We start from the raw sequence: 122,356 nt of genomic DNA on the forward strand, positions 1-122,356 counted from the left end.
AGCTTAGTGCCTTTATTAATCTGGGGTTGCCACAGTGGAATGAACCGCCAATAATAATAATAATGATTATTATTATAATTATTATTATTATTCATTCATTTTGTTTTCAGGTTAGTCCCTTTATTATTATTCCGGGGTCGCCACAGCGAAATGCCCTTCCAACTGCAACCCATCTCTGGGAATATTATTATGATTATGGTTATTATTATCATTATTTTTATTATTAATTATTATTATTAGTAGTAGTAGTAGTATAATTATTATTATTATTAAACATATGTTAAATACAAGAAACAGCAAAAACAATAAGCAAGATCATCCTAATAAAACTTGAATACAATATTTTTACTCATTTTATTATAATTAGTTAGGGATTAATTAATTATATAATTAGGGAAATTCAAACAGGAATAAACACATTAAGAAGCAATATATATATTTTTTTTTTTCCACCCTTGCATAAACAATGTATGCAAATCTGAATAAATGATTAGGAAGCCAAGCAATCATACTACCATATTGAAAAAGAAAGCAAGGAAGAAAAGCAAGAAAAATACCACCATATATGGAAGAACGCCATTTTGGGCTCATTTTGAAGGGTTCATACACAATTGGTTTTATTCACAATTTCAATTTCACAGTCAAGCAGCTTTCCAAATGTGTTCCCGAAAAGAAAAGAAAAATAATTTGGAAAAAACTGAAAAAGTAAATGACAAAACATCGCTCCATAAAGAGTATGTTTTTTTTTTTTTTTTACTTTAAGGCAAAAAATATATTCACTTACAAATTCTGGATTAAAACAAAACAGAATAATTATATATTTTTGATAGTTTACAAACAAGTGTTTTATATTACATGTAAAAATGTAGATGTTTGATGTTTAGTTTTTGCTGTTTATCAAGTTGTTTGTGTTTTATCTATATCTAATCTACAGTACACTCTCAGAAGAAAATGGTACAATGTTGTAACAAAGAAGGTACGCACCCTTGTCATTGGGGCAGTACCTTTTTATGGAACAGAATTATACCTTAAGACAAAGAAACAAATTTGTACCATTGCAGTTTTTACCTTTAAGGACATGATTTGTACCAAGGGAAATCACAATGTACCTTTAGTTTTTAAAAACTGCATATACAATATTGTTCCTTGATCAAAGGTACAAATCTGATCCATAAAGGTACCACCACAGTGACAAGACACTTTGTACCTTAACAGTTTAAAAAAAGCTTATATATTTATTTAAAATGCCTTATATGTTTAGTTTAAAATGCCTATAGTTGTTTTTTATTTTTATTTTTTGTATTAATGTATTGTAGAACTTTATAATTAATATTTATAATTTTCTCTAAACATATACTTTCACAAGTTGATTCTTGTTTTAATATGGAAATTATTTATAAAATCACTTTGCCTTTCAAGTAATATTTATTTTCATAGATATTGTAATAAAAAAGAAGTTGTCCAACAATTTTGTACATTTATTTTTGTGAGAAAAATTGTGTACCTTCATTTCATTTTCCCGCAAAAGGTACAAAACATTATCATAAGAAGTCTTTTCTGTACCATATCAGGTACATTTTTACAAAGGTACAAAACTGTTCCTCAAGGAACATTATTTTTACCACTGTGTACCTTTTTTTCTGAGAGTGTATAAACATTTTGGGGTCCCCTGACATATTTTCTTTGTGGTCTGTGCCATTTACAGTGCATTTCTGTAAGTGCATATGTTGTGAGGATTTTCAAGAACGTGTTTAGATTTTAGATTTTCTCCATAAAATCTAATAAACATTCTGTAAGCTTTGTGATGTACCCAGACACATTTTTATTGTAGTCTGTGCTGTTTGCAGTGCATTTTTATACAATAGTTCTGTCTGGTTCTTAAATCTGATTGGCTGATAGCATTGCGATATTCTGCAAATAAATCGTCCAGCCTCTTCATACTTTACCCTTGTGTATTACTTCGCAGCTGTTGGATAACATAATGTACTTTTGATTTTTTTTAGTCGAGAATCCAGTTGTTTGAATTGGAACTATGCAGTTATTTATAAGGATTGTGCCTATTTTAAAATGTTTATAATTTCTAAGAAGGCCATCATTGAGTAGAATAAAGACTGTTGACGTTGTTCATCAACAAGATAGTGACAGAGACTGCATAGTAAGGCCTTAGAAAAAGAAAAACAGCGTAATTTCAAACTACAGCTAATCAAAACATTATTAAACAGGTAAGTGACATTCTAAGTCAATCTCTCTCTTTTAGATTTTGTAGTGCTGTATTTATACCATAGTGTATTGAGTGTGAGATGGGAATCGCATATCAGGAATGTTTGCATTTTGTGTTGGTCACTCTTTGTATAACCCTGAGTTATCTGTTTGTTTCTAATGCGTTTCCTGTTTTCGTTACTGCAGACTAGTTAAGTAAAAAGAAAGAAAGAAGAAATGCCCGCATGTGTTTAGCATTTTTCCTTATTGCAAATCGTAATCTGCTTTGGCTTTTTTGGGCTTAATTATTGTAATCTCCCGATTGCAACAGAGAAATAATCGAAAATCTCTGTAGACTGATGGCATTTCATGCTATTCAGCCTTATAATCTTAAAATGTCACCTTGTTGTCATTACTTTAGATGCTATAGAATCATTCAAACACTAGCTCTAAAGTGAAGTTAGTAAAGTAGCAACGGTTTCTGCTGTTCTGACATCAGCTGCAGATGTGAATGAATGATGGATGAAATAGATCCTCTTACAAAAGTGTTTTAGACTCTTGTGTTTGATATTCATATTCTTTATATGCACAATTATGCCACTGAACTGTTGTATAAACACAATATCACACTCCTACCCGAGCGATATGGCTGTATATTGTCACTGGTGGGACAATAAGGCATACATATATATGTATATACATATTTACTGATTAAATGGGCATATAATGTTGACCTTAAAATGCTTTAAAAAAAATAAAAGTGCGTTTTTTCTAGCTAAAATAAAACTAATCTCAGAAGAAAAAATATATAGGAAATATTGTGAAAAAGGTCTTGCACTTTTAAATATAATTTGGGAATTATTTGAAGAAAAAACAATAATAACAGGAGGGCTGATAATTACTAATCATGGTATCAGAAAACAAATTATATTTTTTCTAATGCCTTTAATGACATATAAATAAAACACACACACACACACACATATATACTTAATAAAATAATACGAATTATAACACAAATGTAAAACGCAGCAGGATTTCAACATTAAGTCCATTATTCTATAAATCTAAATGACTATGATTCTATGATTCTTAACTGCTGTCCAATCGTCCAGAAATGACTCTAGACCTAATGCACTTCATCTAACATAATAGTACATGACTACCCATGATTAACAGCACGTAATATCACTGTACGTAGCGGATCCTCCAACAAAAACACACGCGGCATAATGAGCGCCGGAGCCTGCATGACATTCAGACACAGCCCTTCACTTCTGCTGTCCTTTCAATGGCAAATCACTGGGGTCTAATTACCTGCAAATTAACTGCCATTTCACCATCTTGCATAAGATTATGTGGCACATGATGAAACGCCACTAGGGAGTCTAATCTGAAGAGATGAACCCATGCATGCAGAAAACGATGTGGGCGCCACTTTGTTAGTCTGATAGCAGGAAAATATGTGACGGCTGTCAGAAGCAGCGGCCGAATAATGTAACCCTCAAACACCGTAAGGACACCGCATTATTTACATGTCAGTTCGCTCTGTGTTTGTTAAGCTTTTTGCGCACGTCGTGTTTGTCGACTGTCTCTGCGTTTAGCACTGACTCGTCCCTCGAGTCTCTCTCTGCAGATCTGCCACAGGACGGAGCAAATTTCATCAGCGGCCCGGGTTTACTTGCTACCTTTATTTTGCCATTCTCTAGAGCTGAGGTTGCAACATGGCCACTGGAGTTCAATACTGATGGTGAAACCTCTGAATCACAATCTGCGACAAACAAGAAATGTGTCACTTTTGTTTTATGATGCAACTTTAACACACGGTCTAAATGAAAACAGAGCATTACTTGCCTGCTGTTTAAAGTCAGCGCAAAAACATGTGACTTGGTTTGGGTGCAACAAACCACCTGTAGTAACTTTCATGTCTCTATATGCACCAGACACTTTATCCACTTTACCCGATGCCCTGTCATCGTGGTCAACTCCTCTCTGCGTCTCAAGTCTGCCGACATACAAGGTAAGCTACTGAACAAACTGGTATGCTGTCCATGTGGAGGTAAACGGTCAGCTGGTAAGTGCGAAAAGGTTTAATATGGTATTTGCACAGCTAGTGTTTCTTCACATACTAATAAACTTCCGGTGAACGGTTGATGTGACTTTTCCAATTTATTGTTCATTTTCAGCATTGATGTTTTAATATAATCAGTTAAATAAACTTCAGTGTTCATTTAGTTGTTCAAGTGAAAAACGAGATGAAAAAACACGCCCCTCAGGAATTGCAGTTATTTTGGGATTTCCACCTGGATTTTGCCTACCCAAATTTAAAAGCTTTCAAAATCCACATGCAGAGGTGTAAATGCAAAAATTTGGTATCATTCATTCATTCATTTTCTTGTCGGCTTAGTCACTTTATTAATCCGGGGTCCCCACAGCGGAATGAACCGCCAACTTATCCAGCACGTTTTTACGCAGAGGATGCCCTTCCAGCTGCAACTCATCTCTGGGAAACATCCACACAAACAAACACATACACACTCATACATTACGGACAGTTTAGCCTACCCAATTCACCTGTACCGCATGTCTTTGGACTGTGGGGGAAACCGAAGAACCCAGAGGAAACCCACGTGAACGCAGGGAGAACATGCTCCACACAGAAACACCAAGTGAGGCGAGGTTCGAACCAGCGACCCAGCGACCTTCTTGCTGTGAGGCGACAGCACTACCTACTACTGCGCCACTACTTCGCCCAAATTTGGTATAATTTTAAAGAAAACCCTTTGAATTTTCATTAAAAAATGTGTATATATATATATATATATATATATATATATATATATATATATATATATATATATATTGAAAGTGTTTAAAATAACTGTATATGCTGTCTGTGTTATAATAAACACCTAAAAAAAGAGGCTTTTTTTTTTTTTTTCCTCAAATTTGAAAGTGTATCTTTTAGGTTCTGTGTGGTCTAGCGTGCTGTAATTAATTTTGGTGGTTCCTGCACATTTCTGTAATCATAGGAAAAAAAATGTCTCTACCATAATCAATGCAAAAGTTATTGTATTCCAACTGATGAGAGGTGCTGTACAAGCCACAGGGATCGATCATTGTTTTCATATTTCACTATTCTTTTGTTTAATCAAACATAATTCACTGTGTTTGGACCAAGTCAGACATATAAAAGGATTACTTATGCACATCACCTCAAAAACAGAGGAGAAATGGCCCTGAAGCACACAGCATAAGGTAAGAGAGATGACAGCATTCTGTGCTATCTGGGGCTGCTTATTGATCATAAATGCATTGTTTGCACTTCTGGTTCATGGAAACACTGCGATTCTTTCAGCAACTGTTTGATATGTGAATATAATACAGTAAAAAGAATGCTAGAACCGTATGAGCAACGGTAAGAGCTTTCATTTAGGCTATAACTTGTACAAGTGTCATATAAAAATTTGTAAATGAACCATTGAAAAATACCCAGCTCGGGTGTGCAAAATACTGTGCATTTAAGTGTAAAAAACTTTAATACTGTAGAATAATAAGCAATGTGATGCATATGTGCATAAAATATACATTCTACACTTTAAACTAAACCACTTAAGGGGGTTTGGTGCAATGCTAGCCCTTTAAATCTTAAAGCGAAAGTCAATGACGTCACGGTACCGGGTCCGCGGAGTGTAACTGGTTAAAGAAATAAAAAAAAAATTTTCAATGCGGAGCTTTTTGTAAATTCTGAGACCCACTTTATAACATATATCAATCAGGCAGGGAAGATTGTTGACTTTTAAAGAAAGCAGAAGTGCTTGAACCAGGTTACTGCAAAATTTAATGTCCTTCCGCATAGTTTTGCATATACACTATACTGTATGTACTTCTAGCTACATAATCCGCTATTTACAGAAATGTTTATGGGGGACATTTCAGAATGAACCTATGATGTATAGTTTGCATCTTTGCTCTAGTTCTAAATCTGCAAAGTTCTAAATTCTTGCGACAAAGAAGCTCAATATGTTTGTAAATATGCTTTAAAAAACTACTATTTAAAAAAGCTACTATTAGTGTTAAAATTGCTACAATTTTTCATACAACTTTACAACTGACACTGGATTAACAATTGCATCATCCACATAAGAACCACAGCTAAACTGCTGCACCACATCTTTAAATAACAGTTTAATAAACTGCAGATTTCTTCTTACACAACTGCTGACACTATAAATTCACATTAACTGAGTTCGCAGTCATAAACTGGCTCTTATAAAGGAGTCTTAAGCCTCGATCTTATAATCTCGCCAATTTCCTCAGTTAGTCCTTAATAATAACCGAGCGCTCACTCTTGAAAACTTGAGCCAGACTTGAAGGTGTTTTTCTAGACACCCGAGCAGAAACTTATGAGGTGTGTTCAAGTTTGTGACAGCAAATTAAACTCTGCCGACAAAAGCTGAAATCCGAGTCGCGTGCAAAGGAGATTGCGATTAGCTTCCAGTGACTTATGTGAATCATCACAGAAATTGGTACATGTGTAGCGTGAAATGCGGTGCACAATGGCCGCAGTGTTTTAGAGAGGTAACATGAACCTCCATCTTCTCCAAAGTGGCTCAAGTGCACATATTAAGGGCCCCTGCTTTCACACGATGGCCCCCTCTCCCAAAGAGCACTTCAAGAGCAGATTCTGTCTGACAGGACCAATGAGATACTTCACAGAGAACAAGGAAAAAAGATACTATTGAGAGGAAAACATAAGGCTGGAGGAGAAAATAAATCAATATCATACAATGTTCATTAGAGGAGTCTGTTGAGACTAGCTTCTCGTTAACTGAAGCTCATATTTGGGGTCAGAGAATAAACAGCACCCTGACCTTAAGCGTTAAACTTTGACATATGGGTCAGTGACGAACAGGAACATGTAAAATAAAGAGATTTAAGATATAGCAAATATATCTATATATATATATATATATGTTTTATATGTTTTAGGGTTTTTGGAGGAATATTACAATTTTGAGGTAAAGAAATCCAATTATCAAATCACAAAAAAAGTCCTCATTTGATAAACTAAGCTTAATTAATCGTAGCGAAAGCGGCAAACTTTATCATTTCTTGTTGCCAAATGGTCCAGATTTGCTTTAAATCTTACAGTCACACGCTTAAAAAACACATCTGTGTAAAATAAATAAATAAATTATTAAAAAAAAATTTAAATCAACAAATCATGTGTACTAAACTGTGTTCTTTAGTCAATTATAAGTAAAACTCAACATTGCACATCCTGCGATTTGACTATTGCGGATGTGCACATTATGGTACCAATGCTGAAACAATATATTGTGCAAATATATATATATATATATATATATATATATATATATATATATATATATATATATATATATATATATATATATATATGTGTGTGTGTGTGTGTGTGTGTGTATATATAATTATTTATTTATAATTTATTTATATATAATTATTTATTTATTTATTTATTTATTTGTTGTCTTATTATTTTGTGCACAGTAAAACAATTCCTCAAATGGTTTGAGTTACCTTAACTTTTTATGTTTTACAGTGTATAATCTATATATTATATCTATCTATCTATCTATCTATCTATCTATCTATCTATCTATCTATCTATCTATCTATCTATCTATCTATCTATCTATATATATATATATATATATATATATATATATATATATATATATATATATATATATATATATACAGTTAAAGTCAGAATTATTAGCCCCAACTCAAGTAGTTTGACCGTTATATGCTGTTTATTTTTCTAGTCATTTCTCCCATAGGCGACTAAATCGGAAGTTCTAAAATAATCGCGAAAACAGGCGCACTTCCGCATTTTAGAATAAGGTCAATTGATCTTCTCTTCGTTAAACAGAAATTGTGGGAAAAAAATAAACAGGGGGTTAAAAATTCAGGGGGGCTAATAATTCTGACTTCAACTGTATATCTTATAAATGAAATAAAAAGCCATTAAATCAAATTAAATTAAACTAAACAAGCTAGTGAAATTAAACTAAACAAGCTAGTGAAAAAAATAACAACAATAAAACACAAGCATCATACTAAAACCATACTGTTTGAAAAAACTACAATTTGCAGAGACATATGAAACTCAAGACAACATCAAGCACTGCTTCATCTACACATCTTTTCAAATCACCACACAGCACAAAAAGCACCCCTAAAATGTGATCTTTGTCTAGCATTATGCTAACAATGCCAGCTATCCTCTGCCAAACACTGGCAACACCGAAAGTTTTTTTTTTCCCCTAATAGATTATCAAAACTATCAAAACACTTTTACCATGCATCATCTAAACCTCAGCACAAGGGCGGGTGAATAAATGCAGAATCCATCCACCTCACATCACTGTGGGACGCAGATCATTTGGGTCAAAAAGCAGAGTGTTATCAAAACACAACATCGCAAAGAGCATTCATCACCTAACTATTCAACCAATTGGCCAACAAAGGAAAACAGTTGGTATGAAACACATCCATGCGAATCCTTTTCTTTCCTGAGATGAGTAATAAGGTCATTTACAGGCCAGGAGGTGCATTAGCATTGCTCCAACAACACAGACAATGCCATGGTATACAAGGATAAATGGAGAAAGCTAGAGTCTGACCTCGCTCTGGCACAGTACTGCTGGAATGGCAAATGGCCAGAAATTGATTAATTACCCAGCGTTCAAAGGCTGCATTGCGTTCGCATGTCAACCAAAGCAAACTCATCATTTGTTCTACTATTTCAATGTCTCAACTTCTATCTTTCTCTACAACTTCAGCTTTAAAGCTAAGATGGAGTGATTATCAGCACCCACCCCTCCCCCCCTTTTTTTTTTTTTTACAAATAATTTCCCAAAGGAAAAGTGTATTGCTCAGAGGTCGCTTATTTCAAACCTCATGAGACGACACGGGAATGGTTTATCTGTAGATTTTTTTATTACAATCAAATCCTTTTTAGCATTAAAAACTGCACTGGCTAATTCTATATTATTACCAATGACCATAATAAAAATCTGTATTAAACTTCTGTGCTATTTTATTCAAATAAATCAACAATCATACAATAAAATAAAATGTTTTAAATGCTGTCAAGTCAATTTAGGCAAAGAGAAAATTTTACAGAAATTCCACTGAACAAAAAAAGAGCAAAAGTTAATTAATTTAATTTCTTGTGTTTTACACACTGAATGGATTTACACTGTAAAATTCTGTAAATGTAACAATAGTATTGTACTAAAACATATTATAAATGTTTTTGTTTAGATTACTTTTACCCATGACTTAACACGAGGCCATATTTATTGCTCTTCTACAATCGTTTGCAAGTAAACCGCAGCCGTTACAATACAAATCTGCAAAATCAGTTACAAAGAGCAAAAAAAGGTTCCTCTGCTGATTCTGCTCCAGCCTGATCTCAAGACGAAACATATTTTATGTTTTGTCAGTTTGGTGGCGAATTTGTGAAAATTCAGTCGTATGAAAATGTACAATTTCAAAAAGGAGGCGCACCAACCCCGCCGCTAAACCCAACTGTCATTGGGGGGATGAGCAAATTGTACTAAATTGTATGAACGAGATCCTAGGGAGATACAAACAAATTAGTCACTAAATCAAAGAGTCACGTACTGCCATGAAATTTTGTTCTGCTCCTGTTCAAGTTTGTCACAACATTGCAGTGGAAAGTGTGTTTTGGGCTTTAAACATCTCTATGCCGAACCTTCTACACTACATGAGCAAACCAAATGCCTTTTGACTTTTTTGATTTCTGGAAGTGGTCAAACATAAACAGGTTTAAAAAAAGTTTCCACTGTAAGAAAAGTGCTGCTTTTTTAAAGAGTAAACGGTTTACTGTACTTCAAAGAACAATTTACTCACCATAACACTGAGTACGTTTACATGGACACCAATTATCTGATTTTAATACTATTAAAAAGACATTTTATTACCTTAATCCGACTAAAGTCATGGAACTAAACAGAAATCAAATTAAGACATGTGGACATGGAATTAGGCCATGCTTATTTTAGTCGCATTATTGAAGTGCAGTCCAGACATGTAAACACCTTAATCAAACTATTGTAGTCATGTAGGACTTTTTGCCACATTTTGCGACATTTTTTTTCACCATTCGGCATACTGTAAAACACTAGTTCTTGCTTCATACTTACATCCAATAACTCAGTTTGTCTCGGTTGCATGAATAAAACTGTCGAATTGATATAAACACCTTAATCATAAGTTCTATGAGTAGGCTCTTTTTGAAATTAGCGGTAAATTAGTTTCGGCAATTTTCCAGAAGGAGAAGTTGTAACATTACGGGTAATTTGCCAGAGTACTGCTCTGTGTGAACACAAAAGGAAAATTCCTTTCAAAATTCCGGAAAGAATCCATTCATAGAACCCGCTGACGTGAGAGGTCCACTCCAGCCAATCAGAACATTCAGAATCAATCACATCTACAATGTTTATAAAAATAAAAGCCTTTGAATATTTTCCCAGAGACATTTAGCTGCTAGATGTTAGTCAAATAATGTTTCTATGTTCCTTCTTAATGCCTACTGTGTAAAAAAATGATCGATGATGATAAAATGCTTATGATAAACTGATGTTTGTTTACCCTTAAGCTCTGCTTCAATTGTGTGACGCGTGTGCACGTGAAGTGAAGGAGTGCTCCAGTGAGCGCCAACACACACACATATTATGCATATCTTGACATGCAAAAGTGTTCCTTCATGTTTTCATCGAAGTTGTTTACAATACTTATCCATCCACAGAATTTGTAATGTGATTAAATTGTAAACATTTAGCTGTGGTTCAAGTTTCTATCTCTGGGACAAAGCAGGTGCTTGAATGCTAAGATTTTAATAAAAGTGAAACCATCAACAAAAGCCTGGCCCTTTCTATGTTTGCAAATACAAGTGCAGCCATTTAGAGTTCATTTCTGGTTAATGAGGTCAAAATTTACCGGTATTTTGGGATGGATGTGTGAACGTTCTTTTCCAGAAAAATTCCAGAACATCCTTGCCTGTGTGAACAGAGCTTTTTTTGAATTTACCAGTAAAATTGTACCAGTCATTTTCTGGAGATTTACCAGTATCATTGTGTGAAAGGGGCTAATTGTAGTATATGCTGTTGTTCTGTCCCAACATCGCGGAAATAGAATTTGTTTTTAAAATAGAAATTTCTCACACCGCTCACAAATGGTTGTGACAAAAGTAGTTTTAACATGGAAAAGACAAGTGTCAAAGACCCTTGAAAAGTAAAGAGCTTATAAACCTTCACTTGTTTCCTCTGGTAACATAAAGGTGATATTTTCAGACCATCTAGTGTTTCACGTTTTTTTTAATTTTTTTTGTGATATATAGTGATAAAATTACTGATTTTGTGGCGGTAATTGCCAGAAATTTTGCAATAAAAAACAAAATTATTATAATTACATATATATATATATATATATAATCATAAAAATAAAGCTTCTATATTTTGGTCTCCTGTCAAGACCAGATCTAAAAATCATATCTAAAACAGCAGGGATTAAGCCACTGGAAGGTTGTTTAACTATCTTACTTTCTCTCAGATTTAACTCTCTGGAGTACCTGACATAAGGTACATCACTCAGGACATGCTTTATTATAGCTTTTTCTACCGTATTACACCAAAAACACAGATTGCCATAAAACTAGTCAATAGCAGGGAACCGCTTTTTCTCGTTAACTGCAGGAAAAGAGTTAAATGTAAACATTTATCGATTTTACGCACGCCATAAAATCAGTCATACATGTAAAGCACAAATTATGTCCATCGATTTGGTCACATCCAGCAGCCTGAACCAAACTTCTTCAACCTCCTTTATTGTAAGCTGCTTGCTTTTCTGTCTGTTCCATGGCTCCATTTGTTAGATGTTTGCTCAAACTTTCTTTTGCAGTCTGAAGCACACCAAACACACAGAATGCCCAATTCGCGCCACAGGAAGTCTAATTGCATCTTTGCATTGATTTCACATGAAAATCACTCGTGCTTGATCCGCGTCTGCTTACAGCACAGGTTGCAAAACATTCCCCCCACTCTTTTGTAATGTTATGACTGTGAATGCAGCGATGAGACTTCATTTTTGAGGGACACTCAAATACATCACGTTTGCTGCATATACAATGTCTAGAAGTCATCTAAAACAATTAATTGCAAACTGAAATAGATATATATTTAGATTATATGGTTTGGAATTGGATTATTTACTTTTTCGTAATTATTTTAAGTTTAATTAAAAATTTTGCAGGATCTCATTTTTGAGTTGGGTTCAGCGATCGCGATCTATATTTTGAAGAAAGCTAAAACCTTTAACCACTGAAATGTATAGTAGAAAAAACAAATAGTATGGAAGTCAGTGGTTACAGGTTTCCAGCTTTCTTAATTTCTTTATTTAGAAAAAGTTTGAAACAACAATATCAAGAGGTTTAATTTTGGAGACAATTGTCTCTTTAAAGTACTTTTTTCCACTTTAATGTAAACAAAATGGAAATTCAATGTTCATGGATCAAACAGTTTCAAAGTTCATGGATCCAGAGATGCGAATATAAAATGTAAAATCATGATTCTTAAAAGTGCAAAATGTTTTACAAGAAACTCTTTCTCTCTTGTTTCTCTGAAAAAAAAAAGCTTTAAAAATGTAAATGGATGCTACGCAAAATATGGAATTGCAGTATAATATTTTTTTCCCTCCATTGTTGTTGCAAAATAGCTTGGCAGTCAGCATCCCAGATTGGAGGGAGTGTACCTGGAGAAATTGCATGGGAATAGGTGCCCAGACTACGAAGCAGGATCTCTTGAAAGTCATTTGAATGTAAATGTGGCAGCTGTTGTTCCTGATCCCACTTTTAGAATACACAATGTCCAAACCCACTGGAGTGAAGAAAAAGCTTTTCTTTTCCCCCAACTGCACAGAAAAAAAAGGAAAAAAAAACAGTTGTCTAGTGAAAAGCTAGAGTCACATTTCATAAAAACGCCCAGCTACACTTCACATTTAAAAAGTAATGCCGCAAAGCCCTGACAGCTGTGTAGCCATACCAAGAATGCATCTGCTTCAATGAGAATTTCCCTAAGATTAACCAAGTTTCGCCAAAGAAAGGGAGAGCCAGAAAATTCCCTCATTCAGCAACTCGCAGCTCTCATTCAGCAAATCTCCAGCGCTCAGTTGACCAGTCACCGTTCAGTGATTCTGGAAATGAAGAGCGCTATGGCATCTCCACCCCACCCTCGTCCAACTTTCAAGTCCAATAAAGCGTTGTTATCTCGACAGGCTGCCATTAGCCGAACGTGCGATAAATCACAGCATGACAGACTGCAGCTTCAACTAAACATAATGCTCCGGGCAAGCAAATACACCCTTCTGCACCCAATGCACTCATCATCGCCATTAATAGCGCTCATGTTGAGAAGGTGAACGGGAAGGCTGCGTTCGTAAAGCCCAGCTAATGCACCAACTGTACCGAGTGACAGTGATTTATACGCCGTCTGAAAGGGACAAAGCAGCGATCTGGTCATTTGAGCATGCCAGAATTAGCAGATTCCTCCCTAAACAAGTGACCGTGACAATGAGCTTCAGTTACAGTGAAGATCTCGTCTTCCTGTCAGAGCGACGCGCCGTTTAAACAAACAGAGGCAGAAACAATGATGTATTGTTTTGATTGAGGTAATGTGAAGTCGCGAGTAAGACCTTCTGCGAGTGATAATTACCGGATGTCACCAAAGCTGTCGGTTGGTTGTTTGTCTTTGCAGGGTTTCAGGAAAAAAAAAGTGTTGCATCAGGCAATTATCACAGTTTGAAGAAGTAAAAATAAAAATGCTTAGGACTTCTTGTTTTCAATTAAAGCCAGTTCTATTCATCTGCTTAAAGATAATCGAATATGGAAAGCAATGTAAAATCTAAAATGCTAAGGCAAACCAAAGCAATTCTGCTTAACAGAGATTTTTTTTTTGTCAAAAACATTTATGAAAATAAAATGTCACAAATTTCTAAAGACTAATTAATTTTATCTTTGCCATGATGACATTAAATACTACTTTAGTAGTAATTTTCAATGATACTATTCAGTTTAAAGTGCAGTTTAAAGTCTCCAAAAAATCAAAACTAACCAAAGGATTTTGTTAGCTCACATTGCTAGTTTTGAGGAGAACAATTCATCTGTGCATGTCATTAAAAAAAAAATAATAAAAGTTTGCCCTTCTTATCTTTAATTGAAATCTGAAAATGCACTGATGCATCTGAAAATGCATCTGAATTGAAAACAACAAACAGACATGGTGATAAGGAGGAGTCTATGATAACTCTCTCCAACCTGTTTCCCGATCTTTCTTATCTTTCATCCATTCGGCTCGCAGACAGTAGCCATGCCCACTGTTTTGTCATTTAATATTCTGTTTCTTTAGAAACTGCATCATGATCCAAAAAAAAAAAATTTAACGGTCACAGCTTGCACTTTATGGGGACTTTAAAGGCTTAACTAGGTTAATTAGTTTACCTCAGCAGGTTAGGTTAATTAGGCAGGTCATTAGACAACGGTGCTTTGTTCTATAGCCAATGGCCAATATTTATTAAGAGTGCTAATAACATTGATCTTTAAATTTTTTTTTTTCGTTTTTCATGTAAATTATTTTTAAAAATATAATAATAACTACATTAAATAAGACTTACTTCCGATGAAAAAAATAGGGAAAAAACCTTGGGATATAATTGATAAAAACAAAAATTCACAGGTATATACAGTATACAATTTATTTTAAGATAAAAATGCTTAGATTTTTGTGAATCCACAATACTTTTGTGTGTATTTCAACCAGGGATGTTCAAACTAGGGTCCGCGGACCAAAGTTGGCTTGTGGCAACCTTTGAACTGCCCTGCCATCCCATCTGAGAATATTGGGAATGGTTAAGAGGTTTTCAATTCGAATGTTAATGTAACCCACTGTTTGTTTTATTGTTAAAAGCTAACTTTAAAAACTTCAATTAATGGTGTAAAATTCATCAGATTTTGTTTAACTGTCACCCAACAATGCAAAGACTTTAGTGAGCAAATCAAGTCAAAGGCAGATTCTGCTTGACCTTTGTATTCAACTTCACTGTGTTATAAATGTGATTGTTTTTTTAGTTTTTTTATTGCTATAAGTTATTTTAAAAATCATACTGTATTAAATAAAACAATTTAAAGTAATATTTTCTATTTATTTAAAAATATTATGAAATAAATTAGGAAATCGCCCATGACAAATTTAATGTAAAATAGTTTGGTGTATTTGCCTTTGGCCCACAGCTTTTAGTGATATTCGTTTTTTGTACATACGAAAAAGTTTGGGCACCCCAGATTTAAACACTAAAATGTAGACTTTTGTCAAATGATGCATTCTAAATGTGAATCAACCAAACATGCACCATCAACCTTAGAATTTTAACATTTTTAAATATATAACAGCCAAAACTTGCATTACAGATGCAGACTATGACAATATTAAAAGCATATTTATGCAAATAATGTAAATCATTTTAGGAATCTATTTAATCATTTCACTTTTTCATTTTATGTCAAACCATAAATATGTATACTGAACTTATATTATAGACCATTTCAATGTGGTCATATCATTGGCCTATTAACATTTCCTGCTTGTTATCAAACTATTTCATAACTGGCACAAGAGGCAATTCAATTGAAATGTTAAAACCGTTATCACAACATTTTTTAACATTATGAGGCTCTTTTTGGATTCTCGGAAGCTATGGAAAATTAAAAATGTAAAACAGGAAATACATTGGGACCATTGTTTTTGTTTACATCCCTCAAAATGGTCTGTATCTGAACTGTTGTAAACAGGGAAAGATACCCAATTAAATGTAATGCATAAATATTTAAATTATTATATATAATTATATAATTATATATAATTATTTGCATTTCCATGGAGATTATCAATTTTTGAATCCTCATTTAAGTAGCATAAACAATTCCACACACACATACAAATGCTATACTGCTGACAAAAGCAAACAAACAAACAACTACTCCTGTAATAGAAAAAAATCAAACTTGCGTTTTTGTTTTGTTTTTTCAACAAACAGACAAGTGTCCATTAGAACAAATTGACATTTATGGTTTAGATATAGCTGTTGCTTTTAATCTTGGTGAATAACGGGGGTGGTGGTATTTACAGCACTATAAACTGACACACAATAAAAGCCTAATTGCATTAGCAGCCACTGAGGGTCACACAAATTTCACATTGATCTCAAATGGACTGAGCACACAGTGGGTCACAACAACTATAATGCAGTTCATTGATCCCATTTTGTGTATATTTGTTCTTATCCACCCCCATACCCAACATACACACACAAACACACATAGAGAAAAATAATAATAACTGAACAAAAAGAAAAACATTGCAATGTACTTGGCTCATAGATGATGGAAGCACTGCTAGGCTGTGTTGTGGTAAGGATTTGGCACAGATTGAAGAGTTCTGATTATGTTCTTCATAATCTGATGGGAGATTTCTGCTTTCTGTTTCTGAAAACTAATGCCATCATGTCAACAGCAAATCTAAGTTTATACTTCTTGGATTCTTGGAGAGGTTCTTCTTTAAAATTACCCTTTGAGCGTCTTCTTTGGAGTCCAAACAGCATGTGGAGTTTGCAAGTTCTCCATGCGTCTGCGTGGGTTTCCTGGTACAGGTGAATTGGGTAAGCTAAATTGTTTATAGTGTATGAGTGTGTATGGATGTTTCCCAGAGATGGGTTGCAGCTGGATGGCCATTTGCTGCGTAAAAACAAATGTATATAAAAATATTTATATTCATTCATCAATTCATTTTTTTTCGGCTTGGTCCCTTTATTAATCTGGGGTTGCCACAACAGAATGAACCACCAACTTATCCAGCATATGTTTTATGCAGCGGATGCCATTCCAGCTACAACCAACCACTGGGAAACATCCAAACACACTTATGCACACACACACATACACTACGTACAATTTAGCTTACCCAATTCACCTATACCACATGTTTTTTGGACTTGTAGGTGAAACCGGAGCAACCGAATGAAACCCATGTGAACACAGGCAGAACATGCAAACTCCACACAGAAATGCCAACTTTTTCAGCTGAGGCTCAAACCACCGACATTCTTGCTGTGAGGTGATTGTGCTACCCACAGCACCACCCTGCTGCCATATATCAACATTCCTGTGAGGAAAAAAAGTATTTTTATAAGTCTGTCACATGGATGAGTGGTTACGTCACAGAGCGCAGACCCAAGAGCTCCAGGTTCGGATCCCGTTTCAGCAAAGATTTTTTATTTAATTTTTTATTTGTTGTTGTTTTTTCCTTCGTTGTTTAAACAAATCAACTACTTATACTGAATTGTACTGCCACTGTTACATGTTGACCTATTAGGCTGTTTGCTCAAACATCATGACTCCTATTTCTACAAAAGATTTATTATTTACTGCACTAAATCCCACATAAAGCCGTGCTTTTGAAGAAGCAGAATTATGGATTTGCAGGAACCATCTCAAGCCCCAAACAGGCAAAAGGCCAAAAAGCAATTGCGACTTTCCTTCTCACTATGGGTGTATCAGATCATGTTTCTTTGAGCAGAGAAAAATGGCTCGCTGCACAAGAGTCTTGTGAAGACAGTGATCAGATGTTTGTTGCACTGCAGGGATAAAAAGACCTGGCAGGGGTGCAATTCTGGAGCTCCTTAATAAGAGGAAGGTGCAATGAGCAACACTTCACCCACTGCGTGTCCACCTTCCAATGAAGTCTACGCTCTTTCACAACAGCTCAGCTATGAACTCTTATTACACGAGAGACTCCGCATCACTACTGAAGAGTCACTGGGGAGATCAAGCAATTCATTGGCTTGCTTCCATCATTGTTTTTCGTCTCATTGCGGCTACTCAACTGGATTCAAGCAAGTCAGTATGAAACCAACCTTACTTGCTTCAGCTTAGTCCCTGATTTAGGGGTCACCACAGCAGAATGATCCACCAATTACTCTGGCATATGTTTCATGCGAAGATTGTCCATTCCAGCCACAACAGAGTACACTAACACATGCTGAGAACCATCCTTACATGCACTTAAATCCATACTAAACCCACAGAAAAGAACATGAGATCATTGGATAATAGGAGTGCTTATTATAGCTACATTTAAAATATGTCAAACAATCTTTCATGGCTGCAAAAACAAAAATCCATATAAATTACTCTTGAGAAGTAAAGGAAACTGTACAATGTTCAAAACTAAATGATTAGAACTGGATAAAAGGGAAAATAAATTAGCCTGATGTTTTTCTTCGTTCTCTTTGTAAGGGCGGACAAAGGAAAGCTTTATTTTCATGGAAATGGCCTGTGTGGTGACCATCTCAAGTCCTCATCGGCTTGGACCATGACAACCGGGAGAATACAAGGCCATCCTTGAAAGGTCAAACCCATGGGGACCCACCAACTTCAGACTCATTTAGTGCCGCTACACAACACTTCACCAACACACTGCAGAACTCGGGGTCTCTCCAATTTAAACCCATGAAGCTTGGTAAAATGTGATGCTAATTTACAAAAAGGTGTAGATTTATTCTACTTAAAGTCTATATAAAAATCAAAATGTACAATATTCATCTTGCTTGTGAACATTGCTATTCTTTAGCTAAACATTTAATCCATGCAAGTTAATCCACTGAACAAAAGTTTTTGTTTTGATCTTCATTTAAAGTTTGACCATTTGCTGCTTTCTTTGGAGTGGCTTCTCTGTTGGCGGCTTCAACCACAATATCTTATAATATCTGCACCTATCTTACTATTAATTTGCTACAAGGGAATGAGTTGCAAAACGAAAGCCCCGCCTCCTATTCAATATTCAGTTGGAAGAACATCAGCAAGCTGAAATAAAAGTCTCAGCAACTTCTAGTTCACGCAGACTTTAACAAAATATGCTAAAATTGTCCGTCATACTAACATAATGTACTTGTCAAAAATAATAGTGATATTTTTGTATGAATAATTACACACTTGTTCTTGCAAATCTGAGGAGAAAAAAAGTTCATAGTGTTTCAAAAATATTAGGTTTGTTAAACTTGCAATATATTTTTATTATTAACCCTTTGATGAACTACACACATCTAAAGTGACCCGTCTAAGCTTATTTTTTCTATATCTATTTAATAGATTGTGCATCAAAGGGTTAAACAAGTTTTGCATCATGACTCCCATTTATTTTTGTAATTAAATATGAAATCATACATTTAAAAAATGGGATTTTGGAATTTGGGAGAAAAAAATAATCAGAATTTAAGGCTGGGTTATCATAGTACGCCTTTATGTTTTAATAATATTAATAATAATATGATCCACACTGTACAACTTTACTCTGTACACAAAATTACCACCTTATATAATAGGGCTATCTCAAATTGTTTTTAATGGGAAATTTAACTAACAAAGACCAATTTTAAACGGCCTATAATTAATCTTCGTTAATGTAAAAGCTTAAGCATAGTATTATTAAATGCTATAACAGTATAATTTCCTGTTAACTAATATTACAAATCTAAACCTAGTATTTATGTTCCTTTGACGTTGTACAGCATGAATAATGCATTTATTGTCTTGGCATTTTGCCTCTGAAAACATGTAAGTGTACACTTAACCTAACTTGTAAAATCATGCAAAATATCCAACAAACAAAATTAATTAACTTGAATTTTTATAGCAATTCTGCAGTTTAACCAAACGACCATTTTAGTGGATGTATAAGTGAGGTTCACACAGGTGTTCTAGTAGAGTAGCCACAGATTTAGTTTATCAGTTTATGGACACGTTCCACTAACATTTCTTATGCGCAACACATCTGATTGCTTCAAAATATTATTACATTTTACAATTCAAACAAAACCAGTTTGTATTTATTAATTTGTGTTAAAAGTGGTCTTACAATGTGTTTCTTTAGAATAAATATCACTGACGTTTCATTCCATTACAATCCCGTTCTTTTTTTAAAAGATAGGCTACCGTGAATCTTTTATGTACACTGTGGAAGATGAAACATCTATCAATCTCCTATCAATTTTTCAACAGCCCTGCTGTTGTGTTGAAAATAGTAGACTGTGTGCATGCACATGTGTAAAACCAGATTCAAAGATCTACAAAATAAAAAATAAAGCATTTTGATCATGTCAATCTACATGATTGCTCAATCCTGAAACAGTATTAGTGTAAAAATAACAACTAATGAAAACATTATCTACCACTTTTAAAACACACCCTTGCTTCACACACATTCTACCAGCATTTGTCTTTTTTTTTTCTTCTTCTAAAATACATCAGAATTAGCCATAAATTCCCATCCCAGCTTTACAGCAAACCCTCAGAGCCCCAAATAAGAGGGTTTTAGAGAGAGTACGAGTAAAATAAGAGCTGTAAAAGCCCATTTGCTTCACAGGATCAATCTGGAAATGCAGTGTGCCACTGCCAGAAAAACACTCCAACCCCTAAAAAAATCCAAACAGTCTCTTCTCCACATCCTTAAACCACAGCCATCCATCCATATTCCACCCTAAAGTGAATGATCACAGGACTGAGACATGCAGCAGTAAGCAGGTACACCCTCGGCCCGTTAACAAGGGATAGATGTTGAACCAAATAAAAAACCCTGGAAAATGCCCCAAAATGTCACAATAACTTCTATTTAGAATGATCTCCGAAGGGCGCTGAGACATGAATCATTCAGCGTGCACCAATAATTCATGTATTACATGAAAACAGAGTGCAGCCAAGCCCTCTTTTACTTTACACTGTCCTTCCATGCTGCAAGTTTACAAGCTGCTCCATAATAAATAACAGAAGAGGCTGCGCGTAATACTATCACGCCAAACGCGCTCCAGCTGTTTGCGCAACAACAACGCACTTTTCTCTTGAACATGCATCTCTTACCATTGCTGAAGAAGCAGGAGAAGGCGTCTATCCAGCGTTTCTTTTTTTTCACTCTCCCCGCAAGGTGTTATGCTGTTAATATCGGTGTCTTATCACCATCATCATCATCATGATCTCCCGTTTGAAAAATGAAAAGGGTGTAAAATGTCCAGTGCTCCGCATAGAGAGAAAGAGAGAGCAGTGCGCATGAATAAGACGAGCCGTGTGTTTTTACTGCGCAGAGCTGGAGGGCGAATATCGTCCGTGTGCCGTGGAGCTGCTGAGTCCGTGAGCTCGCAGTGGAGAGCAGTGCAGAGGCTGGAGGGAAAGCCGAGGAATGTCAAGCGGCTTCCACCATCCACGGGCGGCTCGTACCATGTGAGCATATGGGAGGGGGGTGAGCCTTTTTTACGCAAGCTGGTTGTAGTAGCTGCGCTGGAAATAAAACGCGAAAAGTCGTATGATCAAATGAAAAGCTACTTTTTCCATACATTATAACATGTTTACTACTGCCTTTAATAGCTATTTGTGCTGTGAAAAATAATAAATATGATATAATAAAATATGTAAACATTACAAAAATGAGAATATAAGTAAGGTAATAGATAGGTTAGATTTGTAAATAGAATACATTTGTAAATAGAACAAATCATGTAGATAGAACTCATAGGTAATTCAATAAAAGAAAGCTATATTTTAAAAAATGAGCCCTTGTGCTGATAAACATGCAATTTGCACACGAGAAACGTAATTAATACGAGGAATATTAAAATTCTATGTAAATAAATCTCTAGGAAGAGTGGGGACAGTTGCATCCCTTTTTGCAGTTCCTTCAGCTTCTCAGACTTTTTTTTTTTTTTTGGTGAAAACCCAAAATTAATAAACCCATATTTATTGGACCCACATTGCTATAATATGTGTACAGTTGAAGTCAGAATTATTAGCCTCTCTTTGAATTGTTTTTCTTTTTTAAATATTTTCTAAATGATGTTTAACAGAGCAAAGAAATTTTCACAGTATGTCTGATAATATTTTTTCTTCTGGAGAAAGTCTTGCATGTTTTATTTCAGCTAGAATAAAAGCAGTTTCTATTTTTTTTAAAAACAATTTTAAGTTCAAAATTATTAGCCCCTTTAAGCTATATTTTTTTCAATAGTCTACAGCACAAACCATCATTATACAATAGCTTGCCTAATTACCCTAAACTGCCTAGTTAACCTAATTAACCCACTGAAGTCTTTAAATGTCACTTTAAGCTGTGTAGAAGTGTCTTGAAAAAATATCTTGTCAAATACCATTTACTGTTCTCATGGCAAAGATAAAATATATCAGTTATTAGAAATGAGTTAACTGTTATGTTTAGAAATGTGTTGAAAAAATAATCTCTCCGTTATTCTAAAATTGGGGAAAATAATAAACAGGGGGGCTAATTATTCAGGGGCCTAATAATTCAGACTTCAACTGTACAGACACAGTCAAACGTTGCAACTGAGCCCAAGAAGGGGAACAGTTACAACAACCCACAGGGACAGTTGCAACATTCATTAAAATGTAATAATAATAAAAAAAATAAATAAAATCTAAAACATCAGGTTGGATTTTATTTGTACTTTTATTTATTTATTTTTTTTATTTTATTGGTAAACAGACTAAATGTAAATGGGTTAAATTGGTCATATAAATGCAGACTATAAAAACATGTAACAACCAGTTATCAGGCCTGAAAAACACTGAACAATAAAATGTTTTTTTTTTTTCTGAAATTCTGGTATGAACTTTTACTAAACTAGTTTGTTGAACTTTGAAATTAATTAATGAATAAAAAAGTTATTATCATTATTACTATTATTATTTGTTTATTTTTATAATTTTTTTGTGAATTAAATTACATTGAAGGCGACGCAGTGGTGCAGTAGGTAGTGCTGTCATCTCACAGCAAGAAGGCCTAAGAGATTTTTGAACGTTACAAACATAAATTATAATTAGCAAGACAGCATATATATATATATATATATATATATATATATATATATATATATATATATATATATATATATATATATATATATATATATATATATAGTTAAATGACCAACAAGAGATTTAAAAATATAAGTAAATAAAACTCATAGAAATATTTTTAATTTTGCATTTTACTATGATTTATATTTACTGTTTGTGTTTGTAGTAGATTTATATTTTTTTCTAGTAATCTGTTTCAGCACAGATCTGCAAAAAAAAAAAAATAATAATAATAATAAATTAATTAACTAATTAAATTAAAAATGCTTTATTCTGCATGCCAGGCCAGTAGAGGGCAATATCACTTTGTAAATAATCTTTACTGCAAACTTGCACATTTGGTCCTGTGGTCCAACTGTATGCACTAAATTCCAGGGGTTTCATTACGATGACGTAAAATGGGCGTGGCTCAGTCGGTGTTTGAGAAACGCCCCCTTACAAAAACAACAATACTGAGAGGTCACCGATCATGCGCAGTACGGGTTCTTTTCTTTTCGGGTCATTTCAAACAGGATCATTATGGATAAGGAACCTACCGCGATGGATAACGAAGGAAAAAAACAATCATACAGATTATTTTTTGTTTTTATAATGTTATATTTGAAAGGCTTCATTAGCAAAAACAGCCGACCATGTTTTACTCCGTTTTCCTGTAAACAATAAAGTCTCTGGGATTTTGTACTTCCATGGTAAACCAAAAAATACTAATTATAATAGTTGTGGTACATTAGATTAACCGTGTTTTTGTAGTTTAAAATATGGTATTCAGTCATGTTTAAACAAATAAATACCACATTTTTCTGTAATAAACCGTGGTTATTTTTTCTTACTCGATCTTAGTTAATTAACATAACACATATTTATTTTCTATTTTTATATAAAGTCATCATACACAAAACCCCTGGCATCAGGACAGGTATGTTACTGTATATAAAAGTGATCATACATGAAACCCCTGGGATCAGGACAGGTATCTGATGTAAACTAATATAAAAGTGATCATACATGAAACACCTGGGATCAGGACAGTTATCTGATGTTACTGTATATAAAAGTGATCATACATGAAACCCCTGAGATCAGGACAGGTATCTGATGCTACTGTATATGATATATAAAGCATTTGACACAAAACCCCTGGGATCAGGATAGGTATCTTAAGTTATAACAGTATTAATGTAATCTGAGAGGAATATTAAGTTAATTTGTTTAATATAACATACAGAGACTTCACATGAAACACCTGCGATCAGGACAGCTATTTTAAAGTACTGCTTATAAAAGGCATTGGACACTAAACCCCTGCGTTTACTTACAGGTACAGATACAGGTATCTGAATTAAACGGCTGTTTTTACAATCTGTGCATGATCTGTGACCTATGCAAATTCACAGATAGGTCACGCCCACCCGATGACATAGTAGCGGTTACGCTGTACTGAAACCCCTGGAAAAAAGTGCCTGCCGTGGTCCAACAGTGCATTCAAAATTGTAGTACATCCATTGAGTGCATTTAAAGAATGTGACCAATCATTGAAAACATATGTTCTCTGTGAACAAAATTAGTCTGAATGTAATTCAGATTTACTAGATCTGACATGTCATTCTTATTACATGATCTGCCAGTGCAGATTGTTTAATTTCCATTCAAAAATGGCCTAATGGTATAACTGAGAGTTCATTGAAGGTGCACTCTAAAATATATTAACTAGAAAGTTATCAAGGTACATTTTGTATACTGTTTTTTTTTAATACTATGAATTTAGTTGTACTAATTTTTAACATATGGTTTTCTAGCACATAGCTAGTATCCAGTAGGTTATACTCATAGTTAAGACTCACCACACTGCTAGTGCTATTAACAAAAATAAAGTCTCAAGGACTAATCATTTTTGCATGCCATCACTACTTTCATGAAGAAAAGTAAGGGTTAAATCACTCACATTGTGTGGAATAATTTTACAATGACTTAAAAATCTGTTTTGATCTACCCCTTTTAAAAACATGACAAAATGCTATAAGTGTATATTATTATTTAGTGGCTGTCTCTCTCTATATATATCTACTGTTTTTAAATTTAAATATGATATAATAAATGTGTTTCATGGTTATTTTACTGTTCGGATTTTCTGTAATATCTCTAATAAGCTGTTTTATGGCTGGTGCCATAACAACAACATACCACTTATGATCAATATTCATTGTTTGGTTAGTATTTGCCCAACGAACTATATATATATATATATATATATATATATATATATATATCTATATATCTATATATATATAGATAGATAGATAGATAGATAGATAGATAGATAGATAGATAGATAGATAGATAGATAGATAGATAGATAGATAGATAGATAGATAGATAGATAGATAGAGTTGAAATTAGAATTATTAGTCCCCCTTTGATTTTTTCTTTTTTTAATATTTCCTAAATGATGTTTAACAGAGCAAGGAATAAGTCTGATTTGTTTTATTTCAGCTACAATAAAAGCAGTTTTTAAATAAATAAAAAAATTTAAAAAACATTTCAGGGACAAAATTATTAGCCCGTTTAAGCAATTTTTTTTCCGATGGTCTATACAGAACAAAACATAGTTATACCATAACTTGCCTAATTACCCTAACCTGCCTAGTTAACCTAATTACCTAGTTAAGCCTTTAAATGTCACTTTAAGCTGTATAGACGTGCCTTGAAAAATATCTAGTAAAATATTATGTACAGTCATCATGGCAAAGATAAAATAAATCAGTTGTTAGAACTAAGTTATTAAAACTATTATGTTAAGAAATTTGTTGAAAAAAATATTTACTCCATTAATCAGAAATTGGGGACAAAACTAAATAGGAGGACAAATAATTCAAGGGGCTAATAATTCTGACTTCAACTGTGTAAATATCTTTGGACTGTGGGGGAAACAGAACACTCGGAGGAAACCCACAAAAACACGTGGAGAACTTGCAAACTCCACACAGAAATGCCAACTGACCCAACTGAGGCTCGAACCACTGTGCCACCGTGCTGAATATGTTAAATATGTTGTCATGGTGTTTTATGGTTGTTTTTTGGTTCAGATTTTCTATAAAAATCTCTAATGAGCTCTTTTATGGCAGGTACCATTAAAACAATTTACCCTTCATGATCACTATTGATTGTTTGGTTAGCATGTGCCCAGTGAACTGTGTTATTTTGTCTTGGCAATATCAATGGAGTTGGTAGTTTTTTATTATATAACTAAATAAAAAAAAAAAAAAAAGAGTTTTAAAACTATTAAAAGTCCATTCATTCACAAGAAATCTATTAAAACAAATATCTTAAAATGAAGGTAATTTAATTTTTAGGTAATTTAATTGTAGGTTAATGCAGGATGCAACCTTTGTGTTTTCTTTTTCTCTTCTTTTGATTGTTTATGCTGTTTAAGTAAGTCTTGCCCTAAAATCCGCAGCTATATGGGAAAACTATCTTTTTCCGCCTTGCTTCTCTGCAAGGTTAAAAAGAACGGTCAAGGGTCTGTTTTTCTCCAAGTATGTTTGACTGGCTGGGGAACAAGAGAGAGGCCAGGAGGTGGTGTGTGTGGGGTTCAGTTCACTGCATTATCCTCTGAAAGCTAATCTTGGCCTGGCTTAGGGCTGCTTACCGCTCCCTGACTGTGAATGGATGAGTGAAAAGTTAAATATTCTTTCACATGTAAAACTGTTGGGCCAAGCTTGGATTGTGGACGTGTCAGTGTGGGATTTGGAGACCCTTGGTTGACATAGGCAACCGGAAGACACACTAACCTTATTATCACAGCTTCCATATGGGGCTCGAGGTCCTTATATATCTGTGCTTGACCATGGTAAAAGTAACTAAAAGAAAGCATGAAACTTAATGTCTCATAGTTACACTCCTAAAAAAAAATGCTGGGCTATTTGTAACCTAATTTTGTTCAGACAAGCTCAAAAGTATTTTTATTTAAAAGATTAGCATAATTGTTGGGGTCCTTCAGCTGGGTTGTTTAAATGCAATATTGTGTCAAATATGGACAAACTCAATTTCTGTGTTGAAAATTTTACCAAAAAAAATAAATAAATTTGAGTTTGTTCATATTTGACCCATACTTGGATTAAAACACCTTTTGAAGCTTTAATTTTGTTTTAGAGTGTGTTTGACACATTATTAACTTTTAAGGATTTTTTTAATGTGCAATGAATGAGTGGTCAATTAGTATTTTGCAACTATGCAAAACTATTTTGTTTTAATTTATTTTATTATTTACCTTTTTTAATAAAGGGAAATTGTAACTTCACTGTATAAATTAAATTGTAACTTCACTGTAAAATATAATTGTTTAGAAAACATTAAAAAATAAGGCAACTTGATGCAGTTAGAACTTTAAGTTCTCAACAAAAGTTTTTTAGTTCACAATAACAATATTTTGGTCAGCTATTATAATTGTGTTTGTTCGTGCAATGTTGATTATTGTATTTTACTAATAAAGATATTACATCAACTGAAGCAACAGTTATTGCTATTAAGTCAATTTATTTTTTCTGTTTAGTGGACGATTTTTTTATTATTATATGTTACGTCCTTTTAGATGTTACTATTAAACTAGGAGTAGATGACATAACATACATTAGTTTAATGTGTGTGACAAGCGGATGGAGAAAGAAATAAACTGAATCAAATAATCACTGCAATTATTTATTGCCCATATATCCAATGAAAACCAGTGAAAATATATTATACAGTGAAAGAAAAATAATTACAATGATTAAATAATGAATTACCTGGGGGGAGAGGAAGTAGTTGAATGTGTTTAAATCAAAGAAATAAATATAACAAAACTCAGTAACTGTTTTCACCAAACTAAACTAAATATGAAAAGAAAAGCATGAAAAGACATCTTTAACGTACTAAACGTCTTAACTAAACTGCTCTAACTAAAAACAAAACATACAGAAAACAGCACATTTTCCTGAACCTAATGAACTAATACAAAATATCAATCTTAGTGTTGTATATGTATATCGCGCGACTTACTCACTCCTACACCTCTCCGAGGCATCACTCAAACATGTCAGTTAACTGGACAATTTCACAAACATTGTTAAATCGCAAACTTTAGACAAGAGCATTAAACAAGCAAAACACATTCTCTCAGACTAGCCCTCGCAAGAGAGACTGTCCTCACAGAGACCCACAGAAAGAATAAGAGCGAGAAGTGGCGACAAGGAAAGAGACAGAGAAAGATCACCATTGCAGTTTGGGCTCGGCTTTTAAACGCTACGCCATCCAGCGATTGGTGGCGCAAACCCAGCGTCAGCGGCCAACGTCATCAGCACGAAATGCGGATCCTCCAATGCCGTTCGTACCTGTAACACATGCATGAAACGACACACCCACATACAAACGAACGCACACACTTATCCAAAATACGTTCTGCAAGCGAACGTTACAATTATTTTTTTTTTTTTTGCAAAATAAGGAATTAGTACTAGTTAGCTTATGTTTCAAATAAGTTTACTTACAAATGACAAACACAAACTTACTACTTCATTCATTCATTCATTTTCCTTCGGCTTAGTCCCATTATTCATGAGGGGTCGCCACAGCAGAATAAAAAGCTAACTTATCCAGCACAAAAAAATATTAGCCCCCCAGTTTATTTTTTTCTCTCAATTTCTATTTAATGGAGAGGCGATTTTTTAAACACATTTCTAATCATAATAGTTTTAATAATTCATGTCTAATAACTGATTTATTTTATCTTTGACATGAAGACAGTAAATAATATTTTACTAGATATTTTTTTCAAGACACTTCTATAGTTTAAAGTGATATTTAAAGGCTTAGCTAGCTCTCTGCAACTCTCACATGGTCGCCCACTGAAGCTAAGCAGGGTCAGTACCTGGATGGGAGACCACATGGGAAAGCTAGGTTGCTGCCGCAAGAGTTGTTAGTGAGGCCAGCAGGGGGTGCCCACCCTGCAGTCTGTGTGGGTCCTAATGCTCCTGTATAGTGATGGGGACTCTATACTGCTCAGTGAGCACCATCTTTCGGGTGAGACGTTAAACTGAGGTCCTGACTTCCAGTGATCGTTAAAAATCCCAGGATGTCCTTTGAAAAAGAGTAGGGGTCTCACCCCGGCATCCTGGCCAAATTTGCCCATTGGCCTTGGTCCATCATGGCCTCCAAACCATCCCCATATCATAATTGGCTTCATCCCTCTGTCTCCTCTCCACCAATCAGCTGGTGTGTGGTGTGCGGTCTGGTGCAAAATGGTTGCCATCATGTCATCCAGGTGGATGCTGCACACTGGTGGATGAGGAGATCAATAATATTAAAGGAGGGTTAATAATTCTGACTTCAACTTTATGTTTTACACAGCGGATGCCCTTCCAGCTGCAACCGAGTACTGGGAAACACTCATTCACACTCCTGAACTGCATTTCTTTAGAATGTGGGGGAAACCAGAGCACCCAGAGGAAAAGCCACGGGAACAAAGGGATGCCAACTGACTCAGGCGCTCTATAACCAGCGATCTTCTTGCTGTGAGGCAACTGTGCTACCAACTGTGCCACTGTGTCACCTCTCTTACAACTTCTCCAATTTATTTCCATTGAAAGAAAAAGATAAACAAGCTTAGTTTTCGATCATCACGTCACATGAATTGTTTAAATATTAACATTTCTGTTCAACACAAAAATGTTTGTCCAGAAAACTCTGTTAAACATGTGGACATAACATTTTTAGTGAATATTGTTGACATAACATATATTTTCATGCAGATCAATAGTTATTCACAATTCTTAGTATGTATGACAGAAAAAGTACAGTGTGCTGAACAAATGGAGATTTCATATTTTATATAGTGTTCTTAATTCCACCTTTTCCCCTCACAACTGCAATTGTAAAAATACAGATTAAATCTCACAATTCTGACTATGTATTCACAATAATCTGAGTTCACATCTCAAAATTTTGACATTTTAATCACAAAGTTATCACTTCACATTTCTAATTTGTATCTAACAGGCTGAATTTTACATCTCAATATTCAGATTTCTCCCCCTTAATCTGACTTTTATAAAATAATTCTGTTTTTACATTTCTTATTTTCTTATAATATATATTGAGTGGTATTTTGAGGCTACAGAGTAACCCTTTATGTATGACCTCATAAATGGCTCCTGGAAATGACCATGACATAGCAAAGTACTGTTGGTACTGCATTTTATCGATCTTTTTATCTATATTATTTTACTATTTTATTATTTTATTGAGATACATTTATCTGTTTAGCAGATAAAAAATTTAGCTAATTTATTCAAAACCATAGGTGCAAATACAGATCAACCGTACATTATTAACAATACAGAACTACACTGTAAAAATGCTGGGTTCAACACAGTCTCTCCATGCTGTCCCAACACAAATTAAGTTAATTTAATTGTTTTTTTTGTTTTTTGTTTTTTACAAATCTAAGTGGACTAAACACAAAACAAAAAGTTGTCTCAAAAGAACTTATGAATTGTGCTGTTTTAACTCATTTTAAATATGTAGTTTGAACATTGCGTGTAGAATTTTTATTTTCCTGAAAAGTTCACTGTCCTGTTGGATAATCTGTATTTTAACCTGGATTATTTTTATTTTTTGATTTTTTTAGAATATGCAAGTAGTAACAAAACACAGCCACACAGACGACTACTATAATGTCTACTACTACTACTACTACTACTACTACTTCTACTACTACTTCTACTACTACTACTACCACCATGTCTACTACCACTGATACTACTACGACTACTACTATTGATACTACTACTATGTTTAGTACAACTGATACTACTACGACAACATTTACCACTAATACAACATCTACATGGACAACATCTGCTACTTCTGATACTACTACATCAACTACAACTACTGCTACTGTAACGGAGGCCAGCTAGTAAGTGCTGTGCAGGTAAACCTCACTCCTTTGACCTCTGACCTCTGACCTTTAGCCTCCTTGTTAGAGCAACCGACTCCCATGCGGAAAATCGCCGGTTCGATACCAGCTCGGAGAGGGTTGGGTGGTGTAGGACCTGTGGGGTTATATTAGTGCAATGACCCGGATGGGAGTGAGATTTAGGGGGTAAGTGTAACGGAGGCCACCCACATGGCAAACGGACTTGGCCCAAATGTGGCCTCATTATGGCACTGCTGGCATGATGCCGGCACTGGCATGCATAATGTCAGCCGAATGTGGGCCATGTATGGCAATGATGGCACTGGTTGCATGACGGCAAACTACATTTGGGCCAATTGTGGATGGGGGTGTGTGGCCCAGATCAGTGTAGCGATATCCACAAGATCCACAATATCCAGGCAAGATTATTCTCTCCCTCTCTCTCTCTCTGCCTCTCTAAAACATATGAAATGATTATAAGAATAATAGTAATAGTAATAATAATAATAATAATAATAATAATAATAATAATATTTGAGTCAGTAAAACAAGCTATAAGTTAAAAAAAGAAAGAAAAAAAATTATATATATATATATATATATATATATATATATATATATATATATATATATATATATATATATATATACCTTACACACAAAAAAAAAAATGGAGTTAGATGTGGGCCGAATCTGGGCTGACAGCTTTCATTTTTCAGAAAGGATCAAAAAATCTATTTGACCTAAAACAAATATGCATTTTAAATGTGCAAAGCGTCCTATCCAATGTGCAGAACAATGTAGTGCTGTTAAAATGATTGATAAAATCACAGAAAAATTACAAAAGTGATTGAATCATAAAGTGGAAAGTGATACAATTGTTTAGATTTAATTACATCTAAATCTAATTCTGTGACTTTGACAATCAGGGTATTTCTGATATTTTTGTTTTAGTTAATAGACGTTCTGAATGGCCGTGATGACTTAAATATTTAGTAGCCACGCTGGCTGGTGAATAAAAATGTATTAAACTCTGTTTTTACACATAAATAAATGAATAATAATAAGTATATTTGTTAACATTTTGCATCAGTCATGTAGAATCAAATCTGGATTAATTGTTGTTTAACATAAATAGGACACGCTCAATATTTTCTTTTTTGTGATCACAGAGGCCTGCTTAGTTTTTTTCATGTCCTGCTAGACATCTCATGTGTGCCATATTTGTAGGTGATTGAGTGAAAATATGTTGTACTATTAAAATAACTGAAAGGGTATTTTTAAGACACTGAAAGAATGATTTGGATCATATGAATTTTATTGTTGTCTAAAAACAATAATTCTCAACCTAGGTAATGTTTAGAGGGCACATGTAGGATTTCTATGAAAAATTGGCCACTTGCATAAAAACTGAACCAGGAGAACCACACAAGTTGCTAGTATTATCCTATAAAATTAAAGGGAATGTAATGATTCTGAATAAAAATATAAAATATTTAATTGTGGATACAAATTGGTTGATAATACATTAAAATTACAGTTTTAAAAGGTGGAAACCTTTGGTCTAAAGGCACTCACATTTTAGGTTTTCGTTTCATAACAAAATTACTAACAAAATTAATAATAGAGCAACAGTATTCTATATTGGTAAATCTTGAATATTTGACTAGGCATATTCAATGTTAATGCCTTATTTCCTCTTTCTTACAGGACAGTGATTGCTCTATAAAACAGACTAGAAGACAGACTGTTCACACTCATACACTAAGAACAATTTAGCTTACCCAATTAACCTGTATTACATGTCTTTGGACTGTGGGGGAAACCTGAGCACTTAGAGGAAACTCATGCACACATGCAAACTCCACACAGAAAGGCCAACTGACCCAGGTGAGGCTCAAACCAGCAACCTTCTTGCTGTGAGGGAACAGCATGACCTACTGTGCCACTGCATCACCTATTATTATTTTTATTAACAATGGTAATAATAATAAAAGCATTTCCCAGAGATAAGTTGCTGCTGGGAGGGCATTCACTACGTAAAACATACTGTATGCTGGATAAGTTGGCAGTTCATTCCGCTGTGGCGACCCCAGATTAATAAAGGGACTAAACCGAAAATGAATGAATAAATGAATAATAAAAGCAATAATGATTGGAGTAATCATTTAATTTGAAACTACATAAAATAAGTAATAAATAAATGTTTAACATTTTAACTTTTTTTACATTTAATAAATTCCACCTTGATGAACAGAATCATTTTATTTAAATTATTAAATGAAATTAATAATAAAAAAAAATAATTAACCCCAAACTTTTGACAGGTAGTGGAATTTATTTTGATTTCTGTGATGTGTTCATTTAAATTCATTAAGTTATAACTCATGTAGTTCAGGCAACTATCACACAGTTATGTAAACAATTCTAGCTGTCATATTTTTCTATGGCTTGTGCATTATTGTTAAATAAACACATTTTGAAAATTAAGATTTATTGTGATTTATTTGTTCACATGGTTAAGGTATCGGGCTGGGTTATGGCTCAGTTTTGGGGTTTCTGGTTAAAAGGTGGTGTTGATATGGTTAACTTATGGCTGAGAATCGGTACCAATAATGAACCTGTTTGGGCCCAGTTCAGGGCCAGTTAAGGGTGATAAATTGGCTGAGATTCAGACCGGTTATGGCCCATGTGTGGCCCTTGTCTTTAATCCAGTTCTGGACCACTTCAGGGCCGTCATTCTTTGCTGTACTTGGGCCGAGGGAAAAGTTATTGTGTGGCCCGGAGCTGGGCCAAAAAACATTTGCTATGTGGGCAGCTAGTAAGTGCTGTTCAGGTAAAGCTCACTCCTCTGACCTCTAAAGCTGCTCTAGCGACAGATACTAGAGGCTATGGTCTTTAGCCTTCTTGTTAGAGCAACCAACTACCATGCAGGAGGGCGCCGGTTCAATACCAGCGCAGAGCAGGTTGGGTGGCGTAGGACCGACGGGGTTACACTACTACAACAACTACTGTTTTGATACTACTACACCAATGATGTCTGCTATTACTGACTACTACAACTACAACTTCCACGACTACAACTATCGATGGATTATTTAAAAAACAACAGTAGTGTGATCTCAGAGCAAGATCTTTATGGAAATTGGATGTGTGCAATCTTAAAAACAAGCAATAAAAACCAATTCACAAGCATTTATTTTATTTTTTTTTTTTGTGAAACGCATATCCTACAGCAAACAATGCAGCCTGATGCCTGAAAAAATGACTCACATTCCAGTAAAAACATCTTTAAATATGTTTTTTTTTTTAATACAAGTTTTTAGTTGAATGAAAACAAGTCTGTAAATTTGGAAATTCTAGACAAAAATTAAATAGCAGCAGCTGTTCTCCTGCAAAGTCAAATTCCATTCTTCCAAGAAAACCTTTGTGTAAATATTATGAGAACAAAAAAGTGAGAGATCAGGCTTAAACAATGGGAACGTTCCACTCTGAAATGTGCTGTCATCAAGTCTTACCCTTACCTGGATCAGTGCGGGCCTGAAGGCTCCATCAGCGACGCTCAGGCGGCTCTGGCTTCTTTCCAAGCATGAAAGCCCAGAGGACACAGAGGTTCCAGCAGATTACCAGGTCATTGCAAAGTACTGGCCTTCAGGCACAAGACTGCCGTCTGATCACAGGACAGCATCAGTGCGGCTGCATTGTGTTTACACACTTTCAGTAAAGTAAGCTACATGTAAGAAAACCAGGTGCGGGCTGGCCATCAGTCTGGCAATTTTGGCAAATGCCAGAAGGGCTGGAACATTTTTTAAATGTCAGTTTCTTTTTTAACATTTTTTTGTATGTATTGTTTTTATATGAAGGCAACTTTTATCTCTTGCAAGATGTGAATATTATGATGATGATGATGAAGATGATGATGATGATGATGATGACGATAATAGTAATAATAATAATAAATGTTAAGCATTTAGCCCAATTGACAACAGTCAGCTGGTTTTGAGATGATTAAAGTTGTTGAACATTTGCTGTTTCCCACCTCTTTATTGAGTGTAGGATTGAGCTATTTCTTTGTTTTAAAGCATTTGTTTTAAAGACTAAATGCAGCCATACATTCCTCTGGCTACATAATTTGCAATCTGCAGGAATTTACATAGAGGTACGTTTTCAGAATGAGCCTATGTTGCAAAAACCTATATTTTCCTGCAATATCTTTTTTGTATTTAATTTATTCATCCATTTAATGTTCACAATTTAAAAAGAGGAACATATTATATTACAATATTATGGAATGATGTACAAAAAATTGTGATGGGCAGTGGTTGAATCAGCTTTAAGTCAACAGGCTTATTCTGAAAACATAGCCCTATATACGTTTCTAGAGATTGCGAATTATGTAGCCAGAGCTATGTATGGCTGCATTTCATTTTTAATATGCTATGAGGCGATATGACGCTGTTCCTTTTCACACTTACCAGCTGACCTATTACTTCCACATAAACGGCTATCCTGCTGTTACCAGTTTGTCAGGTTAGCTAGCCATGAACATTGGTGGACTTGAGAGGCAGAGAGGAATTGATCACGATGACGGGGTTCGAGTGAGTTAAAGAACGGTTTCAGAAAACAGGTAAGACAAAAATAGAATTGAAAACAGAATTGCTTTTGAAAAATGTTAGTTGGGTTTAAGGAAGTGGGTGGGCAGATCAATCAATACGATTCTTTGGGTTTAGGGAAGGAGGAGGGTGGGTCAGTCGATCAGTCAGTCAAACAGTCAGTCAATGAGGGCCTTTGGAGATTTGCAAAAACAAAAATTACAAAAAACATAGCTCCTGGGACATATTTGGCAGGCTCCAGAAATGTGTTTAGAGGTACGTTTTCAGAAATGAGTCTTGATTGCTTTAAGCATGTCATCAAACAGAAAGAAGGAAGTGTGGTACAATATGTTGCATTTTGACACCTTTTTCCATGGTGACAAGTTCTGGCATTTTGTTGAACAAATCTTTTGTGTTTATGTTTAACATACTTTGAGTTGAATGAACTTATTTTCAGATTTACTTAACCCAGAGCTATACAATAAAAAAACAAATGTCCCATTCATTCATTCATTCATTTTCTTTTCAGCTTAGTCCCTTTATTAATCCGGGGTCGCCACAGCGAAATGAACCGCCAACTTATCCAGCAAGTTTTTACGCAGCGGATGCCCTTCCAGCCGCAACCCATCTCTGCGAAACATCCACACACATTCACACACACACTCACACACTACGGACAATTTATCCTACCCAATTCACCTGTACCGCATGTCTTTGGACTGTGGAGGAAACCAGAGCACCTGGAGGAAACCCACGCGAAGGCAGGGAGAACATGCAAACTCCACTAAATTTGGCAAAATTGTCTGTAGTGTGTGTGAAGGTGTGCGTGAATGTTTCCCAGAGAAGGCATCCACTGCATAAAAAAGCTGCTGGAAAAATTCGGTTCATTCTGCTGTGGCGACCCCGGATTAAAAAAAGGGACTAACCTGACAAGAGGATAAATTAATGAAAACACACTGAACAAAGAAAAGCATTTCTCTTTATTTTATCCCTCTTTCAGATGTCATTTGTACAAATGCATAAGGCATTATTCAGAAAACAGCCATAAATAGTGAGCGTACGTATCTGTAGGTATAATCTGCCACATTTAGATGCTATTCTCACAGTCATTTCCTGGGAAATGGCTCTGTTATCAGTAAATGAGCAGTTGCTTTATACCTTAAGCATTGTATCATCATTCGCCAGGGTGATTGGATCTCATAATGCACTTGTTGGTCATACAGCATTGATGTCATTGTAAGTTATGAAGATTTATTGTCATACAACTTTGGTTGTGGTGTATTATATGAGTTACTTGATTGGTATTTGTTACAAAATTTGTTTTCATTACATGCAACCTGTATGGAACTGTAATGGTAATAAAGACTGATATGTTATTTGAAATTTGTTAATGACATACAGTACATATACACAGCTTTTCTTTTTCTTATCTTTTAACTTTTTTTCTCTTATATTTTTTAGAAAATATGTTTATTTCACCTGCACTGTAAAACATATCTGTAAATTAGCAGTTGTCCCTATTTTGGGAATCATGTTTTTATTTATTTATTTATTTATTTATTTTTATTATTTATTTATTATCATTTCATATTTTTTATTATTTATGATTTTCAATTGCATTATGAGACCTTAATCTTTCATCTGATATTTTTTTTACCTTAAAAAATTTGGAAAAAGTGACTTCTTTAAACATTTTTAATACATTTACATTTAGTCATTTAGCAGAAATAATAGTTTAAAGTTATATATTTTCTGGGGTGGTGTTGTATTTTATGCTGCAAAAACCTCTCAATAAGCTGCCAGTACATTTTCTGTTATTTTACAATACACAGATTTATTTATTTATATATTATTTCCTATACATTATACTATTTCAAACTACTAAAATGTAGACAAAGCAGAGATTCAGATCCCATTATGAAAGTTACAACTGTAAATAAACGGAAAACACAACATACATAATTAAAAGATGTCTTTTATAGTGTAGAGATAATTTATCATCTTTAAATTCATTCAGTCAATCTCCTGTTCTGGAGGAGTTTAGTATAGTTTATTGAATCAGATAAAACCACTAGCAACTCAAAAATGACCAAAGATTTTTCTAAATTTTCTATTTAATCTTCCTTTTGTATTTACATTTTGCACTAAGACTGATGAAAAATTTAAAGTTACTAGACAAGTCCAGTTTTAAATTTATTTGTTTTATTTCAGCTAAAATAAAATAAAAAAATTGTATTAAAAAAGAAAAAAAAAACATGTTAAGTTCAAAATAGTTAGCCCCTTTAAGCTTTTTTTTTTTTTTTGATGGTATACAGAACAAACCATCATTATTTTTTAACTTGCCTAATTACCCTAACCTGCCTAGTTGACCTAATTGACCTAGTTAACCCTTTAAATGTCGCTTTAAGCTGTATAGAGTCTTGAAAAATAACTAGTAAAATATTATTTACTGTCATCATAGCAAAAATAAAATAAATTAGCTATTAGAAATGAGTTATTAAAACTATTGTGTTTAGAACAGGGTTGAAAAAATCTTCACTCCATTAAACAGACTTCAACTGTGTAAATATCTTTGGACTGTGGGGGAAAAACACTTGGAGGGAACCCACACAAACACGTGGAGAACCTGCAAACTCCACACAGAAATGCCAACTGACCCAACTGAGGCGCGAACCAGCGACCTTCTTTCTGCTAGGCGATTGTGCTCCCCACTGCCCCACCGTGCTGCCAGCAGTATATATATATATATATATATATATATATATATATATATATATGGGGGGGGGGGGGGGAGTACAATTTACCCAAAAAGTACAATTCTTTCATTGTTTACTCAGCCTTTATTTATTTTTTTCAAACCCTGACTTTCTATTTTCTGTTGAACACAAAGGAAGATATCTTAAAAACATTTGAAACCCGTAACCTTTGACTTCCATAGTGTTTGTTATTTCGTACTATAGAAGGTGATCAATGGTAATCTATCCCTTTAATAGCTCTGAATAGTTGATATGGAAGTCACAGGTCATTCACATATTATTAATAATAAATCTTGCATGTCTTTTATTGTGTATTATTGGACATCTATAAAGCGTGGGCTAATATGTCTTACTTTTAGACAAGGTGATTGCAGAAGGAGACCTGCATTACATGCACCATAAAACCCATAATTAGTGTTGGCTTGGCTGTGTTCACCCGCTCCGTATTAATGAGATAATCAAACTAAATCATTATAACACTCCAGGGGCAAAGCAGGGGGAAAAATAGTAGGGATTTTTGGATTGCAGTTCATTTATTTATCCCGATGTAGGTTGTGTCTTCCAGTGAGCATATTTAAATGTAAAAACTCATGAGGGGCTTGATTATATCTCATCATAAACTTTCATCTTCCAGAGGCAGTGTTTTCCCATTGAAGTGTGAATAATTCAGCTGCTTTGAGTAAATTCCCTGAGTTAGTACAGCAACGGCATGATGAGGCATTTGACCAGAATGAAACATACAAAAGGAAGAATTTGAAAGTAATGTTGTACTGTACTGAGGTTTTTAATTATGTGAAATTTTTAGAACTATAATCACTGAGATATTTTTTTTTTGTTCTCACATTGTAATTGTACAATTTGTATCTCACTATTTTCATCTATCAAATCACAAATGTTTCATAATTATGTCTATACATTTGAAACTGTGAGAAAATGTCATGGTTCTGATACAGTATAATAACTCAGAACTATAAGAATTAGTCAGTTAGAATTATGAACTGTAAACTCATCATTGCAATATATTTGTGCAAATTTAAAAGTCAGAAAAGGAGATAAGCATGCTAACCATGGGTTTTGCTAGATGACCTTTAGGGGGGCTTTAGCACATGATTAAACACAGTGACAGAATCACTCAGTAAATGTACTCATTTTAATTGCATATCAAAGTGACACCAGAGTGAAACATCAAGTGTTGTATTCATTCATTTTCTTTTCAGCTTAGTCCCTTTGTTAATTAGGGGTCGCCACAGCAGAATGAACCACTAACTTATACCGCATATGTTTTAAGCAGATGAAACACTCATACACTCAACTCTTGCATTCACACACATACACTATGACCAATTTAGCTTATTCAATTACCGCATGTCTGTGGACTGTGAGGAAAACCGGAGTATTAATATTGTTTTCTTTTTTCCCATTTTGACAGTTATTATGATTGTAAAATAAGTATATATATAATTGTAAAATAAGTATATATATATATACAAATTGTGAGAATTAAGGCAGACTTGCAGAAAACTAAATCATAATTTGTGGAAAAATGTAGCAATTTAGAGAAAGTCATAACTTACATAAAACTGATCCTAAAAAAATATATTTTAGAATAACGAAATTGCTGAATTCAGATCTAAGTTTCTCACAATCAATACTTTTTCCAGAATTCCAGAGTTCATAATTCATAAAGTATAAAATATGAGACAACCTATTGTAAAAATTAACATTAGGGGAAAAAACGAGTTGGTATTATAAAAAATAAACAAATAAAAAATAAATAAAAACATTTCATAACAAAATAAATTTCTAAGAATAAAGTAACAATTGCATAATGTAAACTCAAGTCAAAAACGTGATTGCAATTTAATCATTGCAAGTAAATACCCAATTGTAAGACAGGTTACAAACTCACAATTTGTAAGAAATCCCAAAGTAATAATAGTAATATTTAAACTAAGAATTGTGAGAACAAATTGTTAGAAATTAAGGCAGAATTGTAAAAAATTACAGTCTATGTAAAAAAGCTGAAAATATCAGAACTGTGAGACATAAACAAATGAATGAATTGCAAAAGAAAACATTAAACATTATGAGACCGCTTATAAATTGGCAACTATTGATTGTTGCAATGCTGAAGAAAAAAGTCAGAATTGGAAGAATTGTGAGAGATAATGTGAAAAATGTAGGGCAGCCAAAAATGTACAATTTGAAGTGAAAAAAATTAACCTAAAAATCTGACAGAGAAAAAAAAAGAAGAAAGCAAAACTCAGCATTTCAAGAAATTCACCAAAACGAAACAAACACAAAATCAGAATTGACTGAAATAACATAAATTGTCAAAAAAATTCATTTGTTGTGAAGAAAAAAGAAAAAAGACTGCCCTTAAACTGACAATTTGCAGAAATAATTTCAGTTCAGAAGAAAAAAGATACAATTGTGAGATCAGCTCAGCATTGAGAACAAAAGTCAGAATTTCGAAATGCAGAGTAAAAAGTGATTAGTTACTTTACTTTAAAAAAAAGTTAGTAAACCAATGCCTTAAACATTTACCAGCAGCTAGCTCTCATCAATTCTTACATGGTTGCCTATTAAAACTAAGCAGGGCTGTACCCAGCCAGTACCAGGATGGGTTTCAACAAGGGAAAGCTAGGCTGCTGCCAGATGTGGTGTTAGTGAGACCAGCAGGGGGCGATCAATCTGTGGTCTGTATGGATCAGGGGTGGCCAACCCTGTTCCTGGAGAGCCACCTTCCTGCAGATTTCAGTTGCTACCCAAATCAAACACACCTGAACCAACTAATTAGGACCTGCACACCATGTGATAATTACAGGCAGGTGTGTGTGATATGGGTTGCAACTAAAATCTGCAGGAAGGTGGCTCTCCAGGAACAGGGTTGGCCACCCCTGGTATGGATTTTAATGCTCCATTGATCGAGACTCTATAGGTTGTTTTTACCTGACAGCAATGATGAGAGCAGGAAGTGATTCTTCTACATAGGAATCGCTATCAGAACATCAAAAAAATGTTTTATTTTGTTTCTAATTGCTTAAATTGAAAGAAATAAGAAATGCCGAACAGCTTTTATAGACTTCCAAAACGTTTTGCTCAAAAAGGGGGAAAAGTTCAAGAAACTGTCTGAAAAACAAAACATTTTTTCAATACATCCATGTGTACAAATAATTTTTGAACGCGATAATTTGTTTGAGAGCACCAATACAGATTATACACAGGTCTATCTATATGTATGAACGTGTTAATGTGTTATATGAAAGTCAGATACGAACACCAATCCAGGAGAATATAAACAATGTACCCTGCCTGCAATGAAATCTCTGGCTTGTTTTGCAATAATCCATGTCTTTTCTAGCAGAATAAATAACCATAATATGAACATTTAGATGCACAGCAGCGGTGAATGTTTGTTGATGGTAAATTCATTAAATTATGCCTTTAAAAATAAATACTGTGCATTCACACTTTTGCATGATTTCATCTGTTAATAGTAATTTACAATAAACATGTTTTTGAAGCAAACAGTAAAGTAGAAATGCACGGATATGGATTTTTTGACCGATACCGATAATTCTTCAGACTTGGAGGCCGATAGCCGATATGTATAGGCCGATAATTATAAATATTTCAAAATGTTATATTTTTATACAGCAAACTTCATAAAAGATTGAACTGCTCTAATGAACTGAATAGTCTATACTCAAAGCAAAAAAAGCTATCATTTCAAATTTGCAAGGTGATTATACTTATATTCACGATTTCACACAAATCAGCATGCAAACAATACATTATTTCCTTTTCTTCACAGCAAATTAACATGCAACTTGACTGTTGCATAAAAATAATAGGTTATATAACAAAGTGGGATTTAATCAACAAGCAAGGTAAATATATATATTAAATAAGATGAAAATGAAAGAGCTAAGGACAGTGATGTACATATGTACAAATTTGTCATGTCCGAAAAAGCCTTTTTTAGCGGTGTTTTGACAGTTCTGAGCCACCGTACAAGTGAAAGCTGAATACAGAATGTATTATTTTAGAAAATGCAGCATAAATTCATCCTATTTGACATTTTAGATACTTTTGAACGCATGCAGCATTAACGCTTCTGTGTTTGTTCTTGCTGTCAATTGTGGGGAAAATGATCGATGAAAAGTTTATGATAAACCGCTGTGATGTGTCACCACATCCATGTGATTGAAAACAACCTATACTGTTTAGTGAGTGCTGTCTTTTGGATGAGACATTAAAACCGAGGTCCCGACTCTCTGTGTTCGTTAAAAATCCTGGGATATCCTTAGAAAAAGAGTAGGGGTGAAACCCCTGCATCCTGACCAAATTTACCCACTGGCCTCTGTCTATCATGGCTTCCTACCCATTCCCATATCCTAATGGGCTTCATCACTCCTCTCCACCAATCAGCTGATTGTCTAGTGCAATATGGCTGCTGTCACTTCCTCCAGGTGTATGCTGCACACTGCTGGTGGATGACAATATTTCCCTGACTTACTTGAAATATATAACTTACTGTAATAATTATAAGGCAACTAGTTTGGGCTCTTAAGTAAAGTGAACTCTTCTTAGCCTGAAGTAGGAGATAAAAATGTACAATTGCCTATTTTCTATATTTTAACAAGCATCCATATTTTAACAGCGGTCAGTCCAGATAAGTTATGTTAATCAGAAGCTGAGTATGACAGATAAAGTAGACGCATTTGTTATCATGCATTAGGAGAGTGTAAAATGTTCTCATCTGTCAACAGTGGCTTTGTACAAAGCCAAAGTCATTAAAAAAAGAAAACAAATGAAAACAAAAAGGGACCCATAAAAAAGTGAGACGAAACCCCTGCATCCTGACCAAATTTACCCACTGGCCTCTGTCTATCATGGCTTCCTACCCATTCCCATATCCTAATGGGCTTCATCACTCCTCTCCACCAATCAGCTGATTGTCTAGTGCAATATGGCTGCTGTCACTTCCTCCAGGTGCATGCTGCACACTACTGGTGGATGACAATATTCCCCCCAAAAATGTGTCCAGAAAAGTGTTATATAAATGCAAGAAATTATTAATATGATTTAAAAAAGTCAATAAATCCATTGAATTAACTTTTATAATTTTGCACACACACACACACACACACACACACACACACACACACACACACACACACACACACACACACACACACACACACACACACACACACACATATTTATATATATATATGACTTACTTGAAATATATAACTTACTGTAATAATTATAAGGCAACTAGTTTGGGCTCTTAAGTAAAGTCAACTCTTCTTAGCCTGAAGTAGGAGATAAAAATATACAATTGCCTATTTTCTATATTTTAACAAGCATCCATATTTTAACAGCGGTCAGTCCAGATAAGTTATGTTAATCAGAAGCTGAGTATGACAGATAAAGTAGACGCATTTGTTATCGTGCATTAGGAGAGTGTGAAATGTTCTCATCTGTCAACAGTGGCTTTGTACAAAGCCAAAGTCATTAAAAAAAGAAAACAAATGAAAACAAAAAGGGACCCATAAAAAAGTGAGATGAAAGTAAGCACCACTGGAGGATGCTAAGAGCTTCAAAGAGCTTGAAACCACATTTCAGCTCCAGGTATGAGACCACCGCAGGTAATCACATCTGTGCTGATATTCAGACTAGTGTCATATCCAAGTGTATAAAATCAATATGCAAGTAGAGAATATAATAGACACAGTAGTTACCTTGACAGTTTTTTTGTTCTGTCCATAGGAGTAATTATGAATCAATTCCAATCAACAGAACTACAGCTAGTTTCTGTCCTTCATTTGTAGCGAATGAATGAGTGTAGTCTAACCATACGTTAACACCGAAAGCGGCGAAAGCATCAAAGTAGCCGGAAGTTATTCATTTTCAGTGAGCGTTGTCGCCAGGGCGGCCAGAGCGACCTTGGACGCTCTCGCCACTTTCAGTGTGAACGTACGGTAAGAAAGTGGTTCTTGACCTTTTATGAATACTGGACAATTGTTGTTTCTCAGATCATTCTCAAGGACCTCCAAATCCTTCTGCTACCCTTTACTCCTGGTTTCGAATCCACACTACAGTCATGTTCATTGATTAAGGGAAAGTTAACCCAAAAATGACAATTCTGTCATCATTTCCTCACCCTTCCCTTCAAACCAGTTTTTTTTTTTTTTTCTTTTCTTCTTTTAAACACAAAGAACCTCAAAAATCCAATAGTACCTGAATGCAGCCTTAATGATGCAAGCTGAGATTGCATCAATCAGCAATGTCAGACACAATGCAATGGAGTGATTGACGTCACAGTGACGGGTAGGGTTAGGGGCGGGGTTAGGTGATCGCATTAAAAAGCATAGGATGCAGCTCAGATAGCACTGCACCAGGTCTGAATCCAGACCCTGTCCCTAAACTCTGGAGTAGTCTTGCTGATAATGCCAGAGGTTCAGGCACACTCTCTCAGTTCAAAACTAGATAAAAGACCGATATTTTTAATAAAGCATACACACAATGCATCACATAAGCGTATGATGCATGAGTATGCTCCATGAGTGGTCTTGACAACCCCCTGTAAGACGCACTACTCCTGTGTAGCGAGCAATTACATGCCACGTCGCCCTGGTCGCTAATTTCACCCAGCTGGACCATCATCAAGCCAGGATCGCTCACAGCTGGATGGCATCAAGCAGAGAGGCATATAAGCCCAACCTACACCAGGAGAAGATGAGCTTCATTCTTTCTATGACTCCCTGTGCTAATGCTTGTCTCTCTGTCTCTCCGTAGCGGACTCCAGCTCGTGACGATCCTTCACCCGACTACTCACCGCCCTTCACCTACTTCCCGGAGCACCAGAGCACCTCACCTTAAAGAAGAGCACCTTTTACACAACCTTCACTTTGTAAATAAAGCACCCTCCGGGGACTTGTCTGTAAACTCATCCTGTTGTGCCGCTGTTTTCCCTCTGCCTTGCTACACCTGTCTTAATGCAGAAGACATTTTGTTAAAAATACTCATATGCTTTACATGTTTGTTTCTATGTTCATAACTCCTCTTTTCTATTACAGAACTTAATTTTTGCATTGATTTTTAATATCTTGTTCAAATAGATTATGAACAGCAGCTACGCTCATTGTTTTCTTTATTCTCTATTACCACCTGGGGATACTCTCATCGTGAGGCCCCTGGAGATTGTGCAGTGCCATTGATGTGATTCAAGACCTGAGATGATTCCTATTACTGAGGACCTCAATGACAACACATACAAAGAGATGAAGAGATGATCCCAACTATCGAGGACTTCCAGGACAACACATACACTTAATACACAAATACACTTCATTAAGAATGTACACATAGACATCATGCAAGTGAACCATGTATATAATAATTTATATTTGAATGTAACTTTGACTTAACATTATTGTAATGCATTAATGTGCACTTTTTGTAAAGCTTCTTTAAAACAATAATTAATGTAAAACGTGCTTTACAAAAAAACTACTTGAATATGAAACAGTGAGGAAATTTTCATTTTGAGGTGAACTTTCTCTTAAACTAATGGCCTCAATCTTAATTCCTGAAGGAACCACCTCCAACTCACACCTGCTTAATAGTGTTTAGCAGTCTTAAGGACCTTGATTAGTTGATCAGCTGTGTTTGATTAGGGCTGGAGTAAAACAGAGCTGCTGCCCTCCACAAATCAAATTTGAGATCTTTGCCTTAAACCATTGGTGGGGAAAGGGAACCTATGGCTCCTGAGCCGCATGTGGCTCTTTGAGCAAAAATACATGGCTCTCCAGCTGTCTCCCTTGAAGAATCATTTACGGTTTAAGAATGTAAACCGTCACTAGAAATCACTAGTTTCCTATTCGTCACTAGTTTCCTATTGAAAATACAATAACAATTCCCTTTTATATATATATATATATATATATATATATATATATATATATATATATATATATATATATATATATATATATATATGTATATGTATATACACACACACACACACACACACATATACATATATATATATATATATACAGTATATATATATACACACACACACACACACACACACACACACACACACATATATATATATATATATATATATATACACACACACACACACACACACACACACACACACATATATATATATATATATATATATATATACATACATATATATATATAATATATATATATATATATATATATATGTATATATGTAACACCAATAAAGTAAAAAAACATATATTGCTATGGTAACCTCGCACACGTAAATTCAACAACATGTGACGACTTGCTCCGCATGTACATATACACACCCCAATGGCTCTTTAAAAAATTGCATTTGCCAAAAAAATCAGGAATGGTTCTTTGCTGTAAAAAGGTTCCCAACCCCTGCCTTAAACCAATATGTTTTGTAAAGCAGCTCAATTAATGAATTAATTGAAGATTTAAGTGATTCAACTGAACAATTTGCTCATAATTTGAAACTTTAAAACGGAACATTAATGTATTTGCTTTTTACTTGTTTAAATGCTAATTGAGACATCGTCTTCACAGATTCCCCCAAAAATGAAAATGACCTAATAATTTACTCTCTCAGGGCCCCACGGTGGTACAATAGGTAGCAAGATCACCTTACTTGCTGTATCACCTTACAATGGTCGCTGGTTTGAGCCTCAACAGGGTCAGTTGGCATTTCTGTGTGAAGTTTGCATGTTCTCCTTGTCTTTGCGTAGGTTTCCTTCGAGTATAAAGACATGTGGTTTAGGTGAATTGGGTAAGCCAAACTGTCCATAACGAATGAGTTTGTATGGATGTTTCCCAGAGATGGGTTGCAGCTGAAAGGGCATCTGCTACGTAAAACATATGCTCGATAAGTTTGTGGTTCATTCCGCTGTAGCGACCCCAGATTAATAAAGGGACTAAGACTAAACTAGGGACTAAAAATTTGAATAAATGAATTTATTCCTTCAGTTAATGGTATCTAGGTCACCATTGACTCGCACAGTATATTTTTATACCATAGAAGTCAATGGTTCCCAACAACCAGCAGTCTTAAAAATAATCTAATTGGTGTTCAACAGAAGAAAGAAATTCATTCATTTTCTTTTCCGCTTAGTCCCTTTATTAATCTGGGGTTGCCACAGCAGAATGAACCGACAACTTATCCATCATATGTTTTACACAGTGGATGTTCTTCCAGCTACAACCCATTACTGGGAAACACCCACACACTCTCATTAACATGTGTTTGGACTTGTGGGGAAAAGTGGAGCACCCAGAGGAAACCCATGCCAACACAGATAGAACATGCAAACTTCACACAGAAATGCCAATTGACTCAGCCGAGGCTCGAATCATCAATCTTCTTGCTGTGAGGCAACATTGTTACCCACTGCACCACCGCGCTGCCCCATAAAGGTTTATTATTTGATAATAATAAACTGTATAAATATAATATATAAAATGCACACCCTGTTGCGATACACTGATTCAACGTATGTACAACATTATCATGTGACCATTATCAAATGAGTTGTTTCACTGTCATTTAAAAAAATCACATCAATCATTGCACAAACCAACAAACACATATTACCAGCAAACATGCTCACATTATTTTTCCGCTCTGAAATCTCCAAACTCGTTCTTTCTAATCAACCTACCACTTATCCACTCGATTTCTTCTCACCCCCTTTCAAGCTGTTTCTCCTTCACTTACTCATGCTGTATCATCAACACATCCCTTCACACTGGTAAATAACTGACAGTTCTTCAGCAGGTTTGGAAAACCCTAAGAAACTTACTGTAAATTTACCACTTTTAGAATACGACAAACTGATATCCCATTTTTCCTTAATTTTTAAAACATTTTAGTGACTTGCGTTCAACATTTGACGTTCTTAAATACAGCAACCTCTTGGACAGCAATGAGCCTGGCTTAAAAAGTAACCATTTAACAGAAACTGAAAATGTCAATCACAAGCAGGCTACTGTTTCTGGAATTAATGTTTTGTTCCTGAATGAATCAGTATATTCATTCAACAAACCAGTTAAATAAATGATTTAGTGACTTGAAACAAGTGATGTGCTTTGAAGTACTCACTTAAATAATGTTTTGCAAAGATATCATTTAACACAGACTCTTTCTGAAAACGTACCCCTGTATACATTTCTGCAAATTGCAAATTTTATAGCCAGAGCTACGTATGGCTGCATTTCGTCTTTAAAGCGAGCGATAAAGGAATGGGGTTCGAGTGTGTTGAAGAATGGTTCCAGAAAGCAGGTAAGACAAAAACAAAAGCCAAAAAATTAAATAAACAAGTAAATAACAATAGGAGTAAAGTTAATTGTTTTTTCTGTGCACCGCGATTCAGATGGGGACAATTCGTTATAGATCATAACCGGTTTATTACTTACTGACGTAATTCATTCTCTTTGCGCGATGTTGTAGCAGAATACTTTGGCGAAGGAGGCAAGGGCAACTAAATTAATGAGGGGTGAAATCACCCATCTGTAGCAGACTGCGGAGATATGACTGAGACCTCTCTCTCACGCGCTCTGGTTGTCACATGCATTCGTTCTCTCTCCTTTGGTGCGCTTTCGGTGTCACGCGCATTTGCTCTCTCCTTTTCCGCGCTCTCTGTCAGTGATGGTGTTGCGTGTTTCAGTTTCTCGCATTCGTCAGAAGTTAACCCCCAAATTGAATAAAAGGTAATAAAAACATTCAATTCTTCAACAGTCATGTTCATGTTGTGAAAAACATTTTGTCAAAATGTCCATTGTTGATTATACTAGACTTCTGTTTTCAATAGCGATTAGCGAAGAATTCCTCAGCTATACATGGGTATTATTATTAACCAGAAGTTGAGTGTAGATAGTTTAAATTTAGAAAATGCATTCTTGAATTTACAGTCAGCAAGTACCAGAGAAATGATGTAACACATTGATCAAATTAAGTTTTCAGTCATGCTTATGTAAAAGTCATATTCAACTCATTTAGTTTTGTCTTCTTTCATTTGTGTTTTCAGTTGTGACATGAAGCATGAGTCTTCAAGCACATTTATTTACAACTCGTTTTTAAACAGTAACTAATTTCTGAAAACTACTTTTTTATCTTTTCCATATTGACAGTCAGTGAATAATATTTTACTAGTTATTTTGCAAGATGTCCCATTAAGTATTCTATCGTCTTTGATTCAGATTAAAGTGTCAATTAACATAACTTAACGAAGTTATGTTTACTAGGAATGTTGATAGTCAAGTTATTGTACAACTAGTTTGTTGTGTAGACAAAAAGTATATAGTAAATATTTCTTAAGCAGGCTAATAATACTGACCTTAAATAGTTTTTTTTTTTTTTTGTGTAACATTAAATACTGTTTTTATTCAATACAAACTGTAAGAAATAAGACTTATTATGACTCCAGAAGAATTGTTTTTGTTCATCGTCAATGCACCTTGATGCACCGACATATCGTATTGAACCGAATCGATGGCATGATAATCGTAACTGAACCGAACCGTGAGACCAGTGTAGGTTCACACCCCTAAACAACAGGGTGAGCATATGGTAAAATCTGAAAATGTGGTAAAAATCAGGTAGCTTCAAAGGATTGCTTTTAAAAACACTGTCAGTTGGGTTTAGGGAAGTGGGTAGTCAATCAGTGCTTTTGAAAATACTATCGGTTTGGCTTAAAGATAATTAAGGGAGGGTGGGTCAGTCAATCGGTCCGTTGACAGCGGCCTAGGGTGTATTTATGCGAGAAGAACAGGAGTGAATGGCACTCATGAGAAAATTGAGATCTCAAAAAGCATAAACAATGGCCTCAGTCAGATTCACGAAAACAAAAACTGAAAAAAAAAAAAGTCCTGTGACGTATTTGGCGCCCTCCAGAAATGTATATAAGGATACGTTTTCATAATGAGCCAGGGTTGGTTCATTATGTTTCCTTATTTGTTTTTGGTTAGAATAAGTAGGTAGGACTTAAAGCATGGGGAAATTCTATGTACAATATTAAATTCCAACACAATCTCACGGCCATTCTTAACTTTTTCATTTAGTGGCTAATTTGTATTAATTCATATGATCTAATTTGTACATTTTAGTATGATTTGCTTATCCCCCAATAACGGTTGGGTTTAGGTGCCACACCTCCTTTTTAAAATCGTTTAATTTCGTATGACTGAACTTATATGAATTCGTACGAATTAGCCACAAAACTGGCAAAACGTAAAATACTTATGTTTTCTCGTGAGATCAGGCTATAAATTCAGACAAATGGTGTAACCAGGGTAGGGTGGGTAAACCAGAAGAACAAACAATGCTTTAATTAAAGCTGAATGCCATTTCTAACTTTTCATTCTAAACATTACGAACGACACAAGGACCAGAAGACTTGAAAGGTGAACTAATTATCATGGCTCCAATCGACTCTGGACATTGGTTAAGATTATATTTGACTGTCAGTGAAACTTGAACGAACACTGACATTTGAAGACATGAAGAGGTGAGCTGAGCAAAAAGATAAAAATACCTTCATATACAAAAGAGCAGGTAAACATTGAATTATTATTTTCTTCTTATAGTTTTCTATTTATGACTTATTTGTCATGCGATCAACCTTTTGGGCTAGTTGTAGATATGTTTGGAAGCAATTTGTAACATTTTAATAATATTTAGGCAAATTGAACCAAATGATCGAAATGACTCAAAAAAAGATTCGTTTATCTCAATGAACGAGACTCAAAGATCCGAGTCAGTAAAATTATCCGAACTTCCCATCACTACTCAAGAACCAGGGAGCTTTACAGATCCTCTACTTAATGGATGTTTTTGTTTTACGTCATTCTTGAACATCTTTAATTACCAGTAAAACATTTTAAGGTTTGTATATTATTAGTTTCTTTTTATGCTTTATTTATTTCTAAATTAATCAGTTTTATTGCCAAGTATGCACACAAGGAATTTGTATTGGCTACAGAAACTTCCAGTGTACATAAAGTGACAACACAAAATAAATATGAAAAAGAGATAAACATTAAACAGAAATGCAGTTAGTCAAGAAAACTGGATGTTGAATTATATGTACAGATTTGTTATACATGTACAGGGTAAAGGGGGCTGTGTACAAATGCGAATGTAGAAAGTATTGCATTGCATATTGATATAAGGTGCTGGTAACACTTTATAATAACTACAAAATATGAATCATTTATTAAGCATTAGCAAATAGTGAATTCCTTATCTGTTAAGCATTAACTCTACATTATTAAACGTTAGTAAGCAGTTTATAATTGCAGCTATTAATGCTGTATTCTTGACTTATAACCACATGTACAATGTGCTTAATAATTGTGCTTTCATACTTTGTTATTGATTTATTTTTCATTACTAAATAAAGTATTGCATTATTTACAAACCAGTTATTTAAGCATAGTTGGTGGTTTCTTAAGATCATTCAGAATGAGTTAGTAAATGATTAATAAACTATTGAAATCAACATTTATTCATCTTATTATTCAGGCTTATATTTATAGTTAACTAATGTTTTAATAAATGCTTTATTAACTCAACTTCATCCAGTTTTGTGACCTAATCTAAAGTGAGGACTATTCTTGCTTAATAAATGCCTTATAAATGACTATTAAAGAGTCAGTTAAATTCTAAAAACGAAAGAAGTACATAAACAACATTATTGATTTCTATTCATTTGAAGATACACAAATCAAACTGTATCAAATGAAAAGTAAATCTGTGCAACCTGATCTAAAATAAAATAACTGTACAGTTTAAACATTGCATCTTTTTATATTGTTAAATTATTATATTGTTGTTGTTTTATACAATTTTATGTCATATTTTGACACTCCTGTTATTCAGCAAAGTTTAATATTTACAATAATTTGACTTTTTAGATAAGATTGCAATAAATATTGTTCTTTTGATATCAAACCTTTAATTATCATTTATAAGGGATTTATAAAGCATAAATAGATTAGGTCACAAAACTGCATGAAGTTGAGTTAATAAAGCATTTGTTAACATACATAGTAACCATTAACATAGGCCTGAATAATAAGATATATAAACCTTGATTTCAATAGTTTATTAATCATTTACTAACTCATTCTGAATTATGTTAAAAACCTCCAACTACTCTTAAGTACAACTGGTTTGTAAATAATGCAATACTTCATTTAGTAATGTAAAATAAATCATTAACAAAGTATGAAAGTACAATTATTAAGCACATTATACAAGTGGTTGTTAGTCAAGAATACAGCGTTTGTAGCTGCATTTGTAAACTGCTTACTAATGTTTATTAATGTAGAGTTAATGCTTAACAAATAATGAATTCACTAGATGCTAATGCTTAATAAATGGTTTATAGTGTGTAGTTATTATAAAGTGTTACCGGTGGTACTTTGTACAAGTGTGTATGAGAAAATATAGGAGATATTTATTGCACAGTTGGGTGGATATTTAACTGGAGGAAAATAAACTTTTTTGTGTGTCTGGCTGTTTTTGTTCTTGGTGCTCTGAAGCGCAGACCAGACAGTAACAGTTGGAACAGGTAGTGTGCTGGATGCGATTCGTCCAGAGTGATTTTGCAAGCCCTTTTACTCACTTTGGAAGAGTTCAGTTCTTGAAGTGTAGTGCCAGTGATACGTTCAGCAGTACGGACTATTCGCTGTAGTCTACAGAGGTTGGTTTTGACAACTAAGCCGAACCAGATGGTGATTGAAAATGCAGAGGATGGATTGGATGACAGCTGGGTAGAACTGTACGAGCAGCTCCTGTAGCAGGTTCGGTGATGACAAAGGAAGTACAGTCTCTGCTGGGCTTTCTTCACAATAGAGTCTATGTGAATGTCCCAATTCAAATCCCGAGAGATGGTGGTACCCAGGAACCTAAATGATTCAACTGCAGCCACAGTGATGTTCAAGATGATGGGTGGGGGAATTGCACGGGGGTTTCTCCTAAAGTCCACTATTATCTCCACTGTTTTGAGCGTGTTCAGCTTCAGGTTTTTGTAACTGCACCATAACGCCGGCTGCTCAACCTCCTGTCTGTATGTAGACTCATCGTCATTCCGGATGAGGCCAATAACAGTAGTGTCGTCTGCAAACTTAATGAGTTTGATGGAGGGGTATTTTGTGGTGCAGTCATTGGTATACAGGGAGAACAGCAGTGGGGAGAGAACACATTCCTGGGGGGCACCAGTGCTGATGGTGTGGCTGCTTGATGTGATTTTGCCCATTCTGACTAGCTGTTGTCTGTCTTGCAGAAAGCTGGTGATCCATTATCAGACAGAGCTAGGAACAGAGAGCTGGGTCAGTTTGTTCTCGAGCAGTGCTGGGACGATGGTGTTAAAGGCAGAACTAAAGTCCACAAACAGATTCCTTGCGTCGTTCCCTGGTTTGTCCAGATGTTGTAGGGTATAATGCAGTCCCATGTTGACTGCATCATCCACAGACCGGTTTGCTTTATAGGTAAACTGTAGGGGGTCCAGCAGAGGTCCAGTGATGTCCTTCTGATATACTAGCACCAGTCTTTCAAATGACTTCATGGCCACAGATGTTATAGCAACAGGTCTGTAGTCATTGAGTCCTGTGGTCTTTGGGTTCTTCAAGATTGGAATGAGTGAAGCGCTTAAAGCAGGATGGAACTTTGCGCTGTTCCAGTGATCTGTTGAAGATTTGTGAAAAAATGGGAGCCAGCTGGTCAGTGCAGGTTCTAAGACAGGCTGGTGAAACACAATCTGGGCCTGGTGCTTTCCTTTTCTTCTGTTAACTGAAGATCTGATGCACATTATCCTTACTGATCTAAATTGCAGGGGGCGAGAGGAAGATGGCTGGAGGTGTTGATGGCTGTGTAGGGAGATGGTCCATGATGTTACAGTCTCTGTGAGCTCGTCTAGTTCTTTGGCTGCAGCTTCAAAAACACTCCAGTCAGTGCATTAAAAATAGGCTTGTAAGACCTGCTCTGTCTCCTTGGTCCATCTTTACATTTACATTTACATTTAGTCATTTAGCAGATGCTTTTATCCAAAGCAACTTACAAATGAGGACAAGGAAGCAATTTACACAACTAAGAGCAACAATGAATAAGTGCTATAGGCAAGTTTCAGGTCTGTAAAGTCTAAGAAGGGAAGTATTAGTATTTTTTTTTTTTTTTTTGGGTACAGTTAGTGTGATATTCAGAGAGGCAATTGCAGATTAGGAAGTGAAGTGGAGACTAAATAGTTGAGTTTTTAGTCGTTTCTTGAAAATAGCGAGTGACTCTGCTGTTCGGATGCAGTTAGGGAGTTCATTCCACCAACTGGGCAGATTGAGCGTGAGCGAAAGTGATTTCTTCCCTCTTTGGGATGGAACCACGAGGCGACGTTCATTCACAGAACGCAAGTTTCTGGAGGGCACATAGATCTGCAGAAGTGAGAGCAGATAAGAAGGAGCAAGGCCAGAAGTCACTTTGTAGGCAAACATCAAAGCTTTGAATTTGATGCGAGCAGCAACTGGCAGCCAGTGCAAACGGACTAGCAGCGGAGTGACATGTGCTCATTTAGGTTCATTGAAGACCACTTGTGCTGCTGCGTTCTGGAGCAGTTAAAGAGGCTTGACAGAGTTAGCTAGAAGCCCAGCTCGTAGAGAGTTGCAGTAATCCAGTTTGGAGAGAACAAGAGCTTGAACAAGGAGTTGGGCTGCATGTTCAGATAAGAAGGGTCGGATCTTTCTGATGTTATAGAGTGCGAATCTGCACGATCGAGCAGTTCTAGAAATGTGGTCAGAGAAGTTTAGTTGGTCATCAATCGTTACTCCAAGGATTTTCACCATTTTGGATGCAGTAATGGTTGCCCCATCCATTTGGATTGAAAAGTTATGGTGTAGAGTCGGGTTGGCAGAAACTACAAGCATTTTCGTTTTTGCGAGGTTCAGCTGAAGATGATGATCTTTCATCCAGTGTGAAATATCCAACAGGCAGGCTGAGATGCAAGCTGGAACCAAGGGATCATCAGGATAAAAAGAGAGGTATAGCTGGGTATCATCAGCATAGCAGTGGTAGGAGAATCCATGTCTCTGGATGACTGGTCCTAGAGATGATGTGTAGATGGAGAAGAGAAGTGGCCCAAGAACAGAGCCTTGAGGTACCCCAGTGTTTAGATGCTGTAGGTTGGACACCTCTCCCCTCCAAGAAACCCTGAATTACCTGTCATAGAGGTAAGATCTGAACCATTGTATAACAGTGCCCGCAACGCCCAGTGGCTCGAGCGTAGATAGCAGGATCTGGTGGTTGACAGTGTCAAAAGCAGCTAAATGAGGCAAAATGAGGACTGATGATTTAGAGTCTGCTTTAACCAAGATCAGGGCAGTCTCAGTTGAGTGGCCTTTCTTAAAGCCGGATTGCTTGTTGTCCATGAGATTGTTTTGAGTAAGAAAGTCCAGGACTTGATTGAACACTACTTTCTCCAGAATCTTGGCCATGAATGGAAGCAGGGATACTGGTCTGTAGTCTTCAAGTAGCGTATGGTCCAGGTTGGGTTTCTTTAGCAGTGGGGTTACCCTAGCCTGCTAAAATGAAGTGGGGAATAAACCAGAGTCAAGAGATGTGTTGATTATGTGAGTCAGTGTTGGTATGACTGCAGGAGAGATGGCTTGCAAGAGATGAGAGGGAATGGGATCGAGTGGACAGGTGGTTGCATGGCTAGATAGCACGAGTTTGGACACCTCCGACTCAGAGAGCTGAGAAAAAGAGGTGAGTGTGTGTGGTGTTGGTGGTGTATCTTGCGTGTTTGTTGTAGGTGCAGCAAATTGAGCACTGATTTTTGCAGTTTTGGTGCAAAAGAATGTAGCAAAGTCATCAGTAGTAAGTGTGGAGGATGCGGGTGGAGGAGGAGGATAGAGAAGGGAGGAAAATGTTTTAAAAAGTAGGCGAGGATTAGTGGCATTGTTGATTTTCAGACGGTAATATGTCTGCTTTGCAGAAGTAACCTCAGCTGAGAAAGAGGACAGAAGAGTTTGGTATGTTAAGAGCTGTGCAGGATTTTTAGTTTTCCGCCAAATTCTCTCTGCAGCCCGAAGTTTTGAGCGATGCTCACGGAGAGCATCCGAGAGCCAGGGTGCAGGAGGACTGGCACGGGCTGGCCTGGATGCAAGAGGACATAATCGGTCTAAACATGATGCTAGTGTGGAGCAGAGTGTATCAGTGGCATTGTTCGAATCAAGTGCAGAGAGTTTGCAAGATGGAGGAAGAGAGTCTGAAACAATGGTGGATAGTCTATTGGGTGAGAGATCGTAGGTTTCTGCGAAAGGTAACCAGTGTTGGCGTGTGTGGCGGCTCAGGAGTAATGTGGATGTTGAGAGACAGAAGGAAATAATCCGATATTTGTAGTGGAGTTACTATTGTTTGATCAGCGAAGCAGTGTCATGTGTAAATAAGGTCTAGCTGATTACCTGATTTGTGGGTAGCAGAAGTAGGTGCTCTTTTTAGGACAAAAGAGGCAAGCAGAGTCTGAAAGTCTGCAGCTTGCGGTTTCTCAACGTAAATGTTGAAGTCACCTAGCACCAACAAGGGAGTGTCAAAATTAGAAAAAGATGAGAGAAGAACATCCAGTTCCTCTAAGAAGTGACCTAATTTACCTGGTGGGCGGTAGATGACAACCACATTTATGTAGAAGGGGTGGATAATGGTGACTGCATGGAATTCAAAGGAGCTGATTGTTGGCAGGGACGGTCTCTGAGTGAATTTCCATTCTTTGGAAATTAGTAGTCCAGTCCTACCCCCTCTCCCTGTCTGACGAGGAGTGTGGGAAAAAGAGAAATTAGCAGAAAGAGTAGCATGTGTAGCAGTGTCCTCCGGCCTCAACCAGGTCTCAGTTAGAGCCATGAGATTATAGTCAGAATATGTAGCTATGGAGGTAATAAAATCTGCCTTGTTAACAGCTGATTGACATTTCCAGAGGCCCACGGAGAGAGAGAGTTGGGAAATAGCAGATACATGTATTGAACGAAGGTTGTGAGGATTACGCCTGCAGCGTACCTCCCGTGTTTTGCGAGTGTTAGTAAAAACAGGAATTAGAAAACACATAATAGAAGTGCACTGACAACAAAAAATAAGTGTAAAGATAGAGTAAAACAAGAAAGTAAAGTACTCAAGTGCTTTGTCGGTGTCTTTGCTCGGTGGAGTCGCGCAGGTAGAGTCGATGGCGAAGGTAGAGTCGATGGTCTTTACACTCGTCGGTCTTAGTCGCGCAGGTAGAGTCGATGGGGAAGGTAGAGTCGATGGTCTTTACCATCTCTTAACAGTCCTTAATACTGGGTTAGTAGCTTTAAGTTTTTGCCTTTAAGTTGGTATAACATGAACCAGGCAGTGGTCGTAGAGTCCTAGAGCTGCTCTGGCAACAGAGCGATATGCATCCTTTATTGTGGTGTAGCAATGGTCCAAAATGTTATTGTCTCTGGTGGGGCATGTAATGTGCTGTTTGAGTTTAGGTAGCTCATGTGTGAGTTTTGCCTGATTAAAGTCACCAAGAACGATAAAAGCAGAATCCGGGTGTTGTTGTTCTGTCTCTGTGATCAGGTCAGCCAGCTGCTGCAGCGAAGTACTCACATGTGCTTGCGGTGGAATGTAAACAGACGAGAATGAACGAGGAAAACTCTCTTGGTAAATAAAACGGCTTGTACAACTGAAAGTCCGGTAGGTGTAATGTGATGTCCGGCATGGCTTCGTTTAGCCAGGTTTCCATAAAACACAGGGCAGCAGAGTTGTTGAATTTCTTGTTTTTGTGTGTGAGCAGAGGTAGTTTGTCCATTTTGTTAGGAAGAGAGCGGAGCTTCTCCAGATGGATGCTGGCGAGCGCCGTTCTGAAGCCGCGCTATCTCAGCCTGACGAGCATGTCGGCTCGCTTTCCACGCTTGCGCGTCTTGTAGCGTTTCCACAGTGCAGCTTCTCCGCCGACGACAATGTTCCGCAAAACGCCAGAGAAATCAAAATCCGGTTCTTTATTAGGTGGTGTGCACTGCCGAATGTTCAGCAGCTTGTCCCAGGTGTAACTGATTGTGATTGACAAACATAAAACAGGACAGACTAACAAAAACAGTGCAAACACTGGCGAGCTCCACACCGAGGTGGCTTTCAGCGGCGCCATCTTGATGAGGCTTGAAAATTGTAGTCCCTCCTTAGTTTTGTATACAATTTCCATGAATATTTCTTGTGTATGCCATGTATTTATTTTTTTCTTTTTAATTCTGATCAGGGATCCGTTCTTCAATCAATACTATAGGGCAGTATGATGACAACAGCTTTTGTTAGACATATAGTGAACAAGTAAAGGTTTTTTTCCATGCAGTTCTTTGCACAACACCAAATACCACAAAACAACTTACCCTTCATGTCTTGTTCGGGTCAAATCTGACTGATTTACTATCTAAAACACTTATAAATAGTGTGTTTTACATCTGATTGTCTCAAGGCCTTATGATGTCTTCAACACTGTGCACTTGAACATATAAAAGTAATGATTACCTATTTCATTCAGTTTTGATTGTATTAGGCCCAATACCAATTCTACCACTTAGCCCTTCCCCTTACCCCTCGTTTTGCGTGAGCCCGTGAAGGGGTAGTGGTGTCCCAATTCTTTTTCTCTTGAAGGTGTAGGGCTAAGGGCAAGGGGTATCACCCCTTCAAACAAAGATTTTTCTAGACAACACTCCAAACCAAGGGGTTCGAAAAATTTCCCAGAATTCACCAGCCACAGCTGCACCAGGAAGTAAGAAGATCCGCAAATTAGTATTTTTTGTCATTATTACGCATTTTTACAACAAACAAACACATTTTAATATATTCATAACCGCGTTCGTGTTTTACTGTCATGCTTTAAAAAAAAAATGCTAAAACAAAAAACGCTAAATTTTGCAATCTATTCGTGATCTATAATGCCCATTAATAACTTCTTTACAGCAGTCCCCCTATATTCTGTCATTCGATGACAATGGAATACCCTGTCAGAAAAGTCTAGTGGCTGGGAATAGGCTTTTTACAGTGTCTGCTTTAATGTCAATGTTGTTTTTGGTTTGTTTATATAGATTAATATGGCCACTGTGTTAAATGAAGAGTATGATCTTATTGCCACATTAGAATGTTATGATAACATAATACATGCCTTTAGTCATTTACTGAAGATTAATACCAAAACATAGCACAACTGGATTCACTGCAGAGTTGCCATCATCTGGATCTCTTGTTAAGCAAGAGATGATGATGACGTATGATGGCGTGTGCAGGTGGTGTAGTGCTGTCCAAATTCTTAGGGGTAAATTTTGAAGCCCTTTCCCTTAAACCTCAGTTGTAAGGGCCAAGGGGAAGGGGTAGAGGTACAAAAATAGAAATGGGATTGGGCCTTAATCAACCTTGTTACACCTGTGGTCTTCATGGTCAAAAGTGACATGGGAGATGAATAAGTATCAAGACTATTTTCATCCATCAGTCAGAAAACATCCCCATACACACAACCCCAACTCACTCACTCACTTTAGACTGAACAATATCTTTTGCAAGTACACATCTCTTTTCCATGCTTATGTGCCAATATTATAAGTTAAGTGGCTAATTCATATGAGTTCAGTTGTAAGAAAGTGTTAAATTTTTAAAAGGAGGCGTAGGACCCAACCCCACCCCTAAACCCAACTGTCATTGGGATAAGCAAATCATACTAAACTGTATGAATGAGATTGTACGAATTCATGCAGTTTAGCCACTAAATCAATTATCTATGAATTACCATGAGATAGGGTTGGATTCCCCAGTGTGAATCAACTTCTTGATAAAACAATGTTTTCGATGTCCATACCCTCAGTTACTATTCACTACATTACTAGACTAAATGTAGTCCAATTAAAGGACTGAATGAAAATTTGAGCACTCAATACACAGGAAAGTATACCATTTTGTTTGTGCTATGCTGGTTGATATATTATTCAGATGAACTAAAATTGTAATTTATTTGCTCAGACCCTGAGGTTATTTTAGCGAGCTGTCTATTAGTAATGAAAAAGTATTTTGATTTTTGTCATCTATTGTTAATTTTGTTATACATTTTTAGTGCCTATTTTTATTTTCACTGCAGTTAATTTATGTCTAATTCTATAAATTCATGGTAAACATTATTTTGAGACATTGTTTACAGCTAAAGAATGTTGAATAAAAATCTGGTGCATGTTGAATTTTTTATTTTATTTTTTTTGTGCTATATAAGAGCAGTTAAAACAGACCAGTCAATTTTGACCAGGAACACTAGAGTAAGGGGCAGGATGTGAACACGACACAAGGATTAAGTGTCTATAATTTGTAATCTAATACATTTGCTTCCCCTTTTTATCTCTTCATGGACAACTTTCCTGGTGTGGTCAGTTTGCTCATTTTGTACAGTGTTGTATTTGTTAACTTGGGTTTAAGTCGGGTCAAGTGTGCTTCCACAAAAGATGTAAAACTACATGCAAATGCACATGCAGCACACTTCATGCAGTGTACTTTACTCTTACGTTTGCCTTTGAAAACACTATTGGTTTGATTTATCAAGAGGTTGAAGTCAGCAGTTCGCTGGTCTAAAGGATCTCTAAAATCATGCCTGGCTTCTGCACGTGTAAAGAACAACAACTTACAACAAAATGTACCCTAAATAACTTATTTTAGACTCACAAAAATGCAGACAGCAACCTCTCGTGGCTTGCCATCTGAAATGTGCAACAAAATGCACCAGGAGCAGACTATTTTACATTATGCAAAGATGTAGATGAGTCAATATCCAATGAACCTGGGTTGGAATTAAAACATTACAACAAGATCTACTGATAACTTGCAGCATTGAAAAGTCATGTTATATTTTCATTGCTAAAAAGGTTTGCTTTGGTGCTCGACACTAGAAGTTTAATTGCTAATCAGAAGCAGAAATGACAACTTGCATATAAAAAAAGGCTGAACAGGGACATTATGTGAAAACACATCAATTGGAAAACCAGCTACATGTGCTTTTCAGTCAGAGTGCATCATTCGCAAGGTTGTTTATTTAAAGAGCTTGTGAATGAGACACTGGGTGATTTGTTCCTTCGATTACTTGATCCAACTTGTCATTACCACCATTGCGCTGTTGCCAAGTTTCACAGCCAATTGCAGCATGTCTACTCTCAGGGATAGCAATTTTCTTCCGAACAGTAATAGGATCAGGGCCTCAATGCCACTTCCACATGATTGATGAGAGATTAAAAGGATTATTGAGGTTGAAGGCACTTTTAGCACCCTACCGGGCTCCAATTTCCAGCATTGAGGTGCCACCATGCAGATGGGGGTCTCACTGGAACTCAAGGAGATTGTAAAACCAACGTTTTTGATGTGAGCAGCAGGTGGATTTCAAATAGGAGCCAGAAAGCAATCATCTAAAAGTCAAAATCAAATCAAAGGAAAACAGAATTGTTAAACTGGTCAGATTAACTCTTTACTGGGCACAGCTAAAAGTGGAAAAACAATTTCTTTGCAATTTGCAGTTCAGTTTGCTCGTATAATAATAGAAAACAATGTCTTTGCAGTTTGCAGTTTCAAATAAAGGAATTTATTTATCGGATGATGAGAATGATTACAATGATGATGATTATTTTATTATTATTATTATTATTATTGTTTAAATATTACTATATTTATTTACGACTCTACCAAATGTTTAGGAGGTCAACTATTTAACAATTAAGTTTTTTTCATAATTCAGTTTTCTTTTGAAATGCTTATAGTATATATATATATATATATATATATATATATATATATATATATATATATATATATATATATATATATATATTATTAATAATAATACAAAAAAAACAATCATCATCATTAGTAAGACATCTTAAACTTTATTACATTACAAAAAAATAAGAGGTTTCACTATACGTCTTGCAATCTGATGCAGTCTTGTAAAGCACAGTGATAACTAACACATTTTGTGGTAAGCAGTGAGTACGAATTGGATATAATGACACACAATTTGCTCCTCTCATTGACTTAGAGGGTTGTTAAAGGGTTAACTAAGTTTTGGGGAAACAAAACAAAGAAAATAATAAATCATTCTCATTCCGTATATTCTGTTTATGATTAATGAAATATTATCTTGCACAGCTATTTTGCTCATAAAAATGTACTAATTTACATCTTTATCAGGAATTTGTCACACCATTTAATTTGAGACAAACAAAAACAAGTCTGGAAGAGACGGAAATACAGCCTGTTTAGCTTTTTGCTTGGGTTTCAGTCAGCCAAAGTTGAAAATGTATTCTTCTAGAACAAATGGTTTAGCAGAGATTACTGCTTTAGTAATATGTTCACTCTTGGGTGCTATTTTTAAAAGATCAAATCCATGTGTTTTTTTATGCTCAAGAAATGTATGGTAATTAAAAAAAGGAACGACAGAAAAAAAGACATTCATATATTCATATTTTTAGCAATGGTGCATTTAATTCATCATATGTAACAAAGGACAATAAAGACATTCACAATGTAAAATAAAATATAATTGCCACATTGGTTAAGTACCAATTTCTATGATTAACTACTGGCTTTTTACATGCATATTATTAAGATATTGGGTGTTATATTAGTGTTTATAAAGTATGATCATATCCCACCCTAATCATACTCAATACTACCCTAATCATACTCCCTAAACCCAATTACTACCTTAATAACAATGAATATGCAGATAAACAGCAGTTTATTCAACTAAAAGGTTTAGTTAATGATTTATTAACAATGATAAATGTACCATAGAAGTGTGACCATAATATTTTTATTCAATAAGAAAAAAGGAGAAAAAACAAACATTAATTGCTAACACTGTACAATAAAGTTCCATTAATTAATTTTAGTCAATGAATTAGCTGATATGGACAAACAATAAGGCATTTATTACAGTAACTATTCATCTTTATTAATGTTAGTTAATGCAAACAAAGCTGTGCATTGTTAATTCTCTTAAACAGCATTAACTAATTGTAACAGGCACAACTTTAGATTTTAACATTGCAAATGTTTAACTTTATTTAACAAATGCTGTAAAAGATTTATTTATTTTTTGCTGTAAATTGATTTTTTTATTTTTAAGAAAAAAAATATATATATTTTTAAACATTTCCCAAATTATGTGTAACAGAGCAAGGACATTTTACAATATGTCTGATAATATGTTTTGTTCTGGAGAAATTCTTATTTGTTTTATTTTGGCTAGAATAAAAGCAGTTTAAATTTTTTTAAACACCATTTTAGGAGAAAAATTATTTGCCCCTTGTAGCCATATTTTTTCCCCCCGATAATCTACAGAACAAATCACTGTTATAAAATATCTTGTCTAATTAACCTAATGAGCCTTAGCTAATTAAGACTTTAAATGTTACTTTAAGCTGTAAAAAAAATGTCTAGAAAAATATCTAGTAAAATACAATTTACTGTCATGGCAAAGATAAAATAAACCAGTTATTAGAAATGAGTTATTAAAACTATGATTAGATATGTGTTGAAAAAATCTTCTCTTCATTAAACAGAAATTGGGGAAAAAAATAAACAAACAATCTAATAATTCTAATAATTTATAATTATATATATATATATTTTAATCACTGGCCACTGTGGCTAGTAGTTTTCCAATGTTACTAGCCACTCTGCATTTTCACTAGCCACAATTTTGTTGTTGGGAAAATATATTTTATATGCATAAATTTGACGTTGACATGCTAAAATTACTTGATTAAAATTGTGTGTTGTCCACATGCGCCATCATTCAATTCACTTATTGTGTGTAGAGTATGAGTTTGCTCAATGAGCATGAGCAAATGGGTCATGGTTTCATAGTGTTATATTGCAAATAGTTTTTATGTCACATGACTTTTTTTAGAGCTCAAAATTAACGACTGATCAAATGTATCTCTATAACCACACTAAGCAATAATTATTTCTTAACCACAAATTTTTAATGTGTCAAAACAAGCAAATATACTTTTTTATTTAAAACATTTCTTACAAAAGAAAGAAAAGCAATTGACTTTTAAAAAATAGCAATTGTCGTGTATCAAAAATATGCACAGTAATCTGTCCTGGCTAAAGATCTCTCCGATCACCAGTTAACTGCACATAAATGGAGAGTTCATCTCTCATTAAAGCAACTTTGTAAAAAAAAAAAAAAAGATTAATAATTAAACCATTTAACAAAAATAAAAGCAAATAAAGCCGTAAGCAAATGAAAGCAGGTGAAACATACCGTGTGTGATAATGAAAGAATGATTACATGCTCACGGTTAACTTTAGGCAAATGAATAATCTGTTCAATGTGAAAGCAACCAGTGCCGCTGACAAAAAGACACATTTTGAGCTCTTAAAAGCATCAGGATTGTGGATGCATGTTCATCACTAGTTGTTTAGTTTATTTGAAAGAGAACCGATGACAGTTGCGTTTCCAGAACCTGTTCCAGACACGGTTGCTTCACGATTCAGGAGCACACACGCGTTAAGCAGTCGCGTGCACGCGTTTTAAGCAGTCGCGCATATTACATCAGCTGTTAGCGCGAGTGATCATCATCCTCTCATTCGGTATTCACTTGCTTTCTTCTGCTTGCGTGATCACAATTATTTTACTTCTCGATTCTAAGATCACATTTGCACGTATATTGGACAATCCTTATATTGTCGAACCCTGCTTTTAGGAAAACTAAAATTTAAAAATTATTTTCAACCAGCCAAAGTGGCTAGTGGAGGTGTTTGTCTAACCCGCCAAAGCTGAAATCTACCCGCATTTGGCGGGTTGGCGAGTGTTAATGTAAAGCCCTGTATAATATATATATATATATATATATATATATATATATATATATATATATATATATATATATATATATATATATATATATAATCTGCCATCCCCCAAATGCAGGTATATTTCAGCTGTGGCAGGTTACAGCCACATCCACCGCTGGTTGAAAATAATTTTTAAATTGTAGTTTTCTTAAAAGCAGGGTTCAGTAATAGGGATGGCCCAATATGCGTGCAAATACAATCTTAGAATTGAGAAGCAGCTTGACTAACAAAACTAATTTTGTTCGCGGGAGCAAAAGAAACCAGGTGAATCAGAGGATAATCGCTGGCATATACAGCTGATGTGATGCGACTATTCAAAACGTATGCACGCTCCTGTTTTTTTGTTTGAAGCAAGCGTGACTAGAAACACAACTGGTGTGATCTGTTATTTTTCCAATAGGTTAGACAAGTTATGCTTGTGCACCCACAGTCTTGCTGCTATCAAAAGCTCCAGATTTGTCTTTTTGTAAGTAGCAACAGTTGCTGGTTTCGCTTTAACCATTCTTTGAACAGATTATTAATTGTTCTAACATTAACCGTGTGTATAATCCTCCTTTCATTATCACACACAATATGTTTTTCACCTGCTTCCTTTTGCTAACAGTTATTTTTGCTTCAATGGGAGATTAAACCTCTATTTATGTGTGGAATGCACAATGCATGTGTCAAATGCAACTGGTCATTTGGGACCTTTAGCAAGGACAGATTACTGTGCATAGTTTTAAATAAATGACAATTAGTATTTTGTCAACTGTTCTTTTATTTAAGAAATGTTTTGTTAAATATAAAAGTACAATATACCGCTATATGTTGCTTATTTTGACACATTTAAAATTTGTGGCTAAGAAATAAAACTATAAAATAAAATAACAACATAAAAACTAATTGTAATACGACACTGAAACCATGACCCATTTGCTCAAGCTCATACACGATACACAAAAAATGAAATGAATGAAGAGGCATGTGTACATAACATGTACATGTTTTCAAAACTATTGAGTTATTCCTTGAAACAATCTAAATAATCTGCCAATGGAGTATTTCAAAGCTGGAAATGTTATTTTACTTACTGTCACAATCACCAGAGATCTAATCTTTGCAGATCGCTGGTAAAGATGCAGTTCGCTAAAGAACTTATATGGACTACAAATTCCATCATGCACTACAAATATAGCACACACACTCTAGGGCTGAGTCTTGTTTATCTGTCATTGTGAACATTATAATGCGTTTGCCTTCTCTCGCCTTGCCGTGTTAGACCCTTGCTTTGTTTTATTGTTTGTTTCTGTCTGCTGCCTGCCTTTTGACCAACCGCCTGTTGTATGAACACAACTCTGGATTTGCCTGTATACATCTCTTTGCCCCTATGTTGTCCGTTACTTGCCTGACGATTCCATGTTGAATAAACCATGCAAACCATGTTCCTTCACATTACACCCTCCTTATTGGCAAATTAATTTGCTCGTTTTCACTTAATTTTGACTTATTTCTGAAAACAAATTAAGTTTTTTTGTTGTCTTAATTTGACAGATTTTTTTTTTAAATCAGTTTGAGAATTTTTAGACATTTAATCTAGAAATGAGACAAAACATTAATGAAATAGTGTATTTTTTTTGCAGTGTTCTTTTTGATATGTAAGATCTGTCTTCACAAGGCTTTTAAAACTGTGCATGATTTATATAGACTTTTTTGCTGCTTTTTGTCATTTTTAAAGCTTGACAGCCTTAGATCTTCTTCTCTTTCTTCATATGGAAAAAAGTGCCCTATACAATCTTCTAAAGATTTTTTTTTTTCCCTTTGGTGTTCTACAAAAGAAAGAAAGGTTTGGACTGACAAAAGTGCGAGCAAACGGTGACAGAGTTTTCATTTTTGGGTGAACAATTCCTTTAAGACACTACATGACTTATAAAATAATCTGACTGCATAAACCTGGATATTCTTTCAAGCTCTTATTATACAGAATTACATTAAACTTTAGTAGATGGGAATCTCATCACCCAAAACTTTTAATTCAGCAACTTCTATCCAGTAAGAGTCATTTCAGCGTAACATTCATCATAAACAAGACGTGTCGTTTTCTATGTCTCATTTAACCATTACATAATCTCATTTCACATCAGAGCCACATCAAACGTAGCAGAAAATAATTGGAGGGATTCAAAATGCAGCTGCTGGTTGTGAAGTGGCAGATGATTTTGCCCTTCAAATGTTTTTGTGGACTTGACTTTAGCATTGGAAGGCGACAAGATAACAATCTCTTGTCTGTCACAATCAAGTGACAACTCTCAGCACTCAGGTTGTTTAATGTGAGCTGACGGCTGGTGTTTTTGGGCCTACGGTTAAAGCAGTGCATTAACTCAGCCCTCAGTCTAACTTGGCACAGCTGACATTTATTTATATGTGACTCCTGGGGCCTGAGTCTAAGCCTCACTCAAACATGTCACCACACACACCTTGTGTAAATAGGATCATGTGAGTGTGTGCCCAGTGTGATCATGTGATTCATGGCTCACTGGAGAGTCTGACTATGGCCGAGGGCTGGATGTTGGATGCTAACTAATGGGTCACGGCTAAGACAGTGACCTTCAGACAGATTGACAGTCTACATTGGTGTGGATTAAAAGGGCAAAAATGAAAATTACCCCAGGCTCATTGGAGGTGCAAGCCTACATGTTTTTATGAAACCGCATAACATACTTCAACATATGTTTGACAGCAGTTTCTAGGTTGGGTTCAGAGAAGGGTTTAGGTCAGTGGTTCACTGACATGTCGGACAAGTCATGCCTTTTAGTGGACATGTACTAGAAGAACATGTATCTGAAACATACAACGAAATGTACCTTAACTTATTTAAGATTTGTCAAAATATAAATAGCACCCTATAGTGAATTTGCCATCTGAAATGTGCAACAAGGTGTACTTTAAGCAATATATATATATATATATATATATAGCAGTGACCGCTCCTACGGTAGAAGCACATATTATGCACTACTGCAAGTGCAGTGACCGCTGCTACAGGATACGCACACTTTATGCACCACTGCAAGCGCAGTGACCGCTTCTACAGGAGACGCACAACTTAGTATGCACCACTGTTAGTGCAGTGACCACTCCCACCGGAAACGCACACTGTATCATGCACCACTGCAAGTGCAGTGCCAGCTCCTACAGGAGACACACATCTTATTACGCACCACTGCTAGCGCAGTAACCGTTCCTACGGGAAAGCATTCCTTATTATGCACCAATGCCAGCACAGTGTCCGCTCCTACAGGAGATGCATACCTTATTATGCACCACTGCCAGTGCAGTGACCTCTCCTATGGGAGACACAAACATAATCATGTGCCCAGTACCGCCGCTCGCTACACGCAGAGTACGCAGGCTGCGTAGGGTCTCAACTCCAGAGGGGGGCACCATCTCGGCTGCTTGAAAAAAAATATTGATATTTATTTACTAATATCAACATAAACTGTGTGTAAATAAAACATCTATTGATAATATGTTATTAAACACATTTAAAAAATCATTTTAAGGCGGACACATAAACAAACATGTGATGTAATTTTTCACGCACACGGCTAGCGCGGCCCGGTCCACTTATCTTTGCGGCTGCTTGCTGCATATAATTATAATAGATGCAAGTTGCAGCTCTATGCACGGAAAAAGACAACAGCAGTCTGGAGCTGAGAAGAGGTAAAAAGTACAAAATGAACCGTGTGCAACACTTTCAGGTAACTTCCATGAATCTGGAAAACATATTTGGTTGTTTAAGTAAATTAGTGAGGCTAACGTTTAAATTTCTCCACAACCGCTATGCATTGTGCTTTAGACAGGACATGTTCAATGAATTTTCGCGTTTGCCCCTCTTCCCCATGTTGCTGCTAATTACACTAACTCAACTAGTGTTATTAACTTGTGCAATACTTTACAATTCTGTTTGCACACTAGCTACATATACATGCACTGCACAATTATTTGCAGACAGCAGTTATCACTGTTTATTACTTTGTCTATTTCTATACATTTCTAATTGCTGTTATGGCTTGTATCACTGCAATGACAATAAAGTTTCTTTAGTCTTTTTTTGTGCATTACAGTATGAAATAACAAAACCGACTTATATTCTGTGATTTCGGGAAGATCAATTATATAAAATGAGTCAAATTACTGTAAATCACGGGCCATAAACCATTTTTATTGCGTGAATTCATTAATGATTATTTTTTTCTGAATGTTAACAAAGTTTTTTTGTTTAAAAATACACCAATTCATTCTTAAAAACCACAAATGTCTTTGATTTATACTGAAAGGAAGGGTCAGCTTTTGTCACCATAGATTACAGTGCAAATTAAATCCACATGTTAGTTGTAGTTTAGACACATTATGAAGATTGCTGGACTAGCCTATTGTTGTAATGGTATGTCATGAGCTTTCTTCTTTAAATGGCTAATTTCTTCTGTATTGTATATGGAGGTCAATGCTGAAATTTGTCACAAAAGAAAATGAGGTGGCCTGACCAGCACTGCTCCAGAGATACCAGCAGCTGCACAGGTACAGGATGCAGCACTGAGGATCGTCTATCTCTACAGGTACAGAGAGGGTTTTATTCCTTACCCTTTGTAAATGTTTGAAATTATGTTTATGCAGAAGATATGACAGTGTTTATTTTGACGTAAGCTATTATTTTGTAAATGTAAACATTTGAACGTTTGAGTATAATTTGAGGGTTTATTTGCATATTTATGTATATAAATAAATAAATACATGTTTGAATGTTTGTGTGATTTTGTTCCTCTGTGGGGGCACCACAGTAAAATTTCGCTTAGGGCCCCCTTTTGGCCAGCAGCGGCCCTGCATGTGCCACTGCAAGCGCAGTGACCGCTCCCATTGGAGACAAATAACCCATAAGCACCACTACCAGTGCAGTGGCTGCCACCTCCCAAGACATACACCTTACAATGCACCACTGCCAGCTCAAACAGCACCCCTCCAAATTTTAAAGACGAGCTAATTTTGGGGGGCTGAAATGCTCAATTTGCTTGCACACTTGTCTGGCTGCTGTCCTGTAACCAAATAGCAATTTTTGGGAGCATTCTGGGGCCTTATTCCCTGATAAGGGGAATAAACGAGTTGGGGTGTCATCCCCGAGCTCAGAGCCCTCTCCCTGGAGAACATGCTAAATACTCTTTATTCCTAAACATCTGTAAGTGTGACCTTGTGAAGTGATGTTTTGTAAACAAATTTCGGGAGGAGCACGCACAGATGTTTCAGCATTAATTATGTCATTGACAATTATTCTATTATCCAATCAGTTTTTGACCAAACCCCAATACATATCAAAACTGTCCTACCTGCAGTATCTCACGACTGTAGCATCCCTCCACCACACCGACACCTTACCTCTTAAGCATTAAATAACCGGGGGGAGCGTTCTGGGGCCAGACTAGATTCCTTGCTCAAACCCAACTTCTCTCTATTCCCTGATAAATGGAATAACACGAGTTTGGGTGTCTTCCCCGAGCTCAGAGCCCTCTACTTGGACAGCACACCATATACGCTTTATTCTTAAACATCTGTAAGTGTGAACTCGTGAAATACACAATTAGACAGGGTTTTCTTTATATGCAATGCAATAACACAGCAGTACAACAGAAGCAAAAGGGACAAGAGGGGCTGGTGAGTATCCTAGTGTGCTTTTTTATGCCAAGTGGTCTTGGCATATAGACTGATTTCACACGGCCACCATTTTCAAAAGCGAAATCTAGGCTGCGGTAATAAGAAACCTGGAAGTATCATTGGGAGTTACATAGGAATGTTGTGTAACTGGCAATATAGCTTATCAGCGAAGAGAAAGTGACACAATTTTATCATTTCATCGCCTTCCGGGTGACCCGGAGGTCCATTCTGAATGAATGATGAATATAATAAGGGATATCAGAGCTCATTTTCAGCTAAGTTAAGGGAAATGGCACTAGTTAGATAATGTTTTCTTTCCCAAACACATGTTTTAGATGCTATTTATTAAACTCGAGTTAATAAACTGATTCGTTCATTATATTAGACTTGTCACGATACTGAATCAAAAGAAAAAAAACATACATTTCCCGCAAACTTAAAGGCACTGTTGATGGCTTTCTTAAAACAGTGCTGATTTGCCATTGTGGTCACGTGTTCAACAGAAATGATTGTGATTGGCCGAGAAGGTAATCAGTTCACCGCTGTTTACTGAGCACACACACAACACAGACAGAGGAGCAATCTGCTTGTTGATTCGACTAAACTTCAAGGCAAGGCTGCTTTGCGCTTCAGTCTCCGTGTAGCTGTGTTTGCACTGGGTGAAGAGCAGTAAGCTGAGTGCAAACTAAACACAGAGACACGGACACTGAAACGCGAAGCAGCCTTGAAGATCAGTCGAGTCATCCGCGCTCAGCAGCGCTTCCACTTTAACGGGAAATAGCCGGGTTTAAAACTTCAGTACCGGGACAACACTATTACAGACAGCACGAGGGCGTGCTGTAGAGGACTGCAGTGTTTTATCGCTCACCGGGTTACATAGACTGAAGCAGGAAAGCGTCCTCATGGTGTTTAACTTGTGCCATTAACTGAAGCCCAGGAGGACACTTAACCGCATTACTGAGATTGTGATGTTGTTTGATGCTAAATTGCTTTTAATTGTATAAAATAAGCTTACTAAATAATATTAAAGTGATCGTTACATCATTTCTGCATTTTAAAATCTCGGCAACAGCTGGAGGTTTATAGTACATGGCATGTTACTGCAATGTTTACAGTGCTGGTCCTATACTTCCGGGTTTCTTCCCACCACAGCCTCGTTTTGATTCTTTAAAACGCGGCCGCATGAAATAAGCGTATAGGACATGGCGTCAGAGTGATGTCACCCGAGAGGAAATAATTGACAATTGAATTGACCAATGATCAGAACTTGAGAAAAATTAAAGCAGATACAGGAGAACAGTGCAAGGAAGAGGGAGAGAGAAAGAGAGAGAGAGAGAGAGAGAGAGAGAGAGAATTTTAAATTTTCAACACGCCTTTAATAAACATTTTAAAGACGTTATACAATCAAATGTTACACATAAAAATTAGAAACAGCCTAATGAACCATAAACTAAATTTTCATCACAAATTTGACATAAAACTCCTTTGTAACACCAATTTTTTTCAAAACACATAAGATCACCCATTGTTTTGTAATACTGGAAATCAATTAAAATTATGGATTTCACCAAGTTAAAAAAAAATGTTTTTAAACAGCCACTTGAGTTTTGCTCAACTTGTATTTTTCTAGTGTCATAAATTGCCATTTTTGCTTGACCCAAAAGAAAATTTAATAACTGACAAAAAAAACGTTGTTTACGTGTATACTTATAACCACAAATAAACGTTTCCATAGAAAATGTCTCGCCAAAACAAACAAACAAGTTAGATAAGACCTGAAAAAAGGAACTAAGCCTGTTACATAACATAAAAGCATGATATAGGGTTTCACGTTGAGATCAAAAAGGACATTCATCACTATTACCTGGATTTATAATTGAACAACTCCCTGCATTACAACTCCCTGCATTCAGAAGAATCTTGTTAACAGAAGGGAGAATCCCCTCATTCGATAAGTCCATTCGAGATCCAAAAATCAAAGGTTCTTGGAGCAACCAAAATAAAGATGATGCAGTGTCATGCCTCTGTACTTTAAATAGAGACCAAACTTTAAACATGTTCCGATAAAAAATGGGCAATTTAGACCAGTCCATCTTTTGTGGGTCAGTCCAAAATAAAGATTTCTCAAGGTCCAAATTTCTAAACCCTCGCAAAATAGCGCATACAGCAATTTTCCAACTAGAGTCCTCCGGACCAGTCAGAAGTCTTTGAATGAACGGAATCCTGAAAGCTGCAACTCTGCTCTGGATATGCATTAAATGATGTCCTCCTTCTTCTTTCGGTAAGTACAAAATAGCTTTTTTTACCCAATGCATCTTTTCCCAAAAAAAGTCTATCAAAAGTGACTGCAATTTTATTAATAAGTCACTTGGAGGGTCCACACAAATTAATCGATGCCACAGAGCAGAAGCGATTAGATTGTTTATGATCAACACTCGTCCTTTATAGGAAATTTTAGAAATTAAAAATTTCCATCTTTCAAGTCGACCTCTGACTTTTTCAATAATGCCTTCAAAATTTTTCTGCATGTTCAGCTCGTCTCCCAAAAACACTCCCAAATACTTAAAACCTTGCTTAGTCCAAGTTAGTCCTTCTGGGAGTTTTGGCTCTGCGTTGTGCCAATTTCCAACTAATAAGGCTTCGCTTTTTGACCAATTGATTTTTGTGGCAGATATCTTTTTAAAATCATTCATTAATTCCAGTAACAAGGTAACATCAATCTGCCCATTAATTAAAACAACAATATCATCAGCATATGCAGACACTTTAAAACAATTTGTACAACTTGGTAGAGATAACCCACTTAATTTCGCTCTTATTTTAATTAGCAGAGGCTCTATAGCTAAAGTATACAACATACCCGATAAGGCACATCCTTGTCTAATGCCCCTAAAAACTTTAAAAAGGGGCACATAAATTCCCGTTAAATTTCAAGACTCTTTCCACATCGTTATATAAAGCTTTTAACATAGATACAAACTCATTGTTAAAACCAAAGGCTGTTAAAGTGTTCCACAAATATTTGTGCTCAACTCGATCGAAAGCTTTTTCTTGATCAAGAGAAAAAAGGCCAAAATTCAAATTAAAAATTTTTCCAATATCTAAAATGTCTCTGATAAAAGAGATATTATCAAATATTCGCCTTCCTGGAACACAATATGACTGGTCCGGATGAATGATATGGCTAAGGACATCACTTAGTCTGTTAGCTAAAACTTTAGAGAGTAATTTATAGTCAGTACATAACAGGCTAACAGGCCTTTAATATAATTAAGATCACCTTTCTTGGGTAATAAAGTAAGCACTGCCCTTCTACAGCTTAAAGGTAATTGTCCATATGCCAAACTTTCATTTATAACTTGCAATAAGTCCAAACCGACTTCTTTCCAGAAAGTCTTATAAAATTCGGCTGGTAAGCCGTCAATACCAGGGACTTTATTACATTCCATACTCTGAAGTGCCTTTTGTAATTCTTCTAGTGTAACAGCCTTCTTTAACTCAACATTAAAATCTTGAGGAACTTGGGGTAAATTGTTAAAAAAATCACTTGTATCTGATTCATCAGAAATGATTTCACTCTTATAAAGGTCTTGATAAAAATTAACTGCCCTTTTCTTATTTCAGAAGATTCTGACAGCAAAATTCCGGTCTCAGAGAGCAGGTTATATATAAATCTTTTTTGCCCATTCTTTCTTTCTAGATTAAAGAAAAATTTGGATGGGGCATCCATCGACTCGATATTCTGAAATCTTGACCTGACAAGAGCTCCTTGAGCAGTCAGGTCAAGTAAATTGTTTAGAGAATTCTTTTTTTCTTTAAAATTCCTTATAAACCCTAAGTCTCCTGAAGCATCTGCTTTTTCTTGCATGGCTTTTATTTCATTCTCTAATACTTCAATTGTACTTTTCCTGTTCTTTGTAACATTAATGGTGTATTGCTGGCACAACTGTTTGACTTGTGTTTTTGCAAAATCCCACCACTTTTGTATGGAGCAAAAGGTTGATTTTGTAGACTTAAAATTACTCCAAAACTCCTTGACAATATCTTGAAATGTACAGTCACTTAGTAAATTATTATTTAAATGCCAGTAAGCACTTTTTGGCCTAAAATGGCCCATAGTAACAGAACATTTTACTAAGCTATGATCAGAGAAGCCAACAGGAGAAATAACACATTCTTTAAATAAATTAAGTTGGTGCCTATATCCATAAAATCTGTCTAACCTGGCTAAAGATAATACATTATCATAAGTGTGTACCCAAGTATACTGTCTTTGATAAGAATTAAAATTCCTCCATATATCAGTAATATCATTAAAATGTATCAACTGTATAAGCCTTCTTTGTGATGGCATATGGGGTTCTACATGATTTCTATCTAAAGAAGCCTGGGTTGCATAAAAAAAAAACATACCTGTGTTTTCTGACAATACATTGAAGTCTAATTAAGCAAAATAATCAGAAATTTTATTTACAACATTATTACCTTTAATCCACTGCCTTGGTAAATGGTTCTGAGCACATTTATTATAAAGTCTTGAGCTTCCTGGCATTTAATGTCTAGATTTGGGTAATGTTTTCATTTTATTTATTCTGATTCCGACTATGAACAGTAGGATATAACTGTTAAGGCTGATTTATACTTCTGCATTAATCACAGAGTATGGTTCGGTGCAGCCTTTGCGTGTTCGCATAGCGATGTTATTGGTCGGCTTGGTAGCTGTGATCAGTGTGGGCGAGACAGAGAGCCAGGCAAACACGTTGGAGCAAGTGTTTCCAAGTGTCGAGTCCTGTAAAGTAGCTCTGGATGGAAACCTTTTTTGTTTACCTTATTATTAATGTTGTTGCATGTCCGCCGATTCCCACCTCTGGATGAGCGAGTTTTAGCTACTTGTACATTAAGGTAGTGTTCAGAAACAAAACACCCACAGAGAAACAGGACTCGAAGGAATATAAACCCACTACCAGCTTGTGTTTCAAAAGTGTTAATGCAGAGTAACACAAACACACACATTTGTACAATTTCATTCATATATTTTAATGCATTTGTATATGTACAGCATATTTGCTACAATGGTATTCGGTATATCTGTTAATGTCTTCTGTAACAGTTTCTCTATGTTCAAAATGTTTTCAAAAACTTTGATATGTAAAAATTTACACAATTATACACTAATTTGTCAATTTACTGAAAGAATGGGTTAGAAAGCACCACTACATATTAAATTATTTTGCTAATTAAACTACTGCACCATGATAATAGCTTAAGTACTTATTACACTTTATGCAAGTTTAATACAGTTTCCTTATATACCTGGCCTAAATTAACAATATAGGCTCATTCTGAAAACAAACTCTTATATACATTTCTGGAGATCCCATTTTGTGTTTAAAACAAACACTATAGGGCAGTGAGGGGGCTATTACCTCTGTGTGAATGGGTTTTCGGCTGTAATCAGTTTGGCCAGTGGCCTGCTGCATGTGTCGGATGCCTTGAAATGCAGAGTAGAGATGACTGTGACTATGGTGTTTGAGACCAGCAAAGAACAATTCCAGAAAGCCAGTGAGACAAAAACAAATGGCAAAAAAAATTAATAAATAAATAACAGGCAGAGAATATGGTAATATCTGAAAACTTAAAAATCAAACTGCTTCAAGGGCTTTTCTTTAACTGGATTGGTTTTGAAAACATTGTTGGTTGGGTTTAGGGAAGTGGGTGGGCACTGATCAATCAGTGGTTTTTAAAACCCTATCATTTGGTTTTAGAGGAGGAGGGTGGGGGAATTGGTGAGTCAGCCAGTCAGTCAGTCAGTCAACAGTGGCCTTTCTTGGTGGATTTACGCAAGAACAGTGGGCGGGAATGGCACTTGAGACATAAATTAGAGATCTCAAAAAGCGTACACATCGGCCTCTGGTGGATTTGTGAAAACAAACACTGCAAGTCCGTATTTACCACTCTCCAGAAATGTATATAGGGGTACATAATCTGTATAAGCTTGGGTTAAATTAACCTGTGGTATCTGCTAATCGATGCTTCTCTGTAGTGTCTCCTATTTGATGCGTACAAATGTTTATCAATTTATTGTCAACTCATCTGACAGTTTGAATACATTCAGTACATAGCAAAGTTAACTTGACTCGTTACAATATTCTCTAATTTGATTGTTTTGTCATGTGTGACATTTCAGCACATTTTGGTTTTGTGATTTTATTTTATTTTATTTTCCCAAAAGCATGCAAATGATAAACCTGCAAAGGAAAGAACTATTATTTATGAATTATTCAAAGTTAAAGTTAATACAAAATTTGCCCCACATTTCATTGGAGTTGAGAAACTCTTAGAAAGTGTTTGAAAATGATAAAGTGGCAAAGAAGGTTTAAAAATGCATTTCACATAGATGAATGTGAATGAATAGAAAAGTAGCCTGATAGAAAACTCATTAGATTAGTGTAGTATTTGTGAGGAGCTGGATAGTCCTGTATGGATCTGTCTGAGCCTAAATGTTTGATAAAGAGTTTTTGTATTATTATACTCATATTTAAAATATAACTTTGTCTGACCTGGAGCTTTGAGTTTCAAAATCATGTCAAGAATAGCATCTTGTTTCAACAAAAGCTCATTCTAAAAACGTACCTCTATATACATTTCTGGGGATTGCAAATTATGTAGCCAGGAGAACATTTGGTTGCATTTTATCTTTAAAACAAATGCTATAAGGCCATTCCTTTTCTTGCTTACCAGCTGATTGCTTATGTCTATGTGGACGAGTTTTCCGTATTTGCCAGTTTGGCTCACCACGAACATTGGAGGATGGTGTTCGAGTCTGACGAACAACGATTCCAGAAAACAGGTAAAACAAAAACACAAGCCAAAAAAATAAAATGAACAAGCAAATAACAGTGTGAGAATGTGATAAAATCTGAAAATGTGGTAAAAAAAAAAAATCAAGTGGTCATAGGGGCTTTTCTTTTTCTGAATTGCTTTCAAAAACACTATTGGTTAGGTTTGGGGAAGGACGAAGGTGGGTCAGCTGAATGATTAGAGAGTCAGTCAGTCAGTTGATAGTGGCCCCTGGTGGATTTACACAAGAAGAGCAGGCGCGGATGACACTTGCGAGAAAAATTTGAGACCTCAAGAATCGTATATAGCGGCCCCTGGTTGATTTGTGAAAACTGCAAACAGAACATAGTTGCTTGAACATTTGTTGTACTCTCCAGAAATGTATATAGGGGTAAGTAATTAGAACAAGCCTGGGTTGCCTGGGTTGTCTTAAGAATTTCAAAGTGAGATGGGTGGGGGAGTGGAGGGGTCTCAAATTTTGAGATCAAAAAAGTTGAGTGTAGAAAAAATAACAAGGTTTATCTCTATCATTGTTTTGGTCATTAGACATTTTGTTTTTCAGGTTTCTTTCCCTAATTGGTAAGTTGATTGCTGCTTTGATCACAGACTGAACATTAATCACACAGTGTATGTTAATTTAGTTTTTTTTTTTTCAATGTTTGAAAGTCATTATAAAAGTGCAAAAACTGTTGATTATCGATTTAAAGCAACCATGCAAAATAAATGCTCAGGTTATTATTAGAGACGCTGAATTAAAAGATAATTAAGACAATTATAAAATATGAGTTATTTTCATATGCAAGACGCAGGATGTTGCAAGTTCTATTAAAAGTTATATTTGTTAGATTTTTTTTTTTTTTTGAGTCATGTCCTTTATGTGACAAAACTTCAAAAATAAATGTGATCCTGGTCATGTGTATAATTTGTTTTGAGATTTATAAATCATCCTAAAGCTGAACTAAGAGATTTATACCTTTGTTTTAGTATATTTACAGCCTTAGTATATTTATTGCCTTCATGATTCATTTTTAGCATAAACGTAAAATAGATATTTTTAGTTTAAAAAAAACATTTTTGGATCATTAATTTGTGATTCAGTGTTACATATAGGGTTGTTGGAGAATGTGAGGCATCCCAGCAGCAAATGTGTCTACATACAACCACTGGCATTTAATGATTACCAGCAGACAACTGTCTAAACTACACACAAATGTCATGTCACATCAAAAGCAAATAGAACCAATTATAATCACAGTTACTGGATACATTATGCAGTTTCATGTTCAATTTCTGACATACTTCACACATTAAAGCTACTGCTGACAACAGACTGAATTAATTGTAGTGCACAGTTGCATCTCTGAACAGCAGTGGCATCAATTATACACCTGCAAAGCCAATGTCCAGCAGAGTTTAGCTGGAAGTCTCTAATGAATCTGAATACTTTGCTTGGATAAAAGTAACTTTCAATACAAAATAAATAATTTTCTTATACTTTGGGTTTTTGTCTTGTCATCAAATCAACATCAAATAACATGCCAAAAATGCAAATTGATTTGATGTCAATCAGCTACATTGATGTAAAAATGAAATCTAACATTTGGGTCAAAAACACATCAATATTCAGTTGCAGAACTGTCCTGCAATCGATTTCTAGCGTGTTTTTTGCACCAAATGCAGGCTTTAGTGTGGTTATAGTTTAGCTTGTAGCATGGTGTTTTCATTCTAAGTTAAGTGGCAGCATCTCGCTTTCCCTCGTGAAGCTAATACAGAAGTAACTGAAACTGCAATTCATCAAAATTCCACTAGGCCTAGCTCTATAATAAAGCACATTTCTAATGAACCCAATGTTAAAATGGCCAACTTTATTGCAGAAATGGTTTGAAAAAAAAGAAAAAAAAGATGTATATAGCAGCTTATTGTCACATACTGTAGGTAAAACAAGGATGGTTATCGTTTATCAGTTTTATTCATAACAAAAGTCACTTAATCAAAGTGAGGAAGTAAAGGAGTGGTGTTAAGGCTGTAGCAATATTTATCTAGATATGATATAGCCAGTCACATCTGTTTCTGTAATAGTTAAATCACAGTGAGCTCATGCATCTAGCTTATTGTATAGCTACATTCTACTGTAACATGCTATGTCAGTTAGAAGGGAATTAAAAATTGACTTTCTTATGAAACTACCAGAGATGGCTGGAAGAAGACATACAGTTGAAGTCTGATTAGCCCCAGTTGAATTTTCGGCCCCCTGTTTATTTTTTTCCCTAATATCTGTTTAACAGGGAGCTGATTTTTTCAACACATTTCTAAACATAATAGTTTTAATAACTCATCTCTAATTACTGATTTATTTTATCTTTGCCATGATGACAGTAAATAATATTTGCCTAGACATTTTTCAAGACACTTCTATACAGCTTAAAGTTACATTTAAAGGCTTTAAAGGCAGGTTAGGGTAATTAGGCAAGTTATTGTATAACGATGGTTTGTTCTCTAGACTATCAGAAAAAAATTAGCTTAAAGGGGCTAATAATTTTGACCCTCAAGGGGTTTTTTAAAAATGTAAAATTCCTTCTATTCTAGCTGAAATAAAACGAATAAGAATTTCTTCAAAAGAAAAAAATCTTATCAGACATACGGTGGAAATTTCCTTGCTCTGTTAAACATCATTTGGGAAATATTTAAAAAAGAAAATAAAATTCAGAGGAATAATAATTCTGACTTCAACTGTATAAACATGTATTATCGCAGTCGTGTAAATGATCAGTTAAAGCCTTTTTATGTTTATTCAGATCTTATTTTCATTCTTTTAACTACGGCAATAGTTGGATGCCTTCATCCATATTAAGGATTTCCTGGACTGTTCTACTACTTTTGTGAGGCAAATATGGAATTTCTGCTCAATGAATGAATGAAACGAGCATTACATGCATTTAAAGTGCTACAATGCCCACATCACCCTATTTTGAGGAAAACGGAAAAAAATCTCCCTCAAAAGAAATTTGAAGTAAACACATTTTTAGCATATAGATCTTTATTTTTAGTACTATTTTTGATAAAACTGTTATTATGTCAAAAATAGTAGCCTATTGAATATCAATATTTTGCAAGGTATTGAATTTAGAAATTCTAGTATCTTGACAACACGACACCTCAGTTAATCACTCTGTCCAACTGAATATGTTTGTAGCTTTGTATCACATTGGATAACAACTCACACTATAAAATAAATCATATTTTCAAATTTGAAGACATGCAGAAAATTACATTTTCAAAAAACAAACAGAAACTGCAAATCAGGAGAGGAGATAAGAGGCACAGGAGGTATGATATGGCTCATAACAGACTAGTAAATGAGAAGTGGGATAATTAATTAATGTTTTTTTTTTTTTCCTTTTTGTGTTACAAGTCACAAAGCTTCAAAATGTATTGTTAAAAGTCAACTCAAAAGCCCTATTTATTATTAAACCATCTATAAATCTATTATAAAAGTAGATTACCTTATAAAAGTGTTGGTATTATAGCGGGGTTAATTAGAACATTGTTTTTTTAAATGGGTGGGGAGAGAGAGATTGGTCTTTGGGGCTAAGCCCCTTATCCCTTTCGACCCTAGCAACACCCCTGGTTGTAGTCCTGTTTTATGTGAGCACATGACTTGTACATTGTCTTTGTGTCATGTGCTTTCCTATCTATTGTCCAGTCCCACCCTCATTGTTAACTTATTTTAGTTAATCCCGTTCACCTGTTTGTTAATTATTTATTTCTCCTTTATAGCTCCCTCTCGTCTGCTGTCCTGTGCCAGTTTCTGTCATTATTAATAAGTCATGTTTTATCCAGCCCTGATCCTTGCCCAGTCCAGTTTGATTGTTTGTTAACGTTTTAACCCTCAGGGTTGTTTTTGTTGCTTACTGGAATATTTTATACTTTATAAACCCATCTAATTTGCTGCAACCGAGTCCTCGGTCCTTCCCCCACCCACATACCATGACAAATGTCAATTTGATGTTGTTTTGACATCAAGATGCCAGGGTTCCATTCTTCGGATCTCACTTAAATGATCTAAGATGATTATGCAGATCCTGGATCTGCTCATCTTGATAATCTGCTCTCTGGCTAATTTGGTTCTTCAAACAAGTTTGCGAATCATTTAAAAATGTCTGGATAAACTTCTGAGATGGCTGCGTATGTTGTGAAGGGCCAATCTTTTGATACTCGAAATCATGATCCGCAATCTAATGATTGGCTAATGGCACAGCAAAGTAATGACATCATCTGAATAATATTCAATTATCCATGTGAGCAAAATTACATCAAATTAGCAGTAAACATTTCGTTAATACAATACGCAGCAATAACTTCCCACGTTTGTTGTGAGCTGCAGACCTTACACTTTCATGTGTCAAGAGTATTCATCATGTATTTCAATGCATATCAATGCATTTAGTTCTGCATTTAGAACAGATTTCTTTATTATGGTAGCCTAAGACTACTCAAGTTTTTTTAATCGGCATAAGGAATAACTGTATAAATAAATTTTGCACCAAAAAAGTCGGTAAAGGGATCAATCACTGGCATATTATTGATCAAAACATGTGCATGACTGCATAAATTGTCTTTTTTGTTGTTGTTGAATTTTGTGCATGGACTTGTTTGCATCTAAAAAGTTCTTATCAATAAATTTTCTCTTTGGACCACCAGGTGGCAAGCCTGTTTATATGAAATTAACCTGCAGGCTTGAGCTACCAGAACTGCTACTATGACAAGTCTCAGATGAGTTTTGAAGACCAAAACAATCCTGGATTGTGTCAAATCGTCAACATCTAAGCCCAGCTAATTGAGTAATCCACGTACAAAGAACAGAACCCTGCTAGGATGTGAATAGCCTCAAACAACAAAACAATATTTTTACTTTTTCAAAAAAAAATTCTTCTTGCTTTAAGAATTTGTAGATATTTGGACTAAAAACAAGACAAAAGCTCTAAATAGGAAAAAAAAAAAAAGTTTTTCAGTGTTCAGGCTATGATAAAAACTGCACTGTGCCGGACAGTGTACCCAGTTCTGCTGTTAAGTCTTCAGAAGAACCTAAAATATTAAAATACATATAAAAATAAATGTAGTAAATCCCTAAAGCAGACTAGAAGGGATTCCATCATCCCATGTTCTTAAAATACTCAAAACCTGCCTTTTTCTGACTGTTAAAAATGTCATCTTTTCCCCACTCTAGGAATCTCATGTTCATTAACTCTGCTCATGTACAACATGACAGTCATCTCATCTCAAAAGCAGCATAAATGGCTCTCAGTTGAGAGGGAATCAATACATTGACACGCACACAGACAATCAGACTCTTCTCAGTGATTAAGACTTTCACAGCTGTGGTGAAATTAAGAGGTGCTCTCTTGACTGCGCCGTTGAAGACTTGATCAGCTCAGGGGCCGACAAGCCCCCAAATTAATCTTTAATCAAGAGACTGTTCACTAAAAATCAGAAGAGGATGAGTGCAGTCTGCATATGTTGAAGTGCATGGCCAAGAACTTTCTGAGTAGCGTTGTGCCCTTCTCGTGGTTTCTGTCCTGAACCAATTTACGAAAAGCTATAAAACTAATCTGCTTTCACAGACATGACCATGTGCTGGTCTGCTGCAACTAAAACACTAATGCGCACCATTAGCAGGCAGAATTATTACTGCGAAAGGGCAGGGAACACGGCAGCTCTCTTGTAAATCAGTAAAAAGTCTCATGGAGTCTTCAGGCTTGAGATGAGCTGCTCATTACTGATGTTGTGTTGCAGTAGCACGATTGATAGAAGGTCCAGGGTTTCTTGCTTTGCACTTGACACATTTTCTGTATGGAAAGGCTCAAATATATATGAGCACAAGAAAACTTTCTAGCCTGGACTTGTAGAGCTCCTGGCCAAATTTATTAGAAGACCAAGGATTCATGAAACATTCTTTAGAATTCTCCTTAACAGACATTTTCTAGGGAAAAACAGTTGTATTAAAAAAAATAATAATAAAAAAAGTAAGTATGTTCATATCTGTTTTCCTAAATTCGAGCTCATGTGCTATTTTAGCCATGGTTTTGTCATCTGAGACAAATTTGAGAAATCCTGTAAGATTAATTTAATCCTGGGCCCAAATCTGTGGTCTTTGACTGTCCGTTTGACACGTTCAGCGACAGCCGGTTAATGGCCGTTGCGATCAAATTTTCTCTCTGATGAATTCCTGGCTCTGACAGAAGACACTCTTTCTGGCGGTGTGATTTTACACTGTATAAAATATATGTAAATTAACAGTTTTCCATTTTATTTATTATTTTTTTTTTTTTGTTGTTGTTCATGTTTTTTTTGTATTCAAATTAAGTCTTTTGAATTGTATTATGAGACTCTGACATTTTCTCCAATAACCTTTTAGAAAAAAAAGTGACTTTTATTTACATTATGAATAGTTTGAAATAGTATTGTCATTATTCGTGTTCCAAATTATGGCGCGGAAATCTGGTAATCAACTGCCAGTACTTTATTTGTTGTTTTACAGACACTATTATCTGTATATTATTTCTAATATACTATATTGCTCCAAATTGCTAAATGCTGCAAAGTTTAATTTTCAACATTAAAAGTCAACAAATGATAGATCAATGTCCCATCATGCAATTAATAATAATAAAAAACATGTCAATCACAAAATATGGATGCTGCCAATTAAAAGATACAGGACAATCAGGGCACAAACTAATAGACTGAGGTTTATTTCCAATAGCAGTAGCCACTATTTCCCCCGATACACAAACTCACATACATAGCTTTTAAGGAACAGAAGGCGAGAACAACTTATGCCATATGATAACCCGATCCTATCAACATGCCTACAAATAACACAACTTTTCCCTTTGCATGCAATACATATGCCAAAATCCATTTTTAATGCATATGATACGCCAATCCTTCCCATTCACTTCTGTTGTGAACAGATAAGACCAGGTACCACACACCAACTTTACGAAGATGATGTCATGAACGAGATTCCAACTAGGACTGTGCTACTATTTAACTATACATGTACAGTTAAAACTTGCTTCCAGCCTTTAAAAAAAAAAATGTTAATATTTTTGTTTATTTTTTCTATGTCTTATTGCTGCAGGTGCTACCAAACAAACTTTGTTGTATATTGGTATTGGTATTACAATGACAAGTGTTATGGCCAGCTCGCTCCTGAGCGTACCATAAAAAAGATCAGATACACAAAAGGGTATATAATGAAATAAACATTTATTAAAGGGAATAACAAAGTATAACAAACTGTCTAGGGATTTGAATTAAGAAATCAGCTGAAATTCTCTCAACAAAATACATAACAAAAACAAAACATAAGACAGCAACACAACAACACAAAAGAGTTGGAACAAAATGACCTCTCTGTGGAATAATGGTCCACCAGAGGAAGTGCCAATCTTTACAAAAAATTCAAATATATACATTCTCCACTCATAAATTAACTAATTAACTGTGACGTCACACTGCAAGGCCACTGAAGGGTAAGAAAAGAGAAGACAGGGTCGTAACACCTCCCTACTCAAAAATATTCTGCAAAGAATCAAAAAGTATTAAAAAAATTACCAAATAAATACGACTTTAAAATAAAAACAGCTCATTCTTCCTTCTCTCCCAGCACCTCTGGGCCCTAGAAGCACAAAAGGATCAGTATAAACAATAATGGGTGCAGCGATCGACCCTTAATAAACCTCAAAATGTTGTACAGCCAGAACAAGAACTTCCTTTTAAATGGTGAAGTAAACCTGTTGATGACAATTAAATGGTCCAGAATGTAATTTTAAGGCTTGGTTGTGTTAATAAGATGCAAAGTAATGTGTGCTCATGTTTCACTTGAAGGAAATCGTGTTTTTTTTTTCATATATCTCACTTTGATTATACACAGCTACCCAGCTAACATGAAAACGACTGTCATATTGCCTAGTTTCTCTAAAAGGCCCACCCTCAAGTGACTCTAATTGGTCATCATCAAAATGTGCTGTGATTCGCCGATTGGCTCCACGTCACGTCCGGACAAGCACGCGCATTTTGTGTACACAGTCAGGCAGTCAACACGTGTCTGTAACGAGTAAACATGGGATGCGGCTCCTTTAAAAGTGTTTCTGTGCCATTTAGTGTGTTTATGTGTGTGCGTGTGTATAATATGAAGTATCTGTATCACGAGAAGCGCATGTGTGCGGGAGAGATATTTATTGTTCTTTTTCTCTCATGCTCGGATTAAGTTATTTTATGTGGTGACAGATTAAATCACAAGATGTGAGATAAGACCTGTGTGAGCCTGGATTGATTTGTTTTTGCTGTTACACTCCAGTTGGGAAAGCACTGGCAATTGCTGTATTTTTTTTTTTTAAATCAACGCGTTACAGGACATCTTTCACGCATATCCGGAATATGCCTGTGTAAGTAACATGAATCTTTCACATATCTTTAGCGACTTTATTGTCTTAGTTGTAAAACGCATGGAAAAGCTACCTGAAGACTGCAGTCGAGCACACACATAAGAGACACACTGCCGTCTCACACAGAGACGCGCATGCTGGCCAAGAGTGCGTGTATGTATGTGTGTGTATGTGTGTGTGTTTACAGCCATTTGACTGATAAGTATAGATTTGTAGCTAAGTCGTTAGCGGTGAACATAATTTCCCGTTGTTTACATCTTTGCTACAACACACCGTTAAGGCTGTACATGTCATGATCAATTTTAACAAATAAAAACACTTACAGGTCATGGCTCACAGAGTTCACAGCGTCTCCTTGCTCAATCTTTGAGGAGATTTTAGCAGAATCCAGCACTGAACTGGAAGAGATTCTGGAAGCTGCGTTTTGTCAAATCATACTTGCTGTGTATTTTATAGTTCTCTGGAACATAATTAATATTGAACTGTTAGCACTTTTGTGCTTGTGTCGTGTCATTTGGAAGCCCCACAACAGAAACAGAGAAGCTCTGAGGAAACAGCAGGATGGCATTTCTCCTTCTGCAGTAACGTTACAGCGCCACTGGCCACGGCCTTTACCTGCGCAGTGTGGGATGCGCAATAACGAACTTTTGTGATCTCATAGGAGGCGGAAGTATTTTTTGTAGTCCCCAAAATTTGTTTATTGTAGGCTTTACTAAGCTAACTCTGTAAAAATCAAGGTCTCTCTTTGCATTAAACTTTGAGCATTTTACATTCAGAGATGCTGTTTATGTTCACACAGCTACATTACACATCCACTAAAGTTTAAAATATGAGATCATAGTGGACCACCCCTTTAAACTTTTTTGAAAAGTAACTTACAAGGTGTTTTACTTGATTTACATTCTCTTGCAAAAGAACCACGCCTGCACCACAAGCACTAGCATCAACTGCAAGACGGAAGGACTTCTCAAATTTGGGAGCTGTTAAAACTGGGGAACTTGCTAACAAGGCCTTGCAATTTTCGAAGGCTTGTTGACATGTCTCTGACCACTGGTACTCAATTTTGGACTCAACAAAACAGTCAAAGGTGAAACAATACTAGTGTCATGTTTACCAGTGAACAAACCACCAGATGTCGCTGGTAAACACTCACTCATGAAACTACAAATCTGCCAGTAAATGGACTACATATTCAGTCATGCCACACACACACACCTGCTCCAAGTCTCCACTGATTAGACTCCCACAGCTGATACTGCTTTAAGACTGATTACATACAGTATTTAAGCAGCACACACACTCATTCACATTGCCGAGTCTTGTTAACAGTAAAAGTAACACTACAACGCGTTTTCCTTGTCTTGTTTCTCTGTGTTTTGACCTTAGCCTAGTTTATCCTTTTGTCCTTGTTTGCCGCCTGCTTTTTGACCCCTCGCCTGTGTTTGATTACGATTCTGGATTGTCTACATATATCTGTTTGCACCTGAATTGTCCATTGCTTGCCTGACTTTGAATAAACCTGCATTTGGATCCTACCTTCTGTTGTCAGTGTCACTCCCCGGCGTTACAGAAGACTCGGCCACACAATGGATCCAGCAGGTATCAAGATCATGTGTTTACGTCAGGAAGCACGGTCCATTGAGGAGTACGTGGAGGATTTCATCAATCTGGCACATTTAACAACATTAAGTGAGTTATGCCTGATGATCTTTTTTTCACGGAGGACTGTCTGAGCCATTGTACACAACAATACGATTGCACGAACCCCATGAGACATTACACTACATCGATCTTGCTCTGCAAATGAGTGGGTTCCCGTTCACTGTTGGCAAGGTGGAGGACACCCCTAAATATTTTTTTTTGGGGGGGGGGGGCAATAGACAGCAAGACCCACCAGCAATAGGGCTTGCTGCCCTACCCAATAATGTTATTATGCTTGCATCACCTGTACTGCTGTCTCCAGTGTATCAGTCTTACAGTCCTCCAGCTCACAAAATGGCCGCCACCAGTCCTCCAGCTTACAAGATGGCTGCTCCTCCAGCTTACAAAATGGCCGCCTCCAGTCCTTTAGCTAATAAGATGGCCGCCTCCAGTCTTCCAGCTTACAAGATGGCTGCTCCTCCTCCAGCTCACAAGATGGTCGACTCCAGTCCTCCAGCTCACAAAGTTGTCACAACTAGCCCTCCAGCTCACAATGTGGTAAGTGCCAATCTGCCACCAGCTCACAAGATGGTTTCCTGTTCCTTGTCTGTTCCTGCCATAGTTCCTGTTTCATATCCTGATATACCATCACCTGAGCCACCAGAATGGCCACCACCACCTGAGTTACCAGAGCTGATGCCACCACCAGAGCTGTTACTGCCAGAGCTGCCACCTCCAGAGCTGCCAGACCCTCCAGTGCTGCCAAACCCTCCAGAGCTGCCAGACCCTCCAGTGCTGCCAGACCCTCCAGAGCTGCCAGACCCTCCAGAGCTGCCAGACCCTCCAGAGCTGCCAGACCCTCCAGAGCTGCCAGACCCTTCAGAGCTGCCAGAACCGCCTGAGCTTCCTGAATGGCCGCCGCTGCCGCCAGAGCTGCCGCCGCCAGAGTCGCCGCTACCTGAACCCCCTGAATGGCCGCTGCAGCCACCTGAACTCCCTGAAGGGCCGCCGCCTCCTGAGCTTCCTGGATGGCCGCCGCCTTCTGAGCTTCCTGAATGGCCGCCGCCTCCTGAGCTTCCAGAATGGCCCCCGCCTCCTGAGCTTCCTGAATGGCAACCGCCTCCTGAGCTTCCTGAATGGCCACCGCCTCCTGAGCTTCCTGAATGGCCACCACCTCCTGAGCTTTCTGAATAGCCGCCGCCTCCTGAGCTTCCTGAATGGCCGCCGCCTCCTGAGCTTCCTGAATGGCCGCTGCCTTCTGAGCTTCATGAATCTGATCCAGGCCCTCCGCAGCTCCACACTCCAGGCCCTCCGCAGCTCCATGCTCCAGGCCCTCCGCAGCTCCACGCTCCAGGTACTTGATCCTGGCCCTCCATCCCTCCCCCTCTTCCGCCTCCGCTCCACCTCCTGCCTGAACATTATTAGGAGTGTCTGGAATCCACTCCTTAGAGGGGGGGCTCTGTCATGTTTAACAGTGAACAAACCACCAGATGTCACTGGTAAACACTCACTCATGAAACTACAAATCTGCCAGTGAAAGGACTACATATTCAGTCATGCCACACACACACACACACCTGCTCCAAGTCTCCACTGATTAGACTCCCACAGCTGATCCTGTTTCAAGACTGATTACACACAGTATTTAAGCCGCACACACACTCATTCACATTGCAGAGTCTTGTTAACTGTAAAAGTAACACTACAACGCACTTTCCTTGTCTTGTTTCTCCGTGTTTTGACCTTAGCCTAGTTTATCCTTTTGTCCTTGTTTGCCGCCTGCCTTCTGACCCCTCGCCTGTGTTTGATTACGATTCTGGATTGTCTACATATATCTGTTTGCACCTGAATTGACCATCGCTTGCCTGACTTTGAATAAACCTGCATTTGGATCCTACCTTCTGTTGTCAGTGTCACTCCCCGGCGTTACAACTAGCAAAGTTTTTACAAAAACTCCGGTAGTAACCAATTATCCCAAGGAATCTTCATAATTCACGCCGATTACTGGAAGTTGGAAAATTACAAATGGCTTCAACTTTTGCACCAATTAGTTTAACATTTCCCACTACTTTACCCAAATAGGTAAATTTAACCGTTTCCCACTACTTTACCCAAATAGGTTACTGTGGCTTTTCCACATTCAGACTTTGCAAGGTTTATTGTAAAATTAGACTCTGCCAAGCGTGAAGATAGGTCTTTGATTGTATCAAGATGTTCAGACCAGGTAGAACTATACAAAACAACATTGTCAAGATAAGCCTCGCATTCAGACATTCCATGCAATACACGGCTAACCAATCGTTTTAATGTAGCAGTTGCATTACGGACCCCAAAAGGCATCACCGTGTATTAAAGGAAAGAGTCTGGGGTAACGAAACCTAATAACTCTCTTGCCCAAGCAGTTAAAGGTACGTGCTAATACCCCTTAAGTAGATCAAACTTACTTATATATTTGGCAGAGCCAACATGATCTACACAGCCATCTATTTGAGGCAAGGGAAAACAGTTTGGTTTGGTAAAAGAATTTAATCTTCTATAATTGGAGCAAAACCAATATGAACCATCAGGTTTGTTCATCAATACACAAGGAGAACTCCAGGAACTAAAGCTTGGTACAGCCAAATTATGAGTAAGTAGGTAGTTCACCTCTCTTTTTAAAAGTTCTCGTTTTATTGGATTGACCCTATAAGCATTTTGTCTGATAGGACAAGAAGTTCCTTCATCAATGTCATGTTCAATGACAGGGGTGCGACTAGGGACATCCAAAAAAGTGAAGGAAATGACATCAAATCAATGATGAAAAACATCTAATTCAATGATGTAATTTCTCTCATCTCCTGTCAAATAAGACTGATGGCCGGACAAATCAGAAAGAATCTGAGAGTTGTTAAGGCGTCCATCTATTTTCCCTTGAGACAGAAGACTCCCATCCTTATTTTTCTCAGATAAGTCCTCACCCATACTTCAACACAGAGAAGGGAACACAGAGATGTTCTAAACCAGAATGATCACATAGGGGCCCAACACTGACAGAGTCAGAATAAACAGGAACAACATACGGTTTCAACAAATTAATGTGACAAACCTGAACTTTCTTCCAACGTTCAGGAGTATTTCGCAAATAATTATTGTCTGAAAGACAATTAGCTACACTGTAAGTTCCAGTGAGGTTTGCTTGGAATGGATTAGTAGGAAAAGAAAAAACAGCCAAAACAGTAGTGGGCCCTTGTATTTCATGTCTAAAAACCAACTAATTTGGGCTAAAGCAAATATTTTCTTGAGATACTTCACTTATAGCTAATAGCACCCATGTCAGGCCTTCTTCCCAATCACCATCAAGCTCCACACAATATGACCTTAAAAGAGACTTCAGGGTTTGATGAAATCTTTTAAGCGCTCCCTGGCTCTGTGGATGATATGCACTTAAAATATTGTGATTAACTCTAAGTTGACGGAGAACTTTTGCAAACTGTTTGGATATAAAGTTAGAACCTTGATCTGATTGAATCACTTTGGGGATACCAAAGACAGACATAAAATCGGTAAGGGCCTTCAGAATGGACTTCGTAGTTATAGATCTCAGTGGGTAAGCAGCAGGATAATGGGTAGTCTGGCACATAATGGTAAGGAGATAAGGATGACCAGCACTGGAATGAGGTAAAGGACCAACACAATCAATAATCAAATGGTCAAAAGGGTTAGATATCACAGGAATAGGCTGTAATGGACCATGGCTCTTTTTGGTTTGGCTTACCAGTAAGTTCACATGTGTGACAGGAACATATACATCTGGCCACATCTCCTTTTACTCTAGGCCAGTAAAATCATAAGTTTTCCGAACCCCGGTATGACCAGCGAGTCCTTGATGGGCTAACTGCATCACAGATGCACTTTAAATTAAATTGACATTAAATTGTTAACAAATATGGCCACTCTCTGACAAAGTAGATTGTCTTCACAAAAATAGGAGGAAGAAAGATCACTGATGTTAGTCCCTGCTACAAAGGCAAAGGTTTTCAGTGTGTCATCAGTCAATATCAGAAGGAACAGTATTTAAAACCTCCGAAGCATCAGAGTCTTGACTTTGAAGTGAATTTGTAATTTCCTCCAGATCAGGGGATAGTGGAGAGCAGATCTTTTTGTCTTTTTCAGGACACTCTGGCAGATCACATATAAATTTAACTGAATCAACAGTAGAAAAGAAGGTGCTACCAAAGAAACATTTGTAGCTTGGTTTTCAGGCAGCTGTTTTGCCATTGATCGTGTGACTGCACAGGCTGGAAACAAATCAGAGTAGGTTTTACTCTTTTCAACATTATCTTGACTAGGTATGGATATTACTATGGGCAAAGCAGTCACCTTACTCTCTCCCTAAACATTTTCACCAGCTAAATCATTTCCTAGAATAAATGTGATTCCAGGAACTGGAAGTGCAGATTGAACACCAACTACAACATCACCAGAGATTATGGTCGAGGAAAGATGGATTTGGTGCAATGGCATGTCAAAAATCTCATTTCAAAACCTCTTACGAATACATAAGTTCCAGTAGCAGTTTCAGAACTTAGAGGCAACACTCCTTCCAAAAGAAATGACTGTGCTGATCCGGTGTCTTGGAGGATACGCACAGGGACTATTTCCTCAGAACCTATTAGAGACACAACTCCTTCAGTGATAAAGGGTGTATAATCAACAAAAGCATTCACCTTTTGGTCAAACAATCCACCACAGGAATGAGATAAATGACTAGCACATTCTATGAAGGTGTCATCTACAAACCATGGGCCAAAAGAGAAACAGGTTTTGAAAATTTCTCTTTTTTTCAGAACAGAGCAGTCAGATAATTTATGGCCAAACTTTTTGCAATAAAAGCAGATGAGGTCTCTTGAAACACTAGTCTTTCCAAGATTGCTAACAACAGGTGCCCTCATATTTTGTCCAAACACAGCAGGCTTTTGTTTAACTTGACAAGACCTAAACTTATTCATGTCACTTCGGAAACTGACTGATCTGAATGTGCCCTGATGAGTTAAAATAAATTCATCAGCAATAATGGCAGCATCTGCAAGTTTACTCACTTTGTGTTGATTTAAATAAGTAGCTACAGCAACACAGTGTTTAAACTCTTCTAGAAGTAACAATTCTTTTAACTGCTCTTTAGTTTCAACTTTCAATGAAACTACTTTTCAACTTTTTCAACTTTCAATCGCTCAATTAGACTGTCTTTTTCCCTTGCCAATTCAATAAAAGTGCAATTTTCAGTTTTGATTATATTTTAAAAAATTTTATAATATGCCTCAGGCACCAGTTCATATGTATGCAATACAGCAGTTTTCACAGTTTCATACTCACCACTTTGTTCCAGGGTGAGAGCAGAATACATATCTTGAGCTTTTTCTGTGAAAACACACTGCAACAACAAAGTCTAAAACTTTTTCGGCCATTTTAGAGATAAAGCAACATGCTCAAAGTGATCAAAATATTTCTCTACCTCTTTTTCAGCAAATGGCAGAACTAATCTCAGGTTACGATGAACATCAAATACTAATGCAGACGACTGTTCTGGCACCAGATGCACGTCAGCTTGCAGTGTTTCCGCTTGTTTTGCTGCTAATTTCAACTCCAACTTCTTTAACTGAAACACTCTCTCTTCCCGTTCTCTCTCTAACTCAAGATCCAATTTTCGTACAGACAACTGTTGCTCTAGTTTCCTAGCTTCAAATTCCCATTCTGTTTCTCTCTCTTTCAAAGCGCAGCCCTCGCGATCAGCACAGAGTTTTTCTGAATCTAAATACAGCTGTTTCTCTTGCATTGACATCTCTAGGAATTTTAACTCACTTTCCACATCAATATCACAGGAAGAAAACACTGAAGACTCACTAAGAACAGGGGTTCATACCTCTAAAACTCCCTTTTCAACCAGAGATAGTTTCAAAGTTGTTAAAATCGTGTCCTTTTTTTCTTATCATGAGTAGTGAGATCGATATTAAAGCGCTCGGCAATTTGTATTAATTCTTCTTTCGTACAACGCTCAATTAAAGCTTAAGAGGGACAAGCAAAAAAATCTTTAAGTACTGAAGACATTTTTGTATTAGCATTTACGTATACAACACAAATACACAAACAAACACTCCAGTACTCACCCGGAAACTGAAGTCTGTTCAAAAACTACAACTCATATAAGCCACTGCTTTGAAATGAACCACAACCAAAATTTACGTAATCTACCCATTCACAAAAAACTTTATAGACTTACCACAAGTTGAACAGGCTAAAGCTGTTGTTTGTAGCTTTAGCCTGCTAGCGCCGCTGGTCAGCTAAAGCTACCGACCTCTTTGACCATACACTTTTGACTTACTGGCTTTGCTCTTTACCCCGTAAAATGTCGCTTCCGTCTCTGTCCTTGTGTGCAGGAGAAGCATCGATGGAGGCGTTGGAGCTGGAAGAAGTGGAGTCCCAGATCCGCGCGCTGGTGGTAAGACGGTCGCGGCTACGGGAACGGCTCCTCGCCGTACCTAATGCTAAGGCCGTCTCATCACCTAAGGTACGTGGAAATTACAACCACATCATTCCCTCTACCTCAACCCCGCGTCCTTCTCTGTCCAGGCCCAGCGCACCCGGGGCGCGGCTCAGCCAGGCGTCGTTCACGCCGACACCCGGCTACCACGGCGCCTGGGTGCAGCCGCGCAAGGTGCTTCCCAGATCCCGGGGCAGAACGTCTCCGCCTGTGTTCGAGATCTCCACGGAGAACCGCTTCTCCCCTCTCCGCGAGTCGGGTCCCGATGTGGCCATCATCGGTGACTCGATCGTTCGTCACGTCCGTGCCGCCTCCTCAAAAGGTAATAAAGTACGTACTTTCTGCTTTCCTGGTGCCCGTGTGAAAAATATTTCTACACAGATTCCAACCATCCTGGGCGCTGCCGAGAGCCCTGGTGCCGTTGTCCTCCACGTGGGGACAAACGACACCGGGCTCCGGCAGTCGGAGATCCTGAAGAAGGACTTCAGGAGCCTGATCGAGACGGTTCGACGCACCTCGCCCGCAGATCATCGTTTCTGGGCCGCTTCCTACCTACCGCCGAGGAAATGAAAGGTTCAGTAGACTTTTAGCTTTGAATGAATGGCTAATAACATGGTGTAAAGAACAGAAATTGCTCTTTGCTAATAACTGGAATCTTTTCTGGGAGCGTCCTAGGCTCTTCCGTCCTGACGGCCTGCACCCCAGTCGAGCCGGAGCTGAACTCCTGTCGGACAACATCTCCAGACTACTTCGCACCATCTGACTAGCAGGTAAAAATTCACACTATAGCCACCTAGACTCTTGTTCACCCCACTTAAACATCAGTAACGCATATCTGGCGAATCCTATAGAGACTGTGTCTGTTCCTCGTATTATTAGATTAAGAAATAAACGTACTGTGTGCTCCAGGAAAAATCTAGTAAGAATCAAACCAGAAAAACCAGTAGAAAGTGAAAATACAAATTTCGTAAAACTTGGTCTCCTAAACATCAGGTCACTTGCACCTAAAGCACTTATCATTAATGAAATAATAACAGAAAACAATCTTAATGCACTCTGTCTCACTGAAACCTGGCTGAAACAAAATGACTATATTAGCTTAAATGAAGCAACTCCTCCAGGATTCTTATATAAACATGAGGCTCGTCAAACTGGTCGTGGTGGTGGAGTTGCATCAATCTTTAGTGATTTCCTTAATATTAAACAGAGAAACGGACTTATGTTTAGCTCCTTTGAAGTATTATCGCTTAATGTTCAGCTTCCAGATACTATACAAAAACCTATGTTATCTCTCGCTTTAATCACCATATATAGACCCCCAGGACCCTATGTCAAATTTCTAAAAGAATTTTCTGATTTTATTTCTGACTTACTAGTCAAAACTGATAAAATGCTAATTGTAGGTGACTTTAACATCCACATAGATGACGCTAATGATACATTAGGACTCGCGTTTATGGATTTAATACACTCACTTGGGATAAAGCAAAACGTTGTGGGTCCAACCCATCGCTTAAAGCATACATTAGATCTAATTCTGTCTTATGGAATCGAGGTTATTGACGTAGACATTATACCACAAAGTGATGATATTACAGATCACTACCTCTTACTATATAAGCTATATTTACCTGAAATCAGCAAACCCGCTCCAATACTCCGCCCTAGTAGAACTATTGTTCCGTCAACTAAAGATGAATTTATAAATAACTTACCTGATCTCTCTCTATTTCGTAATGCACCCGCAAACTCAAATGATCTTGATGTAGGAACCAGCAGTATGGATGCCATCTTTACTAGCACACTAAATACTGTGGCACCCATCAAATTAAAAAAGGCTAGAGAGATTAAAACTATACCATGGTATAATAGTCATACTCGTGCGCTCAAAACAGCAACCCGCGCCCTGGAACGTAAATGGAAAAAAACTAATTTAGAGGTCTTTAGAATTGCGTACAAAGACAGTATGTCCAGCTATAGGAGGGCTCTAAAATCTGCCAGGACCGAGCACCTGCGCAAACTGATAGAAAATAATCATAACAATCCTAGATTTTTATTTAACACCATCTCTAAATTAGCTAATAATCGGTCATCCTTGGAACAAACTACTCCACCGCAAATTAGTAGTGATGACTTCATGAATTTTTTCAGTAATAAAATAGAAGGCTTTAGACAGAAAATAGGAGATGCCAAACTTTCTGCACCGGCTTATACTCCAAATCCTGTAAATATTTCATTAAATCATAATAATAACCTACACTGCTTCAAAATCATAGAACATGAAGAGTTAGTAAAAATTATAAATAGCTCTAAACCAGCTACGTGTATGCTGGACTCAATTCCAACAAAATTACTGAAAGAGCTGTTACCTGCTATAGGAGAACCTCTTCTTAACATTATCAACTCTTCTTTATCTATAGGCCATGTTCCAAACTCTTACAAGCTAGCTGTTATTAAGCCTATTATTAAGAAACCGCAACTAGACACCAACAACTTAGCTAACTATAGGCCTATTTCAAATCTTCCATTTATGTCTAAAATACTAGAAAAAGTTGTTTCCACTCAATTATGCTCTTATCTGCAGACGAACAATATTTTTGAAGTGTTTCAGTCAGGTTTCAGGGCTCACCACAATACAGAAACCGCCTTAGTGAAAATAACCAACGATTTACTCTTAGCTGCTGACCGAGGGTGCGTCTCGCTATTAGTTTTACTCGATCTTAGTGCGGCATTTGATACCATTGACCACAATATCCTCATAAATCGTTTAAAGTCTACAGGTGTCCAGGGACAGGCTCTACAATGGTTTAAGTCATACTTAACTGACCGCTACCAGTTTGTAAATCTTAATGGACAGCCTTCACAAATCTGCCCAGTAAAGTATGGGGTGCCTCAAGGATCAGTTTTAGGCCCTTTACTGTTTACAATTTATATGCTACCTATGGGAGACATTATTAGAAGACATGGGATCAGCTTTCACTGCTATGCAGATGATACTCAATTATATATTTCCACTAAACCTGACGAGACGTCTGAACTGTCTAAACTAACTGAGTGTATCAAAGATATCAAAGACTGGATGACCAACAATTTTCTTCTCTTAAACTCAGACAAAACAGAATTATTACTTATTGGGCCTAAATCTTGCACACAGCAGATCTCGCAACTCAATTTACAATTAGAGGGATACAAAGTTAGCTTTAGCTCTACTATAAAAGATCTGGGTGTCATATTAGACAGCAATCTAACTTTTAAAAACCATATATCCCATGTCACAAAAACTGCCTTCTTTCATCTGAGAAATATCGCTAAATTACGAAATATGCTATCCATCTCAGATGCAGAAAAGCTAGTCCATGCTTTTATGACTTCGAGACTGGATTACTGTAATGCTCTATTTGCTGGCTGCCCAGCATCCTCTATTAACAAACTTCAATTAGTACAAAATGCAGCAGCCAGAGTTCTGACCAGGTCTAGAAAATATGATCATATAAACCCAATTTTATCCTCCTTACACTGGCTGCCTGTTAAATTTCGTATTGAATTTAAAATATTACTTCTCACCTATAAAGCTCTAAATAATCTAGCTCCTGTTTATCTAACCAACCTTCTGTCTCGCTACGAACCAACTCGCTCCTTAAGATCTCAAAATTCTGGGCTTCTGGTAGTACCTAGAATAGCAAAATCAAGTAAAGGAGGTCGAGCCTTCTCTTTCATGGCTCCTACACTCTGGAATAGCCTTCCTGGTAATGTCCGAGGCTCAGACACACTCTCCCAGTTCAAAACTAGATTAAAGACCTATCTGTTAAAGTAAAGCATACACTCAGTGCATCACCTAGCGGGTTCCACACTGGCTTCTACATCTTGCTTATATACACTATGAACAGCAGCTACGCTAATTATTCTCTTTATTCTCTATTTTCACCTGGGGATACTCATCCCGAGGTCCTCAGATTAGGCAGAGTCACTGATTGGATCCAAGACCAGCGACGTGATGATCCCAAGGATTCCATATTCGGGACCAGGCCATATCCTGAGCTGCTGCTGCGCTGATGGTCGTGGGGAGTGGAGAACATGAGTCTGATTCCAGCGACGCTCCAAGGACAGACGAGTCTTCATTGAGGCCATCTTCCAGCATAAACCACGGCGAATGAATTTCTGCACAAGACTTTTGGCCAGCGGAGAAATTAAAATGGTCGTGCCCAACTGAGTCTGGTTCTCTCAAGGTTTTTTTTCTTCACTCCCATCAGGTGAAGTTTTTTTTCCCTCTCCGCTGTCGCCACTGCCTCGCATGGTTCAGGATTGGTAGAGCTACGCATCGATGAATTTGCTCTTCAGTGTTTGAACTCTCAGTAATGATTAAATCACACTGAACAGAGCTAAACTGAACTGAACTGAACTTAAACACTAAAACCTGAACCACACTGTTCCAGTTACTATGACCATTTATGTGAAGCTGCTTTGACACAATCTACATTGTAAAAGCGCTATACAAATAAAGCTGAATTGAATTGAATTGAACATGTAAGTACGCGAGGAAAAGAGAAGCGCACAAATCACAAACTCCGTCAGTTACAGAATATATTTACCTTATATTTATCAGAGAAACTCCAGCTTCTATCTAAGAAGAAAAACTAACTAATTCCTATCTAGTCTTCAGAGGTCTACCAGGCTCGGGGCGGCATTAAACACTGAACTCAGTGACAATCGGTCTTTAGACCAAACGTCCAAAAGCGTACCTCCGACAGAGATTAAAATCTCCACCTAGGATAACCTCCAATAATAAGAAAGGCAAAATAATAAACAAAACAACAAACAGTGCAACAATGGAAGGATTGTTTTCACAACCCAGTTGGATACACTCTTTCTAACCGGAATTTCTTTTTTTTAAAGGTAAATAACCTATCCAAAAAACTACTCACCCACATAAAGGAATGCCAGACGAGCCACTCAATTTATGTTACGGCCAGCTCGCTCCCTACCGTACCATAAAAAGGATCAGATACACAAAAGGGTATATACTGAAATAAATTGTTATTTAAGGGAATAAAGTATAACAAGCTGTCTAGGGATTTGAAGTAAATAGGAAATCAGCTGAAATTCTCTCAACAAAATACTAAACAAAATATAAGACGGCAACACAAAACAAATTGGAACAAAATGACCTCTCTGTGGAATATTGGTCCACCAGAGGAAGTGCCGTTCTTCACAAAAAATTCAAATATATACATTTTCCACCTATAAATTAACTGATTAACTGTGACGTCACACTGCAAGGCCACCGAAAGGTAAGAAAAGAGAAGATAGAAAAAAAAAATCTAATGTCTAATGTAAAACATTTTTTTACAGTATATTGTAGCTACGAGTGCTTATTATACAATCTACAACTACAAATCACACTTGTTATAACAGGTTTACATAAATGTGCATTAAACACTTATTTTCAGCAGTTTACATGTGATGTTGCCTCATTATAAACGTAATCAGTTTATTGACATAATGTATATGTATATGTTTATTTCAATCGTACATAGCAAATTTCATATTCTACATGTTAAACTAACAAAATCGACATTAAATAGACCTTTTGTCTTTATTGTGGCAGCATTAAATACATTTATAATCCCTATCTTCCATATTTTATATTTAAACGCACTATTGAAACTTAAATAGATCGCTTATTTACTCTTAAAAAAAAGTCCCACATACTTACTATATTTAATACAAGCTTAGAACTTATATTAGTGTTGGGAAATATACGAAATTTTTGCCCCCTGTGAGATCGCCGACACACGATACTATCGCATGGGGGCGTTGCAGTGTTTTTTATATATATATATATATATACAGTTATGGTCAGAATTATCACCCCCCCTGAATTTTTAGCCCCCCTGTTTATTTTTTCCCCATTTTTTGTTTAACAGAGATAAGATTTTTTCAACGCATTTCTAAACATAATAGTTTTAATAACTCAACTCTAATAACTGATTTATTTTATCTTTGCCATAATGACAGTAAATAATATTTGACTAGATATTTTCCAAGACACTTCTATACAGCTTGAAGTGACATTTACAGGCTTAACTAGGTTAATTGGGTCAACTAGGCAGGTTTGGGTAATTAGGCAAGTTATTGTATAACGATGGTTTGTTCTGTAGACTATCGAAAAAAATATAGCTCAAAGTAAATGGGCTAATAATTTTGTCCCTAAAATGTTTTTTTTTTTATTTTTTATTAAAAACTGCTTTTATTCTAGTCAAAATAAAACAAATAAGACTTTCTCCAAAATATACATATACTACATCATTAATATTTAACCATATCTTAACATATTTATTAGCCTTTCGGCTTTTTACTTATTTAATAACCTACTGTATTTGCATTACCTTTGATATTGGATAATAATTCAAACCAATGCAAATCACCGCATTCTTACAGCTACGTAAATAGGCACAGAGACCAAAATTGTTGCAAAGAAGACTGTGCTAGTGCAGCGCAGGACAGGATTTGATCGTAACCACAAATGACAAATGCACTTGGCATTTGTGTTTATTGTTTTCTGATGAGAGTTTCATTTTAGACATGGCTGCGGAGAATCGACAATAGCCTATTGCTCTAATATTAAATAGACTATTTGACTTAAAACGTTTTACTGAGCTCAGTAAAATGTTCTTTAAATAAGTTATTAATAATCTGTTCAATAATTCAATAATTATTTAATGCCAAAACGAATTGTAAAATACAGGCTGTAATTTAATGTAGGCTAGTAAAAAAAAAAAAAAAATATATATATATATATATATATATATATATATATATATATATATATATATATATATATATATATATATATATATATATATATATATTAATAGCCTACATATAAATAAATATAGGTCTAACATATTTTAAACAAAATTAACAAATTAAATAAATAGGTTATTTGAAAAATGTGCATGTCTGTGTTTATCATTCTATCGAATTAAACACAAATAAACAATTATCTGTGTATTTGAAGGAGCTATCAATGCATGCACTGAAAAAAATAGGCTATGGACCACCTTAAAACTTAAATAGGATATTAAAAACATAAAGATAAATAGCTTTTTTGTGAAAAGAGAGAATCTTGTGGGAGAGCTGTGATAAAGCAGTTTAAAATGACCAACGACCGCAACACGTTTTATTCCAGAATATTTGAGCTTGTTTCAGACTTCTTTTTCTTTCTTCTTCAGTTATTTCATTTTTAAAAATAGTGTTTTTTTTTTTTACTTGTTTGTTAATTAATTCCAGTTTTGTTATTTAGTCTATTATTTCTAGGCCTATGCAGCAAGTTGTGAACTGATTTGCTATGAGTTGTGGCTGTGCCCTCACATGCAGCTTGCGCTTCAACTGCTGCTGCTGAAACAGAGATGGAGACGGAGAAAGAAAAAGAGAGAGTGAGACAGAGAGAGAGAGAAAGTGCGCAAGAGTGCAGTCGAAATAATCAATTTTATCTGAAAGTGTTGGTCAAGTGATGTTAATTTGAACAGCTAAAGCAGTCAAATTATTTGTAGTTAATTTATTATTAATGATGATGATTAAAAATAGTAATATTATTCATTTGATTCAATAATGCAAATAGAACATGTAATAGGTCTACATTAATCTAATAGGTTTCAGCTCTCAGCGATATCTTTGCCTATCGTCGATACACAATACTATCGTCTATCGGCACAACCCTAACTTATATACATAAAAATAATGAGGGAAAATATTGTTGTAATCTCACCAGGAAAGGTTGTGGCCAATCAAATGCAGCCTGGGTCATATCCACTTGTTAAGTCATGACGTATTGGTGACGTATGGAATACAGTCTCCGGGTCCACTCATTTGAATTGAGAAAATATTAATTTATGGCCCCTTTTTAGTCATATCACACTTTAAAGTGAATTTTATATATAAATCATAGTGTACACATCAGTATCTGCTCTTGCTGCATCACAGACACCAAAATTTTAACAATTTATAAAAAAAATAGTCACTTTCTGGCCATCGGATATTAGGTGTGAATATATATATATATTGCGATCGTGATTTTCGTAAGTATTACATCACTTTGTAAATGTGTATTATTAACATTTGATGAGTTTCCCCTTACAGTTTGATAGAGAGCTTGGACCCAGAAGTTACTTCGCATGACGTCACTCTTAACAAGCGGATAAGTGATCCCATGTGGATCATTCAGCCAAATCTCAGAAGGAAACGTAACTATTTTACGTTTTGTCAGTTAAGTAGCTAATTTGTTCATTTGTACGATTATATAAAGGATGCACTAAACCAAATCATCATTGGGGGAGGAGCAAATCATACTAAACTGTATGAAAAAGATCATACAAATTCATTTGAGTTAACCACAATATCAAAAAGTTTAATCATCAGTGTGTTTTGTTCTAGCCTGTTTTACACCAGGATTTTCCACTTATATGTAGTTATATTAGTATGTTTGAGGTTTACAGTATGTCATTTACTAACTGAACTCATTTTGTTCAGCTATGCTTATACTGTATATATCCATAAAGGCATTACATATAGCACCTTTAAACTACCATATTGGTTTAAAGGATGTTTATGTTCCAGATGGAAATGCTATGCGCTGTCAACATCTCATGTATAGTGAAGTTTTGCTTATTTTCTCATCATTTATGTCTAATTAGATGGGTAGTTTATCCTTTCATTAAAGTAAATTAATGTCATTAAACAAGCACATCTCATTCACTTTAAATTCAAAAACAGGCCAGGTATGTGAGATACAATCTAACATCTGCAAGTCATTCAGCCAAAGGTTGCTGAGGTTGCTGAAAAATGTTCCTGATATCCTGAAGATGGACCCAAAGGATAATGACAATCACTCATTCTCTCAAACTATCCTAAGTTGACAAAAAAGAGATGAATGTCATCAAATGACATGTGAGCTGTTAATAGCTATATTTTCGACCAAACATGTAAATGAAATGTATGTACAAAACTGAAATATTGCATAAAGGATTTTCAAACAATGCAGCTTTTCCATCCAATTTCTCCATTCCATTCTATAAAATAAAACAAAATTGTCACTTCCTTATAAACGGGCACCACATAACAAATTAAACTTAACACGGACAGACCGTTTTTTTATAGAATAAATTACTTGCACCTCAGAAAACATTGCAGACACTCAATGAAGAATAAAAATGAAAATATATAGCCTATCTCAATCCTGACATAGCTGCGTTTAAACAGTGCAAACACTTCATAGTCTAATGACCCCTTAATGGTTATGCCATGTTAGACAGTTCTGTATGAATAACAAAAGAGACTCCTTTAGTTCTTATTCGCCTCCTATAGTTCTTATTCGTCAAGTTGGTTTATGTGTGTGTAACCCCACTGGTTCGAACAGGGCGCGAGCTGGTGATCCCGGCATGGGAGACAAATGCTCTTAGGAGAAGGCTAAAGATTGCAGAGCAACGACTGTCGCTGGATCACCTCTTGAGATCCGAGGAGTAAGGTTTTTAATATTAATATTAAATGCTACATTTGTGTTTTTATTAGCTTTTTTCTTGCCTATTTACTTGATTATAAATCTTAGATTATTCTATCTCCACTTGCTGGTGAAAAAGCAGCTAGCGATCTTCAAACTGCAATCTATTGCTTTTTCTGCAGTTCCCGAATGTAATGTCGACTTTTAACAGTCGGATTTAAACAATTGAATTTATGGAAGTGAATATTTGAACAGAAATAAAATGAACTGAAAATTACTTTCTGAATATTATACATAGTACTTTTAAAAAGTATTGAATATTTTGTAAGTGTAATCTGGAAACTGATTAGGACTTTATAAGAAAATATTGAATTTATAAGTATGAAAATGTGTTTGAAATTTTTGTAGTTCCAAATCCCAAACACTTGAATTCAAGTCACTAAAATGCAAGCACTTGTTAATACATTTCACATTGATTTTGTTGCATACTCGAGAAGGTTTACGCGACCAGAACTGGGCCAAACAACTGTCAGATATGTTTTGAAGAAAGAAAAGATCCTGGATCATGTCAAATCGTCAATAACCAAATCCAGCTAATTGAGTAATCCACATACGATAAACGGACCCATGTTCTGTACAAGTTTCACCAAAAAACAAACAAACAAGTAAATAAATAAAACTAGATTTTCATGACTTACATTCTGAGCTTAATGTGAACAAATGTCTAAATATATGAAGGAAGTAAAATATTGGCCCTTATTAATATCAATTTATATTTACGTAAGGAGCCAATAAATGCATTTTATAGTGTTATTAAACTTTTTTTTACCAACCGGTTCTGTTTGATTTTGCATCTTAATGTTGGCACTTCTGCCAAAGCAGTCAGCCTAAGCATATCTGCATGATAATATGATGACAACCTGACACATGAATATTAATTACTTCACATAAGCGGCCATCCCAGGAGGTTTCCCAGCAACGACAGAACAACCTAATGAATATTCATGAGGTAAACGTTTGCCTCGTCATGACTTTTATATGGTCCCCGAGAGGGTCAATGGAACCTTTTTACATTTCCGCATTTTGCAGTAGCAGAAGTCTTCACAGTTGGGCAAACTTAGAGCACAATAAATATATATATTTTTACAATCTTATTTGCTGAAATAATAAAAAAAAACTTAATGATGGTGTTATCAAGACTTCCAGAAAAAAAAAAGTTAAAGACTGATAACAGGGCGACGCAGTAGGTAGTGCTGTCGCCTCACAGCAATAAGGTCGCTGGGTCGCTGAACCTCGGCTCAGATGGCGTTTTTGTGTGGAGTTTGCATGTTCTCCCTGCGCTTGCGTGGGTTTCCTCTGTGTGCTCCGGTTTCCCCCACAGTCCAAAGACATGCGGTACAGGTGAATTGGGTAGGCTAAACTGTCCATAGTGTGAGTGTGTGTGTGTGTGTGTGTGTGTGTGTGTGTGTGTATGTGTGTGTGTGTGTTTCCCAGAAATAGATTGCGGCTGGAAAGGCATCCGCTGCGTAAACATGTGCTGAATAAGTTGATGGTTCATTCCACTGTGGTGACCCTGGATTTATAAAGGGACTAAGCTGACAAGAAAATGAACGAGAATGATAACATCAGCCAGAAGAGAGAACAATGTCAAATTTAGTGTCCTGCCCATACACACTGCATTTCGAATGCCTCACATAAGCAGTAATTCTTTTTTTGTTATTTGATGCAAAGATGATATAATACATACATAAATACATAGAAATGAACAAATATTTTAAAGATATCTAAATATTAAAAACTTTAAGGGATTTAAGATGCTGATTGATGACTGTTAAACACATCATAACTGTCATAATCACCAGCAAACTAGACTAGACAGATTGCTATAGAACTTCACATCTGTCAACTGGGCTACAAATCATATCATGCACCTCACACACCGGTTCCTGATTTCATATGATTACTCACACACAATTGGAAGCTTATGATGCACTGATTACCAGGACTGTAAATACACCACACATTCATACACACAAGAACACACATACAGTGCTGAGCCTTCTTTGTCTCTAACATTACAAAGTGTACCCAAGTCAGCCTAAGCATATCTGCATGATAATATGATGACAACCTGACACATGAATATTAATTACTTCACATAAGCGGCCATCCCAGGAGGTTTCCCAGCAACGACAGAACAACCTAATGAATATTCATGAGGTAAACGTTTGCCTCGTCATGACTTTTATATGGTCCCCGAGAGGGTCAATGGAACCTTTTTACATTTCCGCATTTTGCAGTAGCAGAAGTCTTCACAGTTGGGCAAACTTAGAGCACAATAAATATATATATATTTTTACAATCTTATTTGCTGAAATAATAAAAAAAAAACTTAATGATGGTGTTATCAAGACTTCCAGAAAAAAAAAAGTTAAAGACTGATAACAGGGCGACGCAGTAGGTAGTGCTGTCGCCTCACAGCAAGAAGGTCGCTGGGTCGCTGAACCTCGGCTCAGATGGCGTTTTTGTGTGGAGTTTGCATGTTCTCCCTGCGCTTGCGTGGGTTTCCTCTGTGTGCTCCGGTTTCCCCCACAGTCCAAAGACATGCGGTACAGGTGAATTGGGTAGGCTAAACTGTCCATAGTGTGAGTGTGTGTGTGTGTGTGTGTGTGTGTGTGTGTGTGTGTGTGTGTGTGTGTGTTTCCCAGAAATAGATTGCGGCTGGAAAGGCATCCGCTGCGTAAACATGTGCTGAATAAGTTGATGGTTCATTCCACTGTGGTGACCCTGGATTTATAAAGGGACTAAGCTGACAAGAAAATGAACGAGAATGATAACATCAGCCAGAAGAGAGAACAATGTCAAATTTAGTGTCCTGCCCATACACACTGCATTTCGAATGCCTCACATAAGCAGTAATTCTTTTTTTGTTATTTGATGCAAAGATGATATAATACATACATAAATACATAGAAATGTACAAATATTTTAAAGATATCTAAATATTAAAAACTTTAAGGGATTTAAGATGCTGATTGATGACTGTTAAACACATCATAACTGTCAAAATCACCAGCAAACTAGACAAGACAGATTGCTATAGAACTTCACATCTGTCAACTGGGCTACAAATCATATCATGCACCTCACACACCGGTTCCTGATTTCATATGATTACTCACACACAATTGGAAGCTTATGATGCACTGATTACCAGGACTGTAAATACACCACACATTCATACACACAAGAACACACATACAGTGCTGAGCCTTCTTTGTCTCTAACATTACAAAGTGTACCCAAGTCTAGCATTGCTGTGTTTCCTGACTCTTGTTTAATCTGTTTGCTGCCTGCACCGACCACTGCCTGTGACCACAACTACGCTGTTGGGGTACCCACATGAACTGTTTGTGCATGTTGACCATTGCCCGTTTGACTAAGATGTAAATAAACTGCGTTTAGAATAGGGATGCTTGTAATAATTAATTAACTGTTAACCGAAAGAGTGTGTTTTAATCAAAAAAATAGTATCAGTTGAACGATTGATAAAGAAAACAAAAAACAAATTATTATATATATATATATATATATATATATATATATATATATATATATATATATATATATATATGTATATATATATGCAGCCCATGTTTGTTAACTTGCAAGATGGTAACATGTCATGTTTACAGACATATTTTGCCAAAGAAGCAAAATGAAAGAAGAATGTTGCTGGTCATACTTTGACACAGACGAGTTGATGCCAAACCAGCATTGATACTGATTGTCTCTGTCCTGGATCCACATCATAAGCACTTTTTTTTTTTTTTTTTGCACAACTGGAGAAAGAAGCTGCAATACAAAACTTTTTAAAATGTGCGCTGCTTGTTTTCTCTCTAATAAACCTTTTTTCAAACCAACCTTTTTTTTCATAAGGAAAATTACAGTTATCAACAGTTATCAATAATGCTTAGAAAATAGACATTTTAAAAATAGCCTACATAAATTACAAATTAAACAAATCCCAAAAAAATTGTATCATTATTTTTGCCTAATGATAACTCTGCACTCTGCATTTATTTTATAGCTTATAAAACATTTATGAAAATTAATGCAATATCAAATGTAAATAACGAAAGTGTTAGCTATAGTAGCTTATAATTTACAAAAAGTCAACATATGAGCCTTGTCATTCTTTCAGCACGCACATGTACCACGGGTAAGAGAGAAAGTAAAAGCACATAAGCTCTAAGGTAAATGCAGATGCTCAAGACATAGGCCTCTATTTTGACGATCCATGCGCAAAGTCCAAAGTGCAGGGCGCAAACACATTAACATCGTGTCAGTATCCACTTTTGCAATTTTAAGGATGGAAAAAATCCACTTTGCGCCATGGCAAGATTGAGCTTATTCTCTTAATGACTTATAGATGTGTTTTGAGAATAAACCAATCTCATCTCCCATTCCCTTTAAGAGCCTGTTGCGCCACGCTGTAGCACATTTGCTATTTACATGGCGGACTTTGTAAGTGGAAAAACTGAACACTTCCCTAGAGAGAAAACTGTTAAACAGAGCATCTACAGCGCAAAATTGAGAGATTCTTTACTTTCGCTTTCACCCTCATGGATAGAGAAAAGATTTGTTTTAAAACTATTTATAAATTCAGTTCTAACTTTCAGCAAATAATAATGAAGTGTGGTCAGTTATATCCAAATACACATGCTGTGCACCGTATGGTCTAAAACCTGACAGGTGGACAAATCTAAGCTTGTTTTTTAATAAACAAAAGTATAATAAATAATACTGCTAATAATAATAATAACATTATACAAAAGCAAATTGTTATAAATAAACTGATAAAGTCCCCCGAGTTGAAGAAGGCATGAAAGTATAGATATTTATGTAGGTGAGAAAAAAAATGATTTTTGTAATATTTTAATCCTTTAATTCTTTTTCATTTGTAAAGATATTTGTGTATTGCTGTACATTCTCTGTGTATTAAATGTGTGGTCCACTATGATATCATATTTTAAACTTTAGTTGATGTGTAATGTTGCTGTGTGAACATAAACAACATCTCTGAATGTAAAATGTTCTAAGTTCAATGCAAAGGGAGACCTTGGTTTTTACAGAGTTAGCTTAGCAAAGCCTACAATGAACGAGTTTTGGGGACTACAAAAAATACTTCTGCCCCCTGTTAGATCACAAAGGTTCATTTACTGTGCATTAACACTGCACAGCTAAGGGCTGTGGCCAGAGGCGCTGTAACATTATAGCAGAGATGAAGCAAAAAATGCGTCCAAAAACTGTTGTTTCCACAAAGATTAGTCTGTTTCTGTATTTGGGCTTCCAAAGTACGCGACACCAAGACAGAAGTGCTTACAATGTAAACAATGGGAAATGCTGCTTTTCGGGCAAACAATTTAGCTACAAATTCTTATTTATCATTCAAACTGCAGTAAATACACACACACACACTCCACCAGCACGTCTGTGTGTCTTATGTGTGTGCGCGACTGCATTAATTGTCTTCAGGCAGCTTTTCCATGTTTTTCACATCTCAGATAATGAAGTCGCAAAAGATATGTGATTCATATTACTTACACCTGCATAATCTGGATAAATGTGAAAGGTGTCGTGTAACGCATAGAGTTAAAAAAATACAGGATAGCTCACCTGACTCGTGGTAGCAGCAGAAAAAAAAAATCAAGGCTCACATAGGTAGCATCCCACATATTGTGCTTTATTCTTCTGTCACGATATATTACAGAAAATAACTTAATCCGAGCATCAGAGAAAAAGAAAAAAAAAAAAACTCCCGTGCACATGCGCTTGTTACAGAAAGTTCACACACACACACACACACACACATAGACGCAGACAACATTCACACACACACAGACGCACACAAAATGACATACGCTTTTAAAGGAGCCGCGCCCCATTTTCACTCGTTACAGACATTTGTCAGATTTTATTTTAGAGAGCGTGCAGGAGGTTGACTGATTGTTTACACTGCAGAAAAGCGCATGCTTTTACGGGAGTGATGTGGAGCTGATCCACGAATAGCAGCACATTATGACGATGACATATCAGAGTCACTTAAGGGCGGGCCTTTGAGAGGAACTAGGACATTTGACAGTTGTTTTCATGTTAGCTAAGTAGCTGTGTATAATCAAAGTGAGATATATGAAAAAAATAACGCGATTTCCTTCAAGTGAATCATAAGCACATATTGCTTTGCATCTTATAAACACAACCAAGTCTTAAAATTACATTCTGGACCACCCCTTTATGCACTGTGTCAGCGAGGTGCACAACTAACATGCTTTGCGCTGGACAATAGACCAGCATTGATCTGGTCTATTGAGCGGTCTATTTAAGTTCCTAAAAATAGCAAAGCACCAGCAATGCGCCTTAACACGCCTCCTTTTTTAGATCAGAATGCCTATGGGCGCATATATGAGCGCAAATATGTTTGCTTTTTAAATATCCTGCTGCAAAACGTCAAAACAACTCTTGCGCCAAGCTTAAACTAGCAAACAACAATTGGGTGTATGATAGGGCCCATAATCTTTAAAATAATGACATTTGTTAAAAACTTTGCCAGAGGTTTGTGATATAATTATAACAGCGGACCATTAATTAAATGCATATTTTCTGTGGAGCGATAGATTTGAGGTAACTTACTATTTTTATTTGATGGAAAAAAAACATCCTATGCTAGTTCTTCAAAAGAATTCAGTCAGTGTTTTCGTTTTGTAATCTAAATTTGTCACTTCTTTTTATTTAGTTTATTTTTTTTTCTGTGCTGTTGGAAACACTGCGTGTGCTTGAAACTGTTCTGTTATGTTCTCGTTAATATATTTGCATGTTAAAATAAATCAGTATTTTAAAGTTCAATATTTATTAGACACAAAATAGAGAAGTCAATTGTATAAATATTTTTTAATTAAATAATAATTTATTATTAATCTGAACAGTTAACGGTTAATATTCGGTTAACAATCGATGGTTGTTGGTTGGCAAAATTAGCCAAAATGAGCATCCTTAGTTTACACCCTCAACTCTGTTGTACCCTGATTCCATTGTTACAATAACAGTGTTGTGAAATAGGTCCATAACCTTTTAGTTACTAATTTGATTAATTTTAAAGGAACACTCCACTTTTATTATTGAAATAGGTTCATTTATGCTACCTAGAGTTAAATTGTCGAGTCTTACCATTTTAATTAAAAAAATATGCTGCTACCTAGTAACCTAGCTGAGTATTATATTTAGGTGTATTGGTTCTGTTGCAGCCATAATACAGCAGCAAAGATCCGTGATTATTATGCTGGGATGAGAGCAGCCATATTGAACTAGAAATGAGCAACTTTTCATACAGTTAAACTACAGAATTGTCAACCTTTACATTGGAAAAATAATATTTTTAAAATTTTGGAGTGAGGTGCTAATGGTCCAATTCGATTAATATAATTTATGCTAAGCTAAGCTAAACGTGCTCATGCCAGAGGCATAGATTGGCTGAATATAGTCAGAAATGTTTGATGATGTTCCCAAAAGCAACATATAACCATATAGACATATGAATGGTCCCAATTCACTTCATACAGTACTGTAGAGCCAACTCTTACACACATTTGCGACATGGCCAGGCACATCAAAAAACCTACTCAGCACCTGAGATACAGACTGAAACACACACAGTCTGCAATGAGAAGCGTCACGCTGACCAAATGAGTAAGTTAGTGTGACTATCGCTCTTGACACAGACTCTCTAGCTGCTTCTAAATCAAATGGACACGATTGACGGGGCTCAGCTGAGCACCATTTGAACTCTCTATGAATCTGCATCGATGAGTAGCTCTCAAACACTCTCCAGAGAGACTATCTACTTTCCAAGGTAAGGGGAAACCGAAATGTCACCTCCGTTGAGTAGCATTGTGAAATATGTCATATTAGCGCGCACCTCAGTGAAACTGCGCTGCCGAAGAGATTGTGGTGTTTGAGATGGAGAATGCCTCTCATCTTTCCTAAAGGGAATATTTCACCTAAAAATGAACATTTCCTCATCGTTTACTGACACTAAATTGGTCCTCAGCTTTATGAACTTATTTTTTTCTGTTGAACACAAAACTGGATATTCTAAAAAACAAAAACTTAATATAATATCTATAGATTTATGAATAACATATATAAATACAAAACAGCCACTGACATCCATAGTAGAATTTTTTTCCACTTTCGTCCCAATATTCTAGAAAGAAAGTATTTCATACAGGTTTGGACAAGTGGATGATGAGTAAATGATGACAGAATCATATTTTTTCAGAGAAAGGTTTCTTTAATGTCCATGTGAATGACAATGTCCAATGTTTATTTTGATACCAGACACTGTTATCTTTAGGTGGACAATTAGCTTGTAAAGTTTAATTTTGCAGTCTTTAATCAAAGTCTGACCATTTGGTTCCACGTTGGATGTGATGGTCCTTCTCTGTTACTGTAGTTTGTCACAATTTTTTGGAATAACAACCTAAAAAAATACTTTAGTGATGTAGAGTTATAGACTTGTTTTTCAAAACAACATTTTCGCTGATTTTTATATGCAGCCATGAGAATACAGGATACTTAATCAAAAATGTAAAGGCATATAATCTACAAAATACACAGTTTCGGTAGTGACATGAAAACAGGATTTTAAAATTGAAATGTTATTCTTTAAAAATAAATTCAGACAGTTCTTTCCACGGTGCTGACCTAAGTAAATAATAAATGATAAATCAGGAACTATGCCAGTGGAAAATAAATAAACGTATTAATTAATAATTTAGATTTTTATTTACATAATTTTTGAAAAATAATTAACTTGTTTTAAAAATAAAAGGTTCTTTTTTAATATGATTTTTATGACTTGAATTTTAGGGGTTATGCCGCAGTCACACTTGAATTTGTGCATGCGAAATATACATATATACATATATATATATATATATATATATATATATATATATATATATATATATATATATATATGAGTATGTATGTGTGTGTGTGTGTGTGTGTGTGTATATGTATATATATGTATGTATGTATACGTATATATATATATATATATATATATATATATATATATATATATATATATATATATATATATATATATATATATGTAATGATTGCTCAGACATAGATGGATCCATGTGCAGTACGATTATTATACAATTGAGAAATAACAGGAAATAGTATATACTCAAGTGTGCAGCAGGGTAAGATTGGTTTGTAGACAGGCGGCTAGTAATTGGCATCAGGTAACAGGCTGGGATCAGGGCTGGCAGCTGAGATTCGGAATCCAGAGAAGGCAAGGTTCAGGGCAGGCGGCGAGAGCAAAACAGAGTCGAGAAACAGTCCGGGTTGGCAACAGAAAAACAATCAGGATATAGAGAAAACGCTCAAAAATGTCTGCGGAGCAAAACAAGACTTCGCAATGAGGAGACTGTGAGAGCTGCTTATATGGGAGTGTGTGGACGAGGATCAGGTGCAAGGTAATCAGCGTTAGGTACGGGGAGTGCTGGGAAGTGGAGTTCTAGAAAGCCGGTGATGATGACCTCTGCTGGTTAGTGGAGGGAATAGCTGGGACCGAGCCGGTGACAGAGCCCCCCTCCTGCAAACGGCTCCAGACGTAAGGATGAAAACGATATCGGGGTCTTCCACGGGGGTGAGGGGCTGGCTTTTGCGAGTGATTTTGATGAAATTTCTGTAGAAGGTTGGGTCCAGAATGTCTGCTCTGTTGACCCAGGATCTTTCCTCCGGACCGTACCCCTCCCAGTCTACTAGATATTGTAGTGTCCCGCCCCGACGTCTAGAGTTCAGGATGTTGTGTACCTGATAGGTCTCCTCACCATCGATGATAATGGGTGTGGAGCCCTGTGCACCGTCTGCCAACTCCCTCTCCTCCTCCAGAGGACCAGCAGCCGGTTTAAGAAGTGATACATGAAAGGTGGGCAATTAGTGGGCAATTCAAGGCGAAAAGATACTGGTGTAATATGTCTATTGATTTTGAAAGGACCCACGTACCTGAAGCTGAGCTTCTTGCATGGTAATTTCATTCAGAGGTCTCGGGTTGATAACCATAACCATTGTCCTAATGCGTATGTCGGGGATGGGCGTCGACGGCGATCCGCTTGCTCTCTGAATCTCTTTACAGCTCGTGATAGATGTGTGTGAGCAGAGTTCCAAGTGTTTTCACTGCGCTGGAGCCAGTCATTGACAGCGGGTAGTTCGGTGGGTTCACCTGACCATGGGAATAATGGGGGTTGGAAACCGAGTACACATTGAAAGGGAGTCAATCCAGTAGCAGCCTTGCGTAAAGAGTTCTGTGCATATTCAGCCCATATTAAATACCTGCTCAAGTCAGCTTGATTTTGATGGCAGTAGGTGCGTAGAAAGCGTGTAATTTCCTGATTGAGTCTCTCGGTCTGTCCGTTGGATTGTGGGTGGTATCCTGATGTTAAGCTGATGTTAATGTTGAGACTTTTAAAGAAAGCCAACCAGACTCTTGATGTAAACTGGGTTCCCCTTCGGGTGGGGAACTTAAATGCTATAAGTGGATTTGATTTTAGAAAATCCACGTATGGGAGAATTCAGTTCAGAAGCCACTTGTCTGAAAGAGTATGGAACGGGCCAATGAATGCCAATGAATTGGCAGTGTAAGCTTGCGCACGTGTGCTTCATTGCCAATTAACTCCGCATATAAGCACAGGTGGAGCAAGCATTCGCTATCCTTTTCGCTTCAGAGACTTTCTGATCGAGTCGATGAGGGTTCCTCCTGCTGTGATCCAGCGATTCCAAGAAACGAGAGCATTCTCCCGTTCCAAAGTGTGTACACGCAGCGGCAGACGGTCGAGCTGGGTTTCTCCCTTGCCTGGCGTTCTTTTGGTCCGGTCCTCCAGAGCAGTGCATATAAAGTTGCAACTTCACAAAGAGAGCAACACAGTCGTGCAGCACGTCCTTTTCAGGATGGCGCTCCGACAGTGCGTTACTGGATGCGGTGGTTACCTGTCCTCGGATGATGGGCACGGGCACTGCGTTGCATGCCTGGGGGGTCCAGCATGTTAATGCGCTGCTCGCGGGCAGTTCATGTCATCATTGCGATGCCATGACTGTTGCGCAGTAAAGATTGCGGCTAGCCTTTGCAAAAGAGCAAACCACCCCAGTTGTCCCCTGCTCTGCACCGGGCACTCAGGCAGATCTGAGGGTTCAGCGAGAGATAATCCATCGCCCACAGGCCCGTGGACCTCCCGCTCCTCCAAGCGCTCCATCCAAGCTTCGAGCGGGGGAAGCGATCCGTCTAACAGATGGTAGCCCTTATGCTCGATGACACCAGAGACCAGATGTCCACCGCGGCATCGGAGGGTGGGCTTTCATTGTCCGATGATGATCCAGACCTGCTCGCCCCCTCCGGGCAGGTGAGCGCTGTCAAAACGGATCCTCAAACGGACATGTTAGCCGTGCTTTCCCGGGCTGCTTCGGCCGTGGGTTGGAAATGGTTTATCCCCCAGCTCTGCGGCCGGACTGACTAGATGGGTGCTACGTAGAGGACCAGAGGGCAAAGCCTTCAAAGCCTCTCGTCCCCTTCTTCCCGGAGGTGCACAGTAGGCTCACGTGGTCTTGAAGGGCACTTTTTTCTGCTCATGCTGCATGTGCGTTGGGGAGGACGATGTCCACACTAGTGGTCCAGGAGTGCCACCCCTGGCTAAAACTTGGCTGATATGCGCAAAGTCGACAAAGTCCGCTTTCTTGACTCCCCCATATCCCAAGCTGGCCTGTTCGGCGACACCGTTTGTGAATTCACCCAGGAATCCGAGGCGGTGAGAGAGCAGTCTGATGGGTGATGCCCTATCGGCGGATCCTTAAGCCCGCTCCGCCCACCTTACCATCCATATCTGCTCCTCGCTGAAGGCGCCCGCCTACAAGAGCTGCACCGCTCCCGCACACGCCTCTGGCAAAGCGAGCGCGTCGAGCACCTCGGAAGCAGGCAGCCCCCCCTGCCCAGAACGCCGCTAAGTCCGGGAACGGACCGCGAAGCATCCCTGGGACAGGCCATCTGGAAAAGAGGGAACTTGCTCTTTCCCCGCTGGAGGGCAGGGCCCAATTTCCAATGGCACTTTTTACTGCCATGAAAACATCAATGAAAGAGCAATTTTCCACTTCCCCGGATGTGACAGCCTGAAATCTGCCAGTCTGGGACGCTATGCTTTCTAGCTTGCAGGTTTGGTGCATTTTGCCAGTGGCTCACGAGCGCTGGGAGGACGGTTTCCTTTCTCCCACCCCTCGAGCCTCCCCTCCGGAGCTCGGGTGAGGAGTGAGAGCAAATCTCTCACCTCCAGCTCTTCCGTGGGACCCGCGCATTTCCCGGATCAGCACACCCACTCCGCGCTGCCCCACTGCGGGTACGTCAGCGATTATAGCGATGAGTCCATTAGCGAGAGCTCTTTGTAACAGAAATTAGTTTATTTTATGAATATTAATATTCAACAATAATGGTTTATTCTTAATTATTAATATTCTGGATCAATTTATTGTCAGCTTGACCAAACAAACGCAAGCAGAGCCGCCGCTCTTCCGAGCGGACACGTTAATCTATTCATTTAAAAAAAGGGAATTTAATTGCTACTTCTTGTGAAGTAGATTATTCATTCAAAAGTTTGAATCAACTTATAATAGCTAGGCAGGGGAATCTGTATTTCAGTGACATTTTCTCGTGAGGCAAACAATACAATACATTTGATTATGATGGAATTTATTGACTAGTCAGACGGATACTGAACACACGCACAAACATACATTAAACACAGAACAAAAGGTAAACCACGTGGAGATATCGGGTCTATAGAACGTGTAACAACAAAGAGAAATATTAAAGAGAGGAAATAGAGATTTCAGGTAAAAGAGTGACAAAACTTTCAGTTCCACACGCACCATTAAGGACCACCAAGATTATAAAAAACAAAAACACCTTTTGTTATAAAAGGGGCACAGCTTAGTCGCATAACTAAAATCACATGGTCTTTCATGTCTGGAGGTCTCTCTTATGCGTCTCTCTTCCGTCCTGATGAAACTCCTTTGATGTCCTTCTTGATGCGTGGAGTTTGTAATGCAGTTCGGACGAACACGATCGCAAACTTTAAACTGAGTTTACTTTGCCGGAAAATAAAGAAAGCGTTACGGGAAAAAGTCCATGCAGCGTAGAAAAGCCGCGTGGCCCCACGTTTTGATGGGTTCTTTGTTCGGACCTTTCTCTGCCCAGATGTTTGGGGAGAAATCTGGTTATACCTGCGGGTCACCCGACAACGCGTTCAGCATTCTGACCAATGATTTCAGGGGAACGTTTAAGCGCGAATCCTTCCTTTGTCTCGAGGCTGCTTGTATGCAAATTTGAGTGTCCGCCCAAAGCATGCGGACAGGCATTTAATACAGGTTATTAAAGAATAAAGCAATGCGAGTTATGATTTTGCTCTATACATCATGTATTGTAAAATGTCAGCAGAAACCCATCGGTACCAAACATGGGGGGTTTAAAAGTACATCAACATGATTTTTCACATCCTCATATTATTTATGCTTTAAACAGGCCTAAAAGGAACAGGCATACAGGTTATAAGAGAGGTTACACAGGTAAGAAAAGTCAGAAATGAGATACAAAGTTTACAAAACATAACACATTAGTTTTGTGCTGGTTCAGGATTTGAAGAGTTCATTTTCTTTCTGTCGGAACAGCCTCGTGGTGTGTGTGTGTGTGTGTGTGTGTGTGTGTGTATTTGGGCAGGAATGTCTTTGAAGCTCTAGGCTTAGTAATCCAGGGACACTGGAGAGATAAAGTCTGTCGGGGGTACCCAGACTTTTTGGAGCCAGGAGTCGTAAAACCCTCCTGTCGACTAAAGCCTGACCGTGATAAAATCAATAAGTAATTTTATCTGTGGACTGTATGCTACATCTGCCTGCCTGGTTAGCGTGGGCCAGCTCTTTGCGGTGGCTCATACGCACAATCAGACTCAGCTATGCAATTCAGTTCGCGAAACAGCCTCCCAAGTTCACGGGTGTGTATGCACCAGGGTCAGCCCCCTGTCCGCCCCTGTCTAGCGAGAGGAGATTGCTGTCCTCCTGGCGAAGGATGCAATCGAGCCGCTCCCTTCAGCCGAGATGGAGAGCGGGTTTTACAGCCCACACTTCATCTTGCCCAAAAGAGCGGTGGGTCACGACCAATCCTAGATCTGCGCGTTTTGAACCGCTGTCTGCACATGCTGCCGTTCAAAATGCTCAAGCAGAAGCGCATCCTCCTGTGCGTTCATCCTCTGGGTTGGTCTGCAGCATTAGACCTGAAGGACGCGTATTTCCTTATCTCCACTCTTCCCCACCACCGTCAATTCTGCGGTTTGCATTGAAGGTCAAGCTTGGCAATACAAAGTCCTCCCCTTCGGGCTCTCTCTGTCTCCGCGGGTCCTCACCAAGCTCGCGGAAGGTGCCTTAGCACCCCTTCGGCTCGAGGGCATCCGCATACTCAATTATCTCGATGACTGGCTGATTTTTGCCCACTCTCAAAGCAATTGATTATGCACAGAGACAAAGTTCTCCGGCACTTTCACCTGTTGGGGTTTCAGGTTAACCGAGAAAAGAGCAAACTCGCCCCCATGCAGAGGATCTCTTCTCTCGGGCTGGAGCTGGACTCGGTCACCATGGCAGCACGCCTCTCCGGAGAGCGCGCTCAGCTGATGCTGTACTGTCTGAGAGAGCTCGACAGTAAAATAGTGGTCCCACTGAAACTATTTCAGAGGCTCCTGGGGCATTTGGCATCCGCACCCGCTTCACGCCGCTCGGATTACTCTATATGAGACCACTTCAGCACTGGCTTTACAATCGAGTCCCCAGACGCGCATGGCACGCACGCGCACACCAAGTCTCTTACTGCGCTGTGTTGCCACACCCTCAGCCCTTGGAGCGACCCCTTATTCCTACAGGCCTGAGTGCCTCTAGGAACTAGAGTCCAGTCATGTTGTCATTTCAACATACGGTTCCAACATGGGCTGGGGGGGGCTGTGTGTTAAGGGCATGCGGCTGCGGACCTGTGAAAAATTAACCCAGTTGCATTGGCATATCGCCTGGAGCTGTAGGCAGTGTTACTTGCTCTCCACCGTTTTTTTCCGGTGCTGGAGCAGCAACACGTGCTGGTCAGGACGGACAGCATGGCGGCGGTGGCGTACATCAACCGATTCGGGGGGTATTCGCTCTCGCCGCATGTCTCAGCTCGCCCGCCATCTGCTCCTCTGGAGTCATCCGCTGCTGAAATCGCTGCACGCCATTCACATTCAGGCAAGCTCAACCGTGCAGCCGATGCGCTCTCACGGCAGCCTTACGTCCTGGAGAATGGAGACACCCCGAGTCTGTTCAGCTGATATAGGCGCGATTCGGGTGAAGCCCAGATCGATCTGTTGGTTCCCCCGAAATCGTTTATTGCCAGTTGTTCTTTTCCCTGACCACAGTTACTGTGCAAGGTCAGGAAGGACAAGGAACAGGTTGCTGATTGCGCCCCTCTGGCCCAACCGGACCTGGATGTCAGAGCTCTCTCCCCTCACGATGGCCCTCCCCTGGCAGTTCCCTTTGAGAGAGCACCTACTCTCTCAGGGACAGGGCACCATCTGGCACCCTCGCCGATCTTTGGACCTGGTCCTTAGACACGAGGAAGACTTAGGTAACCTCCGATTGTGATAGCTAATACCGTTACTGGGGCTAGAGCCCCCTTGCCGAGCGCGCCTATGCCCTGAAGAGGAGTCTATTCACTGAATGGTGCATCTCTCGCAGAGAAGACCCCCGTAATTTGCCAGATCAGCGTTGTGCTTTCTTTACGCCAAGAGAAGCTGGAGAGCAGGCTTCCGCCCTCCACACTCAAGGTTACGTGGCTGCCATCTCCGCTCTCATGACGCAGTGGCTGGCAGCACCGTTGGAACGCATAACCTCATCATACAGTTCCTCAGGGGCGCTAGTCGAATTAATCCACCCCGCCCCCCTCTCATGCCCTGTTAGGATCTCGCCCTCATTACACGAGCTGCGTCAGATCCCTTCAAACCTCGACTCAGGATCTTTTCTGTCCCTGAAGACAGCTCTGCTGGTCGCGTCGATAACGATTAGAGGGTCGGGGACCCGGAGACATTTTTCGGTCAGTGACTCGTGCCTGTAATTGGGCTGGCTTTCTCTCACGTCCTGAGACCCCGCCCGCGATATGTGCCCAAGGTTTCTACCACTCCGTTTTAATACAAGGTAGTGAGCCTGCAAGTGCTGCCCCCGGAGGAGGCAGACCCAGCCCTTTCTTTATTTGTCCAGTTCGCGCCTTTTGTATTATCTGGACCGCACTCAGAGTTTAGATCATCTGAGCAGCTCTTCCACTGTTATGGCGGTCGGCAGCAGGGAAGTGCCGTATCGAAATTAAGATTTCCCACTGGATTGTGGATGCCATTCTCTCGCTTATCAGAGCCGAGGTGCGTGTCCCCCGAGGGTGCATGCGCACTCCACTCGGAGCATCGCAGCCTCTCTAACAGACACCTGTAGAGCTGCGGGCTGGGTGACATCCAACACATTTGCAAGGTTTTTACAATCTCCAAGTGGAGCCGGTTTCCTCAAGGGTATTAGGTAACCCTTTGGTGATTGAGGAAACAATTCGGTAGGAACGCTTGCTGCGCCTTTCTCCCTAACATGGAGATACGTGCGCCTTTTTATCTGTCAGTAAAGTTCCCCGTCAGGTGAGCCCTGCAGATTTCTCCGTGGCCCCCAGCATTGACTCAGCAGAGTAGTCACTTGCTGGCCCACTACGTTGTAGGTCTGCCCGCTGGTCAGCCCGCGTTTTGGGTATAAGTGCCTGCTATGCGTGATCCCCACTAGGTGATACCATATGCCTATTCCGCCACGGATCAGTCCCCCCTCTCGGGTGGAACCGTGTCTTCCCTCTCTGCTAACCACCTTCTCTATGCACACTCCCTCTTTGTAGGGCTAGTCCATATGTAATATTGCCATCTTTCTCCCCCATCGGGTAGCGGATGGCCTCCGTAGCGTCCTCCCTATCAGGATTGCACGCTTCCCAACGTACTGTAGTATTCCTAGAATTATCTAGACGCTCGCGACTTCCCAAAAAATATACCTAAATCCGGTGAAGTGAGATAAGTTAGGGCCAGGGACACGTTGGAGGACCGCGCCTCCCATGATGTGGGAGCATCACGCTTGCTTGACTATCCTCTCATCGGAGGCGTTGGTAACGTGCAGTCATTATGGCGTTTTCCTTAGTTCTCCCATACGTGGATTTTCTAAAATCAAATCCACTTATAGCATTGGAGTTCCCCACCCGAAGGGGAACGCTCTGGTTACTAAAGTAACCCTCGTTCCCCGAGGAGGGGAACGGAAATGCTATTTACCATCGCCATAATGACTGTCCTTAGCTGTTAGTAAGTCTCTTCAGCTTAAAAGGATAGCGAATGCTTGCTCCACCTGTGTTTATATGCGGAGAATTGGCAATGAAGCACAGTGCGCAAGCTTATGCTGCCAATTCATTGGCCCGTTCCATACTCTTTCAGACAAGTGGCTTCTGAACCGAATTCTCCCATACGTTTATTTTCTAAAACCAAATCCACTTATAGCATTTCCGTTCCCCTCCTCGGGGAATGAGGGTTACTTTAGTAATCAGAGCAGTCCTCTGTCTGACACATTATCCTCTGGTAATCCATAAAATCGAAATATATTATTACATAGGAGCTCAGCCGTTTCTAGGGAGGTGGGTAATTTGGGGATGGGAATAAGTCTGCACACCTTAGAAAATCTGTCAATTATGGTGAGAATGATGGTATTGCCATGAGATGTAGGGAGGTCTGTTATAAAATCGATATCGATATGGGACCATGGTCTGTGGGGGGTGGGCAAGGGCTTTAATAATCCGGCCGGTAGCTTTCGGGAGTGTTTGTGCATGTTACAAAGACGGCAGTTGTTGATAAACCTTGTGATGTCCGTAAGCATGTTGGGCCACCAAAATTTGTTTAGCACTAGTTCCATTGTTCCGCTTATACCTGGGTGTCCAGAGCTGGGATTGTTGTGTATCTTACCGATAAATCTTGCTCGCATGGAACGAAGGACGTTCGCATAGAACGAAGGTTTTCTCTGTGGGGCAATTCAGTGGGCGTGGTTCTTGCTCTTGAGCCTGGGCAATCTCG

At 37.2% G+C, this 122,356-nt stretch overlaps 2 protein-coding genes across 33 annotated transcripts in view; one reads left to right on the top strand and one right to left on the bottom strand.

Moving 5' to 3' along the window:
- The window catches only part of tenm4 (teneurin transmembrane protein 4), a 463,933-nt gene extending 442,387 nt beyond the window's left edge, over positions 1-21,546 (bottom strand). For 30 of the 31 annotated variants that reach the window (XM_073922732.1, XM_073922725.1, XM_073922721.1 and 27 more), the window contains exon 1: positions 21,236-21,546. The gene's annotated coding sequence lies outside the window, so the exon portion shown is untranslated. 31 annotated transcript variants of the gene reach the window in all.
- Positions 21,547-48,686: 27,140 nt separating this feature from the next.
- Positions 48,687-97,421, top strand: LOC141377771 (uncharacterized). 2 transcript variants are annotated; one of them, XM_073923406.1, is made up of 4 exons: positions 48,687-48,868; positions 69,956-70,071; positions 73,341-73,439; positions 94,506-97,421. In XM_073923406.1, the coding sequence occupies exon 4, from the start codon at positions 94,517-94,519 to the stop codon at positions 95,177-95,179; it is 663 nt and encodes a 220-aa protein (XP_073779507.1). In that variant the 5' UTR covers positions 48,687-48,868; positions 69,956-70,071; positions 73,341-73,439; positions 94,506-94,516; the 3' UTR covers positions 95,180-97,421. The 2 variants fall into 2 exon arrangements, with proteins under 2 accessions (XP_073779507.1, XP_073779506.1); XM_073923405.1 differs by lacking the exon at positions 73,341-73,439.
- Positions 97,422-122,356: the final 24,935 nt, after the last annotated feature.

The sequence above is a fragment of the Danio rerio genome, chromosome 15 (assembly GCF_049306965.1).
Source record: "Danio rerio strain Tuebingen ecotype United States chromosome 15, GRCz12tu, whole genome shotgun sequence".
Lineage (NCBI taxonomy): Eukaryota > Metazoa > Chordata > Actinopteri > Cypriniformes > Danionidae > Danio > Danio rerio.

What these genes read in the sequence shown, in the direction of transcription:
- LOC141377771 (XM_073923406.1), top strand. Translation starts at nt 94,517, where the DNA reads ATGGAGGCGTTGGAGCTGGAAGAAGTGGAGTCCCAGATCCGCGCGCTG.